Raw genomic sequence first — 144,179 nt, 5'->3', positions numbered from 1 at the left:
ATGCAAGAGCAGAAAAACTACAGTGAAGTGAGCTGCACGGCACACACGACACTCACCTTTCTCTTCGGCATTTTTACGCGTGAATTATTCTCCACCAAGCACGGGAAAAAAATTAAGGTCAAACCCGAAGGTCCAGTAGAGGCGAATTTGAACTACCTCGAAATACAGGATCAATATCTAAGCACCTTCGATAATATGTTGATTATATGCACTCCCCAAAACTCTATACCTCCCACGGCCATTGGATGGTGGAGTCAAAATCCTCTCCTGTGCTGACTCCCGATTGGCTCGTCGCGTCTCTATGTAAATAAGAAGCTCGCGGACAGTGGCCGAGATTTAGCCGAGCGCGCTTTTGATTGGCTACGCGCTCTTTGTGCGCAGATCCCACCAGACGGCGACGGCTGAGAGGGAAAGTGGAGACAGGCCAATGAAAGCGGGGCCGACTCTCGGTGGATCTGGGTAATGTAGGATGAGAGAAAGAGAGAATGTTGGAAATGAAACACAAAGGACCAGAAAAAAAAAACGGGCACAATGGCACAATGTCGGCCATAGAGGAGCTCCAGAAAATCTGGCGGGCATTGTGTCTTGTAGGGTTTCCACTGCTGTAAAGGACCAGAGTAATCATACACCACATTTCTGCACATCACTGTGGAGGCACCAGTCCCTGCAGGAACACGATACTGTAAAACAGTACAATGAATAAGGTCACTAAATATTAGAGAGATTTATTTCATGATAAGGACACTTTTTATTTACATGGGAATTTAAAACACAAGACAGGTGTACAAATAGGTTGAAAACCAAATTGTGCCCAGGTGCATTTCATGTGCAGTGGTGCTTTATTTGTATTGGTGTCTAGAATTATCAAGCAGAAGCAGAATATCATTAATAACTAAAAAATAACACCGTAAAAAGAGCGAAAGCTTGTATGCATATATCGTATTAAGATGTATGTTGTGTGTTTTGGTACATGTGATTATCAGCCCCCACATAATTAACACATTTAAAGTCTTAAATTGTGGCAAGGAATGTTCTTATAAGGATTTTACAAATTATATTTTCAAAACAGAGAAATAAGTTGTGTCTTTGAATCTGACTCTCAGTATCCTGGTATCTACACGACAGTTCAATGTTTTTCTCTCACCTCTGGTATCTGCTGATACCGAATAACAAAGACAAAGAAACCACATTTAATGTGGATCAGTCACAACATGGCAGACTCTCAATCCACCTATTAAGGTCTACTGGATCCATGCATCTGAGACAGTAATTATAATATATATTGGAGGGGTACACATAATCGAATATGCTCAAATGTTCCCCCCAAAATATCATAAATGGTTGTATGCCTCTGTGCACCAGCCAAGTTTCTCTTACAGTTTACATCCATGTCTGTGAAAACATGGATGCTTCACACACACCTTCATCTCAGCAGCACAGAGGATCTGTACAATCAGCAGTTTCAAGGTGGACACCCAAGATTAGGAGTCACCAATTCAGTATCTGACCAAATGTCTGTTCCTGAGATACGATGCTGAGTAATGGCCAGAAAAGTGTTTTATGCAGAACATGATGATGTCACAGTGAAGTTGGCCTTTGACCTTTTCAAAAAAAGGTGTCATCACTTCATTACTTTCGCCCCTATCAGACATTTGTTTGAAATGTTGTCATAATTAGCATATGAATTCGAGTTGTGGCCAAAAACATATTTTGTGAGGTCAAAATTCTGATCAGTTTATTCTTCAGTTCAAGTGGACATTTGTGTTAAATTTAAGGAAACTCCCTTCAGGTGTTCTTCATATATTGTGTTCACAAGAATGCAACATATACAAGATCACCTTGACTTTGACCTTTGACCATTAAAATCCAATCAGTTCATTGCTGAGTCCAAGTTAACGTCTTTACCAAATCTGAAGAAATTCTCATAAGCTGCTCTTGAAATATTGCATTCACGAGAGTGAGGTGGATGCAAGGTCACAGCGGCCTTGGCCTTTGACCACCAAAATCTAATTAGGTCATGATCGAGTCCAAGTAAACATTTGTGCCAAATTTGAAGAAATTCGCTCAAGGTGTTCTTGAGATATTGTGTTCACAAGAATGAAAAAGACAAGGTCACAATGATCTTGACGTTTGACCTATGACCATCAAAAACTAATCACATCATTGTTGAGTCCAAGTGGACATTTGTGCCAAATTTAAAGAAATTCCCTTGAGGCATTCTTCCGATTTTGCATTCACAAGAATGGCACAGACAGATGGAAGTATGTGCGGACGGACAGACAACCCGAAAACATACTGCCTCTGGCCACGGCTGTGGACAGCACAGAGGCATAAAAATGCATCGTGTAATACATCATGAAAACGTCATAGACACATTTCCTGTGGGGCCTTCAGTCACATCCTCGCTCCCTGAAGTGGCACCACTCAGTCATCAAGACTTTAAGAACCCCTGATCGAAGATTTTTGCTTCAAAATGCTCTAAAACAGTTAAGCTGTTAAGTTTCCCCCATGATACCCCATGATATCCCACCCTTCTTCAGGGTTGGGTCACAGGAAGTGTTGATTAAAAATGCCCCCCAGTGTTAAATAGGTGATTACGGCCCTGTAGAAAATAATCCAGTGTATTGGATCCATGCATCACTACTGTAAATCATCCATTTTCCTGGCCAAAGATAAAAACTCAGTGAATAACCCTGATAAGGTATAAACCAAGATGTCAAGGCTCCAACAGGCAACCCAGTAAAAACAGGAAAGGCAATCCAAGCACTCTGAAATGTGCGAAAAAACATCAACGAGGAAGGAAATATTAAAAAGCCTCAACTGTCTCGTGACTAAATCTAACCTCTACATGGGTACCCATTCTCCGTTTGTGATGTATCAAAAATTTGGTGTAATCTCATCTTATATTATTTCTTGTTTTCGTTATTTTCAGTGTGTTCCACCTGACATGTTATTATCTAGGTCATGTGATTGCCTCCTGTTGGCTCTTGCTACTGTATAGGTGAGGCCACACCGGTGCTGTCTGTTTGTTGAAAGCCCCGACAAAGAGCAGAAGGGGTTGAAACATGTTTAGCTATTACAATAAAAGCTTTTTAATGTTTCCTTGCTTGAATGTCTGGATTTTTCCCAGCTTTTCTGCAGTTTTCTGGGAGCACTCAACACATTTTTGATCTATGGATTGGACCAACCAGTCATCTCTTTTCTAGGCAACCCAGTTACACTGATGGTTAATATGTCCCAGTTCTAATGGGACACTCACACTTCAATGCTTACGTTTTTCCCTAGAGATACAAGACAAATTCTGGTGGACACTACAGCCCCTTTCAGAGCCAGATACAGTCCAAAATGGACCTGGGCGCACATGGGGTTCTACATACATAAGGTGCCTGCATACATGAACATGTTTACACAGTGTTTGTCAGCCTGTACCATCTGTGTAGTCGTACATTTTGGACCCAGAGAGCAGAGGAAAATGTTGGCATAGTACATTTCTGCAAACCACAAATATGTTACATTTGTACGTTTCATATGTATCATATCAATGTTTCCAAAGTGATGGAGTATATGAGCTGACTTGGTCACTGGGAGGCGGAGGAGCTGGGGGATGGTGTGACACCGAGATGAAATACCTGCCAAGCAGCAGACCACAACAGACCACTTATCAAAACCAACAAACAATAAAACCAGTTGTGTTTTCCAGCAGCTTTTCAGGCAATGAACATGGGTGTTTTTAGGTGACCTGTCACTGTTTCTCCAACAAGGATAGTGCCACGAAAGCATTTGTTTTTTAACGAAACATTGAGGCTTTTCCAGCTGTGATTGTGCCACCAAACCTCGGTGTTTTAAGCCAAATATGATCCTTTCCAAATCATAATCTAGTGGTTTTTGTACTTCAACCAAACCACATGTAAACCATGGCGTTGTTAAAATGTAAAGAAGTATAAATTTTGAATGCATCCATTAGTAATGTACAAATGTAATGTAGTCTGAGTTTGCAGAAACGTACAATACCGACATTTTTTTCTGCCTATTGGGTGGACAGTTCACATGGACTCTCATGGAGACGGACAGATGGTGAAATTAAATCTCACAGGAGTCCAAATTTTGGCAATTGTAAATTTCTTCAAGGAACAGATATTTTAAATTTGTAAATTTATATGTATTATATCAACATTATATCAACATTTCTGAAATGACGTAGTTCAGATTACATGTATATGGGCCGAGTTTCTCAGCAGGAGAAGAAAGCAGGTATTTTTAAACCACATGGCTGGACATTTCCAGCTGTGTTTGTAGAGACCAAATCGGGTTTTTAAAGCCAAAACATGATGTTTTCCTAACCTTAACCAAGTGGTTTGTGTGCCTAAACATAACCGCACGTTAACCACAGCGTTGTCACAATGTAAAATTAAAAAATGAAACTATAAAGACATGTAATGTTTCAACTATCAGCTTCAGATGAAACATACAATGTCAACATTTATTCTGGAGATTGGATTGGCCCCAGCATTAACCCTCTGGCAGCCCAACTGATTATCTCAGCACTACTGTCACTCTGTTGTGACTTGTAGAGAAAATCCTAAAAATAATCCCAACCCTAATCCTGTATTAAACACGTCTGCTTTTTTTTTAATTATGCCCCTGTGCCTCACCAAGTCTGTGTGCACCACTGTTCACATTTATCGCCTCAGTTGCCCCACATAATGTCTATCACAGGACAAAATATATGTGTCTGATCAAACAAGCAACCTGATAGATTTAAAGGGACAGTTCACCTCAAAATCATTGTACACATTTTTCCTCTTACCTGTAGTGCTATATATGTCAAATTGTTTTGGTGTGAGTTGTAGAGTGTTGGAGATATCGGCTGTAGAGATGTCCGAATTCTCTCCAATATAATGGAACTAGATGACACTCAGCTTGTGGTGCTCAAAGTGCCAAATAAATCTGAAAAACTCAACATCAATGTCTCTTTCCAGAAATCATGACCTGGTTACTCAAGATAATCCACGGACCTTGTTGTGAGCAGTTTCATGTAGGAACTATTTTCTTTCTACCAAATTACACCCGCCAACCAGATCACTAAACAGAAGGAAGTGTGCATCTACTGCTAGCTCACCTAGCACCAGTGTTGGGCTCATTACTCAAAAAATGTAATATATTACTTATTACTAATTACCCTTTTCTTAAAGTAATATTGTTACTTTACATATTACTCCCAGCCCAAAGTAACTAGTTACTTATGTAATCTATTACTTTCCCAGTACGCCCCTGTGTGAATCTCGGTCATTTATTTTCCAGTGTTCCTGTTTTCTATTTTCAGTTCCACAAAATGGCTACCCTGCATGAAATCATAGATATAAATCTGAAAATGGTTTACATATACACATATATACATTTTACTGCAGCAGTGTATTGAGTGGTTGTTATATTAAAAAACACACCTGTATTCCACCCGGTTTTGGAAGTGTAGCGCTGTTGATAAAGTCACTATTCAGTTTGCTATAATCATTATAGTGGGTATGTCGCCACACGGCCACTACATGGCAGCACAAGTCAAGCTATAGGCCAAAGTAGGTAAATTGACCACTGAAACTGACAGAGATGTATGCGCATGTGAAAAATAAATAGACGGTGCTCTCTACGATGGCGGACGGTGTCACGCTTTTATTTTGTCTCCATGAATGTAGTTTATTGCAGCTGCGTAGGATGTCGCACTCAACAAGCGCCCAACCCCCTAGACACCGTTGAAACAAGACCGGCGATCGCCCTATTTGCAAGATGGTTATCACCTGACTATCGCGTCCGGTGGATAGTGGTGCTCGCTGCTCACAATAGTATTGGAATATCAGCTGTTCCCCATTGTAACGCAGTAGCGAGCTTTCTGGGGGGTTAGTAACTGTAATATTATTACTGAAATTGGATGCTACACCCCTCGTTACTGGGAAAAGTAATATTATTACTGTAACACGTTACTGCCCAACACTGCCTAGCACCTCTGAGCTAGCTAACATTACAGCTCAGCTGAGGAGGACGCCATTAATGTTTACATGTCATGCTGTGACGAGGCATCAGCCTCTCGTCCATGAGTAGATGCACTCTCCCTTCTGCACAGTGATACAGTTGGTGGGTGTAGTTTGGTAGAAAGAAAATAGTCTCTACATGAAACTGCTCACAATAAGGTCTGTGGATCTTGAGTTACCAGGTCATGGTTTCTGGAAAGAGACATTGATTGTGAGGTTTTCACAAGTATTTTTGAGCACCACAAGCTGAGTGAAATCTAGTTCCATAGGACCCGACTGATATGGATTTTTTGGGGCCGATGCCGATTCCAATATTATGGAATAAAAAATTCTGATAACTGATATATCGGCCAATTAAATTTTTACGTTTTTCAATTTGAAAAACCCCGAAATACCTGCTTTTGATGGCTTAAATATAGTACAAACACTCGTTACAAAGATATAAAGGACGAAGGAAGAATATTTTACTATTTTCAAATACTTTTATTATCAGAAATTGTGTGGAACAAGCAGCATATGAAAAAAAAATGAAAAATGAAACAAATCAAAAATATGATGTGCAAAAAGGCTCTGGGAAATAAAATAATCATGCAAAGTCTATATGAATTAAGACATTCACATGTATGTTCACAGTACCAGAGTTCTTCTTATTATTGCCAATATAACAGAGGTAGGTTACAGTGCAAAAAGTAACACAAGGACATCATTTCTAAGTAAAACACCATATTAGCTGCATTTTATTAGTGATGAAAATATAAGTGTTAACATCACCGTCAATCGGTCAACTTTTGGCCGATTGCCGATTATTCTCTAATGGCTATAATCAGCCGATTAAATCGGCCGGCTAATAAATCGGTCAGAGTTGTTTTAAATTGTAATTCAGTGCATGTTCTCCAAGTCATAACTCCAATTTGTTCATAGAAATAAAATGTAGGGCTGGAACGAACAACTATTTTCATTATTGACTTAACTAGGTTTTTTTTCCCAATTAAAACAATTTATTGTTTACTCCACAAAATGTAAAAAATAATGACAAGAACATCATTCTCAATTTCTCAGAGCCCAAGCGGATGTGTTTTAATTGCTTGTCCACCCAGTACTCCAAAACACAAACATGTTTAATTTACTATCATAGATGACAAAGACAGATTTAAGATGCTTGGACCAGAGAGTGTTTGCCATCACTTCGACTAATTGTTTCAGCTCTTGTTTCATGAATGTTTATTTTCCATCTGTGAAAGACTTTTTACAGTAAACTCAATCAGATACATGTTGTGATACCATAGATGCCACACCATGTTTATTTTGTACCCAAAAGTTCAAAACACACCCTCAAACTCCGTCAGGAAATTTGTGCTTTGCTGTTCACTCAATTTATAGTTACATTCTGTGCATACAGTTGTATGGAAATTCAATCTAGAACCTCTTTTATAAACAGTGTCCTTCACTGTATTCTACAGTGTGTACCTTAAGCTCCATAACACAGAATGTCAAAAAACATTCTACAAAGAAATAAACAAAAGCAACCTGGACATACTTGTGTAGCGTCACAATAGACACACAGAGAGCTACGTATGTCACAATAGACAGAGCTTTCCTGCCCAAACAAACAAAACCCTCCATGTTAGAAGTCAACCAGAACACACAGGAGCAGGTAGCTTGATGGGCGCTCCACTGTTCCCACATAGATTCACACTGTCAGCTAAATGCACGGGGCAACACAATGAGGAACATGTACAGCACATACGTATATAACACAGGGAGACACAAAGGGAATCCACACTGAAAAGAAATAATCCCAGAAATGTTTGAAATGTTTTATTCACACTGAAAAAAAAAACGTATTAAGCTGAACTGACGGTTACTTTTCTGTTTGTACATTTTTTTGTAACATTAAGTCACTTATTAAGGGCATCAGCTGTCTTTTTTCCCTCTTGATTCTTTCCTTATGTATTATTCCATCATTTTTATCATTTTGATTTTTTTCATTTTGAGTCTTGGTGCACCTGAGACACTTCTGGCCATGACGGAGAGTGCTCAGAGATCTTAAAGCACCCAACAGACACACAGAAACATGCACAAAGGATAATATAAAGCTTGGAAATGCTGGCACCTGGTTTGATTGACTTCACACAATACATACCCTAATGGTTTTATTTTCAAAATAGAAGAATTAAACGAATCAATGTATAACAAAGAAGAAGGACTGTTCTATTCGTAAACAGAGATATCAAAAATGTGATAAAAGGTAGTCCAAACTAAAAGTCCGAGGCACTCTGGGGTCGTGTAAAAATCCTTTAATAAAGAGGGGATATCAACGCGTTTCGACTATGCAAGTCTTCATCAGGATATTAACATACAGATTGCACACAGGTGTTTAAATCATGTCAAGCATGTGTTGCAGGACATGTGATTTAGTCATGTGACCAAATTGTTAGATCACAACAAGATAAAACAACTGAAGTATGAATGTATAAATCACAGCAGTAATCGATAAACCATGTGTTTTCTTTGGGTTTAACTCAAATGAATCAGTGTTGACAGTTTTGAAAACATGTGGGCCAAATCATGTTTAGGGACTGTTCTTTATTTATCAGAGGAGTAGGTGGCTGGGGTGTGGCTTCGGTTTATATATATTTTTAAACTTCCTGAAACAACTGAAAATATTTTTCCTTGAGCCTCCCTGAGTGACTGGCAGAAAATGCATGACCCTCCCTCCACTACAAATTAGTTATTAGATTTTAAAATTACCCTTTGTTGTTTAAAAGTTAAAAGTTAAGTCAGATTTATACTTCTGCGTCAACTAGATGCCATACCTAAGGCACAGGCTCTGCGTCGATGTAGAGCCTAGACCCTGACGTGCACCTCCCCAGAGATGTAAACACATCATGGAGACGCAGACCTCCTGTCTATTTCTGTAAGCTGAAACCATTTCCTCAGTGGAAACAAAGCTTGTATTTACTTGTATTTCACAGATAAGAAACAATAAGTTACAATAACAATAAAGCCTCCACAAAAGAGTTGTAATGGAGCCGAATTTTGTAACGTTACCTTTGTTAAATGTTGCTGTTGTCCCTGGATTTATATGAGTAGAGAGAAGTCTGCTAGCTGATAAGCTAATTTATACAATGTAACATGCCATAGGCTTGTGCTAATAACATTAGCATGTTGTATTTGTTTGGAAAACTTGTTTAGTATAAGACAGTTGTTTTGTCAGTGAACCTTGTGAGTTGTAATGGAGCCGAATTTTGTAACGTTACCTTTGTTAAATGTTGCTGTTGTCCCTGGATTTATATGAGTAGAGAGAAGTCTGCTAGCTGATAAGCTAATTTATACAATGTAAAATGCCATAGACTTGTGCTTAAAACATTAGCATGTTGTTTGTTTGGAAACATGTTTAGTATAAGACAGTTGTTTTGTCAGTGAACCTTGTGAGTTGTAATGAAGCCGAATTTTCTAACATTACCTTTGTTAAATGTTGCTGTTGTCCCTGGCTTCATATGAGTAGAGGAAAAGTCTGCTAGCTGCTAGGCTAATTTATACAATGTAAAATGCCATAGACTTGTGCTTAAAACATTAGCATGTTGTTTGTTTGGAAACATGTTTAGTATAAGACAGTTGTTTTGTCAGTGAACCTTGTGAGTTGTAATGAAGCCGAATTTTCTAACATTACCTTTGTTAAATGTTGCTGTTGTCCCTGGCTTCATATGAGTAGAGGAAAAGTCCGCTAGCTGCTAGGCTAATTTATACAATGTAACATGCCATAGGCTTGTGCTAATAACATTAGCATGTTGTTTGTTTGGAAACATGTTTAGTATAAGACAGTTGTTTTGTCAGTGAACCTTGTGAGTTGTAATGAAGCCGAATTTTCTAACATTACCTTTGTTAAATGTTGCTGTTGTCCCTGGCTTCATATGAGTAGAGGAAAAGTCCGCTAGCTGCTAGGCTAATTTATACAATGTAACATGCCATAGGCTTGTGCTAATAACATTAGCATGTTGTATTTGTTTGGAAAACGTGTTTAGTATAAGACAGTTGTTTTGTCAGTGAACCTTGTGAGTTGTAATGGAGCCGAATTTTGTAACGTTACCTTTGTTAAATGTTGCCGTTGTCCCTGGATTTATATGAGTAGAGAGAAGTCTGCTAGCTGATAAGCTAATTTATACAATGTAACATGCCATAGGTTTGTGCTAATAACATTAGCATGTTGTTTGTTTGGAAACATGTTTAGTATAAGACAGTTGTTTTGTCAGTGAACCTTGTGAGTTGTAATGAAGCCGAATTTTCTAACATTACCTTTGTTAAATGTTGCTGTTGTCCCTGGCTTCATATGAGTAGAGGAAAAGTCCGCTAGCTGCTAGGCTAATTTATACAATGTAAAATTCCATAGGCTTGTGCTAATAACGTTAGCATGTTGTGTTTGTTTGGAAACATGTTTAGTATAAGACAGTTGTTTTGTCGGTGAACCTTGTGAGTTGTAATGGAGCCGAATTTTATAACGTTACCTTTGTTAAATGTTGCTGTTGTCCCTGGATTTATATGAGTAGAGAGAAGTCTGCTAGCTGATAAGCTAATTTATACAATGTAACATGCCATAGGCTTGTGCTAATAACATTAGCATGTTGTTTGTTTGAAAACATGTTTAGTATAAGACAGTTGTTTTGTCAGTGAACCTTGTGAGTTGTAATGAAGCCGAATTTTCTAACATTACCTTTGTTAAATGTTGCTGTTGTCCCTGGCTTCATATGAGTAGAGGAAAAGTCCGCCAGCTGCTAGGCTAATTTATACAATGTAAAATGCCATAGACTTGTGCTTAAAACATTAACATGTTGTATTTGTGGGGAAAATGTGTCCAGATAAAGACAAGTGTTTGTCTGTGAGTTACAATGAAACCGATTTGTGTACTTGTGTTTGAAATTGTTAATATTAAGCCATGTTTAATGTGTGTTTAATGTGTGTTTTGGACCAACTAAACTGCACTTCACAAAAACCCCACTGCTGACTATTGTTTTGGAGGTGTAACTGCAGAGTGACACAGACACACCACTGCACAAGTATAAATGCTCACAGCAGCGTAGGCCAAGTGTGTAGGCTACTGTGAAGGCTCTACATAGAGGTGGCGCACAAGTATAAATCTGCCTTTAAAAGCTGAAGACAAAATCCTTGAGTTGAAAATAGCCGTAGTTTTTCACTCCTGTCATGCATGCTGGTTGGTTAGTGCAAACAATTTATTTTTGGCTTGGTTTAAATGAGACATAGAATAAAGCGATCATGATGAATTATCACTATATTCAGCTCAGATTTGGTTATGTTTTCTTATCAGACAGAAGTGTTTGTCATATGTGATTTATCAAAGGACTGTTGGGAATCATCCCAGTCATCAGCACAGTTTCAAGGTGGTCACCCAAGCTGAGTGTTACAGATTCAGTATCTGACCAAATGTCTCCCCTTCTGTGTTTTATGCAGAACATTATGACGTCACAGTGAAGCTGACCTTTGACCTTTTGGATATAAAATGTCATCACTTTATCATGGAAATGTCCCTAATGTTGTCAACAAGTAATTGCTTCTGCAGTTTCAAACAGTGCTCTGCTGCTGTCTGCAGCTTCACAGCCATCTCATCCAGGTGTCGCACCATCCACCGTCTCTCCTGCTGATGAGAAGCTCAGCCCACATGTCACCTGAACTACATACAAATGTAACATCTGTGTTTGCAGAAATGTACAGTGCCAACATTCGACTCTGGCAACTAAACTGTGTTGTTGGCCAAATGCCTGAAAACTTCAAATAATTGTTGGCTACAAATTCTTATAATTAAATAATGGTTTGGGTTCTTGCTCTGGGACCTTAAATGTTAGGTTTCCCTGAAATAATCTGATTAAATGATTCTTTAGTTTCTTTTAAATAATATTTCAGCTTACTTATTGCCATGCTATTAAAATACTGCAGTGGCCTTTTGTTCAGCCATCTGAAAAGTGATGTTAGACTTAAAGTAATGCAGAATTTGCAGAGCCTTTGTTATAATTCAGACTAGTAAATATGATCACAATTCAGAGGGCTCATGAGAGCGTTACCATACACTCATCAGCCACTTTGTTAAGTACACCTGTTCAACTGCTTGTTAATGCAAATAGCTACTCAGCCAATCACATGGCAGCAACTCAAAGCATTTAGTCATGTAGACATGGTGAAGACGACCTGAAGTTCAAACGGAGCATCAGAATGATGAAGAAAGGTGATTTAAGTGACTTTGAACGTGGCATGGTTGTTGGTGCCAGACGGGCTGGTCTGAGTATTTACTGGGATTTTCAGCACAACCATCTCTAGGGTTTACAGAGGATGGTCCCAAAGAGAGAAAATATCCAGTGAGCCAAAATGCCTTGTTGATGCCAGAGGTCAGAGGAGAATGGCCAGACTGGTTCAAGATGATAGAAAGGCAACAGGAAGTCAAATAAGCACTGGTTCCAACCAAGGTGTGCAGAAGAGCATCTCTGAAGCAACAACACCTTGTCCAACCTTGAAGCAGATGGGCTACAGCAGCAGAAGACCACACCAGGTGCCACTCCTGTCAGCTAACAACAGGAAACTGAGGCTACAGTTCACACGGGTTTTCTCACCAAAACTGGACAATAGAAGATTGGAAAAACCACATTCAGATGGAAGCATGGATCCATCCTGCCTTGTATCAACGCTTCAGGCTGCTGCTGCTGCTGGTGGTGTAATGGTGTGGGGGAGATTTTCTTAGTACCAACTGAGCATGGTTTAAACACCACAGCCTACCTGAGTATTGTTGCTGAGCGTGTCCATCCCTTTATGACCACAGTGTACCCATCTTCTGATGGCTACTTCCAGCAGGATAACGCACCATGTCACAAAGCTCACATCATCTCAAACATGACAGTGAGTTCACTGTACTCCAATGGCCTCCACAGTCACCAGATCTCAGTCCAGTAGAGCACCTTTGGGATGTGCTGGAACGGGAGATTCTCATCATGGATGTGCAGCCGACAAATCTGCAGCAACTGTGTGATGTCATCATGTCAATATGGACCAACATCTCTGAGGAATGTTTCCAGCACCTTGTTGAATCTGTGACACCAAGAATTAAAAAGGGCGTCCAACAAGGTACTAGCAAGATGTACCTAATAAAGTGGCCAGTGAGTGTATATTTCAAGCAGTAGTGGAATGTAACCAAGAACATTTCCTCAAGTATAGTACTTATTTAAATACAACTTGTGTATCTACCTTGTGTTTAGATACGGATAAAATAAGGCTCCAACAATCTACAAAGAGACAAAACCACAAAATGATGAATAATAATAATAAAAATAATAAATAAGCGAAACCACCACAAACACTGCACGTCTTGCTCCAATAGGAGAGGCAGTGGGGCCTTTTGCATGTCTGTGCCCAGGGGCACCCACAGTAATAACAGACCGTTGCTCATGTTTAAATCCATTTCACACTGTAATCTCTCAATTCATTTTACAAATTGGATTGGCCTCTTCTGACAGGTAATAGATTTATTGTGTGTATGGGAGTGTATGTGTTTGCATGCTCACAAGTGCTCTACAAACAATCATGATAACTTTATTTCTATAGCACTTTTCTAAACCAAAGTTATAAGGTGCTTCTCCGATCTGAGGAATCTTGCAGCAGAATAGGGGGTTTAGGTGTTCTGAAATGTAAAGCAGAGCCAGACCATGACGGGATTTAAAAGTAATCAACAGAACTTTAAACTGAAATCTGTACTGAACAGGGAGCCAGTGTAATTGAGCCAGGACTGGTGTGATATGTTCCCTACGTCGAACAGTTAACTGATGCGTCACCAGGGCAAGTAAACAGGAAGCTGCAGTAAGCGTGAGAAAATAAGGGTGTGGATAAGCTGTTCAACTATGGATCTGGAGAGTATTGGTTTGATCTTGGCAATGTTTTGGATTTGCAGAAAGCAGGACTGAACGACAATAAGCACGACCTCTGTCTCATCTGTGTTCAGTTGCAGGACGATCAAGGCCATCCAGTCATTAATAGCAACAGGACAGCCGTGCAGAGAGTCCAGGGTGCTGTGATTTTCAGGGCTAAGTGAGAGGTACAATTGGGAGTCATCAGCGTAACAGTGGTAGGACACAGGGGGTGAAAGTGCAGATAATATGGCCACGGGGTGAAAGATACAAGCTGGATAATATAGGGTCAATAAAATAATAATAAAGTTATATAATAATAATCAAGTTTAGAGTTTAAAAGTTGATTTTTGACCTTGAAAAACATTAATTTATCAGCTGTTTAGGAGCTTTAAACAATATTCACCACAATACAAATAATAAAAATGGACTAATTGCAGTTAAAAACCAAATGAGCAGAGAATCAAAATGGTGCAGTGGAGCACTCAGTATCAGGTGTTGGTGTGTGCTGACATGGAGAGGCCTGTCAGTGGGTCAGAAATAGTCTCAGTGTGACGATGCAGCGTCATGATTGAGATGCCATCTTCCCTATAACAGAGCATGAAGACACCAAGCTGACCCCACTCCTCTCAGACAGCACGTGACTGACACCTCGTGGACACAGTCTGTCATTAGCATTGCACAGGGCGGATTTTGCGTTGCATTTCCAGCATTATCATCGTCTGACGGAATTAGAGCAGTCTTTCAAGGGGACTATTTTTAGCAGCGGAGCATTATTTTCAGTCTCCTCCGGCTTCACATCTCCAAATGAAACGCCCTTCACGCTGACACACTTCTCCATATTTATTTAATTTGTCATCTTAAAGCAAAACGCCTGTAACCCCACTGACATCGAGATGTCTATTTATACTACCGCCCCCCCCACCCCCCACCGCCCCTCCTTCTCCTTCCTCCTCCTACATTACGTCATCGGGACCGGTGCATTCGCAGTGTATTTGGGGGATGCAGCTCCTCACGAAGCGAAGCATGCACACGCAGGGAACACCGGACAGCCTTTTGTCTTTAAATGACCCGGTTTGGTTTCATATATGTAAATAGAAGCGACGCAGACGTTATTAGAAACACACAGCAGGTTAAAAGGCGGGACTTCCTTCCGGCTGTTTATCTCAGTGTGCAGCGCGAGGCGAGCCAGTGCAGGATCAGATAACAAGGTAAGCTTGTTGACAGCCCGTGTTGCCTTCTGAATTTGTGCATTTCTCTGCATCGATCCTGTCTTCATGTCGAAGTGTTGCTGTGTGTGTGGTTGTTGTCTTGTTGTTGCACAGCTGCGTGTTGTGGCTGTTAGCTCTGCAGCAGCTCCTGTGCTACAACACGGAGACTGTGTTTCCTCTTTAATGTGTCTCACTGTCATTTGGACATTTGTAGTAAAGTCGCTGCTACAGATGCGCTGCAGTCATTATAACCTCAGTCCAGTGTCATCATTGCTCTCTGACCTGTAATGTCTTCAGTGTTGATGCTTCCTGTTTACTGTAGCTGCTGTCTCACTCCATGTTGTGATCATATGTCAACATCATATCAGTGTCATGGTCGACTTGTTATTGCCTGGAACAGCACATCAGAGCTGCATTACACTGATATTACCGTCAGTTTCATCAGCTAACTTCTACACTGGGGTCAAAACTGATTATTTTGGTTATTATTAAACTATAAAAATGATCCATGACATGTTCCCAGTGCCCAAGGTGACATTTTTAAATTGTTTGTTTTGCCTAAACAACAGTACGAACTAGAGATCTGTTAGAGATGCATCATATTAGATTGTTTTGCTCAATGGTGGTGCTAATTTTTGACAGCTATTTAAGATTTAGTCTTAGTCTTGAGATCCTTCATAGCTTTAGAAGAAAACTCAAAAAAATTTTAGTCAACAAAAATTTGAAACATTTAAGTAGACGAAATTTCAAAAGGTTTAAGTAAAAAAATAAAACTAAAAAAATTTAGTGGACAGAAATTCAAGACATTTTAATAAACTTTTAGTCTTTATGTTTTCTGTATGTTTTTTTTCTTTCTGTAAACTAATCAGGTGAGGCTTATTCACGTAGCAGAAATTAGAATCAAACATATATAAAAATTTCATTTTGACAATTCTGTTCCATAGCTAAGAATAATTTCTGCACACTTACAAACTTTCATTTCTCCAGCGGCGTTTGACAGGTTTAAGGGCTGATTTTTTTGTCATATTTTGTTAAAAAAAGAAAAACAAAATAAAAAGTTGATCAGAAAAATAAATTTACGAGTACACACTTAATGATCATCATTTGAAAGGCTCAACATCTCTCTGTTTATGCTCTCAAAAAAGTTGACACCACAAATAACTAATCTGAGATGACAAGGAGTCCTGCAGGGATCAGATGTGAAGTCCGACAGCCAGTGGCTACTTGCTCCGCTGCCATTCAGCAGCTTACAAGTGGAGCTAACTGCTAACAGCCACTGCTGCAACGAACAGATTCCGCAAAGTCAGACACACAGCTGAATATTTACCGATGAATTACAGCTCACAGCTCGCATCAACGGCTGACGCTGCTCCAGTGTCAGTGCTTTTGTTGGCTAGCAAAACATCCTGGCGCTGACTGTTTCCTGGAGTTTGCCAGCCTGTCGCTCATGAGGCATTTGAAGATAGCTGCAAGCACGGCTGATCTCTGCTTTCACTGTTTTATAGTCCACCACTAACATTTTTGTAGTCTCTTCACTGAAAATGAAACATTGATTTTCTGTTATCAAGATCTATTTTTAGCTCCACTTCATCTTGTTTTCGTCATGGAAAAAGGTTGACAAAAAATTTTCGTCATAGTTTTCATCAACGAAATTAACACTGCAGTGGTGTAGTGGAGGTTACACAGTATTCCCACCTAAAAGCCAAAAAAAACATTGGAATATATAGGACAGCATACCCACTTCCTCCACAGTAACCTACCTATCTACATAGGGGTCCACCCACCTCATATGCTACCGTTACACCACTGATTTTGCTGATAGGCCGATATTTTTCATCTAATTTTGGCCAATTGCCGATATCTGCACATATTTTTTTCAACCTGAATGCAGAGACCATTAAGTCTCATCTGTAGTGGAATTAACATCATAGTGCAACACAGTCAGGGCTGCCCCTGACCAAAATGGGGCCCTAAGCGAAATTTTATTTGGAGGCCCCCATCCCAAATGTATCATAGATACAAAATGACCGTACAACAACTTGCCATTTAACTTGACAACTTTTATTGGCAATAACGAATGTACTGTAGATACAGTAGTTTGGCTGTATGAGTCAAATAAAATAAATTAAAATAAATAAATTCATTCATCTTCTAACCGCTTCATCCTCTTGAGGGTCGCGGGGGGGCTGGAGCCTATCCCAGCTGACATCGGGCGAAAGGCAGGGTTCACCCTGGACAGGTCGCCAGACTATCACAGGGCTGACACATAGAGACAGACAACCATTCACACTCACATTCACACCTATGGACAATTTAGAGTTACCAATTAACCTAGTCCCCAATCTGCATGTCTTTGGACTGTGGGAGGAAGCCGGAGTGCCCGGAGAGAACCCACGCTGACACAGGGAGAACATGCAAACTCCGCACAGAAGGGCTCCCACGCCCGGGATCGAACCGGCAACCCTCTTGCTGTGAGGCGAGAGTGCTAACCACCACACCACCGTGCCGCCCAAAATAAATAAATATTAAATAAAAATATCTTCAAACTGAAATAAATAAATAAACAAATCTGAGTCACAAATAGCCATCAATTACTCATCAAAAGAAAGTAACTTCCACCACCTCAATCCTCCACCCTTGATTAAACACTGAAAATAAAATAAAAGAGGGAGACAGGTTTTTCCTATTTAATCTTATTTTGTTATATTTCTCCCTCTCCCCTCTCTGGAGGCGTCCGATCTCCCTCAGCCCTCCGCCTCTCCCACCTTAAACACTGAAAACAGAAATAAAATACAGAGACATTCTTTTCTATTTTCATCTTATTTAGCTATATTTCTCCCTCTCCCCTCTCTGGGAGCATCTGACCTCCCGGCCCCGCAACATACCCCCGAGGCTCGGGTCTCCCCCTCCGTGGAGCCCGCCGTCCCTCCCTCCCAACCCCGCACACACTCCTGAGGCTCTTTTGGACGACATGTCGACAACTCTTCACTTGCTGTAGCTCCGCAAGTGCCTGCCAGCGCACCCCTCTGATTGTTCAGATGTCGAGTGCTGTCAATCATTGCAGCGACGCATGGGCGCATATGTGCAAATGCATCCCCTCGCGCAAAATGTGGACCCCCATGGAAGATGAGGCCCTACGCACAGCGCGTGTTCTGCGTTTAGGGAGGGGCGGCCCTGAACACAGTCTCACAGACAACTCCCAACAAGGCACTAAGTGGTGGTTAGGTTTGGGTACCATTCACATTTGAACTGATACTGGTGTTGTCTCGAAATATGTTCCCCTTTTGATTAGTCTTTCCCTCCTGTTAATGCACAGCACTTTCTTCAGTGGTTAAGGGAGTGTTTCTTTGACCCATCCACCACTCCTCCAAATCTCCATGAGCAGACTTTCTCAATCTTTATACTTAATTTGTGTGTCTACCACAACAAAGATCCTCTCTGACTTTGCATGGGTTTTGTTTTTGTGTTGCCAACAGGTCATTTTAACACATTTCATAAAGCACTGTTAAGACTTTGTGTCCATTTCATGTATTCCTATGACACCAGGTTGTATTATGCTTACTGTTATCATGATGCAGACATGAAATACAGCACTTTTCAAGGTGTGCACATTGAACTTAGAAAACTACCTCAGCTTAGGTTACATGTAAAACATGACATATTTATTTTTATGTTACATTTTTGAGCAAGTCTGTTGTTTAATCCAACTTTAACAGGTGTGGATGATACTCTCTCCGTGAGACAATCCTGACAACAAACTCATTATTTTGACAGTTTCCTGTTGTTTTAATAAAGTTTTCTTATTATAATAACTTGCAGGATCTTTTTCTTCAAGATTCTGTCAGAAATTTAAGCCAAACCATCAAAACAGCCCCAAAACATAATTACACAGCAGCATGTGAGCAGGCTGTCTTTATACCTTTTCCTAGATAAGAAGGGTTAATTGTTTAGCCTCACTGAATTCTTCCTGAGCAGTTTATGTGTGTGTTTGTAGGTTTTCTCGTCACACGCCACACCATGCTGGGCTGCTTGCTGCGAGGAGGCCGCAGTCCTCTGGTCTGCCTGTGGGCCCTGCTGCTGCTGCCGCTGGTCTCTCTCCATCGCTTGAACCAACATGGCCGCAGGAGCCACAGCGTGAGGGAGCGGCCCAAGCTGCTGCTCGTGTCCTTCGACGGCTTCCGCTGGGATTACATCCACCGGGTCCCGATGCCTAACTTTCGCAGCCTGATAGATGACGGAGTGTTGGTGGAGCGGGTGGAGAACGCCTATATCACCAAAACCTTCCCCAACCACTACAGCTTGGTGACGGGGCTGTATGCTGAGACGCATGGCATCGTGGCCAATGAGATGTACGACCCCACTCTGAACCGCTCCTTCTCCATGGAGACGGACAGTATTTATGACTCACAGTGGTGGGAGGAGGCGGTGCCTCTCTGGGTGAGCATTCAGAAAGCCGGAGGGCGGAGCGGGGCTGCGATGTGGCCGGGATCTGATGTGAAGATCCACGGCATGTTCCCTAACCAGTACCTCCAGTACAACTCCTCCGTCTCCTTTGAAAGCAGGGTGGAGCGGATTATTGAGTGGTTCTCTGCACCCAAAGAAGAAGCAGTGGATTTTGGAGTTCTGTACTGGGAGGAGCCGGATGAGAGCGGGCACGCCCTGGGACCCCTCAGTACCCTCATGGACAAAGTCATCGCCGGGATCGACGAGAATCTCGGCTTCCTCATAAACGAGCTGAAGAAGGCAGGGCTGTATGAGAAGGTGAACCTGATCGTGACCAGTGACCACGGGATGGCGCAGCTCTCCCCCAATAAAATCATAGAGCTGGACGAGTACGTGAGCAGAGACCTGTACACCTGGGTGGACAAGAGTCCGGTGGTGGGGATACTGCCCAAAGAAGGTAACACTTTAAAACATCTGTCACATTATATTTTGGGAAATATGCTTATTTGCTTTCTTACAGAGAGTTAGTTGCCCAGGTCAAGACTGACTGATTAGTCTATCATTGTGACATGAAACAGCATTTTCTTGGTTGATAATTGATCGATCCAATGTACAATTATCCAGTCAGCACCATGGACACGACTAATGCTGTTGTCAAGCGTTGTCGAGCTGTGTGCCAGAACCAGTGAGGAGTAATAACAACATTACCAACTGCTAAAGACAAGACAGACACTGCTGTCGAGGCTGTTCTGAGTTAACATGTCCTCTCAATATCGCCTGACATCATAGTTCATTTACACTCTGCTTAAAATGACAGGTTCAGGCAAATGCTTTGGTCGCTAATGATTGGTTAGAAAATTTAAATCCCCTTAACTCGTGGTGATCGGTTAGAGTGGACACGTCAGACTGAAGGTGAAAATGAAGTGTAACGAGTTGTCTGATATCAGGCAAAAGAGTTTGATGAGAAGATCCATACCACTCTCAGACATGACAGACATCGATCTGCTCTCTAACAATTCATTCCTTCATTGTCTGTAACCACTTAGCCTGTTAGGGATCACAGGGGGCTGGAGCCTATCCCAGCTGACACTGGGTGAGAGGCGTCAGACTATCAGTCACCAGACTATCGCAGGGCTGACACATAGAGACAGACAACCATTCACACTCACATTCACACCTACAGACAATTTAGAGTCACCACTTAACCTGCATGTCTTTGGACTGTGGGAGGAAGCTGGAGCACCTGGAGGAAACCCACGCTGACACAGGGAGAACATGCACACTCCCCTCTAATAATATATATCCACATATTTTAGAAATTTTAAGTCTTTTGTAATATGCTGAGTATTGCAGAAACATATATTGTGATATATTAGGATTTAAACCTTTTTTCAAATGCAAATTAATAAAAAAAACTTTGTCAACATCTGTTTTTATCCAATAAAATAAACTGAATCATTTTTATTGCAGCAACCTGCATCTAGTGGACTGAAAAATAATAGATTTTAATACTTTATATGGGTTCCAAAAGTTTAATTTGTATTTGCAACATTATTTTCAAGAATAAAATATCAATATTGATCCGTGCATCGACACCATATCACAATGCAAAATATCGCGATACTATGCTGTATCGATTCTTTTTTCCCACCTCTAACATTTGGCCATATTTTAATTTCAATAATATTTCTATTAATTGTGAAGCCGTGCTTTAACCTAGAATCAAATGGGTTTTTTTAAAAAATAAATTCTATCATTGTTTGTCTTCTGTTTTCCAGGGAAGCTGGAGGAGGTGTACAGTAAGCTGGTGGACGCAAACCCGAACATGATGGTGTACAAGAAGGAAGACGTTCCCGAGCACTTCCATTATCAGCACAACGTCAGGATCATGCCCATCCTCATCGAGTCCAAGGAGGGCTGGACCATCATGCAGAACAGGAGCGGGCACTACATGCGTACGTATTCAAACCTCAGAAAGCTGCGTTTGTGGCTGTACGTGATTAAACAGAGTTTTTTTTGCAGCTGTTTCAAGCAGCAGGTTCTGTTTGCTCTAATGATAACTTCGCAGGAGGTTTTTCAGTCATTAAACCAAAGCTGGCTCGTGTAATAGCAGCTGTAATTAACAAAGAACGCCAGATTTGTTTTCCCTTAGAAACAGCAGGAGTGCGTGTGTGTAGGTTTGGAGGTTTCTCCTGCACCGCCTCCAAGTGCAGTTATTTTTTCTTCTATTTAAATTAACCTGTTATTTTACTCTTCGCCTTAGAGATCTCAAACGGTGTATCTGGAGTTTCTCATTGCAGATTACAGCAGCTAATTTTCCTGCTCTCCTGTTGAAGGCTTGTTAATCAGTAAAATGACCTGATGGAGTCTGTGGCTGGACTGAAAACCTGATGACTCTCAGTCCACAGTAACGACGTGGTGTGAGACTGCTTAGCATGCACACTGGCCTGCATATCAAAAGTTGTTTCTACCGTATAGCCGTTTGATTTATGAGAGATCAATAGGCCTGAGTGATAAAAGCAAAGCTGTTACTGTCTAGCAGTGGAGACTTCTGCTCCTCAGTGTATTAGAGAGAAGGCACTGAGACATATTGGCGTAGACCCAGGCTGCATGAACCACATCAATGCTCACTTATTAATGATTATTATCAGTGTATGTGAACTGGACCTGCACTTCCTGGTGGCTGAATATTAAAGGCACAGCCACATCACAGTTCTGCCCTGTGAAGACACACTTTGTCCCTGTTTACTTCAGTCAAAGACACAACAGATGAATTCAGGGATGTGTTACATTACGCGTATCTTTACCCCAGCTTAGACCAGTTATTTGCGACAAGACGAAATCACTGTAGAATGTTGCTCTCTGGTTGAATTTCTGGCGGCTGGTTTCAGCTTTATGATTTTTTGCAGCCAGTATCTCGCTGTCATTGATCTCATTTATGTTTTGAGAAGCTACAAATTATATTCAGCCACAAAATAAGCCTGAAAAGCTGCAATCAGAGCAGAGGTAGAGTGTTTTTGCATAGAGATGATACACCGTCTCATGACTCTGACTCTGACTCGACTCTTTAAAGTTTTCAGAACGTTGCAGATGGCGCATTGCATGTAGTTGCATGCTTCGACTCGTCTCATTGTGTCATCCGTTGTCTGAACTGGGCTTTTCAGGTCTAACAACATGTCCTTCTTCATAGAACATTTGCAAAGCTAGTTTTTAAAAAAACAAAAAAACCCACCATGTTAAGTTGCAGTCCACTTCTTCCCTGCCTTTATTGGTGTAATCAGTGGAATAGCATGAAACCATTGGCAGCACTGTGCATTAGGGTTGGGTTGGTGTGAAAATGTTCAAACTGGTTTGATATTAAGCCAAACATCGGACTGGGCCTGTGTACCATCTTGTAACACTAGGTGTCTGACTTGACTCAGCAGCCACTGCACAATGCTGCACAGTGCCAAACTAATCACAAGGCTGACCTTGACAAACTTATGTTTCTTTGGCAAGTGTATACACATGGACTCCCAACAGTGCAGCCTCTTTGTATATATAAATGAAACAGAGGAGGAAAAACAAGACATGATGATAGTATGTATAATTTTAATTAAATGCAGGCAAATATACTGTATGTTGCCTTTTAGGTCATGCTGTCCTTTCATCCTTGCCCAGGAGATTTAACAGCTTAACCTCCAAAAACAATGGTCATTCACAAATGGCCTCATGTGACTCCAACGATCAACGTTGCAGCAGGAGTTTCAACAACCGTCGTTGACACACCATTGGAGCACTAACGAACCAGTGACATCATTGGCCTTGTGAAGACCTCCCCAGAGGTTAAATACCTGGGTTGTTTCCACACCAGTTTGTCAGACTAGTTCCAGCCTAGTCTGACAAGCATGAACTGATGAAGCCTCTTGGATAAGAGGTGAAACGTCTTCTAAGACAAAGCTAAGTCCAGTTGCGTTCGATTCAATTACCTTGAGATAACTATGACCTGGATAAATGAGAATATCCACAGGCATCTTTTAGGTGATGGTTCACCATTTGTAATGTGCACTTTCATGTGTGCTGCCATTGTTGTGTGACGTCAGCTATTTCTTAACTTTTCTTCATAAAGTCAAGGTAGATGGATTTGCCAAGTTTACTTTGAGTGGTGTTCCAGTTTAGTAGCAGGTTGGAAATTTTGAACTCTGGGTTGTCTGGAACCCAGCATTAGACGCGGCCCTGATACTACCTCCACTGTCAGTTTAACAGCCGAACAACAATGGCCCCCCACCCCCCCAATTCCATGTCCATACATCAGGGAGGCAGAAAAACAACGTAACATTCCTGCCCCTTGTACAAAAGGGGCTTGACAGAGCCCTCTTGTCTTGTCACCCCAAAAAACACATGAACTTCCTAGTAAACAAACACACCTTGCACTGTGCGCATCTTCACCTTCCCACCTCTACTGAAATTTGATCTCCATTATGTTGCAGACAAGGGAGGAATGCAGCTCAGCCTTGCTTACAATTTTTCCCAGTGGCCACTCACGGTATTACAGCGGGGAAAAAATCCTGTGAAGCCCAAAAAGCATTTTCTCCATAAATCAACATTATAAAAGAGACATCTATACAACTGTTGACAGGACACCTCGAACTGCAAACAAGGTCAATGATGATACTGTATTATGAATCTATAAAAAGGTCAATATTTCAAATTTTGTTTACAAAGAAAAGAAAATTGAGCCAACTCTACAGCGTGTTACGTCACCTCTTGCACATGTTTGTTGTCATACATGTGCACAATATAAACTAAACATAAAAAAATCAAAACATTGCTCTGTAGCGTTACTGGTGTCATTAAAAAAACTGCAGTAGTCAGTCAGTCTAAGCGTTCATCAAAGGTCTGTGTGCTTGTGTGTTTTCATTTTTGCACGTGTTGCTGTGATTGATTGAGCAGTAACGAGTCAGCTGGGGCAGCGGTGACGGTAGTAAATCATCTGAGAGAGCAGCAGTGCCAGATTCCATAAATCTCTGCCTGTAATTAAGCGGATGTGGAAACTGGATATCTATAGATCAACAATGCAAGAATAATTAACATCAGAGCACTGAACCTCTTTATGCAAACATTTTTCTTTTCTCTCCAGTTGGGAACCACGGCTATAACAACTCCCTACCCAGCATGCAGCCTGTGTTCGTGGCCCGTGGGCCGGCCTTTCGGCAGAATTACGTCAAGGACTTCATGCGCTCTGTGGACCTCTACCCTCTCATGTGCCACATCCTGTCCATCCACCCTCTACCAAACAACGGCTCCCTCTTAAACGTTCAGGACCTGCTGTCTGTGGAGCCTACTCCATCCCCGCCCCCCACCCTCGCTCCCAGAGTCAACGGATACTCCTACGCCCCCGTCGTGGGTTCTTTCCTCGGCGTGGTGATGGTGCTGGGCTTTCTGGTGGTCTACATCAGACAAGTGACGCTCAAACAGCTGCCCTCACTAAAACACAGAAGCAGGGAGATGTCACAGCCCTTACTGCAAAAGGACTTGCACCTGTAGCTGAAGATAGAGAAATGATGGCAGACGTAAAAGAAGAGGAGGTATTGCTCCCCAAGGTAGTCCGCTCTGTCCAGAAGCATCCCCGAACGCCTCCCTTATACCACTAAATGCCAGTGTGCTGCTCTTTTTATTATTAACCGGAGATCAAGGGAATCTAACCTAATCATGTACAGAGGTACGTCTCGCTTGTTTGAGTGTAAGGGGAATGTCTGGGGTTTGCTTCTGGTGCAGGCTTAATCAAGATAATAAACCTTTACATGGGCTTTATAGTGGCTTTGCTTTGATTGTGAATTTTACCTAAACTCATCTCATCATTTTCATCGTCACTAAATAAGTAAAAACTCAAAGCTAAGAGTGGAATTTAACCTGTGACTCTGGCAAGTACGAACCTTTGGTGGCCAAAACTGTGACCTGGATAACATTAAGGTGTCAGTATGCTCGAAATCAACTTGTTTTTTGGAGGTAAAAGAGCAGCCACAGTCAACGGCGGGGCGTAACTGCACCAACAGTCTTTCCTTGATGGCAGTCATAGTTTGTCACTCAGTTGCACACAGGGAAACAGAAGTAATGAAGTGTGAAGAATAATAAAAGAAGCTCGAGGAGGAAGTTCAAAACCTCTACACACCGGGCCAGTTGCTTTGTGAAGTGGCATAATGTCGGATTGTATTTTTTGGAAAGTTACATTAATGTCCGACACAGTCATGGCTGTCACTGTGCAGGGACTAAGAGTGCCTCAACAACACAACATGTGGTATTAGCGCCTTTTTTATTTGGCAAAATGTTTCATTTAAACAGGTTTTAGTGCTTAAAAATAAGCTTTATTGACGCCTCCTAATAGACAAAGATGACAGTTTTAAAACAAATTAAATACTTACATAAACGGGCATTAAGGGTGCAGTGCTTTTTCAGCTAAGATGCTTTGTTTGCATCTGGTTGCTATGATACAAAATATTCGCGGACGTAAAACTGTCAGCACAAGGTAGAGTGCTTGCTCTGGGTGAAGGGGAGGATGAACGGACGAACCTGCCTATCGATGTGGGTTCTGAATTAATTTTTCGTTTCTCCAGTTGGTCTTTCTGGTATTTGTCTTGCCCCTCCTCCACTGTGATTGGATGGCTTGTTAAAAGTAACAGTGACAAGCAGCTGCAGCATTTTACCCAGAGTTCAACATTCCTCAACGACCGGAAAACAATTGCCAAACGTGTAGCGTTCAGCACAGGATAGATGCTCAGTGCCTCGTCAGGCTGCTGGTGTTTGTAGCAAAGTGTCGGCGCGCTCACCGCAAAGAATTTAAGAATGTTGGCCGCATACTGACACCTTGACAGTAAGGCTGGAGATATACTTGTTTTCTAATCACGTGTTTGCGTAAACAGTGGGTTGTGTCGTAAAAGAAAATATCATTCACTCTCGTTTGTGTACTACATGTGTTACTGCAGGATTCCACTAGAGGGCGCACCAGAGAACTAACTTGTGTCCACTGGGTGCGAATAAAACAATTCACACAATTTCGAGTCATACGTTTATTCACGAGAGTTGAAAAATATGAACTTCAGTGACCAGTTCGCACTGCGATAGCCAGTCAGCATTGAGATCCTCCGGGGACGTATGACGAGGAGGACGTGCTAAGTGAAATACAGAGATTTTACGCTCGTATGACACAAGTTATTTGCGCGTATTAAGGAAGTCAACACAAATGTTCTAGCATTCAAACTCGCGCTAGTAACGCCTAGCAAAAATTTGACGAACATTAGACGATATAGAACTTCCATATTTGGGTCATGTAAACAATAAACACGGCAACACTTCAGGAGATTATTGTATTGTTAATTCTGAAATCAGTGTGGCTCATGGCAGAAAAAGTGGCAGCAGCACCCTCATAGCTAGTATGTATAAAGCAGATCATGACGGTGGTGAGTTTCTTTCTCTCGTTCTGCGAACACTGCCCTGACCGTTCATGTGTGTATTACATTTTGCGGACACGTCCTGATGATTTTTGAGGAGGTGCCCAACAAACACTCCAAATGGACGCACGTGACGCGAGGCAGCCATGATGTGCACGCAAACACAGTTAAAAGCAAGTATATCTCTGACCTAACAGAGCCATGGACAACAGTCGATTACTTGGTGTAAGAAGAAGGTCATGTCAGGTTTTTGCCACCAACTGTTCTACTTAGAACTTCATTTTTAATACAAATGCTGTGAATAATCAGTAAAGCATTCAGCTGCAGTCCCTGGAGACTGGCTGGGGTCAGTATTATTTCTGAATGTGACTTGGAAGCAGATGTTCCACTAAAGACTCACTCAGTGTGCCAGGCTACTGTCGTAGGTCATCCCATGAGCCGATCACATCACGACCTTGCTCTTTAGTAGTCAGTTACCATTTGCCTTTTAACTTAACGGAGAACATCTCTCTAAGGTGTGCAATCGTTTGTGTGTCAGTCTGTTTTATCTTTGTTTTTGTAGAGTTTGTGTTTGGAGGGCATTTTTCTGTATAGATGACCGTGTATCGCCCTGCGTTGACCGTCATAACCATGACCATTTGTTGGTGAAATGTGAAGTGCAATTGCTATTGGTCAGTATTTCGTCATAGGGATTTAAAGGGTTTCGTTGTTGCTTGGTTGAGAAGACTATTTGGGCATGACTTGCAAGAACTGTTCCCCTGATTTGCACTACAGGACAGAAATGAAACAGAACGAAGGGGGCAGTAGTTTGATGCTTCGTAGGTCATGTATAATTTGCACTTCTTGTTCGTAGTTGCGATTTAAAAAGATAAAAAAAGTTAGGTGCCTCTTGCCAAAAAGCTTTTTAATTAGCATAATCATAGAAAATCAAGTAGAATCCAAATCTGCAAATTAATAAGTCTAATATTTTTTCAGCATCTTTTAAGAAACAGTTGGTTGGATTTTCTCCTTATGCTTTTAGATGCATTGACTAATAATACCTGTGCCCAAATCAATGACAGACATCACTGTGATATATACTTTGTACGAAATTTAAATTCTTAAATTGAAAGCATTTATATGGAAATTGTTAATTTTCTGATAATTGTCTTGTTTTATGAAAGAGAAGTGTTGTCTGATAATTTTCCCCTGACTTGTTGACAGAGAAATGAAATATATCCGCAGTATATTTAAATGATTCATTTGAAACTGTTAGAGAAGAAGAAATATTAGATCAGGTTTATCTCAGTTGATTATGAGCTGGATTTGAAATATGGAAATTTAATATGATTTACAAATTAACTATCTTTGCCATGTTGATGCAGTTAAAGAGTCTTCTGAAATTAAAGGGACTTATGTGAAACTGAGCAGTTTGTATTTCTTTATTTGCAGTCTGTCTGTTGATGTGTTTGATTATGATGCCTGGGCCTTTACACATTTTACTAGCCGAGTCCTTTGTCGATTAACTAGAAATAACACATTTCCAATATCTCCACCTAATTCAGTTTATAATACATTTAGTCAAGGATGGATCACTGAATGGGCCTACTGGGCAAAGGCCCAGGGCCCAAAGCGTCAGGGGGCCCCCTGACATCCACGAAAATGTCCCTCAAATTAACACATACCAACCAGGAAGAGACTCAAAATGACCACAAAGAGATGCAAAACCAAGGCGGCCCTAAAATAATATCAGAATATTTCAGGGTATTTTTGCAATAACGATACTCTTGATGATATAACTATTTGCTGAAAAGATATTTTATCACTAAGAAAATTGCAAAAGGACTCCTGCACACTGTCTAACTTGCAATATATAATTTATTTGCGATGTTTCGGTACTAGACCTTCTTTAGGCAAACAGGTCAAGTACCGAAACATCGCAAATAAATTATATATTGCAAGTTAGACAGTGGGCGGGAGTCCTTTTGCAACTTTTTGGTCTTCTCAAACGCACCTGTCTTGTAACCTGGAAATCCAGACCCAAATCTAGAAAGATTTAGGGTCTGGCTATGAGTAATGAAAATGGCCCAACTCGAGGGGTGGCACCAAGCATGCATTTGTAAATATCACTGCACGCAACTGGATAACACTACGACCAATCAGAACAATACACGGGGTGATGTATACGCTTAGCTACCAGCGGAGCTAACTAGTAGATTAGACTCTTGCCGTATCCGGTCAGCAAAACAGCAGAAACGTCCTTCTTGCAAAGGAAAGATTCGAGCACCGTCTTCTGTTCCTCTTTTAGAGAAAAAGCCAAGTCTAACTCGTTCATTGTAGCGGCCAAAGCCGTTTCAAACAACTGGTGTTCATCCGTAGCCATCTTGCAATGTTTACTGACTGATTCCGGACTTCGTCGTCGCAGCGCTGTCGTCATCTGTTTAGCTCGCCTCTGGCCCGCCTGTATCAGATACACCGATGTGATTGGTGCAGCTCGGCTCCAACGGCATGGGTAATGAGCATCATTACTGATTGCCAGAGTGACTCGCTGAGCAAATTCAAATTGTGCTCTCGGGAGAACTCTGGATTTCCAGGGTACCTGTCTTGTTTAATAGATGTGCAAAGTGTCTCCTTTGTTCTAGCCTGAGGCTGTGTCCGAAATCACTCCCTGCTCACTAAATAGTGTGTTTGCCATTTTGTAGTGCTGTCCGAATGTTTAGTGTAAATTAATATACCCTATATAGTGGACTCATAGTATCCCACAGTAGTGTACAACCAATGGTCACTCATATATAATAATATATAATATAGGGAGTAGGGAGTAGTGAATGATTTCGGACACAGAACAAAAACAGAATTGCAACATAGTAAGTGATCTAGTTTTACAGTTTGCCTTAAATGAAAACAACCTAATTTCTTTAGTTTGTGAACAACAACAGTAACTCAGAGTGAGATTCAGATTCTGTTACAATATTAATAGTTCAACTAAATCAAATCTACCACAAATTACACATTTAAACAGCTCCCAAATACCAAAAAAAAGTTCCACCTGGAACTTTATGCTCTGCCATTTCTCCTCTAATCATCACGCTGTAACCTGTGACAGGCTGTTATGACCACAACTATCACATTCACACATATGCAGTTTTTTGTCGAGCCGCGAGCATCACGTAGGTTTACAAGTAAGATTATAAGTTTCAAGAGTTTCAGACCTGTCTCAGGCAGTCAGCAAGTTAAAGGCTAAGGTGAACAGATCCGTTTTTAGCTTTCTTTTTAAAAAGTTTATCGAGCTAGCTTCCCTGATATCTATAGGTAATGTGCTCCATAGCTTTGGGGCGTGATTGACAAAAGCTGCATCCCCGATCTTCTTCCGACTGTTGCTGGGAACCTCTAGTAAAGCAGCACCAGATGATCACAGATCGCATTTATGATGAAATCACTTGACGGGGCGTTGGTAGTTTAGCGGATAGTGTGGGTGCCCCATGTATAGAGGCGGCGGTTGTGAGTTCGACTCCGGCTTGCAACCCTCTGCTGCATGTCATCCCCCCAGGCAAAAAGCCCCAAGAAATAATCTTAAAAAAAAAAATCACAAATAAAAAAACAACTTAACGACACAGACTCCCGTGTGCGCATGGCGGGAGAGGAGAGGGAGAGACGCTGTGCTGCTGACAGAGGAGCCGCTGACTGAGTTCCCTCTGAGCGGTAACTCGCTAAAAGAGTCTGAGAAGTCCGGGGCTGTTCATAAAACATTCAGGACGCCACAGTTTATTCCACACTACTGAAGCTGCTCCTCTTTTTGGAACCACCACAGAGTCGGTAATAATTTCGCTTCCAGTCATGCTTGTTGTTGCCGAGGGTAACAGTGTGACATCAATATGTCTACAAGTATCATGATATGAATGTTTCATATGATATTAAAAATTATACCGGTATTATCGTGAATGATATGATATGGCACACCCTTACACAAAACTACAAAATGGGCAAAACTACCACAAGGAGACAAAATGATTACAAACGACACAGAATTACCTCAGAGAAACACAAACAGATGCATAATAATGACAAAGAGATTAAAAGCCACCACAAACTTTGTGTCTTGCTCCTGTGTGAGAGAGGTGGTGGGGCCCTTTGCATATCAGTGCCCAGGGGCCCGTCGTCTAATATTCTGCCCATGTGTATCATTGCCAGATTACTTTTTTACTTTTGTACCATAAAACTGAAGTGTTACCCTCACCAAAACAGTTAGTGACTTTCAGACCTTTGAACGGAGAGCAGGTTTAACAAATCAAACATTTCGACATATTTGTCTCTGTGACCTTCAGAGCACCAGAAAATATGTGTGTGCCAGCCAGCCCTATTGTACTTCCCCTGTGCCAGCGTGTCCTTGAAGGCACAGGCCTCAGCTTCTGCATAAATCACTCGTTAACTTTGCAGGATCAAAGGTCTCCTATGAGTTATCGCTGGAGTTTGCCCAGGCGCTCAGTCAGTCAGAGGCAGGCGGACTGTGCGCCACACTGTGACCACTGCAGCTCTCCTCCTTAACGTTTAACCTCCTGATCCGCCAGAGACAAACACTGCAGACATGGACAACATCTATGACACGATAGCTGACGGAAGTGAGCACGAAGAGCGCCGTGATGGAGCCGACAGCCCCGACAGAGAGCCCAGATCTAAGAGCCCAGGAGAGGCGCAGGAGCAGCTGTACAGCGAGGTGCAGGTCCACGTCTCTGCGAAGGGGGAGCGCAGCTCCCCGGACTACATGGACACCAGGGACAAAGAAAGAAGCTCTTCCTCCTCATCCAGCGATGATGAAGAGGTTAAAGCAGAGGAAAAGGTTGAGGTGCATGTGGAGCCAGTGGTGGAGGAGGTGAAAGTGGAGGAAGTGAACGGCGAGGCGCACGGCGGATCCAGGCGCTCCTCCTCGGCCTCCTCAGCATCCTCCGCTTCCCCCGGAGACCCGTGCGACGACCCGCCGATCCAGCCCAGGGTACAGGATGAGGATAACGCGGAAGATGGGATGTTGATGTCGTACACACACCCCAACACTGACAGCACACCGGAGGAGTGTGTCGACTACAGCCTGAAGACTCTGGAGAGTGTCACTCTGGATGAGAGCAGCGCTGCGCCGGCTGATCCCAGCCAGCCTGACATCTCTCTGTTCGTCAAGGTAAGAAACAGAAAGAAAACCAGAGTCTGTGCAGGTTGACCCGGGTCAGGCTTCAGTTTGCTTCAGCATCACTGCCCAGCATGAGACATCAGAGAAAGCAGCAGCGTTATAGCTGGTTTTTGCCTTTATCAGCAGCACTGGGGCCATCTTGTCTCTTGTCTCATGTTTTCTTCGCTGTGCTGTGAACTTTACTTTTATGGGCACAACTTCTGTTTCTTTAGTGTCATGGCTGGTTATTTACAGTGGATGAAGGAGATGTTTTACTAAAGCAAAAAAGTGTTAAAACACCATGTTATTAGCAGGGACGTAGCACCAAATTTTGGGCCCTGTGCATAAGCCCTCTCTGTGGGCCCCCGCCCAGTGCAAGGGTGGACTGAACCATTTTGCGCCTTTAAGGGTGAGACAGGCTTTAGAGAGCTTTCACTATTACTTTATTCAAAGTTCGGTCTTTCAGCTGATTTAAGTTTTTTAGTTTTAATTTAATTTAGTTAGTGTAGTAATTAATTCGAAATAAAAAGCTGCAAATAAAACCAAACTTTTTTATTCCAAGCTTTTAAAGGGCCCCCCTCTCATTGGGGCCCTGGGTAATCAGTGGCAGTCGTCGTCGTAGTCAACTTTGTTGCCACATCAAACTACAAACATTATTAATCATAAATAAACACATTTCAACCATAAAATGTGATCAGGTTTTGGACCTTGTCCACTTTTGTGTTGGGATCAGCTGCAGACTGAGTTGGCAGAGATGGCTGCCATCTTGGGTTTTTTTTTTACATGGATGAGTGTATTGTGCTCTTACTACCACTAGATGGCAAAAAAAAAGTGTTCACGGACGAAGACAATGAGTTAAGTTGAATGCATTCTCGGAACCCATCGGCTGTATTGGGCGTCTGACTTCCGGCGATACAGCCTCTGGGGGCAGACCCCCGATTTTTTGGCATTCCGGTTTGATTTGGGCAGAGGAGGCGAATTTCCGTTTCCGACTTCCGTTTATATATAAGTAAATATGCTGAACCATTGCGATGGATTCAGAGTTTGCAGTGACGCCAATTATGTTCTGCCTCGTTAGTTCACCGCACGGACCGTTTAACCTGGCAACAACTGCAGCCGGCTCAAACATGATTGGTCAATATCACAAACAGCCTACAACCAGAAACCAGGGCTCTTCCGCTCTTCTTCCAGAGGCAAGATCTCCGGGGTTTGCCTACAGACTCTACATTCACTGAATGTAGAGTCTGTATATAGAGACTAAGTTGAATGAAATACAAGGTCAAGAAAACCCAAAATGTGACGTCCTTATATGAGGACACAGGGTCTCAGGAGGATATAGTCAAAGGACCAAAAGTAGTCATTATGCAAAACGGCCTGTTTCAGAACACACATTACTGTATATGATTGTATGATGATTACTGATGCATTAATATCAACACTAATCACCAGTGGTAGAATGTAACTAAGTACATTTACTCAAGTACTGCACTTAAGTTGAAATTTAAGGTGTTTTAATCTAATGCCACTTTCTACTCCATCACTCCACTACAATTATTTAATAACTTTGGTTATTAGTTACTTTACAAATTAAGATTTTTGCACAAAACATGTGAAAATATAAAAGTGTAGCTGAAATGAAACATTGATCGATCAGTTAGCAGGAAATTAATTGGAAGAAAATAAATAATGGTTTCTGCTTCGCAAATATGAGGATTTGCTTATTATTTTGAGTGATTCATTCCTGGTTGTACTTACATATTTTTTCTCAAATAACATTTTCAGTGCAGGACTTTTACTTGTAACAGAGTATTTTTACAGTGTCATATTAATACTTTTACCAGTAAAAGATCTGAATACTTCCTCCACCACTGCTGATCACTATAATGTTGCAGCTGATAAAGTTGGAGTTCCTTTTAATGACTTCATATGCTGCTGGATAAATTAATTTACACCCTGGGGATTGATAACGTCTAATCTAATCTTAACCTATAAAGATACCACATTTTTTATTTGTTGATTATATTTGGTATTATTAATATGAATCTACTAAAGTGGTCAGATAAATGAAGCGCAGTGAAAAGTACAATATATCCCTCTAAACTGTGTCCACAGTATAGATTTCATTTTATTTCATTTGCAGACACATAAAACTGAATAAAATCCATTTAGTAGAAAAATAAGAGATGTGTCAGGAGAAGTCGAGGCTCGTACAACAGACCTCCTCTCAACATAAGGAGAAAAACAGATGATAACAAAAAGTCTATGTCATATCAACAGATGAGAGAATATATTGAGAATCATCATCCAGAGGTGTAACATCAGCCAGTTGTTGGCAGAGACTAATGCACACATGACTCATCACCACATCAGACTCTGAGGTCATGATGTGATAATACTCGTATATTTTAAGACAATGTAAAGCCAAAAATTTTAAAACACAGATCTGAACCATAAGAAGAAATAATAATCAGGCATTATAAAGGGGTCCGACTGCTGCTGCTTAACAACTTATTTATAGCCACAGTAAACACATGGTTCACTGCTGAGGCCTGAACTGACTGCACCCTTATTTAGGGTGAGTTTATTGAACATCTCAGTCATTAGAAGTGAATGTACTACATATATGCAATATCTAAGGAATGCAAATACATGTACCTTGAAAATATAAATGATTGTGTCATTGATCATAATAGATATTTAACTAAGATATTATATTATTATATGATTATAAGCAAAAAGGCAAAAACAAGAAATTGGTGCAAGACTGAACTCCAACAACGGTTAGAAAATTAGATCGAGAACAAAATGTTTTGGTTGTTAAATAAAATAAATGGATGATTTATGAGCTGCAATGATTATTCGTATGATGGATACACTGACAACTTTTAAATTAATTGCCAACTAATTTGATAATTCGATTCGGTCTGAGTAACTGAAAAAAGCTGAGAAAAAAGTCAGAATTATTTGATTCCAGCTTCTTAAATGTGAATATTTTCTGGTTTATTTTTTCCTTTATGACACTAAACTAAATATATTTTAGTTTAAGACTTTTTTTTCCACATTTTTTAATATTTTATAAACCAAACAACTAATTAATTAACTAATTAAGAAAATGATTAAAAGTTTAATACATGAGAAAACTCAGAGCACTTTAATATGCAGTATGCACTTTATATTTATAACTGTACCATTTATTAGTAATATGTAGTAGGGCAATGTGCAACCTTCACTTAGTACTGGTTAATTTTCTGTTATGCAGCAGCACTTTATCTAATATGCACTAGCACTTTATAAGGGCATCGTGCAATTTAGATTTGTATTTATTTAAATCTGTGCAATATATATTTTATCTATGCAACAGCACTTTATTTACATGCACCAGCACTTTATGGTAAGCACTTTCCTCTTTTGCACACTAGCTCGAATGGTCTCTGTACTCTGTTCTGTGTACTTGTATTGTATATGTTTTGTTTCTTTTCTTTTTTCTCTTTTTCTATTTTACCTGATGTATTATCAACCAGCCAAGGGACTACAGATGGAACTAGCCCACGGCTATAATCTGGCATATTTACATGTATATGTTCATTAATATGCACTATCCCTTTTTAAATAAATAAAATGAAATTGAAATTGAAATTGAAAAATAATCATTAGTTGCAGCCCTAATTTTGGCACAATGGAAAATGCTTATGGATGAATTATATATAATTTTTAAGATACTAGATATGTGTACGCCCTACTTTCTAAAGATGACGATGATTGTTTTTCTTCTCAATTAAATTTCAATTTTATTGTCATTCACTGTATGCAGCCGCACACAGTGAATGAAATGTCGTTACTCACAAACCCAGGCACAGTAAAGAACATATAGCAAACAAGACATTCAACATGGACATGACAACAATAAGGTGCAATAACTGCACTGTAAATACTCATTAAAATAAAAATAGGTAAGTGCAGGGGAATAAATATGGCATAATAATGAACTCTTTAACAATAGTTCTAGTATTAAATAACACTAGTAGACAAAGTATTGATTTCAGTACTAAAAGTCAGCGCTCTCTGTATCAGGAGCTCAGTCAGTGACTTTAATCTGCAGGCAGCCTGATGTAATAATTAACTGGTTTACTGTATGGCCATAGAAACCAGCGGTGGACTCCATGCCTGAGCAAATCCGTCTGTGTGTTTTCCTGCTCTCCTGATAGAGCTGCTGCTCTGTGAGGTGAACTATCAGCACATGCAGGGGTCACTTTGCTGATTGGGCAACACAGATTTGAGAGTCAGTGGGCTGAGCTCACTGACTGTAAGGCCCTGTGATCAGGAACGACTGCAGCAGTTTGTGCTGAATCTTTAAACTGTCTTTGTGTTGCATCAGTAAAGGCTGTGGTTGGGTAAAGGCCCATTTATGCTCAACGTTAAATACGGATCCGGATACGGACGGAGCCTTCTGTCCGTGCTCCACGTTCATTCGTCCATATTTCTGCACGTTTCCATAAAGCTTACGGATACGGGCCAAACGGAGCAGTACCACCGGAAACCGTGGGGGCAGTGTTGCTGTCACTACCCGATACGTAGCTCTAGTGAGACATGAAGAAGAAATAACAATGGCGGTTATCCAATGCCCCGGCGGACATCCTAAAGTACTGGAAATGACGCTTGTTGTCAATTTCTCTCATCAGCAGTACTAGAGAAAAGAATTCTCCGTCCTCCAGTCACGATGTATTTAACGGCCTCACCGACCACCGCCTCCTACAACGCTGCCTCTGTTTTTGTCTTTAATGCAAGAGGTACATTATCAATATCTCCTCCACAGTCGCCATGTTTGTTTTTGAGTTTGTTGTTGTCATAAACTTTTGACTCTGGGCTGCCCCCTGGTGGATATATTGGTTAACATCCATGCCAACGTAAAGGACGCATGGAAGTACGTGGGCAGTGACGGTAACATCGTTTGAAACGGATGTATATTTTCGTACGTAAAGGGAGCATAAATGGGCCTTAAGAATGGGAGTAAGCAATCAGTAGAGAAGACAAATTAAGTGCTACAATCTGACCTGGATGATTTATCTTAAAGTGATCCAAACATCTTCACTACAGTCGTGATAGGGTTAAGAGCTAACCTGACGCAGAATTGGGACACTGCTTCCTTTCACGTGAACGCACAAAACCAAGGGGAAGGGCCGAGACAAGGGCTAAGGGTAAGAAATGGAACTGGTCCTAGGTCTGTAGTCAACGAGTCTGTAAGGGATCCATTTGGGATTGGGGGCATGAGTGGGAGTAATAGTGCCGTCTGGGAGTTTCCGAGTGGGAGCCAAGGGGGTAAGGTTAGATGGATAGGAAAGTAGGATAGAGCATAGGTAGATCGTTCACGATAATACCGATATGATTTTTAATATCATATGAAACATTCATATCGCAAAAATATTTCTACGTGTTGACATACTGACGTCATACTATTACCCACGGCAACAACAAGCATGGCTGAAAGCGAAATTATGACACACCCTGTGGTGGTTTGAAAAAGAGGAGCAGCTTCAGCAGTGTGGAACAAACTGTGGCGTCCTGAATGTTTTACTTCTCAGACTCTTTTAGTGACTTAGCGCTCAGAGGGAACTCGTTCAGCGGCTCCTCTGGCAGCAGCACAGCGTCTCTCCCTCTCCTCTCTCGCCGTGTGTCATCAAGTGATTTTGTCATAAACCTTAGGTAATGTAAAGCTATTTGAAAAACTCCATATATGTGGATGTGTGATAGCTGTGGTTAGGGAGGGGAAAAACTTCACTGGGGTCATCACTTGAGTGCAAATAATAAATAGAGGATCCTGTGGTTTTTATCAAGTCATAAAGTAACCTTACTCTTCTTTAAATCTGTCCTTGCAGCTAATTTTCACTCATTGCCCTGATTGGGATTAGAGATATGATATCTTGATGTCGTTATGTCACAATTATGATAAACATGGGCCGTAGTCCAACCTGGAGGTGACAACATACTTGGCCCCTTCTCCACATACCGCCCCGCCCCTCTGTCCTGTCCAACCTGTGGGTGATTTCCCAACAGTTTAATCTTCAACAATCGCCATAAACCAAACTGAGCTGAGCTATAAAAACAGGGAGGGGAGTTTGGAGATCGTGGCCCCTCCCCTGCTGTTTGTGAGCTATCACTACTATCACTATAAGCCTTTCTTAATCTTTTTTATACTCCTACGCTGTGTGATAATGAGCTGTTTATGATACTAACTGTACAAGATGTGTAAGCAATCACTGGCAGAGTTCACATGGTCACATAATCATAAGGTTCGCTGTCACCGATGGATCATCTCACAGCTCACATTAAGACAATGCTCATATTGACCGGTTGTCGTATTTGGTGAGCGTGTGTCGACACAGTGGAGAGTTCAAACACTCCTCTCCACCTCTGCTCCGGAAAGATACAAAATGTCTGTTACTGTTTGATGTTGGTTGAATGATTAGCCCAACAAGTCAGTGATTTCAGCTTCCTTTTGTCTCAAGAGGACACAAAACCCCCAAGGTCATTTCTTCTGAGCCCTTAATGGGTTTATGACCAACAAAGGTTGAAGAAATCTTTAAAGGAATATGTAAACATTTGAGAAATATGCTTGAGATTAGGAGATTGATCCCACTGTCACATTTAAGATCGCTATCAACCCTCTCAAATTATCTCCAAGTAAGAACAATAAGTGTTCAACCTACTATGTAAAACCATTCATTCCATTCATCATTATCTGTAAATGCTTATCCTTTTAAGGGTCGTGAAGGAGCTGGAGCCTATCCCACCTGTCACTGGGTGAGAGGCGGGGTTCACCCTGGACAGGTCACCAGACTATAACAGGCTGACACATAGAGACAGACAACCATTCACACTCACATGCACACCTACAGACACACCTGCACCTGGAGGAAACCCACGCTGACACGGGGAGAACATGCAAACTCCACAAACAAAATTCAAACTTGGAGCACTCTTGCTGTGAGGCGACGGTGCTAACTATTCATCCAATAAAAATAAGAGAATTATAAAATACTTTTTGTTTGAAAAGACACAGGCTGAAGATGACACGGCGTCCCAGAACGTTAATGACAGATGCACCCAGGCTACCTTGCACATCATACGTTGACGTGGAAAGTCCACAAACAAGACCTCTCACTCTGTTCTCATCCTCAAGTCGTCTTGGGTTTGACACATAAAGCTTTGCATACTTGAATTTGGGGATTTTCTGCCACTCTCCTCTGCAGATCCTCTCAAAGCTCTCTCAGGTTCATGTCAGGGCTCTGGCTCAGTCACTCAGGGACGTTCACAGGGAGCCACTGCTGTGCTGTCTTGGCTGTGTGCTCGGTGTCATTCAGCCCAGTCTGAGGTCCTGAGCACTCTGGACCAGGTGTTCCCTAAGGATGTCTCTGTTAAGCTTTCCTTTAACCCTGACCAGACCCCCAGTCCCTGCCTCTGATACTGTCACCACCATGTTTCACCATTGGTATTGGGTGGGCTGATTTCCTCCCAAACATAACAGTTAGAATTGAGGCCAAACAGTTCAGTCTTCGTTTAATCAGAGCAGAGAATCTTGTCTTCTGTCCAAGAGTCCTTCAGGTGCTTTCATGAAAACTCCAAGCAGCTTTCCTGTGTCTTTAACCGAGGAGAGGCTCCTGTCTGGCGACTCTGACACAAAGCCAAGATCAGTGGAGCGCTTTGGCGATGGTTGTCCTTCAGGACAAGCTCAGCCAGGGTTAACATCAACTTCTTGGTCACCTCTATTCAAAGACCCTCTCCCTGGATTGCTCCGTTTTCTCACTCTTCTTGGGAACCTTCACTGCACTCACTGAAATATTTTTCTGTAGCCTTCCTCAGATCTGTGCCTCGACACAATCCTGTCTTTGAGCTTTGTAGGCAGTTCCCTTCACGTCATGGCTGGTTTGCTCTGATTGTCAGCTGAGACCTTATATAGACACAGGTGTGGGCCTTTCCAAATCATGTCTAATCAGTTGAATCTACCACAGGTGGAGTTCATTAAGGTGTAGAAACATCTCACAGATCAGAGAGATTACAAGTGTCATAGTAAAGGGTCTGAGTACTTGTATCAATGTGACGTGTCTTTTTTCTTTGCATACATTTGCGAAAAATTCTAAAATCCTGTTTTTACATTGTCATTATGGGGCACTGAGGAAGAAGTTAAATGACTTGGTGCTCCAGCTTCCTCCCACAGTCCAAAGACATGCAGGTTAAGTGGTGACTCTAAATTGTCCGTAGGTGTGAATGTGAGTGAATGGTTGTCTGTCTCTATGTGTCAGCCCTGTGATAGTCTGGTGACCTGTCCAGGGTGAACCCTGCCTGTCGCCCAGTGTCAGCTGGGATAGGCTCCAGCACCCCTGTGACCCCCAACAGGATAAGCAGTTACAGAAAATGAATAAATGAATATGCTTTCCAATAGAAGTATGTTTTTAGAGGAGACTTAAACAAAGACAGTGACTCAGAGAGCCTCATATCCATTCCCTATATTGCAAAAGCTCTGTCTGTCATATCTGCATGTCCAGCTGGGATCACAGCCTCAAAAGTGGGTATTTTAAGCCAAAACATGAACATTTTTGCTGACCATTGTTTTTTGTGCCTAAACCTCACCACACACGTTGAAACTTAAGCATAGTGTATCCATGGTTTGCAGGCGCGTACAATGGCGATCACATGGTGGTTGAGTTGCAACTATTACTTTGATAAATGTTAAACCAGCTACACTTAGTGTCTTCTCTAGTCTGTAGCTGTAAAGGATCCTAAAAATATCTGAAGAGAGCTTCTTTAAAATACAGTGGTAATCAACTGGAATGAGATTTTCTATTTATTGATGCCAAATCTGGGGGTTGAAAGACGGCTGAATGAGATCTAAATCTGATAAGACTTTGAGCTCGGCTCATTATCACGTAGTATTTTCACACTGTGTGTTCGGTGAGGCTCATTGAGACTGTAACTGTGGTTAGGGCCTACACAAAGAAAACCTAAAATAACTAATAGGACAGTACTCAACATTTTCCCTTATAAACACATAGCGTCTCAGTAATTGCTTTGTGCTGCATGTTTGTATGTCAGCCAGGAGAGGGGGCTGCTCTATAAATAGAAACTGCTTAAAAAATTAAGTCTCTCTTCCTCTGCTTCCATCTGACTTTAAAATTCACACGATGAGTTTCTTTTTGGGGTAAAACTCTTAAAAGTGTGTACCAGTTTCAATGACACAAATAGAGAACACAGCTCAATGTCTTCTGTGTGCTGATGAAGATTTTTGGTGTCAGACCTGCTTTTATTTTTGTCGCCCTACATAGGGCCGTGTTTCCGCACACGAACGCCAATTCCTGCCTTAAAACCGAAGCCAAGCATCAATAATTCACAGAGGAATCCTCTCCAGATCTCCTGCTGGTGATCAAATATAACCTGCCTCAGTCAGACACGTGCGGAACATTAAATATGGATGCTGCAGCTCACGCACTCGAAAAGTGACAAAAAGTGACACAAATATCAACCCACTTTTTTCTGCTTGTTATATTTGATATTTGGGATTTCTCGAGAGTGGTGATATTTTTGTGATGTAGCTGGAAGAGTCAACCTGATGTGACCCCGAGGAGCATAGAGACAAAATGAGAAAGTGAGGGCAGAGAGGAGACAGATAGGAGAGGAGGTGATGGTGGTGTGTGTGGCTTTAGAGGGGAGTTTGGTTGCAGTGGTGGGAAGAGAGAGGGATGGGGCTCCACCCCCTGGTATAGACTGACACCTGTTTTCCACTGTGTGTCAGTGAGTGCGAGCTCTGCTCTCCATCTGTGTCTAAATCAGAGCGAGGGGCTCTACCTGCCACCTGGACAGGACACAAACAAGACAGAGGACAGCTCTGCAGCACCAGAGGGTGGTGGAGATCTTGAATCAGGGGCTGAGAACCAAAAACTTACTGTGAGGTGTCAGCGGAGTGAGGATAATCTCAGAGAAGATATCTTTTTCTTCCTGGAGGATGTAGACCTCTAAGGACAAGCAGAGGACTGTAGTTAAAGAAAAAGAATCAAGGTGACAGCCAGAGGCAGGCATCATGTCCACTAGCGGTCAAGACAGAGACCCTGATATCGAGCTTTTTGTCAAGGTAAGACAGACAGAGCTGTGGTTGCAGTATTTTGTAAAGTTTAATGTCAGATACAGGCGGTATATGAGCAGGATTGTCAGTGTTGCACCGCTGTGTGTTGTGGAAAGCTTGTGTAACTCAATAGCAGAGGTAGAGTTACAGTGGCACGGGCACGCTGCGCTCGGTGTTGACCCAGGATTGTTGTGACAGTGATACTGAAGCTGCCTGCTGATGGTGGGAAGCTCAGATAAAAAGAGAACTGCATTAGCAGTGCATGGTGGGCTAATTCTCTTCACTCACAGCCCATTAAAATCACCCACCGTGCTCTCTTATATTCAGCTGTCCCTGACATTTTGTGCACGTGTTCACGGATCAATAGATGCTCCAGATTATCACCTGAAATAGAACAAACATGATGAAAGTGCACCGTCAGTAGATGCAGACCTGTTGTTTTCTCCTCCACATGAGATGCGTTCGAGGCCCTGTGGGAGATGTTAGATGCGGATGAATATACCTGAGGCAGGTGAGGTGGAGGCAGGTGGAGCAGCTGATTGCTGATGTGCTGCCTGGATGCACTGACCCAATTAGCTGATGTGGAGGCTACTTTCAGCCGATCTCCCTCCTTGGAAACCAGTCAGATGGGTGACTGGGAGTTCACTGACACTGGGCTCAGGTCACCGTGTTCCTCTTCAGTGCGTGAAACTGTTATTTATAGAAAGATAAACACTGTAGTGAGATAATTTGGTTTGTTTTACATCTAGTTGGAGAATTTGAGCTGTAACTTGTTCAATACACGTTATCGTTGTGAAGTCAAATTCACTTCTGACTCTATGTGAGGTGTGTTAACTACAGAACCAGTCTGATGCACACACCTTTTATATGGAGTGGTTTCCATAGTAGCTGCAGACCTGAACTGAATTTTTGAGATTAAAATGGTACATTTATGAGAAAAAAATTGAATATTCTCTGAGATTAAAGTGGCAAATTTACGAGAACAAACTCACAAATTTACAAGGGAAAAAAATGGGATAATCCCTGAGATTAAAATGGTAAATTTGCGACTAAGAAAATCAAAAATGTATGAGAAAAAACTTGGATATTCTCTGAGATTAATGTGGTAAATTTATGAGAACATACTCACAACTTTGAGACAAAAACGCAAATATTCTCTGAGAGTAAAGTGGCCAGTTTACGAGAACAAACTCCCAAATTTACGAGAAAAAAACTTGGATAATTCCTGAGATTAAAGGGGTAAATTTGCAACCACCAAACACAAAAATGCATGAGACAAATTTATGAGGACAAATTCAAAGATGTACACAAAAAACTTCAGATAATCTCTGAGATTAAAGTGGTACATTTCCAAGAAAAGGCTGGTTGGATCTCAGAGAATATTCCTTTTTTTTTCTTGAAAAAATTCCATTTTAATTTTGGATATTCTGAATTTTCTGAGAGGGAATATTTCCCCCATCCTTGGCTCTTTATTGTTTGTTTGTTTTTTTTTTACTTTTGTTTTTTCACCCACAGTGGCCGTTACACGCTGTCATAGAGATGTCACCTAGATGGACAGACAGCTGTCTGACATGACTGAACCTCCTTTAATGACCTCAGCACTGCACAAAATCTAGACTTTCACTGTACAATCTATTTAACATATCATGACACAATATATTGGAGCTATTGTATTTTTGGTGTATTGTATTTTGTTATATTACTTTATATTATCTGAGATTATAAAGTCACAAATTTACGAGAATTTTTTTTTTGTCGAGGAACGCATGCTTCACTTTGGGAGGCTTGGTCTCAGAGAACATTCATTTTTTTCTTGTAGATTTGTGAGTTTGTTCTTGTAAATTTACGACTTCAGTCTTTGTGACCCAGAGAGACAGACATCTGTTGTACATGACTGAACCTAATGACCTCAGACGAGCACAACATCTAGACTGTCATTGTAAAATCTGTGCAACACATCATGACACAGTGTATTTTTATTTTATGTGAACCCTAATGATGACTTTCATTGTTGACACATAAACCCTGCATGAGTGGCAAGTCTTCATCGTGTATGCTCATCACATACACAGCCTGTGAAAACTGTTATATAATGTTTTCTGTGGCTCATTAAGGTTTTCTCAGATACGACTGGGAGACTCTGAATGTGTAACAGAGCTGAATGGATCAGTATCTATCAGGAAGTGGCACCCAATTTAAAAACAATGTGATTGGTTGGTTGCATTCTAGGATCCAGTGTTTCAGCGGCTTGACAATTAGTTAAGAATAAAAGTGAGGATATCTTAATATTATGATATTTATATTTCACTCTCTCTCCTGAGTCCTTCAACCTTATGCAAACATACCACCTTTAAGTTTTTTTATTTTACTTTTAGACCCATAAAACAAATAATTTTACATTGTTCATCAAAGTGGGTTTAAAACTTTACTGTGTCGGTTATTTAAGATAGGATTTCTAATAATATCAAAATTAGAGGTTTATGCATTCTGATACTTTTCTGTAACAGCATGCTGTAATAACTCTCAGGTACTGAAAACCTGCGGCCGGTTGTGCAAAACACCTAAAGTCCTAGTTACGGTTTCCTCAAAATAAAATCAGTTGCACAAAACACCCTTAAGTCTTCTCATTACAGTTTCCTTAAAATGTTAACTTAAGTATTTCTGGTTGTCTCCTTGTCTTGGTCTTATACTGAAGGATTCCATAGGCCGTTGCACAAAAGATCTGAGCAAAAGCAAGGTAAAAAAAAACAAACAAAATCTTAAGGTGCCTCTGATTCTATCTTAACTCCAACACGACCACGTTTATGGTGATAAATTAAAAAAGAAAAAACTAACACACCCTGAGAAGAGTGTCCTGCAACCAGGAGAACCAAACGGATACACTTTTGATTTTAGTTTTAATTGCAATTTCTTCTTACAACTGTTTTCAGGTATTTGGGGATCTTTCTAGTTTGTGCTTTTTATGATTGTGTTCCTTTATACGTTTAACCTTTCCTCCTCTGACCAGTATGCTTTTCTTGTCTTCTTTTCTTCTGCCATTTTTTCACTATATAACTATAGGACAACTATGTGAGACGATAACAGGCGTCACAAGCGTGAGTCCAATCAAACAAACTTTTACCACTGTAAAACCTCTATCAATGCAATAAATGATTTAATGTTTTTTCCTTAACTAAAGAAACCTTTTCAGGGATTCTGTGCAACTGTGTAAGTCCCTCAGTTAAGGAGAAATTAAGTCTTAAGTGTAATACTTAAGGATAAAACTTGAAGCATTGAAGTGGACAACCCACTCTACTAAAATAGCAACATACACTCACTGGCCACTTTATTAGGTACACCTTGCTGGTACCAGGTTGGACGTCCTTTTTAATTCTTGGTGTCACAGATTCAACAAGGTGCTGGAAACATTCCTCAGAGACTTTGGTCCATATTGACATGATGACATCACACAGTTGCTGCAGATTTGTCGGCTGCACATCCATGATGAGAATCTCCCGTTCCAGCACATCCCAAAGGTGCTCTACTGGACTGAGATCTGGTGACTGTGGAGGCCATTGGAGTACAGTGAACTCATTGTCATGTTTGAGATGATGTGAGCTTTGTGACATGGTGCGTTATCCTGCTGGAAGTAGCCATCAGAAGATGGGTACACTGTGGTCATAAAGGGATGGACACGCTCAGCAACAATACTCAGGTAGGCTGTGGTGTTTAAACCATGCTCAGCTGGTACTAAGAAAATCTCCCAAACACCATTACACCACCACCAGCAGCAGCAGCAGCCTGAAGCGTTGATACAAGGCAGGATGGATCCATGCTTCCATCTGAATGTGGTTTTTCCAATCTTCTATTGTCCAGTTTTGGTGAGAAAACCCGTGAATTGTAGCCTCAGTTTCCTGTTGTTAGCTGACAGGAGTGGCACCTGGTGTGGTCTTCTGCTGCTGTAGCCCATCTGCTTCAAGGTTGGACAAGGTGTTGTTGCTTCAGAGATGCTCTTCTGCACACCTTGGTTGGAACCAGTGCTTATTTGACTTCCTGTTGCCTTTCTATCATCTTGAACCAGTCTGGCCATTCTCCTCTGACCTCTGGCATCAACAAGGCATTTTGGCTCACTGGATATTTTCTCTTTTTGGGACCATCCTCTGTAAACCCTAGAGATGGTTGTGCTGAAAATCCCAGTAAATACTCAGACCAGCCCGTCTGGCACCAACAACCATGCCACGTTCAGAGTCACTTAAATCACCTTTCTTCATCATTCTGATGCTCCGTTTGAACTTCAGCAGCTCGTCTTCACCATGTCTACATGCCTAAATGCATTGAGTTGCTGTCACGTGATTGGCTAAGTAGCTGTTTGTGTTAATGAGCAGTTGAACAGGTGTACCTAATAAAGTGGCTGGTGAGTGTATCATTTACTCACATTATTATTCAGAGTGTATTTGTAAAGGTAAATGAGTTAACAGCCAAATACTGCAGTATAAATTTATTATAGACAAACTTAAAAACACAAGAAATATAAAAACTGTCATTTATTCTTATTTAATTATGTGGTAAAACAAACTAAGGGCACCCAAACTCAGTGATATCATTAGTGTACATGTATGTGACGGGTCATATGAAGTGACAAAATGTGCCTTCACTCATCACAGATCTCTCAGCAGCTCCACACGCTCACGCTCCTTCTGCCTACAGGCCCAGTTGTGTGTGACAGCTTTTGTCCTCCGTGTTCTAGATGTTGATTGGCTATTATCAGCGGCTGTGTATTGTGTTACGGCCGTGCCGCTGAGCCCAGCCATAACAATGCTCAGACAGAAGCATCACATGCGCTCAGGCTGCGTGACAGCACCCAGCATCAATGGCTGGCGTCCATACAGTTGGCTCAGCTACTTTTAGACTGACGGCTCTGTGTTCTGGTGTTTGCTCGGAGCAGTGTGCCGAAGCTGAATGACAAAATGTTTTCCACTTCACTGTGGTGTCTCTTATTTGTGAAGTGACTGCTGCTGCTGCTGCTGCTGCAAGTGGATCATTTTATGTTAGAAGTCAACTCAAGGAAAATTAATCTACATGTTTCTCAATAAAGAGATTTTAATTGCCAAATCATGACTAAATGAAGGAAACTGTCTCCGCTGTCAGATCTGTGTTGACCTCGAGGTCAGTGCACTTGTTCAGCTGTGTGTTGTGGAGCTGTGTGTGACTGCAGGCCTGCAGCTCTGACCCTGCGTTGTGTGTGTGTCCTGTCGGCCAGTGAACCAGCTGATCGGATCACTATGTATAATTCAACTGGGCCAGTGGGTCAGGTGTCAGTGCTGAGGCTCAGCTGTGTATCCCTACATGCCGACACACGATCTCACTGCATGTGCACAAATTCACGGCGAAGAGGAAGTGATTCTATCAGTCGTGACACCGCTGAGGAGAAAACCTGCAACTCCAAATCTAACGCTTAATTTATAGGATTAAAAATTCTGGATCCATTGATGAAATAATTTCAAAACCATTCGGACAAATGCAAATCTGCCAGAGAAAAAACACGATGCTTTAGCTTTTGTTCTATGCCCAAATCTAGAATTTAATCTTTTTGGATTGACTCTCGCTTTATCATTAATTTCTACCTGGGATTTAGGGGAAGACTCTCCACATGGATAGGGTAAAACTTTTAACTAAAGATGAATCTTCCTCATTTATTACTTACATTAAGACAGTTATTTTTTGTATTAAAAGTTTTCTGTTTAAATATTCAAATGAGGCAATATCTAATTAGGTAAGGTAAACTTTATTTAATTAAATATGCACTAATTTGCATGAATTCCCAGAACCAAAATCTGAACACTGAATAAAGCCAGATTCAAATTCTTGTTTAATTTTATTATCATATTACAGTCAAATGTTTTTTTTACAGAGGGGATTTTGGATTCCTTTATTTCTCACCTTATAAATCAGAAGATACTGTCAAGAGCCGTAAAACAAACAAACAAACAAATCAAATAATTGTCTCCATGTTCTAGGAATAAAATGTTCTATGAATCAGGCCATATATGATTAATGAACAAACTCCTCTGTAAAAAACTTCAGAAACGGGAATAAAACTGGAAAGTGTGGAGTATGTAAGCGCTACTGAAGTGGAGATTTTAGGCTCAGAGTTTGAGGAAAAACTTGCCTTTCAAGACATTTACCATAAAATTCCATATACTTTAAGACTAAAAATAAAACCCTACATATTAAAAGAGTACGAATTTAATTATTAGATACCATGGAACTTGCCCAGCTGATTAGTTAGATTAAAACAATTCTATTTTTACAAGTTTTCTGAAATGTTATTAGTTTAAATATGCAAATGATGCATTATGTAAGTAACTACGCACTTTTTGTGTGAACTTCCAGAAAACTGAACTAAATTACACACTTAAATGTGTGTGTTAAACGTTTTCTCACAACTTGTCTGAAAGGAGACATTATGGAAGCAAAATAACCCCAAATGTCAAACTTGACCACTGTAAGGAAAGAAAGGCCAGATGAAGCGCATGAAAAACTGTTTTCACCTGTGAGTCCCCTTAAGGGTCACGTATTTATGTGTGTTGATGTAATGTTTACATTTAAACAACCCATGACGCGTCTCTGAACAACCTTCCTGGTCAAATAAAGTCAAAGATAAGTCAGCTAGGTCCAATATGTGTTTAGTTGTTAGTAACAAGTTTGTTCTTGGAGAGAGGAAACATTGTGTGATTTTTCCAACAGTATGAAACTGGTGTAGCGAGTAGTTATTTTTATTATCAATTCATTGATGATTATTTCCTCATTTAAAAAATGTGTGAAAAATGTCCATCACAGTTTACTTGAGCCCAGGGTGATGCCATCACATGTCTGGTTTGTCCAACCAGCAGTTTAAAAATCCAAATTGAATCTGTCTTCTACAAGAAAAGTCAAGGAAAAGCAACAAATTCTAACATTTGAGAGTCTGGAACCGTCAAATAATCACCAAATCACTGAAACACTGCAGCTCTCATGTGTTCAGAAATGTGTCGAAGAAAACTTTCTCACATGCCTCCACAGTGAACAAAAATCCACCAATGGAGAAGTCTTGATCGGGGTCCATGTTTGATAAGAGCAAAAATACATCAAAATTTGTTTACAAACTCTCACACAACTCGTGCAATATAATCCAGGTCTGGTTTATCCAGTCGTATGCTCAGTATTTCACAAGCAGACAGTCCTTTTAGATGGGGACCTGAACAGAAAGTGAAACTTATCTATGCTCTCATCAAAGCCAAACTCACTGACAAAATCAACATTCAGTGACCGGCGCTATGGCAGGTGTCACAGTACACGGCATTTCACAGGAAGCAGTTGATGATTTCTGGGGACATAACGATCAGATGTCATTGAGAAGTAACCAAAAGGGCCTAAACTACGCATTGAGGAATATATTCATCACTTTATTGTTGAGAAGGTCGATGAAAAGCTTAAATTACAAGCCAAAATTTACAGGTCACAGTGTACGCTTGTGAACCGCATCTGGTTGCTGTCACCATCAAAGACAACAAGTTAAAGTGCCACTGAAGTTAAGGTTTTTGGCTCAGAATATGAGAAAAGGATAACGGCCTTTTTACCATCTTTACCAAGAGTGTCTCTCCGTTAGTTTGGTGCTACAGTATTTACACTGAATCATTCAGCATAACGTTTGCCAACCTTTGTTATCTCTGCCATTACAGATAAGTTCATGAAGCTAAGCTCCAGAAGTTAACGTTAGCTTAACTAGAGCCCTTTGGACAACAGCTAACAATGATGTACCATCACCAAAGTACAAAACTAGAACAAAATAGGCTAATGAACTCCCAGCAAACAAGGTGACATGATGAACAACGCAGCTAGGAGCTAACGTTAGGCTAACTTTAGCTAACGTTAGCTAGAGATGTTAAAGATAACTTTATATTTCTTTCCAGCAAAGTGACAATATGTTGCCTCAAACACAATGTTGACTTACCTTAGAACAGATGTAGACATCATTGTTAATCTTATTCACGTTGAGTTGATGTTGTGGTCTAACGTTACCACACAACTTTATCCAAAGGAGACACTTTTCTCGGTTGAGATGTGGTTTAAAGGGTAAAAAAATACACCTCATCGCTCAGTCAGTCTGTTTGTGTTATTGTGTGACTTTGGTGTTTTAAAGGGTTAGTTCAGATTCACCAAAGTCACACAATAACACAAACTAACTAACTGATCAAGCGAGAGGTAGACCAGCAGCTCCTGCCTGTGTTGAGCGAGGGAAAATTACTGTTTTTGTCAATGGAGTCTGGATTTGAAGAGAGAGCATGGATAGGTTTCACTCTCCTTTTCAGTTCGCAGTCTGAAACAGCTGTCTGTTTGGGAAGTACGACATACGACTGGGTAAATGAGACTTGGATTCAACTGCATGAGTTATGTGAGAGTTTATTACTCGCATGTGAACCCCTGTGACTTCAATTCACCAAGAATTTTCTTAGATTTTGGAGTCTTGTTTTACTGAAGGCACTTGAGAAAAATTAAATCCCAATGTCCGCAAACAAGACGGTAAAAAAGTCCCAATGTCCTTCGACGAGTATTTCCTAATTAACAGCGTCTTAGCTTGTTACTGTTGCTAAAATTGGTCAAATTTGTTGCCATATCAAACTACAAACATTATTAATCATGAATAAACCATAAACTGTGATCAGGTTTTGGACTTTTGTGTCGGGATCGGCTGCAGACTGACTTGGCAGAGATGGCTGCCATCTTGTTTTTACATGGAGGACAACAGGTCTGAGTTAAGCAGATGAAGTATAAGGTCAAGTAAACCCAAATGTAATGTCCTCATATGAGGAGGTTAACTCTGTGGTTCTTTTTCCACACTACAGCTGCTGTTGTCCATGCACTGTATGCACATGTTCTCCTGTGCACACTGTATTTCCACGCTGTGTCATATTTCATCGCTCTGACTTGTTTTCCATCGTCTTGTTTGCGTGCAGGCGGGCAACGATGGAGAAAGCATTGGCAACTGTCCCTTCTCTCAGCGCCTCTTCATGATCCTCTGGCTCAAAGGAGTCGTGTTCAACGTCACCACCGTCGACCTCAAAAGGTGAGGATACAGGAGCAACAGCTTCCGGTGCACAAACACACACACTCGTGCCCTTCATGACACACTGCTGTCTCTGTGACCTCCGCAGAAAGCCCGCAGATCTGCACAACCTGGCTCCGGGGACACACCCTCCTTTCCTGACATTCAACGGAGAAGTCAAGACTGACATCAACAAGATTGAGGAGTTTCTGGAGGAGACGCTGTGTCCTCCAAAGTAATTCAACTGGACGGCTTTACAACGCGTAGTTTACAGTATCGCTGACTGCACACACGCTGCTTTGGGCTGGATTTATTTCACTTCAGTGACACTGTTGAAAGGGCAGGAAACATTTTAGTCCAATAAAAGGGGGAATACGTGCTGCATTTGATAAAGATTGATGTTAACTGATACAAGTGTTTGTTGTTTATGGCTGCTGTAAATCTTTAGTGAATGGGAATGGGTGTGTGTGAGGCACACATACAGTGACTATGTGTGCTTCATTCAAACACACACTTTAATTTTAGGAAAACTCAAGACAGGTTTATTGTTTTTTGTTATTGTAGTTTATTAAGACGAAGAAAAGAAAAAAACCTGTGTGCGAGTAGTTGCTGAGAAAAACGTCAGATCAACTAAATCTTTCTTTTATTGCCTGTAAAGTTTTTTGCATTATAAATGGACCTTAGTGTGAGAGAGCTTCAGGGGCGGGCAGCCAACTCGGTGTAACATGCTTTCAGCCTGAGCCCAGCTCCAGTCCAGGTGTTAATGCTATCCAGATGCTTTGGTCCCTGCCTGCGTCTCTGACTGCGTCTCCCTCCCTCCCTCCCTCCTCTAACGTCTGCTCAGGTATCCCAAACTTGCCGCCAAGCAGAGAGAGTCGAACACAGCTGGAAACGACATCTTCGCCAAGTTCTCAGCCTACATCAAGAACACCAAACCAGAGGCCAACGCCGGTGGGCTGCTCATTTTATGCCATTTACACACACACACACACACACACACACAACAGAAAAGAGAACATGACAGCATTTATACTGTTCCTCCACTAGGTCGTAGCAGAGTCCAGGAGTTGAAGCTTGCTCTGACTCATATATTCTGCAGTGCTGCCACCTAGTGACGTTACCCCCACACACTTTTACCTTGTCACAGTGTTGTCCTTTAGAAATACCAGCATCCGTCAGTGTTTTCATACCCAAATCTGAACGAGATGCAAAATCAGGATTACATACAACAGGTGCCAAAACAGTTTTTGAGAGGACTTCTATCAGTAAAGTCTCTAATATAGAAGATCCCCTCTGAGGTGGACTCTTAAATCCTTAAGGACTGAATTTCCTCATACACAATTTTTTCTTCTATTGACATTTTAAAAGTTACATCAAACCCCTACTAGTAAAGAAGAGTATTTTGTACATGAATCATTTGGAAAAGATACTGCAGACAGCTTCATCTCTAGGGAAGTTCTACGTTATATTCATAATTAAATGTTTGTGAACATCCCTACAATCAATAGTAAAACATCTCTGTGGAAGATTTGAGTTCCACCTTGATGATGGGATTGGAAAAATTTTGAATGCAAAAGAAAAAAATGTACACGTTCTACTGAATCCTATGGGACATAAAGATAAAGACTTAAAGATAAAGTTATTCACAGAGCGTCTCAGACCTTTAAAGAGCTCCTAAGGTGAAAACTGTTGGGAGCAGGGAGGAGGACTTTTAAGAGGCTTCAGAGTTTCTTAATCAGGGGAGAAAATGGTGGAAACACAAAGAGGTCAGAGAAATATTCTCAAAAAAGGTGGATGTCAGAGTGTAAATGAAATGCTACAGATTAGAGCGTGCAGGGAGAATATGTGCAGTTGAGCTCATTAAAGATCTGCATGCATTTCCCACCCAACGCACAACACTTTCACAGTCAGTTCATCTCCACTCAATGTCCATATTTATTTAAGAGGAATAAGTGGGGAGTAACAAATATAACAGAATAATTACACACCAGTAAACTCACCTGGTTGTCCCTGTCACTGCTCACTCAGAATGTGGTGACAGAGACATGTGCTTGTTGTTCTTGAGGCCACAATGTTTGAATAGCTGTTGTTTTATTGTGGATTTTTGTGTTAAATGTTGTATTTGTTGCATTTTAAATGTGTGTTTGATTGGCTGCTACCTTGACCAGGTCTTTCAATCTCAGTGGGACTTCCTGGTTAAATAAAGGTTAAATTAAATAAATAAATAAATAAATAAAATTTTGATTAATTTAATTTAATTTAATTTAATTTAATTTTATTCCATTTTATAAATTAAATCAAATTTTTTTTTATTTTATTTTGTTTGGTTGTTTTTTATGTGTTTGTATTTGTTATTTGATTTAAAATATATATCTTGTCTTAATTTTAGGTCTTTGTACTCTTTTTTCTTACTGTTGAAAATAGCAGTGATATTAAAGTAGCAGTGCTATACTCATAGTCTCGTGTGTATTTCTGTGTTCAGTTCTAGAGAAAGGTTTGACCAAGGCCCTGAAGAAGCTGGACGATTACCTGAACAGCGTCCTGCCAGATGAGATTGACGCAGACAGCATGGAGGAGGAGAAAGGCTCCACCCGATGCTTCCTGGATGGAAATGAGCTCACTCTTGCAGACTGCAACCTGCTGCCCAAACTGCACATAGTCAAGGTAAAGAGGGAGGATTTTATTTTAAGGTAAAATTCAAATTCATACAGGGCATTTCTAATAACTTACAGTCATTCAAGTATATAAAATAGTGTGTAAACATTTGAGTGCCTACGATACAGCACAGGAAAACTTTTCTATAAATACCTCTGGGAAAGCACTGCATGTAAAGTGATGGTGCAGTTATGAGACTGTCCATGAGCTGATTTTAAACGTCAGTTTACATCTTTACCTTCTCTTTCAGGTTGTTGCTAAAAAGTACCGCAACTACGACATCCCCTCAGACATGACGGGGGTGTGGCGGTATCTGAACAACGCCTACACACGTGATGAATTCACCAACACCTGCGCTGCTGACTCCGAGATCGAGACCGCCTACAAAGATGTGGCGAGGAGACTGGCCAAGTAACTCGCCAACCGACCTGAGCTCAGACGAAATAAACTACAAACACAACAAACAAAACCATCAGCACTGTTCATCGTACATGTGACTTTAGAGTCTTCAGTGGCGTTTTTGTCATATTAAGCAGGTCAGATGTTGCAGATGTTATAGGGTGGCTCATAATGCTTTACAGCTGTTCGTGGTGTTACAGTTACAGAAACACAGAAGTGGAGCAGACGATAAATTGAACATATTTAATTTAAAGGGACAGTTCACCTCAAAATCTAAAATACACATTTTTCCTCTTACCTGTAGTGCTGTTTATCAGTGTAGATCGTTCTGGTGTGAGTTGCTGATTGTTGGAGGTATCAGCCGTAGAGATGTCTGCCTTCTCTCGAATATAATGGAACTAGATGACACTCGGCTTGTGGTGCTCAAAGTGCCAAAAAAAATACATTTAAAAAACTCAGCATCAATGTCTCTTTACAGAAATCAGGACCACTTCTGCCGAACTGCAGCCGTATCACCATGCAGAAGGAAGTGTGCATCTACTTGCTGAGAGATTTGCAGTAGCACCGACAGGCTGAGAAAGACCAGAAAATTGCCAGGACAGTTTTGGAGCTGCTTTTTAGATCTTGGACACAAGGGACTTCCACTGCAGGGGCATATTGATCGCGACAGAGTTTTATGGCAGCTAATGATGAAGCAGCAGATAAGCTGATGTAACATTATGATCTGCCCAGGGCATGTGAGTGGCTTTAGCAAATAGACAACTAGATGTCTGACATCATTGAAAAGACAGACAGAAATTATGTCACACATTTTTGGTAGTGATGAAACCACTAATGTAAGTAGCTTATGTCTGAGCAGTTTTCCTGTAGCTCCTCAACCCCATTGCCAGAATAAATGTTTGAAATGAAAGTCTCTACCAAAGACAGATACGTAACATTTGTTGTTATGTAGTGGATATGTATGAAACTTTACATTTCTGTCTCAAATGCAGGTGCGTCTTGAGTCTTGAACAGAAAATCCTGCTCTTGCTCAGCTTCACAATTTATTAGTAACACTAACATTTCGGTCATCCTGCTCCTGCTCCTTCGAAGAGTGCTCAACTCTTCGTTTCGATGTTGATATGTGATCATGTTGAGGCACAAAAACCACTCGGTTATGGTTAGAAGACGATCTTGTTTTGACTTGAAATACACTCTTTTGGTCGCACAATCACGGCTGGTGTCTTTAAAAACACCCAGTCTCGAACAGTTGTCTGCAGCTGGCGGCCATCTTGCCAAAGTCATGCGCACGCTATTGTGCAGCACCCTTCAGCGAAAATATGTTCCCCTGTGCGTACTCAAATTTGACCTTAAGCACAATACTTGAGTAAATTTTCTTAGTTACATTCCACCGCAGTAGCTAACGTTACAGCTCAGCCGAGGAGAGCAACATTAATGTTTACATCTCACAGCCTCATGAGCACGAGCCTCTTGTCCATGAGTAGATGCACGCTTCCTTCTGTGTGGTGATACGGTTGGCGGGTGTAGTTTGGTAGAGAGAAAATAGTTCCTACATGAAACTACTCACAACAAGGTCTGTGGATTATCTTGAGTAACCAGGTCATGATTTCTGTAGAGACATTGATAAACATATTTTTGGCGCTACGAGCACCACAAGCCGAGTGCCATCTAGTTCCATTATATTGGAGAGAAGGCAGACATCTTTACGGCCGATATCTCCAACACTCTGCAACTCACACCAAAACTCTCTAAATTTATAAATAGCACTAAAAGTAACAGGATAAATATGTTGGTTTTACTTTGGGGTGAACCGTCTCTTTAAATCACAGGTTTCAAACCACATGTATTTTTGCTGCTGTGAAACTTCTGACCTAACACTTTCACTCAAACACGATTGTGTCCCGTCTGTATTTATTTCTCATAACACAAAGCTCTCTTTCATACATAATCCACCGGTCTGCACGGCCAAACATTTTACTAGCTGCTGATGTCAGGGTCGTTCACTTTATTTATTCCTAAACCCACAGAAGTCGAGTCTGACTCCAGTGTTTATTATCAAGCTTTGGCTCCTGGGGAGACACCTTTGATTCATCCATGATTGATGACTGACGCTAACTGTTCACTGACTATGACTGTTGCAATCTGCAGATTCATTTTGATTGTCATTACTGTCGGTGTTGCTGTAGTTGTTTTGTTTCCTTGAGCTTATACGTATCTTGAAATTCACTCCTGCTTCTGAAAGATTGATTTGAAAAGAGATTGATTTTAATGATAAGTTTATGTGATGTCAGTTCGACAGAACAAAATGTAGCTGATGAGGGCACTGATAGAACAAAGCTTGTTTCTGATTTGTTTGCATGAATCTGTTTTTAAATTGTGAGTTTCTTTTTAAAGGTCCAGTATGTAGGATTTAGGGGGATGTGCTGGTAGAAATGGGATTTAATGTCACCTGAATATCACCTGAAAATAAGATTCATTGTGTTTTTGTTACCTTAGAATGAGCTGTTTATATCTACATAAGGAGCAGGTCCTCGACTACAGAAGTCACCAAGTTGCACCGCCATGAGCCAAACAGCATTGGAAAAACATTGATTTGTAATGTGAAACTGATTTATTCAGTGTTTTTACCGGTTTAAATCATCTGGTACGTTTGTTTTGGAGAGGAAGAGACCTCTGAGGATAATTCGGCTCCCAGTAAAACCTTCCTGAATGTCTGCATCTTAAGTTATCAGATAAATAAGGTGAGCACACATTAGCAGGTGCTGGGCTAGTGCTCCGTCTGTGACAAGCCAAACAGTGTCAGAAAAATGCAAATCTATAACATGAAACTGCTTTACTCAGCGTTTTTTACTGGTTAAATCACCTGGTTCATTTGTGTTGGAAAGGAAGAGACCTCTGTGGATAATTTGTCTCAGGGTAAAAACCACTGGAGTTCACGTTTAGCACATGGGAGAGGTTTCAGCTGGTTGCAATCTGCGATATTCACCGCTAGATGCCACTAAATTCTACACACTGCTCCTTTAAAAGAATAATGTGTAGAATTTAGGGAGATTTAGTTGCAGCAAGTGAGGATTGCCGATTGCAACCAACTCAAACTTCTCCTGGTTAGAATTCCCTCAGTGTTGAGGAAGTTTTAACCGGGAGCCAAATTATCCACAGAGGTCTCTTCCTCTCCAAACAGATGGACCAGGTGAGTTAACCCAGTAAAAACACTGAATAAAGCAGTTTCACATAAAAAAATAAATCTGTTTTTCTAAAACTGTCACTAGGGAGGAGCTACGAACTACAGTGACTGCTGCGAAAATGTCCCCATCGAGAGCCAGTGTTTGGTTTGTCCATTCTGGGCTACTGTAAAAACATGGCAGTGAACATGACAATCTCTATAAACAAGGACCCGCTCCCTATCCAGACATAAACGCTTCATTCTAAGGTAACGAAAACACAATGATTCTTGTTTTCCAGTGACAGTGCACTAAAGAAAACATAGTTATTTTGATATATTCCATTTCTGCCAATACATCCACCTAAATCTGACACACTGCTCCTTTAAAATATGAAAAATCCTCGACTATGTGCCTTTGTTTGGAAGTATCAAAAATCCATGCCAACGTCACTGATGGACTCATTCTGAAAGAAATGTATCACAGCAGAGCCGAGACATTTGTTCTGCCTCTAGCTATTAGTGTTCAGTCCAGGTATTGATTTTGTCTTGAGTTACACATGATATTATGAATGGAGAGAGTATTTATTTAGCAGCCCCCAATCAGGCCTGATTAGGTAGAGCCATTAGCGCTGCGATGAAAAGCGTCTTCCAGGCTGGGTCCACGATGGTCAGGAGCCCTCCGGCCCCTTCATCACAGACACATTTCCTCCGCTTTGAGGAGCCTATCAACATCCACAGGCTAAAGTTCAAGTTCAAAAGTTTCATTGTCCACGCAGAGGAGGATGGAAATTTGTCTCGGGGCTTATCGTCTTTGGCTTGGTGTCAGGCTGCAACTATAGCGAGACTTCCTTGAAGAACCATAAGGCTCTTGTGTGGTTTGGACAAACATATGATATGAAATTGGAGCATGATGACTGAGAGCCTTGCTCATTGCGAAGCTCTGCAAATAAAATAATATTTTCACAGATCTGCTTCTGCCTTTTCTTTTCTTTTCCAGCTAGGTGATCAATCAACACTGATACTTTGGAGGTTGTCGCGCAGGGAGGGGGGAGCGGTTTGTCTCGGTGATAGCGAAGGTGCTGGATGGTGCTGCCTGGATCGCGGTCCTGAAAAGGGTTAAGTGTGCCTGACTGAGTTGATCAAATCCAGTGGTGCAGGTCTGTTTCTCCATCCATAACGGAGAGAGAAAGAGAAAGAAGGAGGGAGAGAGAGTGATGACCGTTGACAGGCTTAAATAGAGGCTTCCATGCCAGGGATCAAACGCCATCCCTCTTCTCCACTCTCTCATTAAGACGGAAAACCCGAGCGCCGCCATCCGATCTGTCTCCATTTTTCCTCAAAGGAGTCTAACTTGAAAGATCTGCGCCTGTCGGATTTACAATGGTGGGCGAGTGGTGTTTACTGAGACGCGGCGTTGCCAGAAACAACAGTCAAAGAAAATAAATGGAGCCTGCCTAGTGTTTCCACAGGAGTAAGGAAATATGGAGCGAGACTTGTGCCTTGCTGTTTGGTAATTAGTACCTAAACATCCCTGTCCTTGGATCCCATCGCTCACATCCAACATTTCTGCAAGCTGGATAATATACAGTGGAGCATTAACGTCAAACACGTCTGGTCATGGGGCCTGGCACGCCACATTAATCTGTTATTACACTCCCAGTGGATCCACCAGTCGCTGGCCTTGGCTTGGCCACCGTAGCACAGGGAGTCCGTATAGGCTGACAGGGACTCACACACACAGCGCACTTTTATAGCCAGGTTTAGTAAACCTTTGCAGCTCAGGCATAAATTGTCTAAATTGAGCTTCGCTTTGAGACCTGAGCTGATTAAAACAAACTGGTGCGTTTGACGTGTGAGGACCCACCAGAAACAGACCTGTGATCCAATTAAGGGCCAGACCCATAGTTTAAGAAATACTGCACACATATAGACCTCAGTGCTCCTCGAGCTGCTGCTTACCGTGGATATTGTACCCACGAGACAGACACATATGTTTCAGCCTGAGGTGGAGTTTGGTTTTACCTCATACTGTCCCGCTATTTTAGTAGAAGCCGTGTGTTATTCATGTGCGTTAACTGCAGGAGCAGCAGAACGGGCTTCATGTGTTGTGTAATCTCAGACTGTATCCTGTTCTGCACCTCAGATTTGTCAGTATGATCATACAAAGACCAGACATAACCCTGGTGTGTGCCTCTCGTGTACATGGTTGGATTACTAAATGGGCCTACTGGGTACACACCCAGGGGCCCAAAGAGTCAGGGGCCCCCCAGTCATCACCTGCAAAATGTCACTCAAATTAACATGTATGGACCAGGAGGAGACTCAAAATGACCAGAAAGAGACACAGAAAGAGATGAAAAGGAACTGCACACAAAATTACTTTAAAGAGACACAAAACAACCACAGAGGCACAAAGCCACAAAAAGATGCAAAATGACCGCAAAGAGACACAAAAAGACCACAGAGAGATGCAAATGAACTGCAAAGAGACACAAAATTACTCCAAAAAGGGGCAAAACAACCACAAACAGATGCTAAATGAATACAGAGAGACACAAAATTACTTTAAAGAGACACAAAATAACTACAAAAAGGGCAAAACAACCACAAAGACACACAAAAAGACCACAGAGAGATGCAAAGGCACTGCAAAGAGACACAAAATTACTTCAAAAAGGGGCAAGATGACCTCAAAGAGATGCTTAAAGACCACAAAAAGGGACACGAAATTACTTCAAAAGACATAAATGACTTAAAAGGACACAAAACAACCATAGAGATGCAAAGAAACTGCAAAGTGATACAAAATCAATCCAAAAAGGGGCAATACAACCACAGAGATGCTAAATGACTACAAAGAGACACAAAATTACTTTAAAGAGACACAAAATAACTACAAAAAGGGCAAAACAACCACAAAGAGACACAGAAAGACTACAAAGAGATGCAAAGGAGCTGCAAAGAGACACAAAATTACTTCGAAAAGGGGCAATACAACCACAGAGATGCTAAATGACTACAAATGAACACAAAATTACATCAAAGAGACATAAATGACTTAAAAGGACACAAAACAACCACAAAGAGATGCAAAGAAACTGCAAAGAGATACAAAATCAATCCAAAAAGGGGCAATACAAGCACAGAGATGCTAAATGACTACAAAGAGACACAAAATTACTCCAAAAAGGGCAAAACAACCACAAACAGATGCTAAATGAATACAAAGAGACACAAAATAACTACAAAAAGGGCAAAACAACCACAAAGAGACACAGAAAGACTACAAAGATGAGTATTGATACTTGTCATAATGTGTGAGACTCTGTCAAGGAACTTGTTCTAATAAATGTTCAAAAAAAAAAGCAAGACTACAAAGAGATGCATTGGAACTGCAAAGAGACACAAAATTACTTCAAAAAGGGGCAAGATGACCTCAAAGAGATGCTAAAAGACCACAGAAGGGACACAAAATTACTTCAGAGAGACAAAAAACAACTTCAAAGGACACAAAATGACTACAAAAGTGACAAAACAACCACAAAGAGATGATAAACGACTACAAATGAACACAAAATTACTTCAAAGAGACACAAAACAACCACAAAGAGATGCAAAGAAACTGCAAAGAGATACAAAATCAATCCAAAAAGGGGCAATACAACCACAGAGATGCTAAATGACTACAAAGAGACACAAAATTACTTTAAAGAGACACAAAATAACCTAAAGAAGAGACAAAATGTCCTCAAAGAGACAGAAAACGACTTCAAAGGGACACAAAATAACTTTAGTTTGGTAAAACAACCATAAGGAAACACAAAGAGACACAAAAGATTACCACCTCTCTGAAGGTTGTTTAACAACACTCACCTCTGTACTGAAGGTATTTCCACAATCCTAAAAGTCTCTTCTGATCATCTAATAAAAACTATTCTGTGTGATGCACAAAAAAATAAGTATTTTAAATGTGTTTTTCACATTGCACCTCTTTTTTATGATCAAAACAAAGATCATCTTCTACTTCTTCTGTGCATTTTTATGGCAGATTGCAACACTAACTTTTAGGTGCACACCGCCACCTACTGTATGGGAGTACGTAGAACAGGATCTAGTCTAAATTACTCATTCATTCATTTTCTGTAACCGCTTATCCTGTTAGGAGTCACAGGAGGGCTGGAGCCTGTCCCAGCTGTCCAGACTATCACAGGGCTGACACATAGAGACAGACAACCATTCACACTCACATTCACACCTACGGACAATTTAGAGTCACCAGTTAACCTGCATGTCTTTGGACTGTGGGAGGAAGCTGGAGTACCAGCAGAGGGCCCTGCATGGGGGGGCACCGCAAACCACAAGCCCTCTTACTGTGAGGCAGCAATGCTAACCACTGCACCACTGTGCCGCGTATCGTAAAGTTGCGTGTTTACCAAAAAATCTATTCCCCTCTCTGAGTTTCCCCACACTTTATCTCCATTTGTTCAAAGCACACACAGATGTAGCTTTCCTTTTGTTGCTGTGTTCTGGACTTTTCTGGGCACAGCCTGCAGGTGAGGTCAGGACAGGCCTGTGAAAATAACGTACGTCATCCATTGGTTTGTGGTAATGAAGCCTTGAATTCTGTATTTTGGCCGGAGCTGTGGAGGTGCAGTGCAACATTTTAGGAGGACTTTTATTTTGACATATTAAAGACATTTACACCATAAGCTGATGCTCAAAAGGCACAAAAAATCACCAGAATGCAGCTCCCACAAATGTTGAAACTAAACCTACACCCTAGTATATCTTCAAAATCCCATTCTTGTCCAGCCCCTCCAACCCTTTGAACCGAACTTACCCTTTCTTCATTATATTTGACGCAGTGCATTACTACATGTGCAGCATTTTCAACTATATTACAATGTGCACACACTTGTGAATTTACTTTTACCAAATAGACACAATATCTAATTTAAACCAGTGTGATCAAAACCTGGAAAGAACTTCCTTCTGTCTTTTACTTCTTCCTTTGACACTTTGTGCAGCCGGAAATAAAGTGAATAAAATTAAATCATTTTTCAATTATCTATGATTCTCTTTTTAGATGTAACTCTCTGTTACTTAATATTTTCATTAAAAATGAAGGCATTTATATTTTTCTTGTGTCATACAAACAAGAAAGGACATTTCCAGGTATACCTGAATGCAATGTTAAAGGTATACTATGCAAGAATGAAGAAGAGTTTCTTTTTGTCTCTATGTCCTCAACCTTTGTAGCTTCTTTTGTAAAATGTCCCGACCAAGGGGAAACCTCCAGGCTGACAAATGAAGCCAACGCAAAATAAGTGCCAAAAACTGCAGTTCCTCTAATGACCACTTGAGGCTGACTTTTTATATATAACTCACCCATTTCAATTTTATTAAGACTTAAAGTTATGCGTAATGAAGTGCACTTTGAATGACAAGCTGACTGCAAGATGTGTCTACAGTCAGATCCACCCCTCACGCCTCCACAGCTCCAGCCGAATTGCCAAATCCGATGCTTCAAAATCCACAAACCAACGGATGACGTACATTATTTTTACAGGCCTGTCCTGACCTCACCTGCATGTTGTGCCCAGAAAATTCGCGAACACAGACACATTAAAAGAAAATAAGAGGATACAGGCAGAGAGCAGGAACTCTGCAGATAAATACACCGCCACATGTTTCAAGTGGATCGTAAGCAGTGATTGAGACGGATTATGTCTGATGAGTTTTAGGAGAATCGTGCAGAGTTGAGAGGTCTGTAATAAATAGGAAGCACAGATCATTTGAGCAGAGATTCTCTTTTGCCACTGAAAGACGCCCTCCAATTACCAACTGCTGCCATTCCTGATGTTGGGTAATGACTGACATGTGACATCAACATCCACGTACTGAGGAGGTGACGGCTGAGGTCCTGCAGGCCCGAGAAGGAAGTGTCTAATCAGGAGCATGGCCGACATGGACAGGAACCATGTCATAACAGGAGATCATGTTTAAAAGAGCAGACAGAGCTGCGGAAGACGAGTCCTCGTCTCTTCCACTCGGAGACAGAGAGCATCTAAGAGAGTATCATATTCTCAGCAGGTCCCCCAACCCTCCCCTGCTCGCCTGCCCTCGGAGGTTTGAGTGACTTGTGGTGAAGCTTGATGGGGATTATTGATCTGCCTGGCGCGCGCCTGCGGTTTCGGCGTAAGACTGACGACCTCACCAGAGAGAGTTCTTGGCACCCGGCGGCCCCTGTCTTAGATCAGTGGTAGAGCCGTGTGGAGGCCGGGACAGGCCTGTCCTGGCCTGAAGCGGGGACTGTTTGAGCTCGGAGCCAGGTGATCAAGACATTTTTCTGTGTATTTAAATAATCAGGCCCAAATTTAGGCAGAAGATAACAATAAACATCTCTGATTGGCTTTTTGGAGAGGAGTCGTAGAAATGAGTAACCATGTCTGCAGACTGCAGAGCCCGAGGGTATTTATGCTCTTGGTTAGATTTACTGGTTAGGGTTTCAGTTCCAGTTGTGGACCACATGAAATAATCCATGGTCACTGGAGAAGGATGTGGACACTGTGCTAATTATGTGAGATGATGATGTCAGGTATTGATACCTACTAGTGAGCCAGAACTTTCCCCTCTTTGCTGTGTTCCAATGTATATAACCGCACTGTGGTGGCCACACTCGCTATACGACCACACTCACATCCACATGTCGGACATGTCTGGATCCTCGGCAGCCCTCACACATCCGCACTGTCAGCCGGGCGCTCACTTTATCATTCATAGTTGTAAATCATCGCTTCGCCTGCAGGAAACACGCAGCATTTTATTTTCCAGTCATAAACCATAAAACCTGCCTCTAACACGAGTTATGATCCTTGGAGACTGAGAGGATGAATGTCTAAAGCAGAACCAGACACGATGGCGGGCATCCTTCATCCCCCTCTTCGCCTGGCATCCCCACGCGGCTACGGTCGTGTGGTGGATTTTCCAAAAAGCCCCAACATGATCTAAATGTCACCAGGGTTGTATGTCATTCAGCAGCGAACTGGATCTCACTGCTCCGAATTACCAGTCCATTAGTTCTCAATTAACACTCGCCTGATAAAAATTTAACAGCCCTTCATCTGACAGGAAGAACACATACGGCTCCTTCATGCTTGAGTTTCAGGCGAAGATGGGGCCCCTGCCCAAATTTTTGAAATTTTATTGCCTGGCTAAAACCTATGGAAAAGGCCTGTTTTGCATGAATATTTGGCACCGAGCGGAGGTTTATCCTGTCTTATGTTCTGTACACTCAGTCGTGCTGCAATAGTTTGCCATTTTTTGACAGTTGAGATGGTGTATAATTTGAAACACTGACATGAAGCGGAGCCCTTGGACAAAGAGGTCTTTTGTTTGTGTGTTTGGTCGCTGTCCATGGTCCTGACACTCGCATTTTCACAGTAATTCCTTTTTTTTTTTCAGGCGGTGTGGCCGTGTATCAGATTGCATAATCTGAACTGGCAGAACTCATTAAATGTAGGCTTTTTATGTTTCATAAGTGCACTTTTCTCTGCGTTTCACTTTGCAGCAAATGGTTTCATGGAATCAAATGTTTCCAGAGCAGGCAAAAGACACAGGCATGCTTTAATCTAGTGATGAATGGATTCTGGTGCTGGATGTCACGCCAACTTACAACCTACCATGTCTGTGAGGTTCTGGGCAGCTGCCCGGATGCAGCCCGCCTGCCAATTGATCATTTCTTTTATTACAGGTCAGAAGACAAGTCGTCGTTTACATCCCTCCCTCTCTGTTACTCACTTTTCCAACAACATGGAACTGGTTCCGTTTTGGTTCTGGCACCTAATTTTGAAAAGTTTAAAGCATTTTGACCAAAAATAAATTGGTTTAAAATGTTAAAAAGTTGCTTCTCAGCTGGAACCAAAAGTAACAAAAATAGGTTTCCTTGATCTGAAGTGCTAACAGCGATATCAGTGGGCATGTCATATTCCACAGGTCGCTTCTTTGCATATGCTGTCATACATCAGTGCACTGTCCAGATGGAGGGCAGGCAACTGGAGGCAGAGACGACCAACACTGCACAAACACTTAGGATCTGCGCTGTGTACGGCTGCTCCAATTGATCAAATTTGGAGAAGTAAAAAACAAAACAATCAAACAAACAAACAAAAGAAAGCAGAAATAAAAAGTCAGTGAGACAGCATCAGATGTCGATTGAAAACTTCCATCTTCAGTCTGGAGCAGCTAATGTCAGACGTTAACGTTAAAGCGTTTCATTAAACATTCCTCAAGTTGGACATAATTATAATTTGCATTTACAACAAGCCACGAGCCAGATTTTTACTAGGGATGCACCATATTGGATTTTTTTTGCCGATATCCGATACATACCGATATCGATATATCCCCTTTTCCCCCACTTAATTTTAGTGATCATCAACCCTCTTCTGTAGTGGAATTAACATTATAAATGCATACTCTTATTGTGACGGCCCACCAGCCGATGAAGACATGAAATACAATACTTTTTAGTGTATGTGATATTCATTCATTGTGCAGTATAGAAAAAAGCATGTTGGCCGATTCCAATATTTCATTTTAAAGACAATATCAGCAGATACTGATGACATGCTGATATTATCATGCATCCCTGAGTTTTACGGCGTTTCACCAGACCTCTGGGAACAGTCAACCGGGTAGAAAGAAAACAGTAGCTAAAGTTAGCTAATGTTGGCTAGTAACGTTAGCTAGTTAGCGTGACAGTGGTTCATTCATGTAAAGAGATGAAATATAAATGACAGTTATACTGAGGCACATTTATTCACCCGCTCATTTCAGTTGTGGACCCAACCGCACATAAAATAGTTACAGTCCACTGGACTCTTGAACGCTTTCATTAGCTCACCACGTAACGTTAGCAACATTCAGAGGTCTGGAGGATGAGCTTTTTTTGTTTTGTATGGATCACATTCAACATAGTTTCAGTTTTCTGAGGGAGCACTTCGAAGTCATTGAAATTCGGTGCTTGGGCAGTAAGTTGCGGCGTCAGAAACCAGTGACAAAAGGTTTCCTGTAATGACAGCATGATACGCGGCCGATTGCCATTGTAATTTAATGGCGGCGGTGGCGTCAGGGGGAAACATGGCAGGACAAGGCTGAAAGTTAAGGCAGCTAAAGTCCAAGTGGGGCAAACAAATGCAGCATAACAAAGTCCGACTCTTCGAGCATAATGCAGGATCATGCATATGCAGCATCACGGGAGACGGAATCCTTGTCGCCAAGAAAGCACAAAAGGGAATCAAAAAGGCAACGTGACCGGCGAATTAAAAAAAACGAGGGTCAACATTGGGGAAGCCTTTCCCAGGTGGAGAGAGCTGCTGAAGGAGAAAGGTAATGCCAGGCCAGCACCACTGTTAGCTGGGAAACGGCTAACAGCTAATAGCGGTGCAGTGATGCGAGGAGAGGGATGAGGTGTTTGAGGTTGAGCCACTTGTCGCTGTTAGCTGTTAGCCGTTTCCCAGCTACACCTCATCCCTCTCCCCGCATCACTGCACTGCTGTTAGCGGCTAACGGCTAACAGCGGCACAGTGATGTGGGGAGAGGGATAAGGTGTGCAAGGTTGAGCCACTTGTCGCTGTTAGCTGTGAGCTGCAGACAGAAACGAGAAACCAACAAGTGAAAACGCGAAAGGTGATTTCATATTTCTCAAGCATGTCCCTGTAGGTACCTGTATTTTCAAGATGGTACACGTACATGATGAGACACCGGTTGCAATGTATGTAAATGAGAATTTCGGAGCTTAAGGACATACTTAGACACGCTGATGGAGGTAAATACACATGTGCTAGGACACACTTTTGACTGCAAAATTTGTTTGTCTCAAAGAACAACTGAAATTGTTACACATAGTGCCTTTAATTATCTGTATCTGTACTTGGAATGGGCAAGGTTTGTGGGTGGGGTTTAAATTGAAAGTGGGCTGGGCCTAATCAGAAGTTGTTATTTTAAGCCTGAAATATACATGGATTAATCAGAATTTGCAGTATTTATTAACTATGATTAAAGTATTTACAGAACAGCCTCAGAATAGAGCTTCAGATGATTTTATATCACAAAAGTAATAGGATTTTCCTTTATCAGTAGTTCAGATAATGACACATGATACTCAAAAAAAAGTTCATTATCTGCGCCGAATACTCGCTTCATCGGAGTATTCAACTCAACCCTTGTACCAAGGCTCCAAGAGTCCTGAATGAAACCAGTTCAAGAACCAGAGCTAATTTGGTGGAGAAGTATGTGAGGGGGAGGAACAAAACCTCTTGTACAGGCTCCACAGAGACAAACCGTGGGGTGTTGGAACTTTAGTAGGAGCACCGCTAACATAAGTTTGGCCACATCCAGAACTTCCTCTGGCTGTATGGAACACCATATGGGTGGGCCCCTCACCCAGGTCCCTAAGGTTAAATAAAAAAAAGCCACTAGAGTGCGCCAAAGTACACAGTTATTGTTGACTCAGTTTGAAATCCTCCTGGAGTGAGTGTGTGGGGGGGCGGGAGGGGTTGCTCAATTACGATCAGATCACATTAAGATCAGTTTTGGGTGTTTTATGGTGGGCATGGGCCGAGCTCAAGATGGTCTTCCTCTGAGACATCGAGATGGCCCGTCGCCATTGGTTAAGATCAGATGACATCAGATTAGAAAGGTTCAGGGAGGTCAGAGCTTCACACTGATTCAACAGTCGAGGCCTGCCCCTGAGTTTATCTCGGGACTAAATGAGAAATCAAGATGCATGGACTCCTGCAGAAAACACACACACACATGCGCACACACACACACACACACAGCCCTGTTAGTGGAGACGGAAACATAGACAGAGATATACAGCTCTGTGAGTGGTATGGGACCCTTGAGGATCACTTCCCGCCTGAGCTGCTCCTCAGAAACCTTTGTAGGGGTCAAGTAAACAGTTTGTATGGGCCGTCAGCTGTGTGTGTGTGTGTGCAGTCATCTGATTGGAGTGGTTTTATCTCCTCATAAACTCCTGTTTGTATTCCTCTCTGGTGATTGCATAACATAAGGAAGGGTGTGCGGTCTGCTGCTGCTGCTGCAGGACTGCTTACGACCTGGAATAAAAATCAAGGGCACATCATCGCTGGCATCATGTTCAACCACCAACTTCAACAGGGACAAAAACTCCATACCAGTCCCTCTTAAATGAGTCTGCCTGGGCTCTGCTGTCTCTCCCGTGCATGCAGGACATTATGCTAATTTCTCCGGGTGTCTGGGTCCCGTTGCTCCTCCGGAGTTCATTACTATAATTGCTAGCCATGGCTGAGAACGCTGTGAATGTGAACCTGAAACCAGCGGGAGCTTTTTCCACGCAATCTATATTCAGGGAAATCCCGAGAATGTTCCCAATCTGAACCTTAAAAAAACACATGGGATGGTGCAGCTTGCCTTCTCTTCTCTTCTCCCTTTCTGTTTCAGCGTGTGTACGTGAGTGTGCACACACGGAGATTGGCTCTATTATGTCTTGGAATAATGTAAAACAGCTTCCCTGGGTCTCCCTGTCTCTGTTCCTGTCTCCATCTCTCTGGTTTCCCAGTGTACCTTTGAAATGAAGCCATGGCAGTGGCAGTGGCAGTAGTAGTCTGGCTGAGCGTGCCGAGGCCCCAGCCCGCCTTAGTCCCCGTCCAAAGACAATGTTGGTGCAGACGGAGCGGCAGACCAGAGATGACACCGCTAAATGGGCTTCCTGCGTCCAACACGCCTCGGAGATCAGCTTGTTAACTGTTTCACAAAAGATTAAACGTGTGATGACACCGCTAAATGTTCTTGGAGAATCAGAGTGTGCTCAGTGGGGGCCCTTTAGATTTAAATGGAAGTTCAGCAGACGGGAAATTTAATTTAAATACCAAGAAAATATGGTGGATGAGCTCTAGACACATACATAACCCTTTTTTAAATGAAAAGTCCTTTTCGATAGCTCACTGGGTAGAGCGTGTACCATTAACGCCTCATTTCCACACACCTCTGTGTATGTATGCGAGTCAACTGGGAGTCTGTTCATTGTACCTCAGTGATCTCTAGTGTTTGCAAAACTCCTCCAGCCATTTTTTTCTTTCTGGAAAATGCCTCGAGTTCGTTTAAAAAACTTTTGCAGCAGATTTCAAATGGATCATATACCTTGCACAACAGGAAGTTAGCATAAAATCAATTAGCCGACAGAGTCATGAATGTAACACAGCTCTATTTATACATTTTTTCTAAGTGTAAAGTTCGATGGCATGTTTAGCTAGCTAATGTTGGTAGCATGCTAGCTATGTAACATAAAGATGCATAGTGGTTCATACGTCTTTTTACAAAATATTTAAAAATAGCTGGCTACACACCTGACAGGCCAACCTCCTCTATTATTTGTCGCCATTCATTAATGGTCCTGTTTATGTTTCTGTTTTGCTCCGTGCTGATGTTATGGCTACAAAATTGGACGTGAAAATACACTGGAAACTAACTTTTCTGCCATTTCTGCAGTGCTATTTTTATCTGTCCATAAAGAGATCTATTTCCTTGCATTAAACACAAGGGGTGTACTCTGTATACCAAAAAACAGACACAACACTGTGTGGAAACAAGGTGTAAGGCTGAGTCTTATACTGTGGCGGCCTGACAGCCAAAAATTAAGAAGCACTGTTAGTCTGAAAAACATCCCATTGGTTCGACAGCCCATTTCTCCGAAAATGCAAACTCCCTGCAGTTAGTTGGACAACCCAGTCGCCAGGAAATATGTTCGCATCGTACATGTCTGTAAACCATCGATTCATTACATTCGTCAAGAACAATGTGGTGAATGTGGTTAGGTTTAGGCACAAAAAAACATTTGGTTAAGGCTTGGAAAAGATCATGTTTTGGCTAAAAAACCCACATTCGGTAACTCAAACGCCGTGAAGGGTCAATAAAAACACCAGTGATTGATCAATCCCTGAATGCTGGAGAGTCAAATCATCAGTTGGAGACCTCTCCTTCAAGTGGTTTGTTTTTGTTTATGTCCGTTAGTGTACACGGACGTTTTGCTCCCCAGATTTAGCTGCAGAGTGAGCGCTCCTCTCTTTCACAGTGCTCTTTGGCTACAGGCTGCTGAGGACACAGAGGCAGCTGCCTCGAAGAGGAGAAGCTTTGTCTGGTGGTGAATTTACAGTACAGCGCACGGCAGCTTAATATGATACAATCTGTGGTTTTTGTTTGATATATCGTGTCGCCAAAGCACTTTTCTGTCCTGTTGACAGCGCAGTTAGTTTGTTTACGCGAAGATCCTGCCCAACTCTGTTCAAACGCTCACACTCTACATGGAAAGAAGGACAAGTAGTCGATACTAAACTGCCAAATCTGACTGGACTGGCATAATTCTGAGCTAAGTACAGCAATAGTTTTTAGAGAAACATGACTTTGGAGCAATGGCCGTTTGTTTTTTGGGCAACAGGCTGATGGAGAAAAAAGATTTCAGTCCAACGGGACATTTTTCAGACTAATGAGGCTTCAGAATCTTGGGCCGTTGGAACAATGGCCTGGCACCAGCCTGGGTTTGAGTCCAACCCAGGCTGTCTCTCTAGCTATCAGTTAGGCACGGGGGAAAAAAATCTCAAAAATAAAAAGAAAGGTTGTTTTTGAAAAAGTTAAATTACCTTGTAAAAAAATCTTAAAAGCACACATCTGCTTCTCCTTTATCAAAATTTAAAATCTATGGATATGTAAATATTGTTCATTTCAAAACCTGGAGAAAAGATGTGTCCCAGTTCACTGAAAGTCCGTTCTCAGTGTTTGTGAAGTGGATGCTTCAGGTCTCCACATCACACTTGGGTAAGCTGCAGAAGAACCATGACTGGCTAGTTGTGATGTCACAATTTCCTGCTCGTTCAAACACATCTCAAACAGTTTTCAAGTCAACAAAGGAACAAAGAAACTTTCCCCTTCAAGCAGATAAGCATGAAAACAGTCTGTTACTGTCAAACTCTGCACAGACATTGTTCATTAAATCACAAAAAGCAAAACACATTTTTAAGCTGAGGGGCACTTTAAATGAAAATTCAGCAGACGTGAAAATCTAAACACTATGTGCCCTGTTGTTTCAGACGACAGAGGAGATTAAGAGGGAAAATTAAGTTACAAAATTCCTATTTTATTCTTAAAATAGACAAAATGTACAATCACAATGCCAATTTCACTCACTGTTGTCAGGTCTGTTTGTCCCTTTAAAAAAACAACAACAAAAAAACAACTCACTTGATGATCTTTATGAAACGTACCAGCAAATCCTAATGGAGTCTCCATTAGTTTCAGTTTCCTGACAAGTGTTCATGAGAGAAGAAGCACAACAAAAGACATAACAAGTAAACTTTACATAAGAGCAGGGTAAGGTAATGGTTCCTGGATATCATACATGTTGATCATTAAATAATACAAGGCTTTGTGATGACGCAACATTTAACCGAAGCAAAGAAAGGAGGATGAACAACACAAACAAAAGCAGATGAGGACAAAATGGGATGTCAGTGCTGCATTGATGTGTAAACAGTTTTTAAAAGACCATTTCCTGTTCAGTTTGGAAAGAAAGAAGCGGATGAAAAAAAAAAAAAATTCCCACAGATGTGCATCGTTACTATGGAGACACTGGACTAATTCGTAGTTGGAAAAAAGCTGTAAAATCACAACAATCTAAAAGGTTTTTATTTGGTTTCTTACGTTACACTGTAACAGCAAAAAGACTTTTCGTTTGGGCCGGGGCAGTCGGGGAAATGTACTGTGACATGTTCAATTCCATTAAGTGAGTTCAGAACATCCTCTGCAGAGACGGGGAAAGAGGCACTGCGTGCAAACCTTCAATGAAAAGCTTGAAGCCTGATCCTTGGACAGGCCCGTGTTTTTCTCAGCTTTTTCAAATTGGGTTATTATATTACCTACATGCACTGAATATCATATTGTATGAAAGCAAGAGAAATGCTTTTTTTTTTAACAAATACCAACTGCCTTGTGAGATCAGATTCAACTCCAATGTAAATGGCTTGTTTGGCCAAGTGTTATCCATTCTGAGTGTGTATATATGTGTGTGTGTGTGTGTGTGTGTGACTCCAGTGGTGTTATATCTGCACTGAGGACCAAAACCACGAGCCCTGCTGGCAGCCTGCCGCAAGTGCTGCTAGAAATAAAACAAGAAATAAGTGCTTTATGAAACAAACATACACAAGTCTCCCATATTTTTTGGTTACCAGTTTGCTGCCAGCAGCTGCGTCCAATCACCTCGGTTTTTGCACTTTTTTTTCCTCTAACGCCAACACTTCTCTTTTTAAATCTCACATAGTAATTTCAAATTGGAAAATATCAGACCTCCCGTCATACTGGAGCCACAGAATGGTTTGAGATTGTGACACCGGTATGCGAGGACGACACAGATCTGTTCGGTAAACCATTCCAACAAAAGCAAATTTAAAAACAAAGGAAAATAAATAAAAGTCTGAAGGAATGTCACAGTCTCTCTTTTGTCTTTAACTGTGATATATCCTTTTCAGTCTCAGAGACCGAAAGAGAAAGAAGCAAAGAAACAAACAAAGACAGTACCCGTGTGTGTCACACACTAAGACAAACTTTTTCAAAGCCATCTTTTGCACATGATATGAAAGCTGTGATAGACTTGGCATGTTTCTCTATAATCTCGACAGCCGGACTGGATATGAAAATGAAAATACGCAAATCTATGAGACTTGAGATCATCCAGGGATTATTCCAGTCTTGAGGAGTTCATGTATCATAAAGTAACTGAACCTTAAACGTCTGACCTGCTGCTGTGGCATGCACCACAAGGCGTGGCACCGCCAAAAATCATCTTTGGGCTACATGTCAGTTCGTGTATAAATGTACCATTTCTTATTTGGACGAGAGGATACACATGTATCTGTGAGCATGTCAGACGAGACAAACTAAAGAAATCAAGCAGAATTTCCCCGACGGATAATTATTTTTCCCCATTGAAGCTCTCTTTCATGGTATGTTGCCAAGAGGCACAATACAAGTTATTGCTCAATAAATACCAAAGGTTTAATACCAAGCCAAATGTGTGTCAACGCCTAGCGAGGATGTTGGGCTCTTAACGCGTGGAGCAGTTAAACTGAAAGTTACACCAGAAGAAACATGTTGCAATACTCTTTGGAAATTACATTTCATATTCGAAACGATTTAAATCTTTGGGTACGACAAAAACAATTAAACCTCTCACTCTCTTAAATTACCTATCAAAAAAGAAAAAATCATTTTAACTTAGTCATATAGATGCATCAAAAATATTCAGATTACACTTCTTTGACTCAAGTTTCAAATACAATACATAATTTATGGCTTTATAAGTTAAAACTAAGAAAACGCCTCAATCTACACCAACGTTTCACCCACAATATACAAGTTAAATTAATTGGTTTAAAGCAAATTTACTGTCCATACCACTTAAGGTAACATATGTGTTACTCTCATCACTTGCTACTCAGTGCCTAACTTGCATCTTGATATTGTCGTAGTACAAAAACATGCTCTGCAAAAAGCCTTATTGAAATACAAACACTATACAAAAGAGGCAGTCTTTTACAAATATTGTTGAAGCATCCCTTGAAGCTTGTGGATTATAATAAAACTGAAATAAAGTCTCATCCACTTGGGCCTAGTAAACCAAAATTGTCTTTCTCATTATTGCTGTGAGAATGACTCCCTTTGTAGTGCCTTGGTCAAAACACATTCCAGGAAGACGAGTCCATACAAGTCTGGTCTGTTTTTGTTTTTTATCTCAACCTTAATTTCCGAGCAAAATGAAGAGATAGCTGATGAGAGCTCAAAAATCCCCTTTTCAATTAAAAAAAAGGTTTTGTGCTTTCAAACCATGACATCAGTTGACTTCTTATCTCCGCCCCCTTGGTTTTCTTCAATATGGCCTCCAGACAGCTTCATCCATGCGGCCTCCAGGGTTGAGGACAGTCGGGGAGTTACTGTGGCTCCCGTCGCCGTCCACCCCTCCCTCCGTCTGGCTGGGCAGGTTGGGGTTCACCAGGGAGGTGCCCGTGGAGGCGCTAGTGCAAGGCGGGATCATCCTGGACGGCGAGCGATCCCCGCCGGGAACCATGGAGAACTGGTACGAGCCGGAGGAAGCGCCGTAGTAGAGATAGGGCGTGCTGCTGGTCTGGAAGGGTCCGCTCTGACTCTGGGTGGAGCCCGGGTATGGAGGGGGAAGGTAGGTGTGGTAGTGAGCGCTGCCCAGCGACATGGCCGAGGTGACGGGTGGGGTGTAGGTGAAGGTGGCCGGGTAGTGCATCCGAGGGCTGGAGAAACGGCTCTCAGTGAGGGAGGAGAGGCCCGGGAACTGACGCTCGAACTGACCGGGGAATGGGCTCAGGTCAGAGGTACCTACAGACACACAGAGACATCCATATATTTAGGATTCAGCAGCACAGCAGATACGATCATGCACGCCGAAATAACCACCAGTCTGTCAGTTCTGATTATCTTCACTGTGGCTTTGGACTCTTAAACTATTTAACACGTTGTCTTGTCGAGTAATCGAATTTAACAAATAAGTCCCCTGAGAAAGGAAACAGTAGTAAATTAAATTGTATGTAATCGAATATTCCGAGCCAGATATGTGTATTAACTAATTTAGAAAAGACTTTGACTAATGGAGTTTGTGGGCACGGTTATGGAAAAGCATCCATCTATAAATATTGTTATATTCATCAACTTGTGTTTTTCATGTAAACTCTTGATAAAGTTCACAAACACATGAGTGAAGTCCCACACAGGCATATGCCTTTATGTGTTTACGCCTCTGCATATTTATGTTTCTGTGTGTGTGTTGGCGCATGTGTATCTGTATAACTGTTTATGCATGCAAATATGTGTGTGCAAACGGTGTGTGTGTGTGTGTGTGTGTGTGTGTGTGTGTGTGTGGGTGGGGGGTGCGTATGTGTGTGAATACTGTATGCACATAAAAAAGCAGTTGGGATGAATCAGGAGCTGCACATGTGGAAACACTTTGAGCAGAAACAGTTTCCATGAGATCCATAATGAGGCAGGGCTGAGCTCTGATGTGGCTCCTCTCCTCGCCTCCCATCGGCTCCAGCGTGTGTGTGTACGTGTGCACGCGCGTGAGAGAGAGAGAGAGAGAGAGAGAGAGAGAGAGAGCCGAGAAGGAGCTGCTCCATCTCACCCTTCGTTCCTCTCTTCGCTTCATCCCTTAAAAAATACCCAAAAACCACTAACTGGCTGCGGCGAGCTTCGCGCTGGGCGCAGAGTTTAAGGAGAATAGGAGGTCCTCCCCCTCTCGCACTCCCTCCCTCCCGTCTCCTCTCAGTGGTTTAGTCCAGCCATGGCGCTCTTATCATAAATCACCAGGCGTCTTCCGTGTCACCATGTCTGCTGTGAGAGGACAAGGGGTGGCGGGGAAGAGGAGGGGAGGGGGGGAACGCAGTGTTTATGTGCAGGGAGGAATTGCGAAGCCGGGTTTGTCGCTAGCGTCAGATAGCATATGCTGCCAATTAAGGCCTTTAAACTTCCTCTTTCCACAAGATCCGTTTGATTCTAATAGAAATAGTAGGTGATTGTCTCCGCTGTAGAGGAGCAGTGTGATCTCAGACGTGACCGGCGCTGTTCAATAAACTCCTGACTCCTGCTTTTAACATTTGGACCTGTTTTAGTGCTCAAAGGGGCCCTGTGATGATGAGCCAGATCCAGCTTTATTAGTTTAAATGAAACCAAAGTGGAACAATGCCTAAATATTTGGAAGGACCTTACAAACTCTAGAGCATCACTTCCGAATTAGGTGTTTGACTTAACTGATGAACTTTTGTAACCACGTCTTATCCGCTGCAACATTTCAACACATGAGCTGTGTGAAGGTGTGTGCGGAAGGGGAGGGCCGGCGCAGAGTTCGCACTGGAGCATCCATATCAGCTTCTGCTTGTACTTGTCGGTATGTTCTGTGGCTGGATACTGTTACAGAGCAGCCTGGCGAGGTGTCAACATGATCTGCAGAGATCTGAGGGCCTTAGTCACATCACTTAGAAGGCATTAAGTGCTCGAGGTGTGCAAGTGGGCGAAGGCGGCAGGCGAGGTTCGGGCCTGTGTTGATGCGTGTGCTTTGAGAACAAAGCCTGACGCTCGTGAGATGAAAGTTGAAGGGAAAGACCAAACTAATCAAAGCTGACAAGGCAGCTGGCTGGATTTTAAACCCTCTCTAATGCAGAGTCACACAGCCCGCGTCGCGTAATCACTCACCCTCGCTCGGGGCACACACACACACACGCACACACACACAGGAGGGTGTAGTACGTTAGCACAAGAAAACAGAGGGGAAAAAAAGTAGGGTAGAAAAAAACCTCTCATGGCAGTGAGTCAAACAGGTGTACGGGGGAGAAACTTGTCTGGCGGCATGTAGGGAGTTTAAAGGAGCTTTCACATTGGGGGAAAAACAGAGACAAATTGGAACACAGATGCTGCCGCTACGGCAAACAGACTGGCTAATGCAATTACCCAGAATGCCTTGTGAGAGCAGTGTATTGCTATAAAGACACTTTATTTGTCAGTCACGAGCCTGTTATTATCCCCAGGCCTGTTATTACCCATACTCCTCTGGGATCAAAGGCTTGGAGCGAAGAAAAAACGGAAACAATCGTTTTTTCCTCCACTGTCATCCACGCCATCCAAACCGCTCTCTGGAGAGACAGTCCGACTCTGACTACATGCCTCATTCCTCTCATTTGAGAGTGAGCTAATAGCAGCTCGCTATGCTGTATTAGTCTGAGATGCTTCTTGTAGTCTTTGTTTATGTCTGTGTGCATGCACGTCTGTCTTTCTCGCTCCCCTTCCCTAATTCTGCTGGATAAGAAATGTATTATCTGGATTATTCATGGCAGTTTAGGCAGTCCTGATGGGACAAAGAGATTATCTGGGTGGTTTGACACAGTGGCGGAGCAGTGGTTCTACCTGGCAATCGTCTAGGCACGTCACTGATGGCAGGCAGGCCCGTGCCTCGGCTGGAGGAGAGGGGGGTGGTGGAGTGGACTGAGGGGGACGCCATTGGACTCAGGTAGGACGGGTACGTCTGTTCATACGACCAAGGAGGAGAGGACTGGGACTGACGAGGGTCTGATGGGGAGAAGAGAAGCGAGGCAAGGAAAGGAGGAAGGAGAAAAACAGCCCAGACAGACATACAAAGAGAAAAAGACAGACAGGGAAAGAAAGAAAGAATAATTATCAGAGGCCCATCAGCTGGTTCAAATGCTCTGCTTTTTTTCTTTGTATAATGGGTAGCAAATTGACAATAACATTCTCAACAACTGTGGACATTATTAGTGTCTGTTTCTCTGTGCTTAGGTTTGGAGGTAAGTATCAGTTGGCTGCGTTATGCAACATCCTCCATAATGACACATCTAATGTTTACCTTCGAAGAGAAGATCTTCCTGTTTGCCTTATAAAACATTGTGCTTGCAGCTGAGGCACAGAGAGCCTTGCTGGCACACACCCAGGGTGTAAACACACCAGCACACAACCAAAAAAATAAAAGCCGCACACACACTTTACTGTGTGTGTCTGTGCTGCAAAACTACTGTAGAGCATCAAAGTTGGTCTATAATGGATTGTATACGAGCTATTTTTATGTGTTATGATGAAGTGTCTAATTCAGTGATTCCCAACCAGGGCACTTGCCAGGGGATGTGTAGAAAAACTGTAGACTTGTTTTGCTTATCTGAAGTAACAAGATTTGATTTTTTTATATCCACATACTGAGTGAGCTGTAATTCCTGAACACAATGTGTTGCCAAAATGTGTGAAAAGTTGTTAGCAAGCCAACAAAAGAACGGTTAGCTAAAAGTAACAGATAAGAGACTAAATAGTTCACTTAAAGTGGTGGATAAACAGTTGAAAGAGTTAGCTACAAAGAACAGAAAAACAGTTTAAATAGTTCGCTAAAGGTAATGGGAAAATAGTTGAAATAGTTAGCTAAAAGTAACAGACAAACAGTTGAGATAGTTAGCTAAAAGTATTGTAAAACAGTTGCAATAGTCGGCTTAAAGTAGTGGATAAACAGTTGAAATAGTGAGCTAAAAGTAACAGATAAACAGTTGGAAAAAGTTAGCTAAAAGTAACTGAAAAACAGTTGAAATAGTGAGGTAAAAGTAATGGAAAAACAGTTGGAAAAAGTTAGCTAAAAGTAACCGAAAAACAGTTGAAAGACTTAGCTAAAAAACAAAACAAAACAGGAAAACAGTTGAAATAGCTAGCTATAAGTAACAGGAAAAGAGTTGAAATAGTTAGCTAAAAGTAACCGAAAAACAGTTGAAAGACTTAGCTAAAAAAACAGGAAAACAGTTGAAATAGTTAGCTAAAAGTAACCGAAAAAAAGTTGAAAGAGTTAGCTAAAAGTAACGGATAAACAGCTGAAATAGTTAGCTAGAAGTAACGGAAAAACAGTTGAAAGAGTTAGCTAACAGTAACAGGAAAACAATTGAAATAGTTAGCTAAAAGTAATGGAAAAACAGTTGAAAGAGTTAGTTAAAAGTAACCGAAAAACAGGCAACATAGCTGCCTTAAGGCAATGGATAAAAAAGTGAGAAAGCCCAAAGTAACACATTAACAGTTGAAATACTTAGTTTAAAGTATTGGAAAAACAGTTTAAAAATAGTTAGCTAAAAGTAACAGAAAGACAGGTGAAACAGTTAGCAAAAAGTAACGGAGAGACAGGTGAAGCAGCAAAAAATAATGGAAAGACAGTTAAAACAGTTAGCTTAAAATATTGGAAAAACAGTTTAAAAATAGTTAGCTAACAGTAATGGAAAGACAGTTGAAATGGTTCACTTTAACAAGTAGAAAACAGTTTTAATAGTTAGAGTAAAGGAAAACCAGTTGAAACAGTTAGCAAAAAGCTAACAAAAGACAGTTGAAATATTTAGCTAAAAGAAACAGATAAATAAAATAATTGGTTATAAGTAATGGAATTACAGTTAAAATATGAATGGATGAAATGATGGATGAACAGTTGACAAAGTTAGTAAAGGATAAACAGTTAAAATAGCTGAAAAGGATGGATAAAGGGTTAAAGCGGCTTTAAGTAAGGAATAAAGGCTAAACATCCAGCTGCCACTTCAAGTGGTTCATAGTAAGAACGCAAACACAACTAAACCAACCTCATAACTGTTCAACTGTATGAAGACATTAAACGCTTTTATATAATTAATAGCCTGAAATAATTTCCAGATTAAAATCAATTTAAACAAACAAATGTGGAATATGACGGATGGTGCAGATGAAAGGGTACTTGGGTTCATGTGATGGGGCTGTGGGGGTACGTTAGACAGAAAAGGTTGGGAACCACCTCTCGGATATAAAGTTCAAGATTCACCTCAAAATATTTAGACTTGAGAAGCAGTTTGCTGACATGCAATTAATATCCAATCCAGTGTATGATACTCTCCGCGCGCCGCCACACTGCTACGCTGTTTAACCATCCCTCAAATGATCCTCTAAGTAACACTACAAAGCCATGCCAGAGAGTAACTAAGAGCTAAATGACGACCTGTGATGAGCCTCCAGAGGTGTGGGTGATCAGGTAGCAGCCATCCCGAACCGTGACAGATGGTGTTACCTTCTAGGATGTAGATAGTGACGGAGTAGAGAAAGACAGACGATCTCATACTGCACGAGGCATTCTGTTCTGCTCTGTGGTCCCATCAGGACACACACGTGGCTCCAGTCGGGGTTTGATATTTCACCTTACATATAGTAAATGCTGCTTAGTTTGTGACTCAGTTCATGACTCAGCTCATTCAGTGATATCCTTTAGGTCACTGTTCAGATGTGTGGGGCATATCAGATGTACCTATGTCTTCAGTGAATGCTATATTTAGATTTGCTTGGCAGTTTGGGTGTTATATACAATGTGAAAAACATATAAATGTCTAATCTTTGAATGCAAACAGAAACTGTAAGGATGGGTTATCTGTCTGAAATGAATATTATTAAGAATATTTACTGATAGAAATGTAAAAATCACAATAAGGCAAATGCATAATGACACACACAATAATCATGTTCAAAGTAATAAAGTGTGTTCCACTGTTTTGTATTAGATCAGACAAAACTCTTAACACATGTAATGGTGACTCATTTTGTTATGTTTTAACCCTTTGTATTCTGCAGTAGAAATGGTCCGCCACTGCCTACATTGGTATTTTTGCTTATTGTGATGTCATTAATTGAAGTATCTTTAAATGCTTCATATCTCTAGAATCTGTACAACCTAAGCTAATAGGTTATGTATGTTAATAAACCGGCGATCATTGATTAAAGTATTTAAATACTGTGATTACTAAAAAATAATTAAAAAATCAGATGTTTGTTCATCAAATTTTACAAAATAAAAACTCAAAACATACTGATTCAAACAATTTCTAAATGTAGAAACATTAAGAAAAATATTTCTTGACACTCCATAAGTTTTTTGAACCAAGTACATTATTTAGCTTTTGGAATATACTCAATTTATGAGCCAAAAGTGTCGTAAAGGAGTCATCATTCATTCATTCTTTCTGTGCCACAATTTCGCATGGTTTTGCACCACACATAATGTAGCACAATGACGTCACTACGAACATACAATGTGTACAAACAAGATCATGCAAACAGCCGTCTGCAGGATGTCCACTTTCAAAGTTTGAAAATGTTGATATGTAGTGAATGATTGCCACACCTTAAATTAAAGTCTTGAACACAACAGACTTCACAAACAAAAATTAAAGCCCAAAATTATTTATATGCTGAATAAAAAAGTATTCATAGTTCAGTACAGGGAAATAAGGCACTGGTATCATTTTATGGTATGACACCTCTGATATGTGACAAACACCTTGAAATACACTTCAAAGGTTGTGCAGTAGAAAGATCTTACATTTTTAACTTGTTTTAACGACACAAGACTTGAATCAATGACCGTGTAATCCTGAGGGATCTTTTCACAGGGCGGTCAGAGGTCAAGATCAGCCACAGGACAGTAAGATACGCTGCTCTATGGCACTTCACGAGGGTGGCGCTTGCTGTTATGATGTTATCAGGTGCTCACCTGTTATCTGTGTCTGCCCCTGTGGGTTGAAGGAGTTGGCCCCTGTGTTGAGAGTTGGCCGGGGGCCTTGAGTTGGAACAGCCACCCTCACCCTCATCCTCTCCAGCTCACTAAGGCGGTCTGAGAAGAGACCAGTCTTGGGAGGGTCCTCCAGTTTCTGACGATGTCCTGTGGACACACCAGAACAGTGTTTTATTGGTAAGGAGGTTTCAGGCTGCAGTTAAAAAATAATTTTATTTGCTATCAGTTTTAATAACTGCTGTGATGCTGCATGTAAACCATATTATCATCAGCATAAGATGAAGCTGACAGCTGATTTATGATCTCATTTTATTTGTTTGTTCTCCTGGCATGCAGTTTGTCAGTTATTCTCGATAATGTACAGTTCAGTGACTCAGCTCCTGTGTGCCATGCCTAACTTGGTAAATATAGTTTGTGCTCCTAAACAAAGAGGAGGTAAAGAGAGGCCATTTGAGAATGGGATGCTACATCCTGCTTATTAAAAAAGGCTCAGGCAATTATCTCATATCACCGCACCTGAGAGAAAAGGAGAGAGTTAAGATAGGGAGAGTGAGAAGTTGCATGTATGTTTAGTTTTAACCTGAGGCTTCTTCCTCAGGTAAACACGAGCTCTCACGCCATCGCCCCATTATCCCCACAGGAGTCGTAACTTATGCCAAATACAGTATATTATATCTTTCCCTGCATTCCTCTGCCAATACTTTTACACCCTTTATATCCCTGATTTTATTCTCATCACTCTCTCAGGCTGGTAACTCGAGACCCCTTCGATATACAAACACAGTACGTGCACACTGCAAACACATAAATCGTGCACACAAACACAAGACAATGTGTCACTTTCTCTGTCTGCGCCGGCCCATCTCGATCCCAGCAGCTTTATCTGCCCTGTAGTGGGAACCACAGCAAAACCTGCCCAGAGGCCCAGGTGTAGACTAGTTTAGAAAAGGTGGGGTAGAAAGAGAGGCCTGTGCACACACACAGTCCTTTTTATCACTGACACAGGTCTGTGTCAGTGCGTCTGTCTGGTCTCGCACTAGCTCTCCTGTAAAGGCGGTAAAGTAAATATCAAACAGAGGAGAGTAGAAACTCCTGCTGTGCTTGGCAGAGCTCCAGTTGGCTCAGGCAGAAACAACGAGCTACTTCAGAATCCTGCCCAACCTGCCTGCTGCCTGGGCTGGGAACAAAGGCCTGGCACTGCACCTATAGGACCGCGTGGGTGTTATGGATGGAGATGTTCAGAAAAATCACCATTACAGAGATCAAAGACCGCAGAAAATTGCCTCACCGGGGGTCCTTGTGGACTAATGGTCTAACATGTGTAGTAATGACCCCCTGGCTCAGGAGCTTTGTTGCATTTCACCCCTCCTCTCCCTCTCCTCTCTCTGCAGATTTTATGTCAATTGTGCCATCAAATAAATACCAAATGACAACAAAATAATATTTTAAAAACTGCCTCATCCTCTGCGGAGCATTTTTCCACTACTGCAAGTCTGAAAAAAAAAATATTTCAAGCCACAGAAATGCGTTTATAAACTATCTGACTCTTCACAACAAATTAATTTATTCTGGAACAACTGTTTGGAATTCTGCTCTGCAACGAGTTGGGAATGGCGCGAGTGAAAACACAGCCAGTGACAGTCAGACAGACCATGATCTTTATTACAATGACGTTACCGGACTGGCATCATCCAGTTCAAAATAAACAGACATCATCCGCTTCTTTACATAGTTGCTTTGGAACGCGACTAATATCGGCTACTTGAAAACCTCAGCTTATTGAAGTTGGTTTTTTTTGCTTTATAACATAATTCATGGCCATATTTCATTAATAATATTTCTCCCTCGTTCCTGCGGATAATTTGTGCCTCTCGCTGGCATTCCTCATCTCTCTGTGCAAGCTGTGCCCAGTCAATCATAGCGTTTCCATTTTCAACAGACCGAATTTCTATTCTAAAAAAGCCTCAGGACACAGTGCGGGCTTTGTGCACAGCCCGTCTCCTAGTGATGGGAATAAATAGCAATGGGAGACCGAGGGAGATGAGGGGAGACAGAGGGGGACAGACACGAGGGGGGGAGGAGGCACATGGAGAGGAAGAGACCCCGATGACCAGTAAATTAAGAGCACTGGATGGGTCTGAACCAGTCGGGAGACACAGGCTCTGTGAAGAGTGCTGAGCACACAGCACGGCGAATGGTGAAATAGTTAGAGAGGGTTTAGGATTTCGACATCTTGGAGGAAGATCCCAAAATACAGATGGATATTTACGCGTATATTTAAGGAGATATAGACGAGTCTGATCTGCATGACAAGCCAGCTCTCCGTCCCCAGTAACTTGAACTTCTCAGCTTCCACCCTGGACCACGATATTGTTCAGAAACCTAAGGATGCAGCCCAGTTTAAAGGAAACCAATGTATATTTTCTCCTATAGGAATGCAGCATGTCAACCACCACATTAAGGTCCAATTTACACTCCAAACAGCCAGACCTCAAGTCCATTAGTTTAGCCTGCCTTGACAGTAAATACAGTTCTTCATGAGTTAATTACACCTTTTAGACGACAACTGTTGCCAAACACAAGACGTCTCAGCTGTTTTATCGGAACCCTAGCAGGGCGGAGGAATGAGCCGGGGGTATTTAAAGGAGCGGGAAAGGCGGATGATTTCACTGCCGTAGGGAAAGTCCCTGAGATTCCCATCATCCCTGTGAAAACAGCGGAGATTTTCGATAGCGCCTGCCACTTCCCTGCCCAGCCAGCGGCCGGAAACATGGACAGATTCAGACCAGATGTGAGCGACTTACATACACACATACACACACACACAAAAACACACACATGCAAGAATGAACGTATGCAGGCACACGTCTGCGCATGCAATCATGCACATTTGGACGCATGCATCATGCATACACCCTTACAGAAGCACATACAGTGCAGGCTCACCCATGCACACACACACACACACACACACACACACACACACACACACACACACTGAAAAAGATTAGCAATGATTAGATAACACCTCTATAGATAGTATCTCTAATCACACAGTTGCACACTGATCCTAGAATAGTATTATTTCAGCCGTCCAAGAGACATAAGTCTGGATTCAACTCGCCCCTGCTGATCTGATAACAGTTAGTAAGAGCAAGTAGGCAAACAGAATATAAGTCCTCTGTAATTAATGGCTGCATTAGATTGGATCTGAGTCTGAGCACCGAGATCTCTGACGAATAGTCAAATGTTCCCTCATACGTCCTGGCTGAAAATATGCCTCAAATAACCACTTTTTTTTAAGCTCAGGAACAGTTTGCACTGAGATCTTTTTAAGACAGAGGTACTAATGTTTTCTGGGATTGACCCTGTATCCCAGTAGTCCTGACAAATAACTGAAAAACAATAAAATGTCCTTTTTTTCACCACAACTAAAATAACAAGAATAATATGTAGGAGTTTTGCGATATACCGATATTGACAGTAACTGTGATATTTAAAAATAAAATAATGATATCATGTTTACAACACACATATAATAATATCGTAGAAATAATCCAGCACCTTTTAAATCATTTTGGTCCCTCCCCCAGTGCCATCTGGTTGCCTTTTCATTGTCCAGTAAGTATAACTTTTTCATGCTTTTGTACAGTTATTGTTAAAGACTCTCTCTAGATGTATTTTTGAGTCTAATTAATTTGCCAAAAAAGAGACAAATAAACAACAATAAACAATTTAAAGATTCATTTGACTGATTGCACTTTTTCCCCCAAATATAAAAACATAACATTGCACCATGTGTCTGAATTCAACACTGACGCTATGACACTTGCAGCTCTTTCTAACCAAACCTGTCAGTATGCTAACAGTTAGCTGTCATGCCGAAAAGAAAGTCAGACTTTTCAAAAGGCTTCAGGAGGCTTACTCCGAAAAGTAAACTCCGAATTTGTGAACCCGATACAAAAGGTCATATTGGGATAGCCAAACAGAAACAACGGCTCCAAGTGGGAAGTAGCACCGATGCGACCCACATCAGAGGGGAAAACGCAGATGACAGCCATCTGAAACGGACAGCTCAGGACCTTTGTCTACTGTGTGGTTAAACACGACCAGAGCTTTTGATACATGAGCTGTACAGCTGGTCATGTGTGTTACAGTGTTATTATGCAGTTTTCAAATGATAGTTTTGGTGGATTTTGGGAGACAAAGCATGATTTTTTTGTCTGCTGAGGCGCTTTTCATCGTGTTTAAAGGTGTGCTTGGTGTAAGCGATGAAATAATGATAATGAGCTCAACCTCAATTCTGAGGCTCTTCTGTAAATAGTTTGCTACGATAGAACAAATCTAGCAACTTTGAATAAACCTATATCACTTTTAGGCTTAAAACAACAACTTCCAGTTAGGTCTCATCCATTTCCTGTTGCAAATAATTTAGTTGGTTGAATAGATATAGATAACGGTGTACTCGCTCATCCCTCACAAACACCTGTGATTACTCATTTGAAAATACGGCCACATTAACAATGCACAAAATTTCGCTCCAAGTGCTAAAAAAATATAAAGGTATGGTTTTTGCTGAGAGTTAGATGAAAAGATTGATACCATTTTTATGTCAGTATGGCAAATTTAAAGCCACAGTCAGCAGCAGGCTTAGCTTAGAATAAGGAGAGGAAACAGGGAGAAACAATTAGTCTGGCTCTGACTAAAGGTAATAAAATTAGTCACAAACAAAATATAAAGTATCAATAAAGCCCTTCTCCCACTGGACAAAAAACCCACTAACACCCGCTAACATCTGGCTTTTGTCTTAAATGTGAAAGGTTACAATCGGCATTCACTACCCGGACAAATGACTCTGCTGTAGTCACGGGTGTTTGTTGGCTCCAGGTCTGATCAGCTATGATCGTCAGTGATAGAAATACTGAGTGGACATGCTAATGTTCTAGCACAATGCAGTGACACACTGCCACAATATACTCTTTATCCAAGCAGCGCTCCAGTATCGTTCCAAATTAGTCAGCACCGAGTTTGAAGAAGAAACTGTGTCAGTGACAGATAGATGTATATAGAAAAACTAACTAACATTTTCACTGACCTCCATGATGCTTTCTACTGTTTACTAACCCTGCTTTGGTGGAAACCAGGATATATGAGCTTTAGATTTGCCAATAGATGGATTTTGTTACATTCGGACAGAGCCAAGCTGGCCGTTTTCCCATTTTTTTTGTCTGTTTTGCTACCCTAAGCTAACGTCTCCTGGCAGTAACTTCATATTTACTGTACAGGCTGAAGAGTGAAATCGATTCTCAGTTCTCAGCGAGAAAAATGTTTCCAAAATGTCGATTAATTCCTTTAAATACCCCCGTTCCCCTGCCGACCCGCCAACACATCAAGTTTCGGCTATCACTACAGACACATCACTTGGAAATTCTCCTGCCTGCAGCCTGACTAAGTAACATGTGAGGAAAAAGCGGCACGCCAGAAAATCCTGAATAAATGGGATAATTTATAAATTTGGTGTCACGTCATGCCCTCTAAGCCCTTCAGGCTGGTTTATGATCACTGGGTGAGCTTGGATGAATGTATCTTTGGGGCTGATTCAGAAAAACCCCCATGCTCGTGGAGCCTGGGTTGAATCAGCCCGTCTGTGTTTGTGTGTGTATGTGTGTGTCAGTCATCTCGCAGTGGAACAGCCAGTAAAGTCGATGAATGAATACACTGGGTCCATATTTCACTTTTTTATTTGGAGCCCTCACAGTGGCCATGTTGTTTTTGTGAGCGGTCAGAAACAATGAATTATTTCAGGTGGCAATCTGAAACTGGCAGAGCGTGTCTCGAAAGGAAAAGCGCTGAGTGGGTGACAGCCAGACGCCCGTCGACCATGGGGGTCTGGTATAAAGGGAGCAGGAGGGAGGGGAGGAGGAGAGAAAGAGAAGATAATAAAAACAGAATTGGGGGAAAAAGAGAAAAAGGGGAAGAAGTGAAAGAGAGAGGAGGTGCGGGAGATGAGGGAGCGAGTGAAGGAGAGGAGACGGAGAGAAAGGGGGAGCCAGGCTGTCGTGGAGCGCTGCCAGCCGTCTGTGTGGTCCATGCGTTCCAGCCTGGAGGAAGCAAGCCAGGCAAGGGAAGGGCACACACACACATACACACACTTACGTACAACAATTCCCAAAGGCGAAACATTTATTGAACACAAAAACACATTATATACACACTTGTACGATAAGTTTAAAGAGCACACAGACACAGAGTTTGGCTTGTCTGTGCTGCACCTCTCTGCTCACATTTAAGTATTTTGATTCAGAACGGGGGGGGGGGGGCAAATCCCTCTTGAGATGGTTTTTACTGCAGCGTGGGGCCAACAAACTCTGGACACTCTTTCATAATCTTTATCTCTTTTTATGATTCACTTTCTGCCTCCCCTTCTCACTCTCCGCTCTGCTGTCTTCCTCTGTGTCTCCCCCTCCCACTGAATGATTTTGTGTTTTGCGTTGTAAAGGCCTTGGCACCTCTTCAAGGGACTTCATAAGACATTCAACTGACTGACTGCCTCTGGAAAAGCCTGCAGTCTGTTTTTTTCTCCCCTCTCTCTTTTTCCCCTCCTCCCTCCCTCTTTTCATTCCTTTTCCTGCTGATGTTTGGGTGAGTTTTATTTGTCCGGCTCCCATTGTTAAAAGCTGTTTCGAGTAAGGCAGCAGCAGATAGGTGTGGGTGTGCATCTGTCTGCGAGGGAGAAAGGAGTATTGAGATGTCTTAAATCCTCCTTAAGTACTTGGAGGCTGTGAAAAAGTACATTCTATTTTTTCGTTCATGTTGCTTGAGGCAGTCACTGACAAGGCACGATAATCCAGAAACATAAAGGGCCTCATATTTGTGTACATAATTCAAATGAAAGCTGGCTGACATAATCTAAATAAGTGTGGTACGATAATTAACATCTGTGAGGATCTTACAATTAGCACTGAGCATAAATGGCTGTTGTCAGAAACAAAGCCCAGGCCTTATGCAGCAGGTAATAGTACCCTGCCGCTGCATGTAATGGCATGTGTGTGTGATGACACTGTTCTGAGGCCTGTTGGTGTCGTCATGACAGACATGTTAATGAAGCGTCTCACTTACTCATACTTTTTCCAGTGTAGCAGCACTGAAGGTGGTAGTATATTTTAAGAGCGTAAAAGGGGCGTAGCCTAGCAACCACTACTATAAGGTTGTTAAGGTGTGTGGGTGTTTGTTTGAGTGCATTTGAGTTCGTATGGGTGTTAGTGCTGCATTTAATAAGGTGGATCATGCATCATCATCTACCGCTGATCTCACGTGTGGTGTGCCACAAGGCTCAGTTTTAGGTCCACTACTGTTTTCTGTTTACATGCATCGTTTTAGGGACATTATTTCCACATTACAATAATTCACAAATTAAAAAAAGCAAAAATAATTGTAATATTAAAGGAATACTTTACCCTCCAAATGATCATTTTTCTATCAATTATTCAGCCAGGTTATGTTGAATATAGGACGAAGACTTTTCTTGCATGCCTCTACAGTGACCCAAGAATCCAAAAAGAAAATTCTGATGCTTTAAAGTCATAGGGGTCCATGTGTAACAACAGCAAACTACATCAAAACATCTGTTGACAACCTTTTACACAACTTGTGCAGTACAATCCAAGTCTCATTTATCCAGTTGTATGCTCCGTACTTCACAGCATGAACACCGCAGGTACGCTACTCGTCCTTCTGTGAGACTGTTTAAGCTGAAGTGTTTTTAATAGTAACGTTTTAGCAAAAATGCATGAATGAGACTTGGATTACACTGCATGAGTTGTGTCAGGGTCTGTAATCTGATGTTTTGGTATAGATTTGCTACTGTTAACGCCAAACCCTAGGACTTCAATTCATCAAGAATCCCCGAGAGAAACAAAGTTAACTTCCTGAATTCAACATAACATGTGGTAAGTAACTGATATACAAACGGTCATTTGGGGGGCTTCAGTATTCCTCTGCATTTTGTTTTTATGTGGATGACATCCAGCTGTATGTGTCAATAACACTTAGCCATAATAGCAATCTTGTCATTCTTATTAACTCCCCTGATGAGCTGGATATTCAACATTTATTTGCGGCTAAATGAAAATAAATTTAAGATCATTTTATTCAGTGTTAACAACTTCATTCTGCTCATCCATAACAACCATAGCAGTCTGTCAGTAAATGGCTAGAAGTCTGGGAGTCATCTGTTTTGATGCTCAAGTGAAGAGGGTTGCATTGTTCTGCTCACTTTAAAGTCATATCCAGAATAAGATCATTTGTATCTTCTGCTGACCTTGAGAAAGTTATCAGCTGCTTTAATTCTATTCCATTCGGACTACTTTAACTCACTTTATTCATGTTCAAGAGTTCTGTCTCTCAACTGTAGTTGGTTCAAAGCAGGGCAGCAAGGACCCTAACAGATTCAAAGAAGTGTGATCATATCATAAGGCCGAGCTCCAAAATACATCTGTCAACTCCTGACCCCTTGAGCTGGACCAAAGCCTGAGATTCTCTGGCAAGAGTCTCTTGGCTGTCCCTAGGTTCTCAGGTTAGTAGCTGGAGGTGACAGAGCCTTCGCTGAGGGGGCATCTCTGGCTTTGAGAACCTTTGCCAGAGAATCTCAGGCTTGCTACCACTATGGCTGCCTTCAAATGGGGTTGTGTTTAGCATGTTCACAAGAAGAGCCCATATAAACGCCCCCCTTGGAGCTTTTGTGAAGGCTCCAAGTTCATGAGTTGTGACACGTTTGCTGAAGTTTCAGAAATGGCCATGGAAGTTAATTTGTTGGCGGATGGTAAGTAAATATGTTGTCATTTTAGTCATATAGAGTTTTTCTTCCTAATCTTATAATAACTCTGAGGAAAACATATTTCCAAGGCCTCAAGTTTTTCCTCTGTCATTACGCCTTTGCATTTCCTGCATTATGTTAGCGTGCTAAATTGTTAGCCTCGGTGGCTTATAGGCGCCGACAGTAGCATCCATGTTGCCATTGCCTGACAGTGGTGTTCTCATGACTTAACCACTTGAACACCAAGCATATTGTGTACACGACTTCCCATGTCTCAACCACAAGCTAACAAGTTGCACTTTAAGGCAGCATTAATCAACTTTGTCTCCGTCCCTTCACATGCATTTAAATGCTAAGAATTTCCAGCCTGCCGTTAGCCATGTTAACATCTAGTGTGAGTTACTTTATATATTATTATTTCATCCCTGTTATAGGTATACAGACAGTCCTATTTTTGCCCTGTGAAGCACTTTGTAGCTTGTTTTGAAAAATGCCATACAAATAAAGGTATCCTCATTATTAAAGCTGTTACTGTGAATGTATACAGAGGCATATCTGCAAGTATTGTGCATATGTGTGTGAGTGCGAGTATGTGCGTGTGTCGCAGGAAGAGTTTGGCTTGGCAGACAGGTCTCCTGAACCACTAATATTGTCTGCAGGCCTGTAAGTAACCAGGGCCTCTCCACCAGACTTGTTAACACCCTGACCAAAATCGAACCAAAACACGACCCTGTCCCCAAGCCCAGAACCCCCCAGACCCGGCGGCTTCAAACAGCAGAGAGCAGAGACGGGCCTGACCGCTAACCTCCACCGCTGACACACAACACACACACACACACACGCTTATACTCAGTTATGCACAGAAACCACTGCAATATGCCACAGCAAGACACAGTACGTGTGACGCCACAATGGTTTTTGTCACCTCCTATGTTTGTCTGTCATCAATTAACTATAATGAGAACAGTGGGTTTGGACAGAAAACCTAGTATATTGTGTTATTATGGCTCAGCTATTATCACTCAGGAAGTTTGTCTCAGCTGGCCGCAGCCACCGTCAGGAGCAGCTGAAAGGAGACAGAACCACCTATAAAAGCATACTGGTTTAAACAACCACTCCCTGTCTATTAGCTCAAAATGACATTTAATGAGGCCTATTAGCTCTGCTCCAAATCAGCACTGTGGCTACACTAGACTAATGACACCAATAACACACACTCTCTCAGCAAAATCTGTCATGTGGGTCCACACATGTAGACGCAGGCACTCGGGGACACGTACATGTATTTGCAGTCATATCTACATGAACAAACAGGCTTTACGCTCAAACACACACAGACACATACATGTGCACACGCTCGCTGAGCTGTTGGTGCAGTGGCAAACCACAGGGTAACCAAGAGCTGTCAAGCGATTAAGCACAATGCGAGCCACAGAAACCGAGTTAGCCTCCCGCTAATAACACAGTGGCCAGAGGGACCTGACTAACCACTTACCATACCCACACATACACACACACTCACTGTAACCTCTGAGGAAAATCATACCACAGATCTTTAAAGTAGGCCTCACTGATATTCGTCACTCCGACCACGCAATTAATTAGCTCGAGCTTAGCGCCACGGCTCAGAGATATGAGGCCGTTCGTTCGCGGGTGGTCCCGCTTTATCCCCCCGCTGATATTAGATGAGGAACCGCTGGGGAAATGACATCCCTCAGGAAGACTCATATGGCTACCATAAGGCTCATCAAACACGCCGACACAAAATGTCCTTCCTGTATGAGACACCCACAACCAGGCAAGTCATTAACAGGGAGCAAAAACTGCTAGCAACATCAGGAAAAGTGTAAAACATAAATAAAAGCATAGAGACTGGTTACTAATTTTAGCTTTTCAGCCCACGTTGACATCCAGTGTTATTGTCAGCTTATTTTCCAGAAACAACACTGCATTTTTTTCACAGAGAAGGACCACAGAGTGCCAGTGTGTGTCAGCCTCAAGACAGCCTACTGTTCTTTCTCTGCGTCTCTGTGCGGACCCCTCCCTGTAGGGGCCCGGTGTACCACAGGCCTCCTAATTACCCACTCGTTTAACACAAAATAGAGCTGTAATGGCCGACAAAGCCCCCCCCCCCCAATGTGTCAATGAAGCGTTCACAGATAGAATCACAGTTCTGGAGACAGCCGGTGCTCTCAGCTCCGAGCCTCTCCGTGCTGAAAACCTGGAGGAGGGGAGGTGCGGTTGAGAGGGCACATGTGTGTTTTGCCACCCTCCGACCTCGGCTTAATGACCCCTGAGAGGGAGACGTGTTCTGGCTGTAGTTTTTGGGTAAATTACACCGCCGCTGCAATTCTGACCACTTAACAGCAAAGTAAAGAAGTTCAGGGGTTACGTATGATGACATACTCTTTATTGCTTAAATTACTGTCCTGAGACTGAAGTCAGAACATGCAGACTTTAACTTTAAAGCTTTGTTTCAGACCACAAATTGAGCAAATAGAAGGGAAAAGTGGATGTAAGTGTAAAGCCTCTTCACAATGCCAGATCCCCTCACCTGATATCAGGTAGCACTGACGCTGTCTGGTTAAGTGACTCAATCTCACTTCACATTACGTCCAAACTTCCAGGAAAGCTTTCTGGGCTCAAATCTAAAACTCTGTTGAGACCAAACTGGGGCTTTTCTAAACAAATTCTGCTCCAGCTCCCATCTGCTCGCCACCAAATAACAGGACTTGTTTGAAAGTCATCTGACGGGGGACAGCAGATGCACAGGAAATGCTTTTGATCAAACAAGATGGCTGGAGAGCGAGGAAGGATGGAGGGGGAAAAAGTGGGTGTGACTGTGAGTACATGTGCGCTTTGACGACAAGCATGTGCCTTTGTTTGAGGGTGCGTGTTGATGAACGCTGAATGTCGAGCGTCTGAGGCATTTTTTGGCACCATGGGCAGGTTTCCTACAACGGAGACTGATGGTGGTACTAATCCTACTGTCTCCTGGCTCCTCTGTGTCTCTCTGTGCCCTGGTGCCATATGTGACGGGGCAGTCGGGTGGGCGGGTTGTTTGTGATGTGATATTGTTCGATGAGACGCCATGAGATGAGAATATGTTTTTTTTTTTGTTGTTTTTTTTATGAATAGGGAGGAGGGTTGGGGAAACAGCTGCATGCCAGACCAGTTGGCACTGACGGCTATAGTAAAGTTTTTTTTTCCTCCTCAGTTGTTTTTATATGGCCCATTAAAATGAGCTGATGCTAGCATTCTGCTACCCAGTGTACCCTCTCAGGAATATTCTGCCTCACTTTTTATTTCTCGTCTTTACTCCCAAACCGTCACATGGGAGGCTGAGCTGCTTTCTCAGAGGTCAACTTAATTAAAAGTCTGTTGATTGCTAATTAACACAATCACAACCTTTTCCAGTAAAACTTTTTTTTTTTTTGTTAATTAACTTGTTTTATAAGCCTGTCACTATTTTAGCTGGGCATTTGCCGCCATTGGCTGAGTGTACAGTCGTCCACACCCACAGCTTCATTAAAGGGGCACTGCACTGATTCTGAGGTTTGGCCACATCCACACTAATATGTCTTTACTTTTAATTTTAAAGGTCCAGTGTTGGATTTTGGGGAATATATTGGCCAAAAAAGAATATAATAAGCATGTTTGCTTTAGTTTATAATGACCTGAAAATAAGAATCATAGTGTTTTTGTTGGCTCAGAATGAGCTATTTATATCCACATAGGGGGCAGATCCTCGTTTACAGAGTCTGCCATGTTGCACTGTCATGTTTCTACAGACAAACCAAACACTAGCTCTTTCCAGTTTAAGCATTTTCACGTTTTCCACTGCTGTTAGCAGCCCCTCCACAACGAGGAAAAGCACAAATTTTTTAAAGTGAAACTACTTTACTCAGTGTCTTTACCAGAGATCACCACAAGAGACCTCTGCGGATAATTCAGCTCCCAGTTAGAACGTACTGAACATCTGGATCTTAAGATACCAGAGTTAAAAAGGTGAGCACATATTAGGAGATACTAAGCTAGTACTCTGATTTGTAATGTAATACTGCTTTATTGAGTGTTTTACCAGTTAAAATCAGCTGGTCCGTTTATTTTGGAGAGGAGGAGACCTCTGGATAATTCGGCTCCCGATAAAAACCTCCTGAACAATTAACATTGAAAGAATTCTAACCGTGAGAAGATCCAGCTGGTTGCAATCTATAATCTTTTTTTTTTAAGATATTTTTTTGGGCATTTTGCCTTTATAGATAGGATAGTCAAGTGTGAAAGGGGGAGAGAGAGAGAGGGGGGATGACATGCAGCAAAGGGCCACAGGCTGGATTCGAACCCAGGCCGCTGCGGCAACAGCCTTGTACATGGGGCGCCTGCTCTGCCACTAAGCCTCCGACGCCCCAGCAATCTGTAATCTTTACTTCTAGATGCCAGTCCTAAATCTTACACACTGTTCCTTTACAACCGGGTTTTAAAACCAAAACAATCTCAGCAGACACAAGTGTTTTAGCACAGTTTCAGAAATAATCTCCGTCCACACCAACCTACCTGAAAACGCATATCACATGATCATTCATGTACACAGGGCATGCACGTGCCGATGTTAACACGAGGCAAATTGCCTGCTCTGCAGTTGGTTGCTTAATTACAGAAAACACTGGCGAAAATGATCAGAGGTTTTTTGTTTTTTTTTTGCGTGAACCGATGACAAGGTGGAACTGTTACTTAAAGTAACATAAGTAACATTATAAGGCGGTCAAGGCAGCCTTATAATGAAAATTGGGAGATCGAGAGTCACTACAAAGAAAATATGGCGACGTATCAGAGCGTCATCTGAGAGCATTATGCATCGCCAGAAGACGCCATGGCAATGTGAAAATAAGGACTGACACAAAAAGGATGAAATGTAGACTTGGCTAGAATGTTTTGGCTTCACAGGTTGTGACTAATAAGACCAAACTGGGAAGCGAATGTGTGTGTCTCCTTCATTGTTTCTAAAAGTTTCTGCCGTCTAGCCTAAACCAAAACCTCGGAGTTTTAAACAAAAATGGGGTCAAAAGCATTTTCAAAGTTCTCCATTTTAGGGCTTTTAAAACGCTGGAGTAGCGTGGACATTAGGCATAAATGTAGCAATAGCTATGCAAAATGAAAGTGTGTAAGAGTGGATGTAGCCTCAGTTTGCGCATCATGAGGTGTGCTACTCAGTCTGTGAAAACAGCTCAGATTAAAATGTTTTCTGGGGCTCTGGAGGAGCTTTGTAGAGTTGTAGTTGTGTCTAATTGATACATGCTATTGCACTGCATTATGGGAAATGTAGGAGCCAGTGCTTGAGGGAGCACAGCGACTAATGGTCAGGACACTTTGGCCTCTGCTTCTTCAATTTTGAACATTCTTTTTCTTGTGAACCCCCGTATTTTTTAAGTGCAACACTTAGTTGCTGGTGTTTAAAGTCAATTAAAAGACGTTGTTTGCTCTTTGTGTAAGCGTAGTCCTATACTGTACTGAGTGTGCGTGCCTTTGTACTCACTCCTGGGCTCACGCGGTCCGTCCACGGTGACCTTTATGGCTCGGTGGTAAGTGGCCACTTGTGGTGGGTTGGTGAATACTGTGATTGTCAGTGTGAAGCTCTTGCCTGTGGTGACATCAAACAACATCAAATGACATACCATCTGCAGAGACAATGACCTGCATTCATCGCTAAACCATCCCCAAGTCACAAGTGTGGTTGTGATCACATAATAGCCAATACAAACTGGAAAAAAATTGGACTTTAAGAGGATTAACGACAGGCAACATTGGCTGTTTGAGAGGGTCTATTTAGGTTTTTTGGCAGAGTCTAAATGGAAGACTGACTAGAGGAGCCAGTATCTTGTTATCCAGACTTTCTCCCTGTCTAACGCAGTGTGAGTGGGCGAGAGGCATTTTAATAGTCACTTCCTTTCTCGATAATCCCCAGCAGTTGCTGCCTTGGGGTTAAGTGCGTGTGTGTATGCTCCTATGTGCACGCAACAGGAACGCTATGAATCAGAGTGCGACAGCCAAGTCAGCAGCAGCAGTAACGTCTGAGGTATGCAGACACGTCACGTAGCCGTGGCTACGCACGGGAAACAGGAAGCAGGGGGCAGGTTGCTGCAGCGACTCATCGGAGCAGCTGTCCATTCAGTCGCAGACACCTACCCGAGCATGTCCACCGCTCTCCTGCTCTGCACTCCGCTTCTGTAAACATGCCTTTTATAGCAGATGATTTGGGGAGATAGCAGAGCACAGATGCAACAGGTGTTGCACATATTTGATGGGACGTGCATGTGGGTGATCTTTGATAAAGTGGGACACCTAGTGCGTCACCTTCCCGCCATCATCGCTGCTGTCATCTGTTACCTGCGATCTAATTCGGGCTTACTGTCGAGGCAACGCTGCTATACGATTAATTCTAATGATGTTATCACAAGTATCTGATTACTCTCTGAATTACCTGTCCTGTCCATCCTTGCTGTCATCGTACTGCGGCACCGTTTCAGCCCTGTGACTATCAATCCTTGTCCGTCTCTGTTGGCTCTGCCCGCCTGTGTGTGCATGACTTTTAGCTATCTAACATCCTATCAGTTCGCTCTGCTTGTACTTATCTCGGGTATTCATTTCAGACACCTCGTAGTCTGATCTCCGCTGGCTCCTATGTCACTTCCTGTGACTAGATTCTGTGTCACATCTGAGGGGACACACGGAACGTCTCTGTGGCAACAGCTTCAGCCACCATGCCTCTTCTTCTCTCTACACTTTGTCCCCGCTCATCCCTCCTGACTGCCTCTGCTTCCTCCCCTTTTTTGACAGCTACAACAGAGAAGAAAAGTCACTGGTGGAGCTGCTGACAGCGCTTATCACCATCAACTTATCGCAGGCGACCACTCTCTGTGAGACGTGTAGAAAAGAAAAGCCTCTAAGAAAATACTTCCAGTAGGTTTGGAGAGGGCGAGAGGCACATCCTTGGCGTCAAATCTCAAATCGTAAATAAGACGATTTAGCAACAAGGCTGTAAATGATGCAAAGAGTCGCTTTAGTGGTGCCAAATATTCAGGGAATGCCACTGGGCCCAATAGGAGCGCGCCTCTGCCTCGCTGCATGACTGCCTGAGGATATGTGCAGAGTGATCAGCTGCAGGGCTGCAGCACCACCCAACATGTTTATTAGCCTGAACTGAGCTGGGTCGTGTCAGGTGAACATTAAGGAAGCGGTTTAAAAAATAGACTTGTTATCAGATCAACACTGTCGCACACAGCTGATGCCTGGCTGAGACTCATCTTATCTTTGTTTCTCTTGAAGTAAAACACAAACATCTCAAACAGGAAGCAGTGGTTTTTACAAAGCTCTTCTGTCCCACCTGGGTTAAAAGATCCAAACTAAATCAAGGATCCTCGTTTGAAAGCAGCACGGTTCACCACTCAGACTTTAGGAGACGGGCGGTGGGATTTGAGCCCGCAGTTAGAGATCATTATGTGGTCGCCACGAAGGGAATGTGACCACTAATCCACACCACTGAACCTAATAGCTCCTTCTGAGTTGTAGTAGTGTACAGTGAGCGGAAAGTGTTTCGGGCCTCACCTCGGCCACTGCGGCCCACGAAGCGAAGGTCGTTGAAGCGAGCGACTTGGTTCTTCATCACACCTGAGGCGTTCCGCAGCTCGGCGGAGTAGTTCTCATCATTGCCTGCCATTACTGTGACAACGGTCCCATCAGGTATGTCTCCCAGGGCAACCACCTGTAAGGGGAACAAAGGTCAAAGGGCAGAAATTCAGGGAATTATCAGGAGAACGTTTCAAGGGTGTACACAAATTTTACTCCCACGAGCTGTGACCCAGAATCTGTTAAATATGAACTCCATCTACACTGCACTGCATCTCCTCCTCTGTTTGTGGTTACAGAAAATTAGAAAAATTATTATTGGAAAAAAAATTAATAAAGGAACTGCTTCAGTTTAAACGCCAAAAACGAGTGAAATCAAACCTCAGCTTCACTGGCAAAAGAATTCATCTAATGTGACAGACTTGTTTTACATCATACCATCTTCCTTCGCATCGTGTTGATGAATGGATTTAATTTCACTTCTCAAACGCAGTCTTTAAAACAAAAGCGGCGAGGCCCTGGTGTTATCATTTAGATTCCTGGATGCAGATAAAAGAGCATGAGCAGGCCTACAGAGCAGCAATAATTACAGAGCCGTAGTAATAAGAACGGTTAAATAACACATATATTTTCAAATGTGTCACATCTGATTTGGAGCCAGGGATACAGCTACAAATTTCCACTTTGGTGCGTCTTTGATCCATCCTTTAATAATGTCTGTCGGGTAATTAATAGGGCCTTTCCTGTCAAATATCATGGGGGCAAAAATAATTGTCAAGGCTTCAAAAATGCCTCCAGAGGCCTTAAATGTATAAACAATTAATCTTTGCTGCATGTTGAAATATATGTTGCTCAGTCTTTGCTTTCCTGCTCATTAAACCTCAACATAATCACAATAATTTAGTATAATTATTAATACAGTGGATATAATAGACCACAGTGTGGTTGTTGCATATATGTAGCATGTTGTTGTATTTTTAAAATATTTTTCAATATATGAAATAATTGCCTAAAACAGAAAACTGTAATTAATCACCATGGCAACAAAGCGTTGATAATTAACTGAGCCATAATTAGTATACTGCTTATTGGCATTAAATAAAATCCAGTTTGTTTGTTTACAAAATGTGAGAAGAAAACAACATGAACATGCGTTTCTTTCCTCCTTTTACATCTAGACACATTTAAGCAGACCTTTAATATTTTTCTGGCTCTTTAAACACCACGTTTTCCATTTTCTAATTAATTTTCTGAATAAAGTAAGAGGCTACATTTTTTGTTGTTTGTAACAGCAACACACAGCAGTATATTTTTCAGAATTTGTGATAAATCCAGGTGATGAAAAGTAAAATAAGACAGAGGGAAGAGGATAAACACAACACAAAACTCGGCATCCAACACTGGTAAATCCAGTTAAGCTGTGTGAGAGAGTTTAAAAGGAAAAATCATGCATTCCCTGTTTACTAAAATATTTTTGGCTTGGCTTGATTGATTTGTTTGTGTTACAGTGAACACCGAAATCACATTGTGGTTTACCCTCCTTTTAATCCAGCAGCACCTCACTGAGCCGGGACTCACCTTGAAGGCGACAGGCAGCGTCTTGTTGCACCGCCAGTGGGAGGGCAGGACCGAGCACAGAAAGTTGGGGCTGTCGGTCCGGACCAGCTCGGCCGGGTGGTCCGCGATGATCTCGGCCATGCTGCGGTTTTCGTGGGGACGCAGTCTTGGCACCGCCGCCGCTGCGTCCGGCTGCCCGGCTGGGGAGCTCACATCGTTCATCTTCCCTGGGACCGGCTGGAGGCTATTGGACGGCGGACTGAACCTCCGACTGGCGCTGGGATCTACGGGAATTCGCATCACAACAGCGTTGATTATCAAAAAAGGCAGCAAACGCTCTCCAGCTCCTCTCTGCCTTCGCTTTTCTTTCTCTCTCACACACACTCAGGGAGAAACTCGGGAGTGTGCGCCGCTGCTCGCTGAACCTCAGCGCGCCTGCCAATGGAAAATGGGACTTGGTGAAGCGCACACCGCGTTTCAAAACCCTCTCCACTACAAACTTTAGTGGGCGCCTTCAAACGACATAAAATATACTTCTCCGGCAAAGAAAAACAACCCTTGAAAACTTGATGATGTTTTAAATAACAAGCTCTTTTTTCAAACTTCTCGAGGGAAGCGTCCATGCGCCATAACGCAGGCGTAGCTGCTCGTGTGTGGATATAAATAACATCAAATAAATGTCCGAGCGCGTAATGGCCTATACAATTACCAAAAAGCAGGTTTAAAACGGACCGACCCAGATGCTCAACAAAGTTTTTTGTCTGTCTTCCTTTAGTGAGAAGTCAAAGCGCTGCTCCAGGTGCGTCATTGAAGTCTTTGTGCCAAACTGAAAGGCTCTGTGAGAGCCCGCAGGCGATGTACACACACAAAAAGTTTTCAAAGTCAAAGGAAGAAGCTTTAACAATACTTAACAGAGCTATTTATAACCCCGCGACGCCTGCAAACTGTGAGTATTTTCCGTAAAGTCTCTCAGGTTTTCTTTATAGGGTTAAAAAGGTTGATGAAGTCGAAAAAAAAATCATCGCCGGTGAGATGAAGGAGGCGGAAAATAGAATCCCGTTTTTGTAGCCGTAAATGTGGTTAGTGTTTGGAGGCCGGGGTTTCCCGTGCTCAGGCTTTTTGTGGTTTATATAGCTCGAGCGCCCAGCAATTATTGCGCTGATGCGACTCCAACACGTGGTGTCTGGAGTCAGATCCATTCCCTCTGCCATAATCTATCACGCCTATACAGACGGCCGGACAGTCTATACCTTCATGAAACACACTCGGGGCGACGTTTCACGCCTTTTCTCTCTGTCCTCACCCGCAGATAAAGACTTTCACACAGCCCCGCTGTACGTACCGACATGTCACCGCTCCCCTGGACCATCCGCGCGCTCCTGACTCCGGGGACGGTCATTTCCAGTCAGTTAACACGCATCGGTCCCGTCAATCAGTCCGTGTTGTGTTACCAACTGTGTCCGGACAATGTGCGGTTCAGAATATGCGTTCAGAGAGCCGAGCCGAGGGTGAGAAGTGAGTTACACTCCATAAGGCAGGAGTGAGTGAGTCACCGGAGAGCGGTGAGTCAGGTAGAGGCGCAGGAGTAGAGTTTCACTCGGTCGCAGGGGAGAGCTGTTGTGCAGGTGTACAGGTATTCTGCAGTGCACGGGCTTTAATTTATGTTCATCCACTCATGTCCCCGTTTCTCGTAAAGCCCGGGCTCTACTGAGACAATTACTTATATTTCACAATCTGTTGAGACTCATACGACTTGTTAAAAAAAAGTATATGGCTGCAATTTACAATTACATGTTAACTAAACATTAAAGCGCCAAGAGATGGGCCTCTGGAGGATTTCAACCGTGCGTAATTACGCACAAGTCAGTGCCTATTCACACACGTATTCTCAAAATGACAGTGATAGAATTAAAGTGCTGCACATTTGAGGTACTTTTATGCAACTTTATGTTTCTACTCCAGAGGGAAATATGACACTGTACATTTATTTGACACCATTGGTTACTTTACAGGAAAATATTTCATGCACAAAAAACATGATGAGAATAAAAATATGATGAATTGTTTCAGAATAAACTACACAACAGAATATAAAGCAGTTCAAATGAGATGTTTCTGAACCAGCTTTTACAGGAAAATGACATTTACACATAAAGCATCAGCAGTAATACTCCAATAACTTAATATATAAAAGTTCAACACTCACAGGAGTATTCTTCCTTTTTTATGAACACTTAAGTATTTTTAATCATGTAATATTTTCAGGACTGGTACTTATTGGTGGTACTGGGACTTTTACTTAAATAAGTACCAAAACTTAAATAAAGGATTTCATTCTACAACTGCAAAATTAATTCTACAAAAATATTTAACTTGCAAATTATGCATTTTCCAAAGCAAGTCAAAAACAAACAAACAAAAAAATAACATATGCTGATGAAATCTTATTTCAAAAATCACAAATGGCACCTTCACATCCCTACATAATTACAGCTCCCCACTGTGAGCAAAAAAAATCAGCTCAAATAAAACAAATCAAATTAATTTTGTGCTTTTATTTTAGTGTTGAGATGTGCTATATTTAAGAGTGTCTGCTGCTGTGAAGGCAGGAGGCCTGCTCTGCCTGCCCCTCCTGTGTCTACTGTAGAGGGCATCATCTACCCTCTGTGAGACTCCATATCTCAGCCGGCTCTCATCACCCACCCCACCCTCCGCCCTGATTACCCATCAGTCTCCCAATGACTCTTTTTTTTTTTTTTTTTTTTAAAGTGCCACATCACACAGCAGCATGTGTATTTGCCACTCTGTGTTCCTTTTCCGTTGCTCCCAAACAGGCTTTTATTGCAGAGAGTTTTTAAAGACAAAGGCCTTTGATACTACAGGCCTGTTTCAAAATAAAAGGGACCTCTGGGAGACACAGCTGTCAGGTTATTTGGGTCCTGTCAGAGCTTTTGCAGCTTGTTTTTATGCTGTAAAGCTGGATACAGTCTTATACATTTTATAATAAGGGTTCTGTGTTGAGAGAAAAAAAGCCTAAAGCCTGTAAGTAACTTGAAATAACTTGACTTCTTGTGTTTCATAAGTATGTACGTACGTGGGTGTGCACATGCATGAATGTCTGTTAGCATGTGTGTGTGTGTGTGTGTGTGTGTGTGTGTGTGAGGATGTGGGAGGGATATATATAAAGTCTGAAAGCATTGACATGCATCTGGCACCTCGTCATGTGGACGGGGAGGGAGAGAGGAAAGAAAAAAAAAGAGTGATTGAGTTACACTTCCCCTCCGTGTGCCCCAAACACCAGAAATATGGTTCACATTGTCCAACATTCTCAAAGATCAACTAACAATTCACGGATGGATAAATGCGAATAGTAGTAATTAAATCTGTAATAGTGATAAACATGGCCTTGCAGAAACCGTGGAGCCGGTTATTCCAACAGAGTTAAGTTTCAGCTCCGATAATATCATTTTTTTCACCGCTGAATACATTTCGGGGTAATGTGGAAAACATCCTTAATGTTGTAGCGGAATTTAATTTAGGAAATGTTAGGGATGAAATAACCTCTGAGTCAATTTCATGCCATCAATTTAATCAACCTAATTATTTATAATGCATATGTGTTTTACGTTACTTTCGCTGGAATTTGAACTGGAGGTTTTTTTTGTATGGTTTATTCCAAAAAGACACTTTAACGTGTACACTATATGAATCTCACGTCCCAGTTTTATCAAAACAATCAACTCACACTCATTTTAAAGCCAAGTACTCAGTCTCAAATTTGGATTTTCTGCACCCTGTTATTGTCCCATCAGAGGCAGCAGCAGCAGGAAGAGCCTCTTGATTTTCCCAGCCTGATCCCAGGCCCCAAACGTCCCCCCCTCCACCCACCACCTCCACCCCGGTGTAGTCGTGACTTAAACCCTGACAAGCTCAACTCATCAAAGAGTGTTTGTCCCATCTGACTCCGCTTTGCCTCTCCGCTGTACATCCAGCATCTGTCTTCCAGCTCCCTACATTCACTCCCCGCATTCACACAGCAAGGCCTGCTGCTGCTGCTGTCTGGCTCTGTGTCACTCAGAGGTAGGGCGACCTCTGAGTTTGAAATCTGTCGTTTGAAGTCCTGGAGATATAGGGAGACACCAGAGAAGGCGTTAATGTGCCAGAATACGCTGTTCAATCAAAAAACACCACTTCTCCGCCTCACTGTCCTGGATCTAACCCAGCCAAAAAAATCAATTTCTGATTAAACTTCAGCTGTAACTTTCACGCTGTATTAGACTTTTTTGGATATTTGACCCATCTTGCTCAGTATTAACAAACCTAATATCATGTAGTAATGAATCTAGCATAAAGCTGCTCATTCAGCGCGGCTGCTGCTCGCCTGGTGCACAGCTGGATCGTCTCTCTCAGCTCTGGTATTATTCATCTACTGTGTTACACTGGCTCGGAGTCACTGCACAGTAGGAGAAGTCACTAACAGTGAAGAACCACAGTATACCACATTGAGCAGGATGTGCCTTTTATGATTTATGGTAATATTGTATTTCTGCCGCTCAGTTTCAATTATTTGTTTTCAATAAAAATCAAACTCAGCTGACACTCTCTGGCTAATTTTCCTGTCGAGATATCAAGCGCGTAATAAAAGTTTCTGTTCTCGTTCCCACTTGGAATGACAAAGACTGTGTGAACCGCTAATGTGTACGCGTGCACACACACGCCGTCTTTAATGTTGTCAGCAAACTAACCATACACATTCCCTCTCTTCTCTTGTCTTTTGTCTGTCAGCGTCTCTATATCTCTCCTGCTGTTTGACAAAGACACAAACAAACATGTCTATCATCTCTCCTCACTATTAACACCTCGTTTGGGAAGATGACTGGACAAACTGAGCAGATGCTGAAAAGTATATCAATAGTCGGTGCAACAGTTTAAGCAGGATACACGCGGCGCTATGGGGCCATGCACGTGCACGCAATGGTGCCCGCAGAAATTTTTCATGAGAGCGGCCAACAGGGGCTGCAGAAAATCTTGGGATGGCACACCGAGACCAAAAGCTATAACTGAATTTCAGGGATTCAATTATGCTGTTAAATGTTACAAAGCGATTCACAGAGTTTGTTTACATTAACTTTTGAGTAGAAAACGACCGCATCACAAACTTAAATTCAAATGGTGCTGAACTAACACGGCCTTAATTGGTAAGTTTCAGTCACCAAAAAAAAAAAAGGACCACCTAAAAAACACAAAATCAGTCTAAATGGACGCTATATTTATAATACTTTCACCACTTTATCTTTCTGACAGGGAAGTGAAGGCCGTCATCTCAAGGTCACCAGCCTCAACTGCCAAAAACGGTAATTTTACTTTGCAGAACACAGGAGTTGCTGGTCTACTCCTGCCTTGATCGGTTAGTGTGTAAGCTTAAGCAGTGAAAATATTCCAAATACGGCATACACTTCAACTGATATTGATTATTTTAGGTGGCTAAAATATGTTTTCCTGCAGCCTCTGTCAATAGCAGTACGTCGTTTAGCTTCCATGCTAGTTTGGTTCAACAAAGACGCTAGCAAAGAGACAAAGTACATGAAACAAGCACAGCAGACATGTCAGAAAGGTCGGACCACTGTGTGTAACTATTTTTTTGAAAGTCAAATAAATTGCCAATTGCAAATTGAGTAGGCTACTGATGTTAGCGTGACATTACAGTTATTCGGTCTGTATGGGCTGATAAAAAACTATGTTAACATGGAGAGTTATGGAATTGCATACTGATAAATATTACCAATTATCTAATGTGGATACACTAATACAGTTACAGTTAACATATTGAGCGCCACAACAATCCTGTTTTAATGTGTTTTGCGGCTGCATGTACACATGTTCGGTGATTCAGTATTCTTTAAAGAGGCTGGTTGTCCTTTTCCTTAAAAAGACAGCTTTAATTCGAAGAAGTACGTTGATCGGAAGGAACAAATCATTTACTGGAAACAAGTCTTCTCAAGTTTAGGGTGTTATCTAACCCCATCCTTAAAAGGTTGCATGACACAGCTGGGTTAGCGATGCGTGCCTAAAAGAAAAGCCCATATTTCTGGTCAGACAGAGAAACACACATCATGAAAGACTTGGATATCAACAGGTTTTTGGATATGTGGCAATATTACAATGCCGGTCTTTTAAGGAGGAGGGAGGCGGTGTTAGATGGTCAAACAAGTCTGTCACTGGTGGTAAAGTTTGATAAAATCCTATTTTTGACGCAAAAAAGGAAAAATGGCGTAAGCTGTTCACTGGTCCATATTTTGACGTGATAAATGTCACATTAGGGCACATTTATCAGAGTATACATGGCTGCATGTAAACTGGAATAACAGTCGAATATCCATTTTTATTAGCCATGTAAACAACTTTGCAGGGATAGTCTTATTGGGAATAAGGGGGGAAAACGGAATATTGTGTGCATGTAAACGCAGTCACTGCTGCAAGTTTAGGGGAGACTTGTGGGTACTTGAGGTTTTCATCTGGACAGCTTGAGGTGAGAGTTCAAGGGACCCCTTTGAAAACTGCCATGCCAGTTTTTCCCTCGCCAAAATTTAGCCTAACTTTGGAGCCCTCTTCCCAATAAGATAGCATGACTTTTGGTACCAATAGATGCTTTAGGTGGTCTAGTTTCAAAAGATACCACAATTGAGCTTAAAAATCGGCACGCGAAAGCCTCTTAAATAAAGTAATGTCAGCCTACAATTATCTTCTCCAAGTGGTGTAATGAACTGTATCGGTGGGCCATGGCCCCATCTGGTCCCCTTGGTTGGCGCCACTGCATGCACACCTATATATTTGACAATATATATGGTATATGACATAACTATATATAATAAAAACACAAGATAGCAATGCTCTTTCTTGCTCCTTATCCTTTTCACAAGCGCATACTCTCATCATTCAAGAGGAAAAGTACAGCCACTTAAGACTCAGGATGAAGGCTCCATTTCACAGTGGTGCATTTTTCAAGACACTTAATTATAGCTTTCTAGAGGAGGGCTGTGACGAGGCCCAGGCTTTTTCAGCTCTAACGGGATGTTTCCATGTTTGGCAGGCCACCAGCCAGCCGGCCTGCCAGCTAACCAATCAGCGAGCCCACCAGGCTAGGCAGCAGGGCAGCCAAAGACTCAGTCTACTAGCCAATCAACCAGGAGAGCAGAAACAAAGCCACAAAACTAGCCTGCCTGTCTGCTAGTTAGACTTGGGCTGGTAGCCGGCCAACCAGGCAGTCAATTAGTGAACCATGTTAGCCACCAGAAGAGGATGACGATGGGCAGAAATTTTACTCTGTGTGACCTCATCGACACAACCTCACCGACTCACATCCACGCACTGATCACAGCTAAGCCTTTAATGACTGTTTGTCGCCGAGCACCGTGACATCACCGTGAACTGTTAGGACGAGGTCGGCACGTTTTGCGGTGTGTGTGTGTGTGTGCATGTTACTGAGCGACCGTTTTCACTGAGTGTGATCCAAGTTTTGAATTAGACTTGGAGTCGGCTGGAGTGGCTACAGAGTTTAATGTATTTATTTCTCGGTGAGAAAGTGCGATACAGACAGAGTTTGTCTGATATTTCACTCTGTTCTTGAAATGGCAGAGAGCAGCATGGAAAGAGATGGAGACATGGAGGGGGCGGCTGCTCACTGCTTGTGGCAGGAGGGTAGAGGAGGGAGGGAGGGAGGAGGGGTATAAAGACAATTTCCTCTCTGCTCTTATTGCTCTGACTGTCTGCCGCCTACCGCCTTCACGGAGGTCCCTAATTGAGATCACTTGTACTTAAAAATAGGAACAAAAAAGGAACTTCTGTGGGCTGGGAGATGGAGAGGAGAAAATAAAGCGGTAATATGTGACGAAGGCTGCCATTAAAGAGTCCCAATGATAGATCAGAGCGACTGGGGCACAGAGAGCTGAGAACTCTTTCCCTGTCTGCCAGCGAACCTTCAGATGTTGACGTGTCACACACCACCTGCTGTCACAGCCCTACAACAGTGCATGTGTAAGAGTGTATATGTAGGGTTTTCTGCGTGTGTGTGGTTCTTTGATGGGGTACAGTGACAGTGCCCGGGGCTGAGGCCAGATATATGCCAAAAAGAGGGAGTTCAGTTTTTCCACTTATGTGAGTGTGTATGTTAGAGTTTGTCTTTACATTGACTACATTTACACCCACTAATATTCCACTATAATTCCGAATACGTCAGCAGTCTGAATTTGAAACAGGTCATGTAAACAGCATATTCCATTCGGATATTCTGAATTAGGCTTCACTCCAAATGTCGCATATTTCAATAAAGACACGTAGGATATGCCGGTATTATTCAGGTTTTAGTAGTATTTTTTGGACATTTAGTCCAGTGTATTTAGAATATATGTCTCAGTTGAGTTTTTTTGAGAGTTTTTAGCGCAGTATGCAGTTTCTTGTACAAATTAGTGTGCCACGAATGACGTGACATACTTAGGTTAAGTTATGAACTTAAGGTAAAGTTATGGTTAGCGTGGTTAGGCAACATGTGCTCATCCCATCTCATCAAATACCACCGCTTTGTCGATGGATGTACATGTCAAAATATGACGCACTAGGTACCCTCCTAGATCTGTCTTGGACATTCACAAACAAGCGTAATTGCGTGTCAATTTACGCTTCTGTCGTACATTGTGTCTTTTTTAAATACACTTCTGTTTTCATAGGAAAAGTACAGCATCACTGTCTTTTCCAAAATAACCTCACAACATTGGTAAAACACGTCGTTTTTGGGGTTTGGGTTGGACTTAGGTTCAGGCAACAGAAGCATGTGGTTGGTTTGGCTTAAAATTCAAATAGGAACCAAACAGCGGGCTCCCGAATCAAAGTCTGGAGTTTGTTTGTTCTTTCTCAAAGGCAGTTTGTAACACCGTTAACAAGTGAGTATCATATAGCTGCAAAGGTGCCTCTGTGCATTGGTCTCTGATGCCGAGATCACTGACAAAGCAGCGGTATTTGATGAGTTTGGAGTGACAACGAGTTGTGCTGGACTTAGGAAAAGAAACAAGGGTGGGCATCTTTAAATTCAGACAAGTAAAGAAACTTTGGTCAGCTTTAGGTAAAAAAACGTGGTGATAACAAACCTCAAAATGACTCTAAGTTCACACGGTTTCAACAATGGTCCCCTGCTTCCTTCTTTATTTCCTTCAGCACATTGGTCACATGATTGCGGCCGTGCTAAAAAAACGAGTTATATGCACATTACTGGCTTACTGGTGCATTACTTTTGGTAAGAAAATGTACAAACAGTGCTCAAGAACAGTTTGTGTAAGTAGGGTTGGGTATTGGTGCTCAAAACCATTAAGGTATCGACTGAAATAAGCCAGTACAAAGTAGGATCAAACCTTCTCCAGTCAAACGATACCTGCGTTTGATCCTTTTTGTACCAGACCCAGAAAAAAATGACTATTGTATGGTTTTGCTGCAACCACCGCAAGTGTTCTTCGATTTAATGTGACGTGTGATTGGCCCATTACTTTAGCAGCTACAATCAGTCAATCATGTATCGGTCACATGAAGTCAGACAAGGTACAACTCCAGTGAAATTCAGCTGAGTCAGCTTCTTCATTTTGGGCACTGCAATTTACTCCCTTTCTGCCTCCTCTTACATTGTGGGATGCTGCTTTATAATTGTCCATGTGTCTGGACAGTTCTGGTAATCCATGGTTTCTGGTTGGGGAATGATTTAACTGTAGTTTTGGGTACAGTTGCTTCTGTTGTTTTACAAATTAAATCCACCACAGACTCAGTGATTTCATTGATGTCATCGGTGACGCGACGCATACAGTCTGTGGTGTGGTGAAGTCGAGAGCGGTGTGTTTGACGGAGTTGGCACTTCAGCGTGCCGAGATGCCACGAAAATATGTGAAAGCATGGCTATTCTACATGCCTGTGGTGTCTGGTGGTATTTTACGCAACTGAATGCTTCAATTTACATGACGGATGTCGAATGAAGTAGAAAAAAAGGTGTCACATGAAGTACTCCATTGACATAGCTATCATTTAAAGGGTAATGGTATCGTAATTTTTTAAACGATACGACACTGTGGGGGAAATAAAAGCCACATTTATGGTTGGAAAGGAGAAACGCACCTACTTTTAAACATTGTCAAGGACTTGGATATCAACAGGGTTTTAGATATGCGCCAATTTCGCAACTCCGACCTTTACAAGAAGGTGATGAATGAATGAAAGAGAAAGGCTGTGTTTGCACGGTCCAACAAGTCTGCTGCTGGTGGAAAACTTTGAAAAATCCTATGTGAGGCAGGGACGCAAAATGGCTCCGGCCGTTCCACCCCACCATATTTTGAAGTGATAAACAACATGTTACAGTACGTTACTGAGATTACGCATGGCTTCTTGTAAACCGGAATATATGTGAAATGCTGATATTCATTTTCATTATTCATGTTAACAGCAACAGGGCCTCATTCACAAACAGTATATACACAGAAATCTGTGCTTTAAAAGTGCGTACGAATGTTTTACTCATGAATCCGGGATTCATCAATATTTTCTTATCTGAATTTGTCCATACGCTGCAAATGAATGTAGAAGTGCCCCAGACGATGATGATGATGAAGGCCAAGCTGTCTCAGAAAATGTAAACACATATAACTAAATGTGTAACATTAAAACTGCATTCATTGAAAAAAGGTTTTAATAGACAACAGAACTTAAAAACTGTTATTTTACTAATGCACTGGACAAATGTTGCCTTTTAAATGGGCCTAATTATGAATTCTACGCCCCTTCAGTCTCATCAGTTATTATCATAATTAAAATATTCAACTACAAACTAATCTACAACATGACCAAAGCATAAAAATAATTAGCAAGAGTAAAGAAATGTAGTTCGAAACCTGTTATCAGTGAAACAGTTGGGTGGTAATTTATTTATTACTCAGTTTTTATGCACTAAAAACGTACAAACAAAAGGCCTATAAGTTGTATTCCATGCACTGCACTTTACCCACAAGACTGAAATCGAACATTTGTGATAGTAATGATGGCATCTGTAAGACTATAGCAATCACAGTCTGAACAACAGCTATGATATATGCAGCAGAGGCCTGAGCATCACTTTATGTGTAATGACACCTCCTGGCAAACACATTTCCATATATAGAGAAATGGAGGCGTGGCAGTGTGCTGATTGCTAATTGCTGACACGTGCCTGTCAATTAAGAAAGATTCTGATTACTAACATATGCATGTTGGTGAGAACAAATTTGGCTGGTGCGCGTGTGTCATGAATCTGATGATAGTTTTGCATGTGTACTTAATTTGTTTGCAAAGAACTTTCTAGGCACATATTAGTGAATGAGGCCCTCTGTCTTTTTCAGAATAAGGGCATAAAAGTGAATATTCTGTGCATATAAACACTGCTGCAACAAAAGATCTGTACAGTGATCAGGCCCACTCTATACAGCCATTGTGTCATTAGCTATGCTATTATTAGTCTTTCACTTTAATTCAACCGTCCCACCAATCAAACCCTCCCTCAAGCTGCTTTTCCCAGACTCAGCCCCAGAGTGTCCCCAAAGCTTGCTGGTTTCCCCTTCAAAGCATCTATCACTCAATCAGGTCTGATCGTGCTATTAATCAAACAACGAGCCCCCCTCCTCGGAGACCAGTTTGAAGGATTGGCTTGAAGGAAACGCAGCGTATCCAGGAGTGGTACCGCACCACGGCTGGGAACAGGAACCCTGTAAAGAGCGTTTTTCTTGGACCGAGACCCTCTGTAGGTGCTAAAGACAATACAGACACTCGGGCTAGGCCAACATTCCACTTTACACTTTTCCCTTCCTCTGTGTATTTCACTGGTCTACTTCCCCTCTGCAAACTAGCCGGCTAGTATCAAAATATTTATAGTACATCTGCAAGACATGCTGTTCTCATGTATCCAGGACCGTTTAGCCTTGTGTTCATTATGCGAGGTAAAACTAATACCAGATTTATAGGGGGAGATTTCTCTCTGTTCTCCCCTGTCCGTGTAGCGCGATCGAGGATGATTTATGTGAGGCGAGGAGGCACAGGCGAGATAGATAGAGTGACTACACGGCGAGAGGCAAACACGCAGCGGCCCAGACAGGCACTCGCAGGGGGGCTATCAGCTATCACTCGCCCGTTTCCACTGCTCCTGTTTCGGGACTGGAGGAAGGCAGGACGGCGGCTGGAGACAGGGAGGGAGAGGAAGGAGACAGGAGGTAAGGATGTATATGAATGGAGGCAGGGTGGAGGGATGCCCAGGTGCACTGGGTCCAAATCGATATAAGGAGCTGTAGAGGAGGGCCAGATGGAGGGGGGAAGAAAGTCTGTCATGGATGCTCAATTGCACACAGACATAAACATAGCTGGTGTAAACTCACGTCTTGAAATGTACCATATGCATTTTTTGTCTCGGAGCGTTTAAACGCGTCAAATATACTATCTGTTTTGCTTGGCTATGATTGCAGACTGGGTATAATGAATATTACTGTGAACCCATATCGAAAAGTTCTGGCACTGCTTTGCTGTTTCATTCCTAGGGGCCAATCAACGTCAAAACTGTCAGTCCAGTGTGTCCAGCGCTGAGACAACGGCCAATCAGATAAACAGGAAATGAAAAAACAGTACTGGGCAGGCACCGCGTGCAGCCGCAGCACTGGGCGTGCATCGAGCAACAGCACTCAACTTCCGAGGGTTTGGATCTCGCTCTCCTTTTCTTTTTTTTTTTTCCCAATCTCTTCCTGATCACGGTCCAGCTCGGAGCCGCTCCAAAAACACCGAGCATGAACTCTGCAACCTGGAGCCATACAGTACATACTAGATCAGATTCCAAACCATTCAGACGTCAAAATGGCCCCAGGAAGCCTTGGCTTGTGAAAATGTTGCAAGGCCTTTCATGTAACGCTGGATGCTCTGAGTGCTGAATGAGTTAACAAATTAATTTGAGAGTGTCACCGCTGATGCAGCACACTCAGAGATGGGCCTTTGCCGAAAACCTTAGCCTGTAATTACACTGAGCCTATTAAGCTACTGGTCAGAAGTGACTCACAACAAGGTGGGGGTGTGGAGGGGGGAGAAAAAGGAAGGGTGGATGGAGTTCACTTTCATAGCTTCCAGCCTGAGATGTCCTCAGACAAAATCAATTCCAGTCATCTTCGGAAAAGCGGGTGCAATGAAAGAAAACATCAGGGAAGTTGGGGGAAAACATGATTTCACAGAAGATAAATGACTATTGTGCGATCATGTGACCTATGACCCTCTATTTTCCACACACACTCAGAAGTTGCCGGTTATTCCAGGACAGGGCCCTTTCATGTCGCGTCTGCTCTGCCCCTCGCTGAGACTCAGATGACGCCAGCTTTATAGCGCCTAAATCGAGTCCTGAGTGGGGAGACTCCTCGACTGCTGGCTCCCACGGGGAACATCAATTACGTTGTGAAATGCTGTCCTTCAAACACAATCTATTCTGTGGGTGTTGCATTATAGCAAAGCTGAGAATTTGAGCGTCACACACATAAAAAATCCCTCTTTGGCAACAGGCTTGTTGGGATGTGGTCTCGGGCTGACAATTAAATTGTCCGCTCGGAATATGCTGTCACTCTGGAAGCGCGAGATTTACGGCGAATAATTTCGCGAGAACTGATCATCTTAAATGTTTTAACTGGATTTAATGGCGTCATAGATCACTCTGATATGTTCTTGTGTCCTCCAGAGACTGAGAACTGTCCCCAGTAGTTGCAGAACTCATTTATAGACAATTAAAGAAGCCCTTAACAGTCCAACCTCCCCTCACTGAGCTATTACTGAGAAAAGTCTTCCACCAGAGTAGTTCAACTTTCCTGCAAAAGTGGCAAATATTTGACACTTTGTAAACCACAGAGCATTATCACATAGCTCTCTGAACCATCTTTCAGGCAAAACAAATCAGCTTCTGCCAGTAAAGAAAACCTTAAAATCATAATAAAGGTATACAGGGTGAAAGCTGTAAACATTAACCCCGTGTTTACATTGCGAGGGATTCTTTTTCATTAGTAATTGCCTCACACTGTGAGCCTGATGATTGGGTAATATTTATGATGGGCCCTCAGGGCCTGCTTCCCTCTCAGTCTCTCTTATGTCTATAAAATCTTTTACTCTTGGCTCAACTGTAGCACAGACAAGCTCCCATTAGAACCTGATTGTATATGTGCTTTTAAAGTGTGCCTCTATGGTGCCTTTAATGTGCGTAGGTCATGTGCTTGTGAGCGTATATGCATGTGTTGTGGGTGTGTGTGCACAGTATGTGTGTAGCAGTAAAGGGGCTGGCTCTGAGACTTTGGTTAACCGGACTATAATTTGGAGGCCCAGTGAAGACTCCCAGCAGCCTCTCACTGTTTGTTTACCAGAGAGACCGACTCTGCTGTTTCTGCTGCATCTGCAGGGTCCTGCAGGAAAAGGGCGTGTGTGTGTATCTGTCTGGCTGTGTGTGCATGAGTGTGTGTAGGTGTAATCGTGTGTGCAATGCAGTATTCATGTGAAAGTGACATTTAGTAAAACACATAAAGATAAATTTGTCCGTGGGCACTTTAGAGACCATTTGGACAAAGCATTTCCTTAAAATAACATATTTCCTAATGTACTTCTGTTTTTAAGGAACCAATGTTTCCAATTACGCTAAAGAACATCCCTCATTTGTCTTTTTCCTCCTACACCTTTACGCTACAGTAAATCAAAGCTACAATACACCACCCTTTCTTTGCTGAAATGGTAGCTTTGTCATAAATAATAAAACAAAAAGAGCTCAACTTCACAGAAAAACACCCTCACATTAAAAAGTGTTTGTCAGCAAAAAATGACTGCTATTTTTGTTTGTGCCGAGAGTAATTCTCCCGAGACTAAACTGCGCGTTTTCTGTCCCAATTGGGCTTTTTTTTTCTCCACCAATCCTCCTCCCAAGCAGGAATAAAAAGAAAACAATGCAATTCAAAAGGCCGGAGCTCCCAGCCTGTCATTTAGCTGTAACTTTGAATTGCCTTTGCTCTGCGTGAGCTGTTTTCTTTCACACACACATACACACACACACAGAATTGTTGCAGCATCCTAAAATTCCATCACGAGAGAGGAAGAAAGACAGAGGAGGAGAGGCACTTTCAAAATATCACTCTAATAAAATATTCCTGCTCCTCTGGGATCCTCCTTTGCTCATTCAGCATCAGGAGAAGTGAAGTGGAAAACGCCTGTTATTGGTCTCCGTCCAAAAAGGAGAAGGAGAGAAAAGAGAGAGAGACCTATTTCCTTTGGGGAAAGACAGAAAATAGAATGAGCAGCGCAACAGTTGACGGAAAACTTTTAACTGCGACAACAAAATGAACTACAGACGACTGTAAGAGGGCAGCTGTCTGGGTGAGTGACAGGATTCAACTCCAGACTGAAAGCCCGCTCCGGCGAGGATCAGACGCCGCGTACGTATATAGACTTTGATCACGCGGAGCTGCTTGTCGGAGCGGTATGATTGGATTGAATATGTGTAAACTGGAACAGCTCTGGGATCAACATAAAACACAGCAGCTACAAGTTCTCAAAAGACGCCAGCCTCAGTCGCAGGAAGGGGCTTTGAAACAACCTGAAATGTAACGTAGGGGATTTTTGCAGTTTTGTAACATTGCTGTACAAGCAGAAATTTCTCAAAACTTTCCTGTTTTTTCACAGCGAGAGTCATGCAGACTTCTGAATATCTGCAGCAAAGTTGTGGGACAGAAAACACAGACAGATACACTTTATTTTAACCCCTTATTGAGCATTTATAAGCAGCGTATCAACACTGAAGAGCACAGTGTATAACACACCATAATGTAGTTTTAAATGGACACTAGGACATTTTTAAATGTCTTTTAATGTGTTTGTCAACAACTCCTCAGTCTGACAACGCAATATAACACACAGTAATCATCTAAAATATATCTTTATAGCAAAAATCTATATCATCTTTATTAATAAAGTAAATATTTAGCCCAATCACTCTCTTTGTGTGGTGCTCAGACCCTGTCATACTCACATTGTGTTTCCAAACACTTCTTCACTCTTCATGACAACCTGACAAACTCAAGCTGCTGATGAAGACCATGAGATGCGAGTGAAAGCTCCGGAAGAAATCTGCGTGTGAACAGATAGCTTATGGATGCTTCACGGGAGGAGTTATAAATTACACTTAACACTTCATAAGCACTTAAGATGTCTTGATGTCTGTGTACGACTCCACTATAGTGTGTTATTAACTATCTATACTGCTTATAAATGCTTTTATATCCTTCCTTCCCTCTCTGTCTCTCTTTATTTCTTTTCTTTCCTCTCCCCCTTTCATTCCTTCCATCTCTTTTATCCTTCTTTTAACTTCATTAACTTTCTCACTTCCTTTTTCTTTTCTTCTTTCCCTCTCTTTCCTTCTCTCTTTTTCTTTCTATCTTCCTTTCCTTCCTTCCCTGTTTCTTTCCTTTTTTCCTTCTATCCTCCTTCCCATTCTTTCCATCCTTCCTTCCTTTTCTTTCTTCCTTCCTTTACTTTCCTTCCTCCTTTCATCCATCCTCCGTTCCTTATTTCTGTCTTTCTTTCCATCTTTTTTCTATTTCCTTCCTTCCCTTTTCCTTTCCTTACTTCGTTCTCTTTCTTTCTTTCCCTTTCTGTCCTTCCTTCAGCCTTTCTTCCTCATCTTTCCGTCCTCCTTTCATCCATCCTCCCTTCCTTATTTGTATTTCTTTCCATCTTTTCCTTTCTTTTTCTCTCTATTTCCTTCCTTCCCTTTTCCTTTCCTTGCTTCCTTCTCTTTCTTTCTTTCTTTCTTTCTTTCTTTCTTTCTTTCTTTCCCTTTCTGTCCTTCCTTCCAGCCTTTCTTCCTCATCTATCCTTCCTTACTTCCTTCTTCTTTCTTTCTCTTTTCTTCCCATGGTTCCTCCCCTTTCTTTCTTTTTTTCTCTATTTCCTTCCTTCCCTTTTCCTTTCCTTGCTTCCTTCTCTTTCTTTCCCTTTCTGTCCTTCCTTCCAGCCTTTCTTCCTCATCTTTCCTTCCTCCTTTCATCCATCCTCCCTTCCTTATTTCTGTCTTTCTTTCCACCTTTTTCTTTCTTTTTTCTCTATTTCCTTCCTTCCCTTTTCCTTTCCTTGCTTCCTTCTCTTTCTTTTGTTCTTTCTTTCCCTTTCTGTCCTTCCTTCCAGCCTTTCTTCCTCATCTTCCCTTCTTCCTTTCATCTATCCTTCCTTACTCCCTTCTTCTTCTTTCTTTCTTTTCTTCCCATGGTTCCTCCCCTTTCTTTCTTTCCTTCCTTCCTTCCTTCATTCTCTTTCTTTCCTTTCAGATTTCGCCCATCCTTCTTTCCTTCCTCTATTTCTTTTGTTTCCTTCTTTCTTTCTATTTTCTTATTACCTTCATTCTTTCTTTTACCTCCTTCCTTCCATCCTTTCTTTCTTACTTCCCCCTTCCTTCCTTTTCTGTCCTTCTTCCTTTCATCCATCTTTCCTTCTTTTTCTTTCTTTCCTGTCTCAACTTCCTCCCTTTTTGTGTCTGTCCTTCTGTCTCTCTTTCTACCTTCCATATTTCTCTTTCTCTCTTTCTTTCTGTCTCTCTCTTTCCATCTTTCTCTCTTTCTCTCTGGAGGCCACTTTACAAATGAGAGCCACCTTTTTTTCAGCTCCCCCTCTTCTCTCCTGAGACTTGTCAATATCAGCTACACACACTCTTCAAGGTTCAAAGACGAGCATCCCACTACACACACCTACACACACTCTCCTGGCCCCTTTTGTGTCTCTGGGGCATATTTAATTTCAGTGTCTGTGCACACATTTGATTATGTCTCCATGCACGTGTGTGTATGTGTTTACATGTGTGTGTGTGTGTGTGTGTGCCACAGGTGGTACAATGCCGGTGACTCTACTCTGATTATTGCGGTGACCAAAGCATCGCCGCCCCGTCACATTTGTCATCGCCCTGTTCCTGAAAGCGTGGGTGGGAGGGGAAGGATGGAGGGAGGACATAAGGGGAAGGGAGGAAGGAAAGGGAAGAAGGCAGAAGAGGAGGGTAGATGATGGTAAATGGCCACCCCCGCGGTGCCATATGGGAGGTGGTTTGAAAGAGTCAGTCTTGAGTTGCTCTTACTGTACGCCTCACGAGTGCAAACCGATCCTTCCCTTTGTGTCATCTCTCGGTCTCACTTACTCTGTTTCTCCCTTTTTAAGCTTTTTTTTTCTCTCACTCTCTAATTTTCACACGTTTTACCCCTCGTTCTCACATGAAAGAATAAACATAGAGCCCTTCTCTCCTCACACACACACACACACACACACACACACACACTCACACACACACACTCAGGACTCCACAGTTGTCAGACAGACCACCATAAAAGGCTTGCGTGGGCGTTGCCGAGTGGGTGGGCACTCTGATTTTCAGGTGTATTTGATCTGTTGTGTTCACACCTCGGCGCTGGCAGGGGGCCCACTGTGTGGGCAGGTAATTTGAGCAAATTAGGAGATGGGGCCTGTGTGTTATTAATGACACCCCACACCCTCCACTGCACGTTCACCTATTGTTCCCTCCTCTGCACACACCTTTCTTTTCTTCCGCTCCGAGTCCCCCGGTCCCATCTGCGCCTCCTGCTCAACACCCACCCTCAGCCCCTCTGAAGGCGCACTGTATGGAATGCACACACACACACACACACACACACACACACACACACACACACATACATGGTGCACATGGGACGGGGGCGGCAGGAGGAGGGATTGGTTCCAGGTGCCAGTTTGAGTGAGAGCATTAATCAAGCAGACAGCTCTTCCTGTCACCTTCAGCGCTCACACACACACACCACTGTACATCTATACACTCTGTACAGTACTCAGCTGGCACAGTAGTAACTACAAACCTCACTGTCATGACTCTGAAACACTGACACATACCAAACTCCCATTTAAAAACACGAAGTTTCTCCACAAGTGTTTTATAAAAGCGTGCCGAGTGACAAACGATTGTGAGAAAGTGAGCGCTGATACCAACGTCTGAAGACACGTTGTAACAAGGTGTACTTATCCCCTCAGACAGCCCCACTGATGTGCTGCCAAGCTATTGATCACAGTCAGAGCTCGCTGTGACTCTTTGATGCTCCTTCACTCATCTTGTTTCACCTTTCTGCTCTCACACTGAGCAGAATCTCCTTCTATGTTTACACTTACAGTACGTGTTACCTGACATAGGGTTGCTTAAAAAATACAGCTAACAACCCCGTGCTGCTCTTTTCATGACCTGCTGGTAAGTAGGTTTATATATTTGGGAGTTTGGCCTGAGTCAGAGGGGATACCGCATTCCTTTAAGATTAAACTAACAAGGGGAAAAACCTGCCCTTTTCTCCGGCGTGGGGCAGAACAGGTAAGGCCTTGTGTAGGTGCTGCGGCCGCGCTCTCACTCACGTCGTTACAGGCTGAACCCAAACATCCAGGAGGCTCGACACTCCATATTTCCCCCTTATAGAAACACGGCGCGCGGAAGCAAAGCCGCCTCGGCCGTTTCGCGTTGGGGGGACACTAAACAATGCTGTTCAGGTTTCCTGTGGTTTCGCTCTATCAGCTCTCCTTCAAGCCATCTCCTGACTTAAACAAAACATGGAAGGGAGAGAAGAGAGGACATGAAACGGGGAGCGCAGAGTCAAAGAGGTATATGAATCTGGGTTATAATATTGGTGTTCTGTTTCATTAGGGTGAACCGGTTCCAAGATAGACCAATTTTCAAAGTGTTAGGTAGTTACTTCCTCTCTGAGGGCTTATATCGGATAACGGTAATTCGCCCAGCATGATGCAATTGAAATGGATGAAGGGCTGCAGGATCTTGTTAAGTGTGAAAATAGCACAGCGCTGCATTAAAAGCCTCACTGGCTAACGCAATGGCATTAAGCTACCTGGTAATTATGGCGCGCTCAAAAACCATAGCTCTGCGTACTGTAGCATGAGTTTGCAGAGCTGTCCAAAGAACACACACCAATTTGGCACTGAGCTTAAGTAAACACGACAAAGATATTAGAGCAGTGATTTATGAGGAATAAAAGCCAGTCGTGTTAGCACAAACAGGCTTTATCGCTCCTGAGAGAAAATTGTTTTTGAGTCTATTATCAACACTTTAACGGGCAGAAACCTACAGTAAGCAGAGTCAATTGGCAGGTTGCCTTATCATAACAGTGTAATTAGCCCCCCAGCTACTGACTACGGGGATAAAAGATGGGATAATACACAGCGCCTTGTGAGTATTTACTCTGAACTCCCCGTTTGTTGTTGCAGTCTCCGTATTACAGGAGCCAAAGTGATCTCACTCCCATGTTTCAATAACTCCTCGCTGCTTCGTTTGGACGCAGGAGAGGCAGATATTGTTCAGTTGTTCTGGACGAGGCAGCAAAGTGCAGCAGTTGACACTACAGTCATGGTTCTCTCTTGTTTTGCAGAAAAAGGGCTGCACTCATTTTCACTGATTTCACATCTAATGTTTCAGATATAATGGGGCTGAAATGTGACCATGGAAATACCTTTACAAATTAAAAGAAAAACACGTCTCAACTTTAACATCAACAGAGGGAGAGACGTATTTCAGGCCATTCAAATCACAGGTTGCTCCCATGACACTCTCATTTAGACCTTAATAAGCGCCCATTTAGGGCTATAATCAACCCACCATTCACTGTTATACCAGTGCAAACACAGACCAATTAATCTATCTTTGATTAAACATTAACGCTCTGCACCTCCTTGATTACCCTCAGGAATTATGGAGACTAATGTGAACCTCCAGTGCTAATAAGTCCTAATAGCCGGTGCAGCACGCAAACACACACAGCACCATTTTACTCCATCAATATGACCCTGCCGGGATTAAATAACATGTTTGCCTCAGAGGCACAATTAAGCATCGCTAAATAGAGTTCCTTTGAGCGCCGAGTTAAAGGAAGAGTCTTCTCTGCACAGTAGCAGCCAGTGAAGCGCTCAGATTTTTCCCCCTGGCTTTTTCAAATTACCTATTGATGAGTGGGCTTCACGTCTCTCCCTGGCTGCAGGGGGAGGAGGGAGGGATGTCTGGTTCACTTTTAAGATGTCTCCAAGAAGCAGGCCTGTGGTTAGATCTAAGGCAACACTTATGCAACAGAAGCTGCCTTTCTCAAATACATATACGGTTTCCCTGCAAATTATCTGAGATTTTCTTTGGGGAAAGTTTTCCGCCCGGAGTCTTCAGATATTTACCCACATCGCCCCGCTGTTCTTTTGATCGTGTTGATTTGGGTCCGTCTGTGTAAGCACTTTTTTTTTTCTCCCCCTCTCTACTGTGACTGCACAACCCTACTGAACGATAATTGCTCCCATGACTTAATTGTCTATATGTAATTAAGTTTGTAATAGAGAAAATAGGCACTTAAATGTTCCCCAGAGAGGCATGGTGGTTGAGTGGGTGCCACACATGTTGAAGATTATTCTGCCCTCCTCATCTGATCTGCCAGTCTGAGGAGTTATAAAAAAAATGTATTTGGGGCAATTAAATGAAAATTGCTTGATGTAAATGCCAAGACAAAATTTTAATGAGCCCCCTTTTCTCAATTTGGAATATTCGCCCGCTCCCTCAAGTCGGCTCCATTTATCGCTGGGAATGTACACTCAGACCTAAATTAAAAATGTCCTTAAATACAAATCTACGGATGGGGATGGAGTAATGTGGCTTTCTGAGTAACAAAACATATTTCGTAACTTGTGTTCTCATAAAACTGGCTGACGCCGGACAAAGTGATCCACTGGAGCAGGAAGAAAATATATAAAATCAACAACTTAAGCTCGGTTATATCATTCTTTTGTCCACCAAATGGATTCAAGTTGTGAGGAAGAAACAATTGATTCTTATACTTCAAAATCAAGGCTGACAGAAATAAATACATGTTTTAAAATCTAAACTCTATATAGTAAATTTGACATCAAATTTCACCTTATTCCAGTTAAATGAATCCTCAAAATCAAACTCAACTCAGATGCTTTTTGTGTCTGTCACCAAAACAAAAATATTCACACCGCCAATCTTAATTTCTGCCAGTTCTGATTCACTACATGTATTTATTTAAAATCATAAATACAACAGAAAGCACTGGTGGTCTTGCAAAATCACATTACGCTGTCAGGGGGGCTTTTTGTGGTCGCACTGACAGATTTACTGCCCAGATGTTCATAAACAGGGGCGACATCAATGAGCCGCAGCACAATATCAATCAGCAATACTCTATATGAGAGACCTGATCAGTGATTATCTCTCCTCTGAGTCTCCACCTGAACATCTGTACACATCTGCTCCTCTCTGCCTCCACTGCAGCGTGCTTCCAATTTCCTGCAGCACTGCTCCTCTCCTCTCGCTCTCCCGCGCTCCGACCCCAGAGACACACTGAGGGGTCAGGGGTTAACGTGGTAATAGGTGGTGGTGATTGGTAGAAGACGCTCACTCTCTCCCGGCTTTCAGAGCGTATTAGGAGCCACCCCTGCTTCTGTGTGGAGCAGGAGCCCCAGAACAGCTGTGTCTGACCACGGAGCGACTTCTTAAAAACATCTTTTAAACATTTGATTTGGACGGAGGAGCGGAGGCTATGGACCGGAGCGGAGGAGAGGAGGGGGAGAGGGAGAGGGAGGGCTATTAAACTGTCTATTCCTTGTGTCGCACGGGAATGGAAATGTTTGTTTAAATTCGAAAATTCATCTGGTAAACCCTAAAACATCATTTATTTTGCTGATTAAATTAGATTGTGTAGAGAGGCTGTCACAATAGAAGACAGCAAACCCAAAACAGAGGCCGCAAACTGCAGTGTGCGAGCTGGCCTTCACAGGTAATTGAAAATCATAAAGTTGACACTGCTACTGTTCACAGGTCTTGAACTTTTGTGGTCCTATTTCCTGTTGATCCACTTCAGGATCCAAGCAGGATCTTGACTACAGGACTGGACGAACATGAAACAGATTAAAATAGAGAATACATTAAATTGAAAAGGTGCAATTCTTTGAAACATTATTATTTATCTGAAGAAAGCACAAACCAGGAGTTTAGTACATAAAATAAACCCTTTATGTTTTTCATAATTTGAGGAGAAGTGATGAATCAGATTGTTGTAAGCTCAAATGAATTATTCCAGCACTTAAATTACAAATTCATATCACAAAAGTTGACATGGAGTGACTCCTTGTTCAAAGTGGATTTATGTCTGTCGATGAAGTGCTCCCTGCAGGCTGCAGAACTCTACACTGATTAATTAATGACAGCAGCACCAATGAACAATTTCAGGAAGCGATTACAGACCTTTCTTGGCAAACTAATCAATACTTCTTCCCTCTGCACACAACAGAGACACCCAGCACACACACAATCCAGTAATCCCCACATCTTGTTTCAATGCTCCACTGTAAACTCTCTTGTGCAGCGTCTGTTTACGTTTGTCAAAAATATCACCCATGCTTTTTGTTTTTGGTTCCGCAAAGGCATCGCTTTGTAAATCTAAGGGTATGTTGCACAAACATGTCATCTTCCTCTTTGAGAAATATTTATAAACATCACATAGAGTAAATACTGGAATCTCTAAATGCAGAGAGGTTTTCGGGGTTGTTGTTTTTTTTTTGTATTTGCGCACCACAAAAAGCCTTGATGATAGTTGGGTCTTTCTTCCACCGCAAAAGCTTGGACCTTGATAGCAGGGTCCTCAATGACCTCAGCTGATCCCCCCTCCCCAACTCTTCTGGACCCAAATCCTTCAATCAGATCCAAGATCCTTACCCCCTTTACCCAAACCCCTTAATGCCTCTACCCAAACCTCAACACCTGACCCCAAGTCCTCCCCGTGACCCGAGCCCCTACAACCCAACTCCAGACACAACAGCGAGCAGCGGCGCAGTACTCACCCCAGAAGAAGTTTTGTTGACATGGTGTCACTGTGCTGAAAAGGCTGTTAGATGCCATAGCTGCCTCTGGTTGCAGCAAGCCCCACTTTTGTTCCTCTGTGGTTTCCGTGACCCTTGACACGTCCTAAACCAAGAGCACGCAGCGTGTCATGAAGAAAAAAAAATGGAAAAGCCATCCACAAGACATGCTTTTACGTATCAACTATTTGGATGACCACAAGTAACAACCAGGTCTGGGTTTATGGAGCCCAAAAAAAAAAAAAAAAAAAAAAAAAAAAAGAAATTGCAGAGGCAAATATCGCCTTTGCGGATAGATCAGATGGTGTCGGACTTGCTTGCTTGGCGAGTGTGGTTGGAACGTACTTACTCGCTTAGTGCCGTCCTTGTGACTGGTGCTGGCCCGCGACGATTAACCATTTACACTCCAGGTCGCCCTCAAACACCAACCCCGAGCCGCACGTCTGTGGTTCTGTGGTTGTTTGGGAGGCGAGCAGAGCCCTCACACAACCCAAAAGGCACCAGCTTTAAAACTCGTCTCTTTCCTGCCCTCCATGTGCCGTCACTGGAGAGCCTGGGTCACATGCCCTCTGACGTCATCACGGCACAGCAGTCGAGTGGGACAGCCTACCGTTGTGGCTTTCTTCCCTCTCCTCTCCTCTTCTCTCCTCGGGACTTTTTTCTCTCCTCTCTGGCTCCCCTCCTTCTCTCTTACGCGTGGTTCGGCGGCGTTTCCAGGCTCTCTGGGGGATCGAGGTCTGACGCTCCCATGAGTCAGGAGGCTTCAGTGGGGGCAGCTTGTTCAACCGCCCATGCCTCCTCAGCATATGGGGAACAGCGCTCTCTCTGCTTTGCTCTCCCTTCACTCTTTCATCCCCCTCCCTCTCTCCTTCTCTCTGACTCTGCTGCTCCTTCCCTCAACTCCTTTAACAGGCTGCTGTGCTGCTCCTGTCTGCCTCTGAGCAGGGAGAGCTGAGCTTGGTAAGATTTGAGGGTGTGAGTGAGGAGCGAATGGCTGGCTGGCGGTGTGAGACTGGGTGTGTGTGTTTGTCTGTGTATGCATGTGCAGCAGAGAGAATGGGGGAAGAGAGAGACAGAGAGGCTGGGTGAGAGTGTGTGTGAGGAGAAAGCGTAGGTGGTGTGAAACTGCTTATTTACAGAGGACTCTGTGTGTGTGTGTGTGTGTGTGTGTGTGTGTGTGTGTGTGTGTGAGAGAGAGAGCTGCTTCAGTGTCACTTTTGCAGCCTGAATTTTGAACCTTTTTTTTTCTCCTCCCGTTTCACTAAATGTTGCTGTGTCACAGACAGTCGTCATGTTATTGTGTCATTGCTGTAATAACTGTGTGTGTGAATGTACGCATGCAAGCCTGGACTGACCTTTAAAGCTACAAATAAAAACCGGCACACGTGTTATGTGCCACGGGTTTCAGAATATCCCTCTCTGATGGAGGTGAACAACATTACGTTTTTTGTTCACAGCCAGGGTATGAAGTTAGTACCAAATATGCAAGTGGCTGGTAACTTTTATGACAATAACTTCTTGTCATATTTGCTGAATATGTCACTACATGAGGCAGATAGTCTGTGAAAAAAGTCATGCTGTACCTCCATGTAGTGCTGCTAATGGCATTTGCTTAAATTTATTACGGCTGCTAGGAAACAACTACTCAGAGCCTCAAAAGCTGGGCATGCACTGTATGATTTGACCCTGTTTTAGAGATGTTGTAGTTTAATTCTAACTCCGACTGTACGAGTTAATCATCTGTGATGTAAAGGCAAAGCTTATGATTTATGTGCTCACACTGTGCAGTCCGATTTACAAGCCACAGCCTGAGAGCTCACACGTTATGTGTAAAATAGACAATAAAATGGCCCGTCAGCCTCTTGCGGACCATTCTGGCTACTGATGATTGTCAATTGAAAGATTGCTGTTTGAAAGATCTGGGGCTGCAGGCCGGTAGAAGTTTGTTTGCTAGCGAAGGTATTGTTCACAGTAATGTAGAGACAGACATCCCAAAAACTGCTTGAAAGTCAGTCTCCAACTTTTGATTCCCCTTCTCTCCCTCTCTCACACACGCACAAACATACACAAGTAAGCAAGTACGCAGCACCAACATACTAGCTGCGTATACACTGTACGATTGATTGAGTAAGAAAAAGAGCACTGACCTTGGGAAATCAATTCATGCCTCTGCTTTAACTGTGAGAGAGCCTGACGACTGCTGACCAAGATGTCCGAAATCCATCCAAACGTCTGAGGGTTTGTTCGGAGCAAGCGGCAACCTCCGGGGCTGAAAATGAAAACAACATGTCAAAACTGCAGTTCCTATAATGGCCACTTGAGGCTGGCTCCAGAAGACAGTCAATCCCCACAGACCCCCATGTTAAAATGACCAACTTTACAGCAGAAATAAACATGCTTACTGCCTGGTGCAAAAACAGTTTTGGTTTCTGTGTACAGGGGAGTGAATTTTTATGTAACTCATGCGTGAACATTTTATTAAGGCTTGAAGTTGTGAACAAACAAGCGCGGGCTGCACTGAGTGACAGGCTGTCTGCCGATAGTGTCCTCAGGTTCTCAGTCAAGTCCACCCCTCGCCTCTCGTCCAAACATGGTCACTTCTGGCCCCCCAAAAATACAAGATGGTAACAGCTAAGATGCTGAACTTGAGGCTTCAAAACAGGAGTCCACAAACAAATGGGTGACGTCAAAGTAGCTACAGCCATTATTTTATACAGTCTGTGGTCGAGTGCAGTTGATGGGGCCATGATTGGTGCTGGCTCCTCCCTGTACACTGCACAATAATGATGCCAAATGAATTTGAAATTCTGTTCAACTCTAAACTCTAAAATGAGTCATGTGGCTGAGTCAGATCAGAAATGGGCTCATTCATTCAGTCAAACAAGGCATCGCTGATCAAATATGAATCAAGACTGCATCGCCTATTTCCCAAATGTTTTCAGACATATTTGACAGTCTTTGCTCGACTGTTTCCAACATGGCGGCCTGGTCACAAGCTGTCTTATTTTACAGCTAAACAGTTCACTAAAATATGCTTTTGAAAATATTTCAGGCGAGAAACAGGCAATGCAGTAACAGAATCTTGATTTATTTTTGATCAGCACCGCCTAGTTTGACAGTTTGACCGCAGCTCACCAGGGGTGACTGATAGCTGCGTGAGAGACTCCTCGGCTCTGATTGGTTGTTCTTTTCACGTGAGGTGGATTCTTTCAAATGCTATAAGAAGCACAGATTATGTGTCTCGTGCTGCTGTGTCGACAAAAAGTTATTTCTATAAAAGTTACCAACTGCAGGTTTAATTGAATCTCATAGAAGCGACAGACGGGGGTGGTTCCTGTAAGACGCCGTAAATCATGTCCACCTGTCTCCTCTGTGAACGAGATGCCTTCTCACGGTCTCGCTAACACTGGGAGACACACACACGATAACACAGACGCCCTGCAAGAATGGCCTGCCAACATGTAGTGCAGCGCAGGCAGCTCATGACAATCAACAGTGAATCATCACACTCCTCACACACACACACAGATTCCCACACATGCAGCACACACCCTCGCACGTCACAGCTCGTCTTTGATCAGCGCTCATAGGTGTTTGTTTCAACAGATCAAAAACACAGACGGGGTGTTAGTACAGCGGTGGAGGAATGTGTGGAATGACACTGGGAGTTCAGTCAGGTTCGAAAGTGTTTGAGTGTATCAGTCATCGTGTCACTGACCGGTGGGCACGTATGACTAAGCAGAAAAGAGAAGAGCAGTGCCTCGGGCGCTTCTCTTTTGATTTCTTATTGCCAATGGAAACTACCTTTTAATTTTTCATTTGCATAAATCTATCACTAGCGCTTAATCACAGCCAGTGATTTAAAGGGCTGCTCCAGACACATTAAAAAGAGGCTCGTTTGATGTGCCGTGGGTTTCGAGATATCCCGCTCTGATGTTTGAGCAGGTGAAAAAAAATTAGTTTCTGTTGCTCATAGCCAGAGAACAAAACTGGCACCATCCAGCAGCTGAATATGCAGGTGGCTGGTAGATTTGCTGCAAAAAAACCCAAAAACAATGGTAATCTATTGAATGGCTGGTAAATTTGAACATACAGCGGCCGTTTGGCAGGTGGATAAATAATTTTACAGCATGTCTACAGGTATCAGACAATAAAATCTAATACTTTGAAGACCTTCTTAAGACTGATTTTTGGACAAATTATTTTTCTTATTCAAACATTGCAGGTAAGTATAAAGGTAGGTCGTAAAAAATGTGTGGTCCTGTGTAGAGGTAGGTTTTATGCAGGAACATGGTTATTAAAGTGATTTAAGTTAATCTACATTTTGCCAACAGGTGCAAGATATATCAATTTTCGCATGAAAGAGTTTGACTCATTTTGACAAAATATATAAAAGAATGGATAAATGAAATCAGATCAAATGTCTGTGACAATTAAGACCTCACAAATTCACATTCAAGACTATTTAATGACCTTTAAGGCCTGATATTTATGGAAGTGAATTTGAGACATTCTAAGACTTTTAAAGGACTGGCAGGCACCCTGCTCAAAGCATTGAAAATTATTGCATTTTATTCTTTTTTAAATCTACAACATATCTTTTGGACAACACACAGTCCTCACTGTCAACAGAACCTTAGAAATAGTCCAAAGTAAAAGTTTTGTTGATGGATTTTTAAATGTATTTCTTTCACAAAGAAACTTACTTTTGCCTCTTTTGCATTGAGGTGGCCGCAGAAATCTCACAGAAACATCTCAAACTTTTTGCAAGACTACACACAACAAAAGGTAAGAGATGAAATGTGTTTTTTTGTGATTGGTTTGAACTATTAAAGGGTCAACTATTAGCCAATCAAACAGGCAGAGTAATGACACTGTTGAGGACAAAAATTTTGAATTCCTAAAAGTTATACTTGAACATCTAACGCAGGGCCAGCTCTAGACTTTTGAGGGGATTTGGTTTGGGGGTTCCCCTCATTGTAACATTTTGCTACGTCACATGTGACTGAGGCTATTTGTGCAATGTCATAATGTACAATCAAGCATGTAAAGATTACAGTGAGACCTATTAGCAGAACCACTATGTTTTAACAGACTACAGTGAAGACATTGTACTGACCCCTAACCCTCTGAATTTTCTTTTTTTAACACCTGATCATGGGAGTGCTTGTTACAGACAACGCAGTAGATTCAGGAGATTATTTACTTAGCCTACCTAAAATGTCCTTTTTTGCTCGTCTCTGAGTTTATTGTTTTGTCACTGTTTGTCTGCAAAAATGGAATGAAATGTTATCGTTTTTTGTTCAGGAAGTTCAAAATTTTGTTTCATTATTGTCTCCTGGTAATAATAATAATTTTTTTTAACATCAGGGTGCCCAAAGCTACTGCTTGAATCACTTAATGGGCAGGGAGGACTCTGGTCTCAAGTATCTGAAAATGTAGTATGAGACAATATACCATGCGATACGATACAATGTGATACAATACAATATAGTACGATACAATACGATACGATGCGATACGATACAATACAATACTCATTCTACATTTTAAGTCTTTATATATTTACTGTTCATACAACCAAGAGCCTTACAACAAATAAACCAAAACAACAACAACAATAAAACTAATCTTTAAAAAAACGATAAAGACAAGGAAAAACACTGCACACCTTTAAAAACAACGTCAACAAGTATGGTTACAGTAATTCTAATACTAGTATTTACAATGTTTTATCAGTAAGCACTTTGTTTAAGTTCATCACAGCCCTGAGATAACATTTAAAATCAATCTACATCAATGATGATATTAATTTTATTGCATTAAATCTGAGTGAGGCCAATCTGGACTCATGTTTGCACACTTAGGCAATCTGGGGAAATGTGATCTAAATATATATAATAAGAGCATCTGAGTAATTGAGTGAAAACAAAAGAATTCATTATTTAGCAATGATGACCTTATTTATTTCAAATCGTCACGACCTTAATATAGAGTCAGAAAAAAGTGAGTAAAAAAGTCAAACCTGAAATACAAACAATCCCCCAGATTCCACAGCACAACAGCATTTCCACAAGTCTTTGCCACCTACCTTATTTTTGTGCAGTGAAACATTTTCCTTGGCCTGCTGCTTTGTAAATATTTGCTGTCTAAAACAAGAACATGCTTCTTGAGTTGCAGCGCATGTTACAGAATCCTTAGGGAAGGCCTATTCAGACGCTGCACACACACACAGTGGATATCACGGTACTTATTTCCATTCGCAGATTTAATCAATCATGTCACCCATGCAGTTTACCTTGATGCTAAATATACTGTTCAACAACAGTCTTTCTTAATAATTGTTTGACTATATGTTTTGGATCAGCAGTGAAATAGCAGAGACTGTACACCAGGATTAGTCTGACACATGATACTTTAAGAATAATACTTCAGGCCATGTATAAACATTTTTAAAGTTATTGTGAGTGGATGCTTTGCTGTCAGAAGCATTAAACTTTAAAACGGAGTGCAGCACTGCTGTGAGCTCCGCTGAGCCACAGTAAATTACACACAGTTTGATGGGAATATAATTTGCACATCGTGATTGAATCTGAAATACTGAATGAAAAATAAGGCATAAACCCAACTCATATGGCAGGAAACACAACTTCTTGGGTGGCACGGCATGTGATAAACAACCTTGATGAAAATCTGAACTATGATGATGCTGTCGTCTCAGATATCTCTAAATGAATTCTTTACGAACTGTAAGGGTTGAGACTGTAGGGAAGGGATGATGTGTTCCCCTGATACAGTAACAAAGTTTAGTCAAAGTCGGCCAAATATTATTTTACTTGCCCAACTATCGGTCAGGTCAGTGGTTCACCCACCTTTGGAAAACCACAACAAACCGTTTCCATTGCTGAAACCTTGACCACAACTTCTGCTCGTGTCTATAAGCAAGTCTGACGGTTTAACTCAACTCACCCTCGATGTAATCCAGAAAACATGCAAATTAAAGGTTTTGATTTTGTTTTCAGAAGTATAATGTTTTTGGGATATTTGGCATATAAACAGTTTGGTTAAAAAAGGTATTTACTGAATTTATTCTGGCCTGATTGGAGGGATCTTTGCAATTATATTGTTAGAGGAGCCAATGATATGGAGTTCACGTGAAACAGAGTGTTTTAGTGGATTTAACATATCAAATCATCCTGTATATGTGCTTTATATAAGCAATGAAGGGAGTTGTATACAACCAGCAGTCGCCAGAGGAAAATGTTGGCACTGTACTTTTCTGTAAACTTTAGATATGTTTCATTACATGTCAATAATTCCAAAGTGACAAAAGTACATGAGCTGACTTTGTCACTATAAAGTGGACGGGACGGTGGATGGCGTAACACTTAGGCGAGACGCCTGCCAACCTACAGACCACTGTTCAAGACCAACAAACAACAAACCTGGTTGTTTATTTTAGTCACCAGATGTAGTTTTTTTTAGCAACCTGTCACTATGTTTCCAGCTGGGATAGTGCCATTAAAAGCAGTTGTTTTGTGACTGAGTCATTACTGCATTTTCTGCCAGAATAGTGCCATGAAAAGCTGTTTTTTTTACCAAGTCATTGCTGCATTTTCTGCCAGGATAGCGATACAAACAGTGGTTGTATTTGACAGACCCATCACTGCATTTCAGATGTTGTAGTGCCACAAAGAGAAGTTGTTTTTTTACCTTGCCATTGCAACGTTTCCTAAAAAGGGATTGTTCTTTGCCGAGCCATAGCTGTGTTTTCTGATGCTGTAGTACCATGAAGAACAGTTGGTTTTTTTTACCAATCAATTGCAACGTTTCCCGTCAGGATAGTGCCGTGAAAAGCACTTGGTTTTTCCTGAGACATCGCTGCATATTCAGCTGGGACAGCGCTACAAAGTGGTTGTGTCTTTTACAGAGGCATTGCTGCATTTTCTGTGAGGATAGTGCCCTGAAAAGCGATCATTTATTTAAAGCTGGGTTTGTTTTTTTCATGACATCGCTGCTTTTCCTGCTTGGATATTGCCATGATAAGCAGATCATTACAGACCCATTGCTTCATTTTCGGATGTTGTAGTGCTACTATAGTTTTTTTTTTTTTTTAACCTTGCTATTGCAACATTTCCTGTTAGTATAGTGCCATGAAAAGTGGTTGGTTTTTTACCAAGCCCTTGCTGCATTTTCGGCAAGGATAGTGCCCTGAAAAGCAGTTATATTTTTACAGACCCAATGCTGCATTTTATGATGTTATAGTGCCATTTACTTCTCCATTGCAACATTTTCTTTTGGGATAATGCCATGACAAGCAGTTGGTCTTTCCTGAGACATCGCTTCATATTTAGTTGGGGCAGTGCCATGAAAAGCGATCAATGACATCGATGTGTTTTCTGTCAGGACAGTGGCACAAAAAGCTAATGGTTTATACACAGCCATCGCTAACTTTTCAGTCAGGATAGCGCCAGGATGGTTGCTGTTTTTCCTGCCTGGATAGTTGCCATGAAAAGTGGATGTTTAAAGTGCCATCACAGCATTTTCTGCCCAGATTGTGCCAACAAAACTGGTTAACTTATGCCAAGACATGATGCTTTTCTAACCATAACCAAGTGTTTTTATGCATAAACCTAACACCACGTTAACCACGGCCTTGTTGAAACGTAAAGAAATGTAACGTTTCAGTGTATCTGCGACATAAAAAAAAAACATACAAATGTTACCAATCTGTGGTTTGCAGAAACGTAAAATCCCAACATTTATTCTGGCGATCACATCGATACAACACCCTGCCAGCTTGTCTTCATTTTGCTGTACAGACAATTTTATAATATATGTACTCCTTGCTGTCAAAAAAAGCTTTTATGTGAAGGTAATAATGTTAAAGTCTGGAATACGATGTGGAATATAATATTTCATTCATTACTGCTTCTCCACTGGTGGCCGTATACTACACTTGCTATACTTGTGTGTGTGTGTGTGTGTGTGTGTGTGGAGCTGAAGAGCCTGGCCATACTCTGAGCTCTGGCCAAGGTCTGCCCTGAGGACTGTGGTCGATGGCCCACCCTGCCAGACACTCTCTCTCTCCTACCACTCAGGACCACACACCTTCAAATGGACTCAACTTTGTTATCACAAGCTCTCACAGAAACATAATAGAGGTATCATGTGTTGGAACATGCTTAAAATTACACATGCTATTAACACAGTGTGTGTGTGTGTGTGTGTGTGTGTGTGTGTGTCATGCAGTGCTGCTACTTTCCTCGCTTTGTCACAGCAGATGAACTTCGCAGTGGACTGTTTTCATAGAGAATTATTTCTTGCAACAGAGTATTTCTGGAAAAATATTGGGGGATAATGATACCTAAGATGAGTTAAAATTAACTCAGACGGAGGCTGTGAGGCTGTCTGTATTCGTCTCTCTGCGAAAGCTAAAAATGACGTGACATAATTAGCCCAGAGCAGACATTACACACGTGGAGGTATTACGGTATTAGAAAAGGAAGGGCTTATTAATAGCCCTTTTGGCTCGTGTTGTGTACTCTCTCTGGCGCGGCATCAGAACAGCCCGACCGGGCAAACAGGCAGGTACAGTGATTCACTTTAACAGGCGACATCTGTAAAACGCCAAGGTAGTTTACACTGCGGCCGAGCCCGAATTAACGTGCTTTCATTGGAAACAAACACCACTTGCAATCAGCTTCTGTTGGCCGCTGCGCCGCTGGTGTGAACGTAAATATCTCCTTACAGTGCTGCTGAGGCGGGACGCTGACCTGCACCCATAGAGTGAAGCAAAAGTCATGGTGGGGTTCAGTTCAGTGCGGTCCAAAACTCATGGAAGTGCAGAAACTTAATCTACGACGCTGTGTCGCCAAGAGGATGTTGATGTTCTGTGTGAATTGTTTGGTAAGGTACGGTATGGTATAATCTTAATGAAAAGTAGATATTTTTCTTCTGGAGTCCAGCAGTGGTATCTACATCTTCCAGTGACTTACGGCCCTTTCTTGTGGTGTCTGGACAGCTGTTTTTGGAGTCACAGCTTTGAGGGAAAATAAAGCCAGCCTTTAAGTAATAAGGGGAAATGTTTAATATCGAATGGCGCGCGCACAACCTAAACACACATTAAAAATAGCTCTTGGAGTTGTGATTACATAAAATTGCAAAAAAGGGGGGAAAGTCAGATCATTGGTGGAGGCTGCGATGAGGAGGCTGTGGCTGACCACCGACAGACTGAGCCATTTCTTTTTTTTCCTCCATTCCTCATTTTAATCAAGCGCCTGGTCCAGGATAAACAGTGCCTACCTACACTGCAGTTCAAACAGCAAGGCCCGCTGAGACCCAAGCGATGATTTCTAAATGTTCACTGACAACTTGGTTTAATTTGTGTGCTAAGTAGATGGAGGTGGACTTATATATATCTTTCTTACTTGGCGAACATACCGCTCTCCCGCTATTTCTCCACCTCTGTGAAACTTTATGGTTCGTCTCAGTATGAAAAGCAATACTGGTCCTTCACAAGTCCTGCTGTCTGGTTTATATATGCCATGCTGTGTTAAAGGTGAGGACAGGTCCAGGGCCCGAGGCCTGAGCTGAGACTTTCAGCGGCTTCTTCATACCAGGGATGGGCATTTTGAGTCATTTTCTGAGCAGCCCAGGCACCAGAAGAAAATGTCGCATTATATATTTCTACAAACCACAAATTTGTTATATTTGCACGTTTCATATGCATCATATCAATGTTTGTAAGTGACATAACACATAAGGTAATTGTTTTCATCACAAGGTGGAGGGGATAGTGGATGGCATGACACCTGGGCGAGACGGCTGCCAAGCTGCAAACCACTGTTCGATACCAACAAAGAACAAAATCGGTTCTGCTTTAACAAGTCATTTCTGTGTTTCCTCGGCTTTTTAGGCTCCAGAATGCGTGTTTTGTAGCTGGATAATGCCACAGAAAATGTTTATTGAGACATCCCTGCCCTTCCTGTAGGAATAGGCAGAGGCTGGGATGAAGAGGCTGTAGCTGACCACTGAAAGACTGAGCCATCTCTATTTTTTCCAGTGGAAACTGTGTCATGAATTTATTATTTTTTTTTTTAAATCAAGACATCACTGCTTTTCCAGCCGGGACTGTGCCCCCAAAGCGGGGCATTTTAAGCCAAAACGTGATCTTTTCCTGCCCATAATCAAAAAGGTTTTGTGCTGAAATATGACCATGCTAACCACAGCATTGTTGAAACGTTAAGTATTAATGTATGCGCTGTGTAGTAATACCAAATGTAACGTATCCATGGTTTACATAAACGTACAATGCCAACATTATTTTCAAGTTTCAAATTTACTGGTTAAACGACCAGGTCTCAGTTAGCCTATTAAATCAGAAATTTGAAGTCAACATTACAAAAACTTTCTGTTACTGCTGTAACATAAAATAGACGGAGTGCTGAAAGACAGTCTCCAGAGCCATTCTCCTCCCGGTCAGTCTGTTGCCCGGTTAGCCCAAGCTAGCAGAGCAGGAGCAGCTAACGTAAATAGTCCCAACACTCACACTGACACCCAAACAGCGACAACTCTTATAGAAGCGTTAATAACCTTCAGTGGTTCTCAAACTTTCTCATGTCAAAGACCCCTTAACAGATACACATTAGGTTATGGACCCTCATTTGATAAGATTTCGCTGCAGTGACCTCCATCTGAATTTTTTTTTTTTTTTAAACATATGATCAAGATCAGAATTCTGATGTTGCCAACACAGTTAAGGAGATAATTGCGGAGGAAGTGGAACCTATGATCAGAGTAGTCACTCTTATGACTCGAGGGCTTTTTATTAACATGTCTCCTTGCTTCCCTCACTTGTGTTTTAGCCCCTCTGAGTAAGGATGTGAGAGAGAAACGCGAGGAAGAGATGTGTCGGATACAGTTGTGTTTCCTCATGCTAAGCTCCTCCAGGTGCCTCCTCTTGTCTCCTCAAGGTGAATTTAAGTAATCCACCTGAGGGTGAACAACTTCCGGGTCACGAGAGGAGAGAGGATGCAATGACACAAGGACACATAAGGGTAAAAGTTAAACTTCATCTCAGCCGTCACGCCCCTAAAGAGAGGCACGTGCCGAGAATGCTTCGTTGTCACTTTTGACTGCACCTTTTGCTTATCAAGATTGACAACAATGGATTTCAGAGCTCAAAAACGTGGCATGTGAACAACGCCCACGTTAGCATAATAAAAAGAATCCTTACTCAAACTGGGCTCACTTCTACTGTGAAATAAATAGTGAAAAAAAATGCCAATTTTTCTGGGGATCCCCTCAAGAGCCCTGGGTGAGAAACAATACGTTAAGTAAAGTTAGCCATGTGATGCTAACAGTTAGCCCTGTCACTGTGTGTGTGTGTGCACAGGTGGTCTCCCACCAACTGTCCTTGGCATGGAGCTCGCACTCCTGCAATAGTCTTGTGTTCCATGATAAACGTAAAGAAAGCGACAGCAGGATGAGGAGGTGCTAAGCAAAGAAATACCCTGCACGCAGTTCTACAGTGAAATAAGATTTCTCATATACTAAGACAAAAGTACAGAAGTCATGTTCACATGTAGAAGGTTGGGCGGCGATTACTCTATATGTTGAATGACTACTGATGTCCAAATCAAGAACTCATGCCCATCCATAGTTCATGCCAAAGACTAACTGACCGTGACTAAAGATCTTGTGATACTCCTGCTTCTACTCTAACTCCACTCTGAGTCTCTCCACAGCCGTGTCCAGTGAGGTTGGTACAGTATAGTTGTGGCCACTGGAAACCCTGTCATTGTGTGGTCAGTTGTCAACAGCTGAGAGATTTTACAATAGCTGCTAGGCCGAGGTCGACAGAGTTCAAGCGTCTGAACTGCTAAGTCAGCATTATAATTACATCGCGCTGATGATACAACTCCACTACAAGGTCACATGATGGCCCCGGTCACGAGATGCCGTCACTCTAGGCAAATGTCAATAACAGAAATGACTGTGTGTCAGCGGGTGTGAGGAGGAATAAGTTAACTCTGCGCTGGCCGTGACTCAAATCTGGGGGTCACGACAGCCGATCGCAACCTGAATGAGCTTATACATAAGCTGCCCATTATGTGTCTCAGAAACTCAGTTTACTTGCTGTCGAGAACAAAGTGCGCCTGATGAAGGCAGACGGCTCACTGGAGAAACAAGCCATTATGAGGAGGAGTTCGGCACTGTGTCACTGACAATGGGGCAAACAAAAGGCTCTGTTGTCTTCTCCAGTCGGTGGGTTATTTTTTTTTTTAGTCTGTGGGGCTTTTGTGATGGATAATTGCCCTCCTCACATGATTTCATAATGCTGTGACTCGTCTTTCAGTCCCTGTGTAACACAATAACAAGATAAAAAAAAAGGAGAGGGGATCTAAATCTGAATTTTTGACATTGTTTAGAAGTGGCCGCTTTTCTTCATTGTGGTGTATAATTTTAGAAAGATGTATGAGCAGGACTTGAACCAGTCATAATAGAGCCTGCAGCACAGGCAAGCCAGCTCCCAGAGTTCACTGGCTGTATTGTCTTAGGATAATCATTTAAAAGTGCTCACACAACTGTACCATAGTTTATGGCTTTATATCTTATTGCTGTCTGAATATCAAATTCAAATCAGATGGGAATGCTCCGAGTAAACCCAGATTTATACGGAACAAAAAAGGAAGTTACCATAGTGTGTAGCATTGTACAGCTATATTACATCTGACATTTATATCTTATTTTTACGATTTTTTAACGTTAAATAACAGCACAATAAAGCTGTTTTGTTGAAGGATTTAAGAGCTCATATCAATCACCTGAACCTACTTTAAGATGAATGTTTCTTTCTTGCTGACAGCAGTGTAGAGTGTAAATAAGAGCCAGTGTTGCTGCTGCACCCCAAGAACTGGGTGACCTGTAAAAAACACTGGCTGTCTGCACGTGTTTTTTACGTGCACCGAAGAAACCCCGAGGCATTGTCTGTTAGATGCTCGGTAGGTATGCAATCTTTTCTCTGAGTCAGCACAGATCAATCCGGGACAAGCCAGCCGAGGAATGTATTTACTCCTCAAACACTTAACTTCAAACAGAGAGCACAAATTACATTATAATGTATGCTGGAATTTGACTAATCCAGCGGCATATTGACACGTAGGAATGCATATATTTCAGCATGGCTGGGTAAGCGAGCACTTGTAAACACATTCTTAAAAAGAAACCTGCATTCCAGTATGCGCCGTTAAAACGCGCACGCAGATTAAATATGCTTGTAAAAAAATTAGAGTCTTACTGTGCTTCTGGGAGTCGTTTTAAAGTGGAAGCAAGAAACCCAAAAGCCCAGTTAAACAGAGGTGGGTGTTCTGTATTATAAAATGTGGCACAGGAGAAAATCAGAGTTTACATGCATACCTGAAATAAACTTGATGAAACTGTGTGGTTTTTCACATGAGTGGTTTCTTCATTGCTATATGAAGTATTCAAAACGTCTGCTTGAATAAAAGTGGCAATACCATTGTGTAAAAATACTCTATTACAAGTAAGAGCGAACTGAAATGTTTGTAAAGTAAAAGACAGAAGTTACAGTGAGAGTAGCCAAAGGCCCCACAACACCTATTATTACAATTCTTATCACGATTTTAAACGTTTTCTGATATTCTGAGTATTGCGATAACACATGTTGCTAAATTTTGTGATTTATAACCTATTTTTCACATGCAAGGTATGTCCCCGAAAGGAAAACTTTGTGAACATCGGTTTTATCTAATAAAATAATGTTTTTATTCCGTTCATCTCACTTCAATTAATTTTCATTGAAGCTAACTGTATCTAGCAGATTTAAAATGCAATTGATTTTATTTATTTAGAAGTTTACCAGAAGTTTAAGGAGGTATCAAAGGTAAAACTACTAACTGTGCAGAAACATGGCCAGTGTGAGTGGTATATCATTTTATATTATTTGGCTATAAATACAGATTTATCAGTGTGTATGTATACTTTTAATGTTGTAGCTGGTCGAGGTGAAGGTAATTTTATGCGTGTCTGAATACCTTAACCTGCATATTTGATCTATAAGGTGATCATATGTGCAAACTTACAAGTAATATTTGTCAGATAAATGTAGCAGAGTAAAAAGTAAATTTTTACCTCAGAAATGCAGTGAAATATTAGTATATATTTGTATAAAACTCAAGTAAAGTACCCCAAATTTGTATTTTATTACACTGCTTGTTCAAAAACCACCAACTTGTCTTTGTACAGTAATTTATCCTTTTTTTTGTTTTTTTTACTATTTTCTAGCTAAATCTTAAATACATACGTATTAGTTTATACTATCACAAAGAAAAGTAACAGCAACACATTACAAAACAAAAGTAATACCAGAGTTAATGAAACCAACAGTAGCTTTGTAAAGGTAATCTGTCAATGACTGCATTTTTTATGAACTCTTCACTGCAAAATCTGATAAGTTCATTTTACTTAAACAAATCCAGGAAACCGATTCCTTTGAAAAAGGTAAGAAACTATAACTGTTAGTCGTAAGTTATTTTAACTGTAGCTAATTTTTTCTCAACTGTTACGTAATGGTTTCATTAACACAACTGTTCAGTTAAGTCTGGCTAACTTGGTTTATTTAAGTTGCTAACACTTAGAGAGAACAAATTAATTTCACTTGTCAATTTTAAGTTGCAACAGCGTCACAAATTTAAGTCAAATTTAAGTGAACACAACCAAATTTTAAGTAAACCTAACAATCAGAGTGAGGTAGGTAACTATTACTTTTATGCCAAAGTTATGTTTACTTTAAATCTAGATGTAAAGCATACTTAAAATGTTGTTGTTTTTATTTAAATTTGTGAAATTGTTGCAACTTAAAAAGGACAAGTGCTATTAATTCGCTTTTTTCTAATTGTTAACAACTTAAATAAACCAAGTTCGCCTGACTTAACTGAACAGTAGTTTCAACGAAACCATTTGGTAACAATTGAGGAAATTTTTTGCTAAAGTAAACAGAATTTCTGACGAACAGTTTATTTTTTTTTACCTTTTTTGAGGCAGTTTCCTAGATTCTTTGTAAGTGAAACCAACTTGTCAGATTTTACAGTGTAAAGGACATAAAAAATGCATTCATTAACTGGTTAACTTTACAAAGCCACTTTTTTGCTCAATAACTAGATATAAAGTAAACATAACTTACGCATAATAGTAATAGTTTCCTACCTCAGTCTGGTTGTTAAGGTTGCTTACAGTTTAGTTGTATTCACTTAATTTTGTGAAGTTGTTGCAACTTAAAAACGACAAGTGAAATTAATTTGTTCTTTCTAAGTATTAGCAACTTAAGTAAACTAAGTTAGCCTGATTTAAATGAGCAGTTGTGTGTAAAGTACACTAAGACTAATACATATATTCAATTAACTTTTTTTTTTTTAAGGAAATCGGTTTCCAATAACTTTTTTTAAAGCAAAATCAACTGAGTTGAGTGGCTGAGATTTTACAGTGTACGCTACAGTGTATAACATTCAATGCCCCCACCCCCTGTAGACAGTATATATCCATAACATGTCTGCTCTGCTGTAAACTTCTGCACATCCCCTACTTAATGTGTTTGCACATCTTGCACAAAACTATCAAGCTTTCTTATTCTGAAATGGCTATACTGTACATATTTCTTATGTTAAAGTACATTTTTTTTCCTATTTTCTATTCTGTATTTATGTTCTTGACTGTTGCAGTACTTTGCCTTTACTTTTAATTCCTCTTAACATGTTTATTGTGTGTTTCTTGTGGGCCCCAAAGAACAAACTGAACTCCTTGTAAGTGAAAACCTACTTGGTAATAAATCTTATCCTAATTCAATGCAGTGTAACTTTCACACAGTACAGTGTGTCCTAGGGGTTGACTTTTAATAAATCAAATTACTGCGATATTGTTAGCTGTCCAGTTCCTTAAATGAAAAAATCTAAATTTGAACATTTATAAGCATCTTTCTAATAACTAAACATAGGAATTAAGAAATGCATCACATACAGTTTTATATTTGGTCCACATCTTTGGGCTGGAAAGTTGGAGCCATTTATGAATGAGGGCGTACTGAACTCTGCCTTGTGGCAGTAACGCATTTAAAAGCAGCAGGAAAAATCATTCATGAATCCTAAATTAGCAAAAAGACTTAATGCAGTTCATGGTGACTTCCAGCCCTGTGCCTCAGTGTAGCAGTCCTATAATAATGAACAGAATTAGATACTTTTGTGTCCTTTTTATCCAAAAATAAAAGAAGTACAGCTGCACTTATACACTAATGTGTCTCCTTTGAACAGTACACTCACATAGTGTTGCCTCTCCAACATTATTTTACAGATGGTGGTTTTGGGATGTGTATTTGTGAATTACAATGACTCCTTTTTTTACTCTCAAAACATTCCAGCAGCCTGCAAGATGAAATGCTGGAATCCGAGGCATGATGCTAATTTGAAGACAGAATAAATCTATAAATCTGACTTAGTCTCTCGCCCGGGGACATACAGCCATGATAATTACAGGTTGACTTTACAGACATGCAGACATCTCTCATCTGTATTGCTAATAGTATAACCAGCAGGCTGCTACGTGCTTACTCAATGTCTGGCAGGAGGGGTGAGCAGAGGTAAGCTGTAACAATGATATCATTATAAAGCAGAAATCGGGATGGCTCGGATTGCATGTTGTTATGACAAAGATTTACTGCAGTTTAAAGAGAATTATCTGTTTGTCGTTACACTGCGTGCAGGATTATCCACTAATTATCATCCGTGAATAATTCTGAAATCACAAATGGAAATAACAGTTGCAAGAGTGCAAAGCCAGATGTTGAGTCTGTGTCATGGCATTAACTGGCAACAGGGATTAAAACATACTTGTGAGAACATCGCTTTGATTGTCCCTTGCGAACAAACAAACAGGCATCCCCTTTCCACTGGCAGCATGACTATCTGAGGAAGATCTAACACAAAGCATAACGGATGATCCGAGAGGACAGTGCTGCATCTGGTTGTAGTTAAATCCTTGTTTTGCTGTGTCCTTCAGACTTGGTGCCATAGGCCCGACTGCTCAAGCAAGAAGAGTTCATATGGACACAAAACCAACATGTGGTGCCTGGAAGACTCCCCACAGAGGTCAGCTCCAGGACTCACCGGCCCAGGAGACAATGGATCAGGACGGGGTGGATTGGATCACTGGTACAGGCCATGAAACAAACACTGGAGAGACATTAAATTGAGCGTTGGCCACGTGGGGAGTTTTATTGAGCTAGAATTCTAGAGACGAAGCAAAATACCGGTCTGCTTAGATTTAATCTACACTTTAAAAAAAAAAACCTTTTCCTGTTTCTTATTCTATTTCTCTGAGAGTTTTTTCAGCTGACAAGTTGGACTGGATGCGAGCCACCAATCAGAGCAGGTGAGCTTCCCATCCAAAACCAATCAAACCCTCTCGTTCTCCAAGATGTGACAAATTTCTGTGCGCAATGCTAACATGCCCTCTCGGCTGCTCTCAGCCTCTCTGCCTCCACCTCTGCATACGTAGGAGTTCATCAGAGGCAGTTATATTGTTTTTGCATGGTCAGACTTTTCCGGGTATTTTTGCGGCCTCCTGTTTGCACACCTGGCGGAATTGTGAAAGTTTGTCTTGGGTCATGTGTGTTTACCCACCCCAGGCCCCAGAGGTGACCCCATCACGCCACCGACAGGGAGGCCAGCACTTGCGTGTGGCGATTTCCAAAGTGGCCAGGCTTGGAGAAGTGCCACACTGCCTGTGCTGCCTTTCAGCAATCTGGCCCCGCTCTGGCTGCGCTTAGAGGAGAGGGGTGGAGGGGTGGGGGGGAGTTGTTGGCAGGGCCCTGCAATGTTTTCAGAAGCACAGACTTCTGGCAGCATCGCTCAATATGATGGAGAAAAATGCCTGCTGCTAATGAAAGCCAGCAGTGTCTCTCGAATTGGACTACAACCCGAAAGGCATTATGTAACTGAGATACCGTAAACATTTCAAAATTGTCTCTCAACAAATTATCAGTGTTTATTTTTTCCACATTATATCTGATATTTTTGAAACAGTTTGTAATTGAAGGAACTGCTCTGACTATAGACTCAGTTTCTTTTGAAACCAAGGACATTTTGTCTGCAATTATTTTTCTATTTCATTATCAAACGGTCCTCCTGGCCAACGGATTTCAAGAGGGCAAGTAACAGGCGCAGTGTTTGGATGTGGAGGTGCTATTTGTACGGGCCTAATTTGTATCCTTAAACAATCAAAAATACAAATATTGACTCAGTGGTTTTAGGTCAGTGTTAGATGTTTCATTCAGGATGTGCAATTTGAATTGAATCACTGTGACAAAATCAAAACCTGGCCTTATCAGAGATGTGCAAACGCTGCATCTGCAATAATCAGCGCCTGGTGAATGCTCCTCTTTCACTGGTGTTTTGATAGTGGTGTTTTTGGCCCGAGCTCAGTCCCACACCTACAGTATGTATTAGTCAAATATTTATCTTGTTCAGAAATACGTGGCTATATTGAGATGGGAATAGGGTAAGATGATTTAATGGGCACACCAGAGGGCCCTCTTGGGTGCCAAAGTTTTTGCAATTTTGGTGGTCTTCTTTCAGAGATCAGACACCTGAAGGGTCGTTTAGGAGACCACGAGATGCCGTGATTCAAGACCCACTGAGGGGACATGAAAGTGTGCAGAAGATGGAGGGGTCTGGATGGCAATTACTGCTCATCAAGGCAAATTTCAAAGGGTGACTAAATTGTTGAGAGTCTTGCATATGATAGATTTACAGTTTTTCCCCTTGGTGTCTTCCCTAAAGAGTCAGGGTGGGGAAGCAACAATTTTTATGTCTGCGCAGACATCATCACTACACAAGAAACTCTTCTTCACTGGAGGAGATTTTTTAAGTGTATGAAGTTAATCAAAAGTTACATTTGAAATGCAGCAGCATTCCGGTCGGTCCAACGTACATATTTGCTGTAGTGTTTATGGACTGCTGCTCAGGGAAAGTACAGTACAACCATTTGATCCCACTGAAATAACAGAAACGAGACATTAAAGACAAAATCTGTCTCAGTCTTTATTTGGAATTCTAAATCCTCTCTTTGACTTTTTAAACTGCGGACCAGCACAGAAAATGCGATTTTCCAGTAAATTTAATGAACCGACTTTCACTCAAAATAGATTGAAGAACCATTTCATCCTTAAAGCCCTTTCCTCTGAAAGATTCCTCGCTGTATTTGAGACCAGAAGAAGTTTCTAACTTACACATGGCACTCCATATATCACCATTAATGTCAACTGTCATAAACTTAAAAATAACATTTGTCTTGTTATATTTTTCTACGTGTCATGAAATTTGATGAAATGTTCTAGAGTGTCTTTTGTGTTGTCCTTTGGATACCCAGCCGCAGGAACAGATACTTCCAGAAGGCACTGCTAAAATTACAGCATGAGGGGAA

The 144,179-nt window shown here is 41.9% G+C and overlaps 4 protein-coding genes and 1 long non-coding RNA gene across 9 annotated transcripts in view; 3 read left to right on the top strand and 2 right to left on the bottom strand.

Annotated features, from left to right (window-relative positions):
- Positions 1-289, bottom strand: part of hmgn3 (high mobility group nucleosomal binding domain 3) — a 14,986-nt gene extending 14,697 nt beyond the window's left edge. The window contains exon 1 of one of the 3 annotated variants that reach the window (XM_049590208.1): positions 57-289. In XM_049590208.1, coding sequence (XP_049446165.1) covers positions 57-71 — 15 coding nt within the window. In that variant the 5' untranslated portion in view covers positions 72-289. The remainder of the gene's footprint in view (positions 1-56) is intronic. The other 2 variants (XM_049590207.1, XM_049590209.1) reach the window with 2 other exon arrangements.
- A 14,609-nt stretch (positions 290-14,898) lies between these two features.
- On the top strand, positions 14,899-28,411 carry enpp5 (ectonucleotide pyrophosphatase/phosphodiesterase 5). The gene is made up of 4 exons (XM_049590143.1): positions 14,899-15,135; positions 19,130-20,035; positions 21,357-21,533; positions 24,698-28,411. Exons 2-4 carry the CDS (start codon positions 19,153-19,155, stop codon positions 25,102-25,104), a joined length of 1,467 nt encoding a protein of 488 aa, XP_049446100.1. The 5' UTR covers positions 14,899-15,135; positions 19,130-19,152; the 3' UTR covers positions 25,105-28,411.
- A 3,000-nt stretch (positions 28,412-31,411) lies between these two features.
- Positions 31,412-58,495, top strand: clic5b (chloride intracellular channel 5b). The gene is made up of 6 exons (XM_049590159.1): positions 31,412-32,154; positions 51,229-51,338; positions 51,427-51,552; positions 52,162-52,268; positions 53,800-53,981; positions 54,223-58,495. The coding sequence occupies exons 1-6, from the start codon at positions 31,570-31,572 to the stop codon at positions 54,385-54,387; spliced, it is 1,275 nt and encodes a 424-aa protein (XP_049446116.1). The 5' UTR covers positions 31,412-31,569; the 3' UTR covers positions 54,388-58,495.
- A 13,208-nt stretch (positions 58,496-71,703) lies between these two features.
- Positions 71,704-124,274, bottom strand: runx2b (RUNX family transcription factor 2b). 3 transcript variants are annotated; one of them, XM_049590147.1, is made up of 8 exons: positions 124,033-124,274; positions 123,666-123,789; positions 99,717-99,979; positions 98,118-98,274; positions 96,049-96,153; positions 81,680-81,847; positions 77,548-77,709; positions 71,704-74,973 (listed from the first exon to the last, which is right to left on the bottom strand). In XM_049590147.1, exons 2-8 carry the CDS (start codon positions 123,721-123,723, stop codon positions 74,495-74,497), a joined length of 1,392 nt encoding a protein of 463 aa, XP_049446104.1. In that variant the 5' UTR covers positions 123,724-123,789; positions 124,033-124,274; the 3' UTR covers positions 71,704-74,494. The 3 variants fall into 3 exon arrangements, with proteins under 3 accessions (XP_049446104.1, XP_049446106.1, XP_049446105.1); XM_049590149.1 differs by lacking the exon at positions 77,548-77,709; XM_049590148.1 differs by lacking the exons at positions 123,666-123,789; positions 124,033-124,274 and adding an exon at positions 101,038-101,299.
- A 101-nt stretch (positions 124,275-124,375) lies between these two features.
- On the top strand, positions 124,376-142,200 carry LOC125897132 (uncharacterized). The gene is made up of 3 exons (XR_007450387.1): positions 124,376-124,643; positions 128,421-128,471; positions 141,756-142,200. It is a non-coding gene; the product is annotated as an uncharacterized LOC125897132 (long non-coding RNA).
- The last annotated feature ends 1,979 nt before the right edge of the window (positions 142,201-144,179 follow it).

The sequence above is a fragment of the Epinephelus fuscoguttatus genome, linkage group LG11 (assembly GCF_011397635.1).
Source record: "Epinephelus fuscoguttatus linkage group LG11, E.fuscoguttatus.final_Chr_v1".
Taxonomy (NCBI): domain Eukaryota; kingdom Metazoa; phylum Chordata; class Actinopteri; order Perciformes; family Serranidae; genus Epinephelus; species Epinephelus fuscoguttatus.
This window is presented reverse-complemented; position numbering and strand designations above follow the sequence as displayed.

Bases quoted from the DNA above. Each gene is read 5' to 3' on its own strand.
- runx2b (XM_049590147.1), bottom strand. From the start codon at position 123,723: ATGGCATCTAACAGCCTTTTCAGCACAGTGACACCATGTCAACAAAAC. The intron at 99,980-123,665 runs GTGAGTACTGCG...GAATTCCCGTAG, and splicing joins TCAACAAAACTTCTTCTGGG to ATCCCAGCGCCAGTCGGAGG. The intron at 81,848-96,048 runs GTGAGTACAAAG...GTGTGTCCACAG, and splicing joins CGGACCGCGTGAGCCCAGGA to GACATCGTCAGAAACTGGAG.
- clic5b (XM_049590159.1), top strand. From the start codon at position 31,570: ATGGACAACATCTATGACACGATAGCTGACGGAAGTGAGCACGAAGAG. The intron at 51,339-51,426 runs GTGAGGATACAG...TGACCTCCGCAG, and splicing joins ACCACCGTCGACCTCAAAAG to AAAGCCCGCAGATCTGCACA. The intron at 51,553-52,161 runs GTAATTCAACTG...ACGTCTGCTCAG, and splicing joins GAGACGCTGTGTCCTCCAAA to GTATCCCAAACTTGCCGCCA.
- enpp5 (XM_049590143.1), top strand. From the start codon at position 19,153: ATGCTGGGCTGCTTGCTGCGAGGAGGCCGCAGTCCTCTGGTCTGCCTG. The intron at 20,036-21,356 runs GTAACACTTTAA...TCTGTTTTCCAG, and splicing joins GGGGATACTGCCCAAAGAAG to GGAAGCTGGAGGAGGTGTAC. The intron at 21,534-24,697 runs GTACGTATTCAA...TTTTCTCTCCAG, and splicing joins CAGGAGCGGGCACTACATGC to TTGGGAACCACGGCTATAAC.